Below are 111,833 nucleotides of genomic sequence, written 5' to 3'. Positions count from 1 at the left end.
TCTTTCTTTCTTTCTTTCTTTCTTTCTTTCTCTTTCTTTCTTTCTTTCTTTCTTTCTTTCTTTCTTTCTTTCTTTCTTTCTTTTCTTTCTTTCTTTCTTTCTTTCTTTCTTTCTTTCTTTCTTTCTTTCTTTCTTTCTTTCTTTCTTTCTTTCTTTCCTTCCTTCCTTCCTTCTTTCTTTCCTTCCTTCTTTCTTTTTTAAAGATTTTATTTATTTATTTGACAGAGAGAGAGACAGCGAGAGAGGGAACACAAGCAGGGGGAGTGGGAGAGGGAGAAGCAGGCTTCCCGGTAAGCAGGGAGCCTGATGCAGGGCTCGATCTCAGGTCCCTGGGATCTTGACCTGAGCCCAAGGCAGACGCTTAACGACTGAGCCCCCAGGCACCCTACACACATAGTTTCAAAATAATGAACTTAACTCCCTGTATTATAGGGAGAAATGAGGAAACTAATGCATAAAAGTGTTATATATTTGAACATGCGCAAATTATGAACAACTTCACCAGAAGCCCTCATGTAATCATCAGATGCTTGCAGCCATTCCTAGAATCACTGTGCCTGCCAAAGCTGCGCATGCAGACTGATCCAGGAGAACTGGACTGGCATCTCGAATACAGAGAGCAGCTTTGTGGTTGATTTTCTGAACAAAACAAAGCCCCCTCTTCCATCAATTAATTACATGGAAGTGGTGTTCCTGGGAAACTCAGTATATATTAAAACCATACACGTAGAAAATAGATTTAGCCTCTGGGCTGAGATAAAAAAAATAAATATAATTTCCATCAAATGAATGTCTGATAGGACATTTGAAAATTATGTGGAATGTGGGACAATTTCTGTTGTGCAGGATTGTCCTGTGCATTGCAGGATGCCTAGGAGCCCTGGTCCCACACACAAAAGCCTTGTAGTGGTCCCCACCTTAATTATCATGCCACCTGCCCTCCCCCTAAAATGTTCTGGCAATTTTTCAAAATTTTCTCTACTGGGTGGATCATCCCAGTGGAAAATCATTGGCTTAGGTGATGTCTCCTCTGGCCCCTCGGATTTAAATATACTGATACCTTCCAAACTGTTCATTCAGCCTTATCCTCGCTCCTGAATATACACTTGTAAATTCAATTTCTACTTGATGTCTCTATTTACATCAGTAACTGATATCTCAAAATTTACATGCAAAACTAAAACCTTGAATCTACTCCCCAACACAGGTACCCCCACCCTTTCCCTCTCCCAGATTTATTTTAGTTTAGTAAGTGGCCATTTATTTATTTATTTATTTTAAAGGATTTTATTTATTTATTTGAGAGAGAGAGAATGAGAGACAGAGAGCACGAGAGGGAAGAGGGTCAGAGGGAGAAGCAGACTCCCCGCCAAGCAGGGAGCCCAATGTGGGACTTGATCCCGGGACTCCAGGATCATGACCTGAGCCGAAGGCAGTCGCTCAACCAACTGAGCCACCCAGGCGCCCAGTAAGTGGCCATTTAATTCTCCTATTTGTTCAGGCCCAAAATATTCGAATTGTCCCTGACACATTTTTTTCTCATGTTCCACCAGTCAATTCAGTTGGCTCTGCCTTCAAAATATATTCCAATCTGATCGTTTCTAACTACCACTACCAGCACCATCAACACCACCTTGGTCCAAGCCATCATCACCTCTCTGAACTGTTACAACAGCCTCCAAAATGATCTCCCTGCTTCCACCCCATTTCCTATTTTCTATCTGCAACATGGCAGCTGGTGTGATCATTTTAAAAATGTGAGTTAGATTGTCTCAAGCCTCTACTCAAAACCCTGCAAGGTTGTTAGGGAAATTGGGACATCTAACGTCTCAGTGCGTCCAAATTTCCTCTTCTTATAAGGACACCAGTCAGATTGGATGAAGGCCCACGCTTATGCCTCATTTTCACTTAAATGTCTCTTTTAAGGCTCTATCTCCAAATACAGTCACATTCTGAGGTACTGGGAGTTGGGCTTCAACATATGAATTTGGGGGGAACACAATTCAGGCCATAAGAATATCTTTATTTATATGAGGGATAGTTGCATCATGTTAAGGGGAACAGTAATGTTGTTTGAAAGTTAAATATGGATAGAAGAATGTATTTGAATTGCAAAAAGGTGGACCCTACCATATTGTCAGCTCAGCACCATTCTCACTACCTTCTATGATTTCCCCTATATTTTGGGGGCTGGAAGCCTCAAAACTACATTTCCCAGATTCCCTTGACAACAGGGTTCTAGGCTGTGTCCTGAAAATAAGAGGTGCTCATGCGAGCTTGGAAGGCAGAGGAAAGGAGAGGCCATTATTATTCTATCAGTGGTGAACGGGCCTCGGGCTTTGGCAGACAGCAGACAGAGGTTTGGGGTACAGCTTTAGGCAACCTCCTGTGAATCACCCACTTTGGTGTCTCTGGTAGCTGAGATCATTGTTGTTGGTTCCTTGTGATTCTACACTTCCTGATTTCCTAAATATTAGCAGACATTTTCGGCTGCAGGATTCTTTGCAAAATACTTCTCAAGGTCTTACATTATCATTACTAAACCCTCCTCCTCTTCCTCAATTGTACAGGCATGGAGGCCCATCTGGGCAAGCCAAGTTGGAGTAGCCTTGCTCTCCAACCAGGAGCAGAGGCAGGGAGCTGCTTCCTAATCAGATCTCATAATACCCTCAGGGCTTGGGTTCTAACATTTTCTCCAAGGAAACTCTGTAACAGGTGGTTGCTTGTGGGACATTTAGGGTGATGGACCAAACATTGAAGTTAGGATCAGAAGACTTCAGTTCTGGGCCCAGCCTTTCTGTCTAATTGCAACATAGCCTTGGGCAATACCCTTGACTTCCCGGGTCTTAGTTTCCCCATGTATAAAATAGGAGAAAGGTGGGGTGCCTGGGTGGCTCAGTCGTTAAGCGTCAGCCTTCGGCTCAGGTCATGATTCCAGCGTCCTGGGATCGAGCCCCGCATCAGGCTCTCTGCTCTGCGGGAAGCCTGCTTCTCCCTCTCCCACTCCCCCTGCTTGTGTTCCTGCTCTATCTCTCTCTCTGTCAAATAAATAAATAAAATCTTTAAAAAAAAAAATAGGAGAAAGGAGAAGTAGAAAACAAAGATGAATAATAGCTAACATTTACATACTGTTTTCTATGTTCCAGTCATTATTTCTGAGGACTTTTCATATAACCACTCATTTAATCATCACAAAAATCATACGAGAAAGGTACTATTTCTATCTTACAATTGGGAAAACGGATATTGAGAAACTTGCCCCAGTCACACAGGAAGTCTGTGTTCTGGTTGGAGTTTTGGCTGTTAAACTATTGGCCTCTTGTTACATGGAAATATGTGATAAATCACAATTGATTTATAGTTTTTATAGTTTGGAAATGACTGGTTTGGGCTGTGGTGCTCTGTGTCTCAAGTTGTTTGGACTCCTTAAACAAAGTAGGAATTTACTGGATCCAGGAACTAAAGACATCAGGAATCCTTCTATTTCTTCCTCACATATGTCCTTCTTCCTCTCTCTCAACATCATTGTTCAGCTTTTTTTTTTTTTAATTTATTTATTTAATTGACAGAGAGAGAGAGACAGCATGAGAGGGAACACAAGCAGGGGGAGTGGGAGAGGGAGAAGCAGGCTTCCAGCCGAGCAGGGAGCCTGATGCGGGGCTCGATCCCAGGATCCTGGGATCATGACCTGAGCTGAAGGCAGTCGCTTAACCAACTGAGCCACCCAGGCGCCCCATTGTTCAGCTTTTTGTTCCACATAGCCAGTAGAAGATGGCCAACACACAACTCAAGCATACTTTTCTGTTCAAGAGACTTTCCCAGATTGAACAAGACACCTCCCAATTCTAATTACAGATTTCCGAGAGCGAGAGAGAGAGCGCACGAGAGAGAGAGACCCATTAGCCTAGCTAGAATCAGGACGTGATTGTAGCACCAACTTAGTACATAGGGCTGCCCACGTAGGGGTTAGGTGGCAGCACCTCAGGGGGTGGTACTTCAGCTCTCTTGACCGTAGACATATTTGCATTCTATATCATATTTTTCGCCAGCAGAGGGACAGTAATTTGTCTTTCTCCTTATGAGAAAACCTCTTCCTTCTCCAGGCTTGGCAGCCAGTCTCAACCTTCCAGGGACAGCTTGGCTGTGGTGGAAAGAGCCCTCTGTGCAATCTGAAGTCCTGGGACAGGATGAACTTCCAGGCCCCCATTTACTAGCTGCGTGACTTCAGGCAAGTTATACAACCTCCCTGAGCCTCTGTGTATTCATTGCAGAAAAATCAGAAAATGCAAACAGTTGTGACTAGAAAAAGAAAACCACACTCTTTGTCTCTTCTTTCTTTCACCAGGCTCCTTTTTTTATGTAACGCGCATGAACACAGACTGGAGGAGTCTAAGGGTTTAGTTTCAAAGCTTTGGCAGGGCCTTTGTGTTTTTGTGTAGAAAAGGGAGAAGCTATGAAGAGGTACCTGACTCTTCAATGGGCCTGCTCATTATTCCCAGCAGGCCTAAGAGAACATAGTTTGGAAGGCCAAGGATCAAAGAAACAAAACTGTTCTGCATTGCAAATAGAAGTCCTCACTCCATTGTGAGAGAGGCAGCTTTGAAAATAAATTATGGGGGTAGAGGGAGTGAGGTAGCCAAGGCAGGAACAATCAGTGAAACCCGAGAGTGGAGAACCGTACAAACCTCCAGGGGGAGGTAGGTGAGGAAATGTTACACAGGACAGCTCTAAGAGAGGTCGGTTTCTCCTTCCAGTGGTGGCTGCAGGGCGGTCTCGATCCCACAGGGCCTCTTAGAGGAAGTTAGTAAATGGCGCCCCCTCTCCGAAGGGATGCAGCTCTGTGCCAGTGTGCAGGGTTTGGTGAGTGGAGCATGGGCTGGGTCCCTTATGCCCTGAATGAGCTCTAAGTCTATGCTCAGTGGCCCTAAGTGCCAGCCCTCCCTGTAGACTAGTAGGCTGAGAGGAACATCTACTGAGAGGAGTGGACCCAAATGGAGACCGAACAAGGTTGATGCCTAGGACTGTCCCTATGTTGAGACACACCTGGTGGGATGAGAAAAGGAAAGGCCAAGCACACAGGTTTTATATGTAGCCCAGATCCCTGCCTTCTGAAATTACTTAGAATTGCTTCTAACCTCCAATCCCAAACCCTCTGGAGGAAATCCACCGACTCCTTAAGAATCCTGTGAATTCACCAGTCAGAATGGCTAAAATTAACAAGTCAGGAAATGACAGATGTTGGCGGGGATGCGGAGAAAGGGGAACCCTCCTACACTGTTGGTGGGAATGCAAGCTGGTGCAGCCACTCTGGAAAACAGCATGGAGGTTCCTCAAAAAGTTGAAAATAGAGCTACCATACGATCCAGCAATTGCACTACTGGGTATTTACCCCAAAGATACAAATGTAGGGATCCAAAGGGGTACGTGCACCCCGATGTTTATAGCAGCAATGTCCACAATAGCCAAACTGTGGAAAGAGCCAAGATGTCCATCGACAGATGAATGGATAAAGAAGATGTGGTATATATACACAATGGAATATTATGCAGCCATCAAAAGGAATGAGATCTTGCCATTTGCAATGACGTGGATAGAACTGGAGGGTCTTATGCTGAGCGAAATAAGTCAAACAGAGAAAGACATGTATCATATGACCTCACTGATATGGAATTCTTAATCTCAGGAAACAAACTGAGGGTTGCTGGAGTGGGGGGTGGGATGGGAGGAATGGGGTGACTGGGTGATAAGACACTGGGGAGGGTATGTGCTCTGGTAAGCGCTGTGAATTGTGCAAGACTGTTGAATCTCAGATCTGTACCTCTGAAACAAATAATGCAATATATGTTTAGAAAAAAAAAAAGAAGAAGATAGCAGGAGGGGAAGAATGAAGGTGGGGAAATCGGAGGGGGAGATGAACCATGAGAGACGATGGACTCTGAAAAACAAACTGAGGGTTCTAGAGGGGAAGCGGGTGGGAGGATGGGTTAGCCTGGTGATGGGTATTAAAGAGGGCACGTTCTGCATGGACCACTGGGTGTTATGCACAAACAATGAATCATGGAACACTACATCTAAAACTAATGATGTAATGTATGGTGATTAACATAACAATAAAAAAATTTAAAAAAAAAGAATCCTGTGAATTCCCAGGAATTACAGCCTCATGTTATCCCTCTGGGTTCCAAGCGTCACAGAAACTACTCATGTCAAGCATTTGTTTGAGTAGTAGGTGTTACAGAAGATTAGGGATGCTGGGGAGCAGGGAGAAGATGGAGGAAGTGTTTACATCGAAGTGATGTACACTTAAACTTTGCATAAGGGAAAATTCCAATGTTGAAATTCTTTTCAGTTATTTCTTTTCTTTTTTTTTTTTTTTAAGATTTTATTTATTTGACAGAGAGAGAGAGAGACAGTGTAAGAGGGAACACAAGCAGGGGGAGTGGGAGAGGGAGAAGCAGGCTTCCAGCCGAGCAGGGAGCCCGATGCGGAGCTTGATCCCAGGATCCTGGGATCATGACCTGAGCCGAAGGCAGTCATTTAACCAACTGAGCCACCCAGGCGCCCCTTCAGTTATTTCTTTACATAGAGCTTAAAAGAAGTCAATTTAATGCTAGAGAGATTTACTTATTTATTATTTATTTATTTATTTTAAAGATTTATTTTTTTTTTAAAGATTTTATTTATTTGACAGAGAGAGACAGCGGGAGAGGGATCACAAGCAGGGGGAGTGGGAGAGGGAGAAGCAGGCTTCCCGCAGAGCAGGGAGCCCGATGTGGGGCTCAATCCCAGGATCCTGGGATCATGACCTGAGCTGAAGGCAGATGCTTAACGACCGAGCCACCCAGGTGCCCCAAGATTTATTTATTTATTTGAGAGAGAGAAAGAGAGCAGGGGAGGGGCAGAGGAAGAAGGAGAGAGAGAATCTCAAGCAGACTCCTCCCTGAGTGCAGAGACAGACGCGGGGCTTGATCTCAGGATCCTGAGATCATGAGCTGAGCCAAAACTAAGAGACTGATGCTCAACTGACAGAGCAACCCAGGCACCCCAGCTTCCAAGTTTTTAATTGTTCCTGCTTAGGATATTATCTCAGGCAAGGCTGGAGTCTCTCGGTCCCAATCCAGATTCTTGGGAAAGGGACCAAGTCCCAGCTTAGGTCAGATCTCCATCATTGGCTGCAGCCGGAAAAGTGAGACCACGCAGTCCCAACCATACCCACCCCTGTAACCAGAAGGTGGGCCTGGGAAGGGACAGTTCTCAGACAAGGGAGAGGTGACTGAGCCGCCCAGGTGCCCCATGACTAGGGAGTTTTGTTTGTTTGGTTTTTCTTGCTTTTAACCTTTGGCCAAATTTATATGCTTGCAACTACATTGAGAAGTTAAAAAATTAATTGGTTGATCAATTAATTATGCTACTGGATATAGAAATAAGATTGCAAAATGAAAAAATAATAAACTCATTAAGAAAATTCTTTTCAGTTATCCTGCCATTCTCAGTGACATTTAACCCCCTGTACACCCAATCCTCCAGAATTTTGCTGGCTCCTATCTCTCTCCCTTTCCTATCTCCTCTTTCCTCTAGAATTGCCTTTTGTACTCCAAATTTGTCTTCCTCTATTATGCAGAGCAGTTTAGTTCTCCTCAATTTTGAATATGCAATATGGATATCTAAACCCATCCAGAGGGGGTCTTATAGTTAATGGAATCCATCTTTCTTTTTTTTTTTAAGATTTTATTTTGAGGTAATCTCTCCACCCGACATGGGGCTCGAACTCATGATCCCAAGACCAAGAGTCACACGCTCCACTGACTGAGCCAGCCAGGCACCCTGGAATCCATCTTTCTTTTTTTGGGGGGGGGAATCCATCTTTCTTATAATCATCCCATTTCATATGATACAATTATAAGAACCTAAGGGGGAAAAAAATGTTAGCTTTATCTGACTATGCAGTTTCCTGGTGAACCTCCTGGACAATGTGATACTTAATAAATAGGAGGCATAGAATATTAAGTAAAGTTAGAAGCAAAGTGATTTTTTTAGCCAGATTGAAAACTTGAGTTGTTACCTTGACCTCCACATTGCTGGGTAGTGTGGAACATTCTCATACCTAGTATAGTCAGGAATATATTGATCCTAAATTAACTTGATCTTTAAATAGAAAGTAATAAGGGGCACCTGAATGGCTGAGTCGGTTAAGTGTTTGCCTTCAGCTCAGGTCATGATCCCAGGGCTCTGGGATCAAGCCCCGAGTCAGGTTCCCTGCTCAGCGGGAGTCTGCCCCTCCCTCCCCACTCATGCTCTCTCTCTCTCTTTCTCTCTCATGCACTCTCTCAAATAAATAAAATCTTTAAAAATAAATAAATAAATAAATAAATAAATAAATAAATAAATAGAAAGTAATGAAATTTTTGATTTGCCACTCCCTGAAGTATGGAAGACGTACAGTTAGGTTTTGTGGGGTCTGAGGATCATACAGTTTTTATGGGGTGCTTTCAAAATGGTGGTTCTTAAACACTGAAAAAGTATTATTAAAGATGTAACTCAGCAAGACTTCAATGTCCTACTTTGGAGATGATGAAACTGAAGGGTGCAACACCTGGAAGGACTACCACTCGTCCAGTTATTTTGTACAATTTTGCCTCAAGATGTAGCTACCCAAGTTAATGCAAATCCAGAGTGTCTTGATCATCCATGACTTGGGGGCAGAGATCAAAGCAAAGGGTCTCACTCTTAGTTCCGTTTATTTAATAAGTCAGAGAGTCTACTGTGTTCCAAGAAGTTCACATACATCCTGCCAGGACTTCGGTGAAGCTCAGCTCTTACGTTGGATGGCACAGAGGCGGGCCAAGTGGAACTACCTACTACAAACTGGTCTCTTGCTAGTCTGTGGAGAAGAGATGATTCAGCTGACATATAGTTTCATAGTTAAGATATTTAGGATTATCTCTTTCAGTAAGATCTCATGGTGGTCCATGCAGTTGGCAATTTGCCAAGATTCTTTGGAAGGGCAAAAAGCACTTAAAGTTGAGTTAAGGGTGTGGATGTTGAGTGACTTGGAATGAGTAGATTTCAGAAGGTTTCTCAGGGGGTCAGCAAAATAGAAGGTCCCAGGGACATGGCATTTGCTGCTCTTTTCTCCCAGTTCCTCGTTATCAACATCCTGAATCTCCTTTTTCTGGTAGCTGTCACAAAACCTGGGGAGAGGGCTTGTAAACTTGACTGCAAACGGTGGGGTTCTTTTTAAGAAAAATAATATGTAAGTATGAATACAAAATTAGACCCTTGGAAGGGTCTCATGCAAGGAAGGGGTCCTAAATCTTAAGCTTTATCAGCTTCATGGTAAGTATGCCTCTCTACCTGAGATTTAGAAAACCTTTTTTTGCCCACTGTATTTCTGGCCATTGGTCCTTCTGGAAGGCATCATTGAAAAGAATCAAAATCCACCATATTCATTCCTGCTGAGTGATGGCATAACATCAGCGCAGCAACCCTGGGTCATCATAGGAACCAGCCTTTCACTAGCTCATCAAAGGTCAACTTTGTAATGAGAGAAGCAAGTAGAACAGCAGGAATCTATCTGGAAAACATCAGGTTATTATGACAATTTTTCCAACATTCTCATGCTGACTGCTCAGAGGTTGTTTGCACTGGCTGCTCAATGAAGTGTGGACAAGAGCCAAGATGATTAGGTCAAGATTTGCTATTTATAACTTCCTATAGCAGCAACACCTCCCTCCTTTTTTTTTTTTAAATTTCCTAGGAATGGAACATCACATCATTTTTATGAAATGGTCCCTAGCTATCTACAGTGTAGCCAGGGATGACACAAGAGGCTAAGTTTTCCAGATACCTTTCACATTAGTCCATTATATATATAATGGACTAATATATATTATTATATATATATAATAATATATATTTACTTATATATATATTTAATTATATTTATATTTATATTTAATATATTTAATATATTTAATATATTTAATATATTTATATTTAATATATATTTAATATATATTAAATATATTTAATATATTTAATATATATTAGTATATATAATATAATGTATATACTAATATATAATTAGTCCATTATATATATATAATGGGATCTGATTTATATTTTGGAAAAGTTCCATCTGGCTGTTGAGTGGAGAACTGATAGTGGGGACAAGAGTGAAAACAGGCAGATGAGTTAGGGCTCCATCACAGTAGGCTAGGTAACAGATGATGGGACTTTAGACTTGGTAGATAGGGTTTCAGAGAAGAGATTGGATTCTCTAATTTTTTTTTTTAAGTAGGCTCCACAGGCACGTAGCCTAATGCGGGGCTTGAACTCACGACCCTGAGATCAAGACCTGAGCTGAGATCAAGAGTTGGACTTAACCGACTGAGCCACACAGGCCCCCCTTGAAATCTTTTGAAGAGAGTCAACAAGACTGCTAATGAATTGGAGTGTGAGAGCTGGGGGATGGGAAGAAAAAAGGATTCACAGTTGTTTCTTAAGGGTTTGACCTGAATACTAGATAAAATTTCAGAAAAGGGAAAGATGGAGGCAAGTGCAGGTTTGGAAAAAAAGAATCAAGAATTCTCTTTTGATCATGTAATTGACCAAGTCAAACTCTACAGACTAGGGGACAACTATTCTAAACAATACAAATTTTCAATCACTTAAATATCCATCCATTAAAGAACAATTCTACAAATAACAATGCAAAATTTGTTTACATAAATAAATGTTGTTTCTTTTAGCCTGACGTGGAGAAGTCTATGTCTGTCAGTGTTAACACTAGGTCAGCATAACCAAATTCCACTTCCTCTAGAGATTTTCAAGGTTTTATAAAAAAATAAATATAAGAAGAAGTAAAACTCAAATGACAACCATGTTTGCAGGCCAAACACTGGTAATCTAAAAGGCAAGTATCAAGGTCTAATTATCAGCAACAAACAATTCTGAAAGAGAATCTTGTTAAAGGAGGAAAGTCTTGGGGCGCCTGGGTGGCTCAGTCGTTAAGCGTCTGCCTTCGGCTCAGGTCATGATCCCAGGGTCCTGGGATCGAGCCCCACATCGGGCTCCCTGCTCGGCCAGGAGCCTGCTTCTCCCTCTCCCACTCCCCCTGCTTGTGTTCCCTCTCTAGCTGCCTCTCTCTCTCTCTCTCTCTGTCAAATAAATAAATAAAATATTTTTTTTAAAAAAAAGGAGGAAAGTCTTCTATGTGCCTTCTCATTAATCAATTGATTAATTAATGAATGTAATAATCTCACATGCAAACAAAAAATGCACTCAATGCCTTCCAAAAGGAGAAACCCATGTCCAGTTATGGCATTCATTCCTTCCCTGCTTGCATTCATGCCTTTAACAAACATATAATAAATGTCCATTATAGACCAGGCACAGTGCTAGATTGTGGGAACATAATTATGAACCAAACATCCTCCCTGTCCCTATGGAGCTTGCAGTCTAGTGGAGGAGATGGAAAAGTAAACACACAGGGACTTCCAACTTCAGCAATCTGAAACATAAGAAAAACTGAAAACATTTGTATTATAAACACTTAGAAATCCTGATAAAATTTAAGGAAACTCGTAACTGAATTGGTAAGATGAAAGAGAAATCTCCAGCGTCCAAAGTGGAAAGAGAGCTGAAAACCAGAGCAGTAAGTATAAGAGCAGATGATATAGCTACCCTGAGGGAGGACTTAATCCCAGTAATCAAAAATATTCTAGGATCTATTCAGTGTGGCAGGGGACTATACAAGGGCATGAACACCTGAGTTGAGAACCACTGGATGCTACCTGAAGACTGTCTACCACAACCCACCTGGCAAAGCACTAGACCAACGGTGTGCTGGCCAGTGAAAGAGAATATAAATGGGTAGGGGAGGAGAGAAGTCATAAAAACCATAATCAGCTCCGTAAGTGAGAATTGTTGCCTGTACTTGTATTTCCTTCCTTGCTGTATCATGTATATTTTTTCTCTTTTATTGAGGTATAACTTTGTGAGATAATAGAATATATATATCTGTCTCTGCCCCTGGTTCCTGGCACAGAGCTCCTAAAACCCTCCTAATTTCCTCAGTGATAAGAGCACTAGGAACATCTTTTGTTCTAGCATTTTGTCTTTAACTCAAGTCCTGATGCAAAGTCCCTAAATCCCTTGGAATTTCCTGGGTGGTAGTAGCATCTTTTGTTCTAATGAGGTGACTCTGGTGGGCTCCTGGTTGGCAGCTGGTCATCAGATAAACCAAGTCATGATTAGAAGCTTAGAATTTGGGGCGCCCTGGGTGGCTCAGTCGGTTGGGCATCTGCCTTCAGCTCAGGTCATGATCCCAGGACGGATCAGGCTCCCTGCTCCGCGGGAAGCCTGCTTCTCCCTCTCCCACTCCCCCTGCTTGTGTTCCCTCTTTCACTGTGTCTCTCTCTGTCAAATAAATAAATAAAATCTTTTTTAAAAATCCCAATAGTAGTGTAGGGTTCAGAGAGCATCCAGGTTGCTGAACATGTGGAGGCATGCCCAGAGGGGCATGGAAGCTCTGTGCTCCTTCCCATATACCTTACCCCACATATCACTTCCATCTGGATGTTCATCTGTGTCCTTTACCACACCTTTTATAATAAACCATTACACAGCAAGTAGATGGTTTTCCTGAGTCCTGTGAGCCTCTCTAGCAAATTAATTGAACCTGAGGAGGGGATCAGGGGAACCTTTGATTTACAGCCAGCTGGTCAGAAGCACAGGTGACAACCTGGGTTTGCAATTGGCATCTGAAGTAAGGGTGGGAAGCAGTCTTATAGGACTGAGCCCGTAACCTGTGGGATCTGACACTGTTTTCAGGTAGAAAGCATCAGAATGGAGTTAAATTGGAGGATGCTCAGCTAGTGTTGCAGAAAAAAACCCCATCTGGTGTCAGAAGTGCTATGAGTGTGGTAGTCATATGAGAGTAAAGGGGAAACACAGGAGGAAGATGGGGTTATTCCTTCTTCAATTTACATCCAATAATATACAGAAAGTCAGATATATTTAAAAGTAGTTATCCTTCTCTTCCCTATTCCCTTCCCCTAGAATTGTGTACGGTGTTCGTTGGCAATGTTTAAATTTGTCATTTTGTCCACAAGTTTCAAAGTATGGAGGGGGATCTTGATAGAATCAGGGAAGGAATGGATGCCATAACTGGACATGGGTTGTATCCTTTTGGAAGGAGTTGAGTGTGGGTTTTTTTGCTTGCCTGTGAGATAATTATATTATGTCAGGCAGAGGCATTTAAAAAGTTGTGTATGGTATGAAAAAAGTGGGAGGACGTTGCTTGGCAACCCGTGGTTGGAATGCAAGGACATCTGTTGTTTTTCTCTATCAGCATTCTAGCTCCTTCTTTTGGAGAGTGTCTCCTCCCCCACTGCTTGCTGGCTTGGTGGGCTGTCAGTCATGGTTCTCTTTCCTTCCCTAGTCAGAGGATGGCATCAATTCCCAACTAGGCCACTGGGAAGTGCTTTCTCTGGAAGAATATTTTAGTGGGAGACAGGAAGAACAGAAAACTCTTAGAGCTGATTCATTCTGGGGCAGCATCCTCAATAGGCTTTCTATTAACTACATATCCAGAACTGCCCTGATTTCTGAATATCTTGATACCTGGTTCCCCAGACTGTCTTTTGATTTTGTGAATTTTCACATTTTCTTTCAATAAGTTCCTATATGTTCCCCCTTAAGTTAACCAGAGTTAGTCTCCATTGCTTATAGACAAAGGACTTTAGTTAGTAGTTAATCCCTTAGCATTAAGCTCAATTGGGAGGGACCCATGGCAAAAGGACTCTAAACTCGGAAAAAGTACCAGAGATAGCAAAAAGAACCCCCACCCGAGATGATATTTAGTGACCTAGCTTTTTCAACACATGCATAAAGCAATTTTCTCCCAGACTACCTCCATAATATCTGGATGGGAATGGTTCCTGGAAGGGTACCAGTAGTTACAGATACATCATATTCAGAACCACCACCTAGGGCACAGCCTCATTGGTTCTGCACTACCGAGAAACTCCAGGGAGTGCCACTCACATAGATTATGAAATGAATGGTGCCCTTGGTGTAGCACAGTGCAGTGACCTGGTACTCCCCTCTTGTGGTCCCTGTTGCTGGATTTGGCTTTTTGTGCCAGCCTCATGCAGCCCCCTTCTCGAATTTTTCCTCAAGTGCACAGCTGAGCTTCCCTGCAGTCAGTCAGGGCCATACCGATCCATCAGATGGCATTCAGATGTGTCTGAATCAAATAGTGGACAGAAATCAACACTGTTTCTTGGGAGGTTCTTTTTTTTTAAAGATTTTATTAATTTGACAGAGAGAGAGCGAGCACAAGCAGGGGGAGTGGCAGGCAGAGGGAGAGGGAGAAGCAGGCTCCCCACTGAGCAGGGAGCCTGATGTGGGGCTCGATCCCAGGACCCTGGGACCATGACCTGAGCCAAAGGCAGACGCTAACCCGACTGAGCCACCCAGGCGCCCCTTCTCGGGAGGTTCTTAAGAAATCAATGGATATACTGAATGTTTGTGTTCCCTGCTCCCCATTCATATGTTGAAGCCCTAAACCCCTAGTGTGGCTGTATTTGGAGATAGAACATTTAAGGAAATAATTAAGGTTAAATGAGGTCAGGAGGATGGCTCTCCTGACCTGTTAGGATTAGGGTCCTTATAAGAAGAGACACCAGAGTACTCGCATCATCTCTTTCTCTCTCTCTCTCTCTCTCTCCCCCTCTCCCTCCTGAAGAGCATGCACTGAGGAAAGGCCATGTGAGGACATAGCAAGAAGGTGACTGTCTGCAAGCCAAGAAGAGAGTCTCAATGGAAACCGAATCAGTTGGCACCTTCAACTTAGACGTTTCAGCCTCCAGAACTGTGAGAAAATTAATTTCTGTTTTTCAAGCCACCCGTCTATGGTATTTTGTCAAGGCAGCCTGAGCTGACTAAGCTTTAAATAGATATGTGGAGGTGGAGAGAAGGGTATTAATGAATTTCACTTATGAGAAGCACTGACTCCCAAACTGTATCCCACCTAGCCACCTTGCTACATAAAGAAGTTAAAATGAATTTATTGTCTTTTTGTTTGTTGTGGGGGAGAAGAGATGAATGAAAAACATGGGAGAGAATAGAACCGACTCTCTGTGTTTTATGTTTTCTTTAACATATAATCCACAAATACCTTATCACTATAGCAAAGTAATTTCACATCACCCCCCCCACACACACACACACATTAAAATAGAAATAAATTAATCATTAGGGAAATGCAAATTGAAACCACAATGAAATACCACTTTATACCCACTAGGATTGCCATAATCAAAGACAGACAATAACAAGCGTTAGAGAGAATGTTGAGAAATTGGAACCCTGATACATTGTTGGTGGGAATACAAAATGATACAGCTACTGCTGAAAATAGTTTAGCAGTTGCTCAAAAAGTTACACATAGAGTTGCCGTATGACCCAAAAATTTTACTCCCAGGTATATACCCCAGGAAATTGAAAAAACATATGTTCATACAAAAACTTGTACATAGCATCACTATTCATAAGTCAGAAAGTGGAAACAACTCAAATGTCCATCAACTGATGAATAAGTAAACAAAATATGGTATATCCGTAAATGAAATAGTATTCACACATAAAATGAGTAAAGTAGTAATATATGATGCAACATAGATAGACCTTGAAAATATTGTGCTTAGTGAAAGAAGCCAGACACAAAAGGCCACATATTGTAGATTCCATTTATATGAAATGCACAGAATGGGAAAATTCATAGAGACAGAAAGTAGATCAGTGGTTGTCAGATGCTGGGTGGGGGCCATGGGGAATGATGACTGCTAAAGGGCACGGGGCTTCTTTTTGAGGTGATGGAAATGTTCTGGATATGTGGTGACGGTTGCAAGGCCTGATAAATACATTAAAAACTACTTCTTGTGTTCTGATAAATACATTAAAAACACTTCTTGTGTTCCCTCTCTCGCTGTCTCTCTCTGTCAAATAAATAAATAAAATCTTTAAAAAAAAAATCTTTAAAAAAAAAAAACTACTGAATTTTGTATACTTAGAAGGGTGAATTTTATAGTGTGTAAATTATATCTTAATTAAGAAAACGAAAAAGAGGGGCACCTGGGTGGCATCTGACTATTTGTTTCGGCTCAGGTTGTGATCTCAGGGTCCTGGGATCTAGCCCTGCATCAGGTTCTGTGCTCAGCAAGGAGTCAGCTTGGGATTCTCTCCCCATCTCCTTCTGCCCCTCCCCCCAGGCACATGCGCTCTCTCTCAAATAAATAAATAAATCTTTTTTTAAAAAAAAGAAAGAAAGAAAACCAAAAAGGATAGCAAGCTGACTTCTATACTTCTACACCTTGGACAATCAGCCATCCAGTAACACCATTCAACTTTGCGTTTACTACAAAAATGTTAAGAAGGAATTACTCAGAGGGGCGCCTCGGTGGCTCAGTTGTTAAGCGTCTGCCTTCGGCTCGGGTCGTGATCCCAGGGTCCTGGGATCGAGCCCCACATTGGGCTCCCTGCTCCACGGGAAGCCTGCTTCTCCTCTCCCACTCCCCCTGCTTGTGTTCCCTCTCTCGCTGTGTCTCTGTCAAATAAATAAATAAAATCTTTAAAAAAAAAAAAAGAAGGAATTACTCAGAGAACAAGGAAAAAGAGTTGATTATAAATTATGAAACATTAATTTAAAAAATATATATTGGATAGAAGGCTAATTATAAATGCAATATAAGAAGTTGCCTATGATTTTTGCTGTAGCTTGCTTGTCCCGGATTCTAATTCTCTGCTATTCCCAAATAAACCCATTTTTACTGGTTTAAAAAAAAGAAAGAAAAGAAAAAAATAATAAAAAAGAAAGTTCTACAAAATGCAAACAATACCTAAATGTATAATATAGAAAGTTAAAGATCCTAAATACTGCTGTATGAGTTAATGTATACTAGCAGTTTAACAAACCCTGAGATCTCAGATGCCTAATAAAATAAAAAATATTTTTTCCTTCTGATCATTAAACTGCTCTCTTCTAAACAATGATTCAGGGGCCCAGGCTCCTTTCATCTTGTGTCTCCATATTGAACACAGACCTTCCAAAGTAGCCATAGAAGGAGAAAGAGCACAGAAAATTGTCAATTCTATTGGCCAGATCTCAGGCACGTGTTCATTCCTATCTGCAAGGGTGGCTGAGAGATATAAGCTAATGGGTGTCTACAAGGAAGAGGAAAGAGATTTGATGAATTATTGACCAATCTCTGACACACCCACCCCATGGGTACCTCTGTCAACAGTTTAGAGCAAAGTCCTCCAACTTTTTTTGTATGTATATATGTATTAATATATAATAGTACATTTTTTATGATTTTATTTTTTTTAAATAATCTCTGCACTCAATGTGGGGCTCAACTTACAACCCCAAGATCAAGAGTTGCATGCTCTACTGACTGAGCCAACCAGGCATCCCTACAATGGTATTTTTTAATGAAAATGGAATCATACTATGCATATTGGATACTATGCATGGGTAGGCGGATTCAGATATAACCTACACTTCTTTCACTGTCATCAATACACATTCAGAATTTGGAATACACGAATTCAAACCTTGGTAACCTCAAACAGACATTGCACACTATTGTTCAGATGTTTTTCATGCTGGCTACCCAGCACACTCTTTCACATGCTAGCCTGTGTGTGGCTAATCCCAAGTAAAGAGAACTGAATGGGGGGGTTCACAGTTCTTGTTGAGGTTCATCTTCCTATGGAGTTGCCTTCTTTACTCCTTCAAAAGAAAAACTGACACTCTGGCATTTTATATTATCTGTTATTTTTATTTTAACCTCAGATGCAGTTAATCATTTTCCTCATTTCATGGCACATTATCATCATTGGTGCATGCAATGTTCTCTCTCTATATATTCCCTTTCATTCCATAATTACTTCCTTTCCTACTCCATAGACAACCACTGTAATTTTTGTTTGTGTTTGATATATAGCTTCGTGTTTGTGTTCTTGCAAAACAGATATTGTTTTGTGCCTATATATTTTACATTTGCATAAGTGGTTTGTGTTTATAACTTATTCTGACTTGTTAAAACCAGCACTGTGTATCTAATCCATTGCTCCCAACTGCTATATAGTACTCTTTGGTGTACATTCACTACATTTTATGTATTTACTCTTCAGATGACAGAAATTCAGATGGTCTCCACTCTTCTGCACCACAAGTAATGCTGCAATGAACATTCTAGTTCATGACTCCTTAAGGACTTGTGTGGGAATTTCATTGAGATACAGACTTGGGAGCAGATTTGCTGGGTCATTAGGTATACACATACACTATTAAACTATGTGCCACCATATTGTACTCTAGAATAGTTGCACCTGTCTTTTTTTCTTTTTAAGATTTTATTTATTTATCTGACAGACTGAGCCACCCAGGTGCCCCTGCACCTGTCTTTATTCCCATCATGAAGAGTCCCTATTTCCTCAACAAAGCTCACCATTATCTCCCTAATTTTTGCTGTCTGATTAGATGTAAAGCAATATCTCATTGTTAATTTATATTTCTCTGATTATAATTTAGTTTAAGTATCTCTTCATATGCTTATTACTCTTCTGATTTTCCTCTGCTGTGTATTGCCTACTTATATCCCTTTCTATTTTTAAAATTGGAGTTGCTGTATTTTTCTTGTTGATATACAGGAGTTCGTTGTCTTTTCTAGATCAGGGATCAGCAAACTACGGCTCACAGACTCAAACTGGCCCACTTCCAGTTTTGGTAAATAAAATTTTATTAGAACAGAGTCACACCCATTCACTTTCTGCCTGTGGCCACTTCCCAGCTACAACAGTAGAGTTGAAAAATTGTGTCAGAGAACAAATGGATCACAAAACCAGGCTAAAATATTCACTGTTTGATTGTTTATGGAAAGAGTTTGCTGAACTCTGCTCTTAGATAAAAATCTCTTACTGGCATTAGACACTGAAAGTATCTTTTCTCATTTTGTCATCTGTCTTTTCACTTTGCCCACACAGTCCTTCACTGAACCAAAGGTTTTGATTTTAATATAATCTAATCCATTCAAGTTGCACTTTTCAGAGTTAAAAATTTTTTCTCCCTGCCCTTAGGTTACAAAAGTTGATTTTGTAGATAGTCTCCAGGGATGAACATGATTCATTGCCTCTCTGGCATTATCCCTCCCCTTGAACCTGGAATGGACTTAATGACTCACTTAATCAACAGAATGCTGACTTGCTTAATCAGTAGAATGCAGAGGAAGTACTGTTCTGGGACTTCCTCCGATCATAAGAAACACTGTAGCTTTCATCTGGAATCTTAGAATGTTTTTTCTTAAGATAGTCCCTCTCAGAACCCGGACATCATAGTGTGAGAATCCCAAACCCTGTGTATGGGCTACCTGTAGGCACTTTGATTGACAGACCCAACTAAGCTCCCAGCAGAAAGCCGGCATCCACTTCCAGTTACGTGAATGAGTCAGCTTGGATATCCAGCCCAGTCAAGGCTTCAGATGGCTCCAGTCCCGCCTACTATCTGAGGGTAATCATATGAGACACCCCAAATGAGGACTGCCCAACTGAGCTCAGTCAACCCACCAAAGCATAAGGGATAATAAGTTATTGTTTTAATTAGTAAGTTTTGGTGTGGTTTCTTATGAACTAATAGATAACGAGAACAGAAATTGATACTAGAAGTATTATGCTGCTGTGACAAAAACCTAAACCATGTGGAAATGGCTTGGGACCAGTAGTGGCTGGAAGCTGGCAGGGCCTCAAGGAGACTGTTAGTGATGATTTGAAGGCAAGAAAGGAAATTGTCATTGGAGGTAGGAGAAAGGCAACTCCTGTAATGCGGTAGTAAAACACTCAGAACGATGTCACTTGGGGGCTCCTGGGTGGCTCAGTAGGTTGTGTCTGACTCTTAGTTTCGGCTCAGGTCATGATCTCAGGGTCATGAGATCAAGCCCTGCATCAGGTTCCACTGCTGAGCATGGAGGCTGCCTGAGATCTGAGATTCTCTCTCTCCCTCTCCCTCTTCCCATCCATCCTCCCACCCCCCATGTGCTCACTCACTCGCTCCCAAAATAAAAAATAAATAAATAAAAAATAAATAAATAAGAATGTCATCTGTGATAAAACACAAAATAAAAAGTACACTTAATGTATGGGTGAATTTGGCTAAGGAGATCTCTAGGCAGAATGTTCTAAGTGCCAACTGGTTTCTTTTAGCTGTCTATGATAAGGTACAGGAAGAGAGAGATAAGCTAAAAAGGGAACTGTTTAGCTTCAAAGAGTTTAGAGGGTATGTGAGGGGCTCAGGACAGTCTTTCTAGCCAACAAAAGTTTCTCAAAGGAAGAATACTCTTAAGATAAAGATGGAGTCGAGAGTGCAGTTTTAAGAATTTTTGTTAAGATTTTAGGAAGTTTTAAGTGCACATTTCATGGATCCTCTCAAGTAAATGAAGTGGCCTCTAAGAATGTTAAAATACGTCTTCCTGGGGCGCCTGGCTGGCTCAGTCAGAGAAGTGCACGATTCTTGGTCTTGAAGTTGTGAGTTTGAGTCCCACGTTAGGTGTAGAAATTACTTAAATAAATATTTTTTTAAAAAATAAATAAATAAAATCCCTCTTACTCTTGTTCTTACTAGACAAGAGAACTTTTAAGAATCTTAAGGGTGTTGGGGCACCTGGGTGGTTCAGTTGGTTGAGAGTCTGACTCTTGATTTTGGCCCAGGTCATGATCTCCAGGTTGTGGGATTGAGCTCCATGACAGGTCTGGGCTCAGCAAGGAGTCTGCTTGAGATTGTCCCCCTCTGCCCCTCCCCCAGAGTGCATGTGCGCTCTCTCTCTAAAATAAATAAAATAAACCTTTAACAAAAAAAATCTTAAGGGTGTTTTTCCTTTAGTATACTGAATCTCAGACCAAGGTAGAAAGGGGCTTCACAAAAACATAAAATGTAAGAGAACTACATTGTGGAAACACCACCAGCTTCAAGTGAAAAGGACAGTTCAAAATGAAAGGAGCCCTGGAAACTCCCAACTTTCTATGGGTAAGAAGCAGTCTGTGAAGTCTACACAGCAGCAAATATGAGCCATTTCCTTTTTAAAATTTTAATTCTAGTATAGTTAGCATACAGTGTTATGTTAATTTCAGGTGTACAATATAGTGACTCAACAATTCCATACATCACCCAGTGGAATATGAGCCACTTCTTATGAGAAAGGAAGGATGAGGGGCGCCTGGATGACTCAGTGGGTTAAGCATCTGCCTTTGGCTCAGGTCATGATCCCAGGATCGTGGGATGAACCTGCATCAGGCTCCCTGCTCAGCAGGGAGTCTGTTTCTCCCTCTCCCTCTGCCCCTCCCTCCTGCTTATGCTCTCTCCCTCTCTCTCTCAAATGAATAAAGTCTTTAAAAAAAAAAGAAAGGAAGGATGACTCAAAGTGAAGAATCACAAATCCACAAAGCAGCTCAGAGCCACAAAGAATCATTCCCAGGAAGTAGGACTGGATCACAATCAAGTAAATAGAAACATATTCATGGGGTTTGGGGGTTTCAGAATTGCATGGGTTTCAGAATTGCTATGAAACACTGACTTTTTCCTATCCCTCCCCACCTTTTTAAATGTTTTTTGCATTATCCTAACCCCATAACACCAATGTATACTATGTTTGTGTTGCAGACAACTTGATTTATTCATTTCACATATCTCCAGATCAAGAGGAACCACATCTGAAGAGTTTCATCTACAACTCGACCTCATTTAGAGGATGAGGTCCTGTACGTTGAGCTGACACCATAATGTGATGAGAATGTCCCGGCAGGAGGTTGAATGTATTTTGCATATTTGATGGATGTGAGGTATGTTGGCTAGAGGGTGAGCTGTGGTAAATAGTTTTTTGTTGTTGTTTTGTTTTGTTTTGTTTTGGTAAATAGTTTTTAAATATGTTACTCCATCAGTCTCTGTTTTATCTGTAGTATGTCTTCTTTTTTACTTAAAATTTTTTTGTGCCTTCTCTTCATCATTTCACTAGAGTTTTGTCTCTTTTATGACTTTTCTCAAAGAATCAGCTTTTGCCTCTGCCAATCTTTTTTTATCTTTTTATTTTTATTTTTTAAAGATTTTATTTATTTATTTTTGAGAGAGAGAGCGAGAGAGAGAGAGAACAAGCACAAGTACAAGCTGGGGGAGGGGAACAGGGAGAAGCAGACTCCCAGCTGAGAAAGGAGCCCGATGTGGCACTCGATTCCAGGACCCTGGGATCATGACCCGAGCCGAAGGCAGACGCTTAACGACTGAGCCACCCAGGTGTCCTGCCAATCTTTTTTTAATCACATGTATTTGTTTTCTATTTATTTAGTTTCTCCTCTTATTTTTATATCTCATTACTTCTATTTGTTTGGATCAGTTCTGTTGTTCTCTAACTTCTTGAATTTAACACTTAGCTTTTATTTAAAAAATTTTTTTTAAGATTTTATTTTTAAGCAATCTCTACACACCACCCCAAGATCAAGAGTCAGTTGCGTGTTCTACGAACTGAACCAGCCAAGCACCCCAACGTTCAGCTTTTTAAGTAATTGGTTTATCTTCTAATATGAACACTCAGGCTATGCATTAAGCACATTCCACAAGCTTTAATATATCGTATTTTTTTTTTAAAGATTTTATTTATTTATTTGACAGAGAGAGACGCAGCCAGAGAGGGAACACAAGCTGGGGGAGTGGGAGAGGGAGAAGCAGGCTTCCCACGAGCAGGAAGCCCGATGCGGGGCTCGATCCCCGGACCTTGGGACCATGACCTGAGCCGAAGGCAGACGCTTAACGACTGAGCCACCCAGGTGCCCCTAATATATCGTATTTTTTTAAAAGATTTTATTTATTTATTTATTTGAGAGAGAGAAAGAGAGAGTGAGAGAGAGAGAGAGAGAGATCACAAGCAGGGGGAGGGGCAGAGGGAGAAGCAGACTCCCCACTGAACAGAGTCCGATGCAGGACTCGATCCCAGGACCCTGGGATCATGACCTGAGCCGAAGGCAGACAGTTAACCGACTGAGTCACCCAGGCATCCAATATATCGTATTTTTTAAGTCAGCTCTAAGTATTTTCTGATTTCCTATATGCTGTCTTATTTGAACAGTTTAGCAGTATGTTTTAATATTTCCAAACATACAGAATATTTTAAGGTGTTGCTATTATTGTCCTCCAATTACCACACAATGTGGTAAGTAAAATACTGATTCTTTGGTATTTGAGACTTGTTTTCAACAAAGGTAGAACATGGTCTAGAGTATGGACAATATTTACAAAAGCTCCATGGAAATGCTTGATGAAAATATATACTCTCTAATATTGGGTAAAGTTTTCTAAATAAAAATACATTAAATCAAACCTTAAAACAAAACAAAACAACTGTCATAACTGTATGCCATCTGTGACATCTTTTGCATGGTATGATCTCGTTTTTTCATTCTTTGTTAATGGGATATGAAGTATTCGAAAATTTTACGGTATAGGCATTATGCTTGATTTTAACTATAAATATGTGGAGTTTTACACCTAATAGTTCATCAGTATTTTAAGATACTGGTATTTGATACTCTCTTTTTATGAACAAATTGATTGTAACTTTTAAGCTAGAACATTGCAAAGTTGTTCCGAAAGTTATTACAGCCATAAAAAAAATTATTACAGCCATGTAACTTTGAGAGATTTTCAATACTTAGAATTATGTACAAATTGTTCATAGTGTCTGTGTTCTGATCATCAAAAAAATAATAAAATACGGATTATGAAAAAGTAAATGTTAGCATGAAAATAGACTGAGTTCAGACATGTGTACGTGAAGATTTTAGGAATGACAAAATGGTATTTTAATTCAGTGAGGAATGTGTGGTTTATTTAGTAAAATTAATAAATGGCACTGGCACAATTAGCCAACCACCAGAAAGAAAGTAAGATTGGACTCCCAAACTCACTACATTCAGAAATAAATTCTGGGTGCATTAAAGTTTAAAGGTTAAAAAAAATAAAATTTTAAGAAAATATTTTGGACTCTAAACATATAATTTAAGATTTAGAAAGACCTTTTAAACAAGAGAAAAGCTCAGAAGATCAAGGAAAAGTTAGGTTTATTTGACCTCAGAAAAATCCATTTTTTTTAATAAGGGAAAAAATAACAAAGTCAAAGGATGAATTGGAAAAATGTTTGCAATATATGGAATTGAAAAGGGATTAATACCTGTAATATACAGTAAGAGTCTCTAAATTAATAAAAAAAAAAAGAGACAATTCAACCATCTGCAGCAATGGGAGCTATAGTTCATACCATTAACCTCCCTCTTCTAAGTTTTCCTTCAATAAGAGAGGCCTGGAAGGAGGAGCTGCTTTCCAAAGATGTGTGGAAGATTGGATCCTGAGCAGTGCAAGGGACGGACTGTGTGCATGAGCTCTTAGATATACCTTTTAGAAAAGAACTGCTGTGAAGAACTTAGGTAGCTGACATCTGCCAACTGTCATACTGTTGGGATTTGCCACGACATTCATGCCAAGGCACACTCTCCCTGGATTAGTCCCAGCTGATGACTAAGCCCAGTGGGCATACTGAAGCTGGGCTATTTCTCCCTCATGTGGGGCTGTAATGGGAAATAAGCCTGGCCAAGTCTTCTTCAGAGCTTCTCTGCCCCGCTTCAGAAAATGCAACTCTGAAGCATTTTCTACCCAATCTTTCTGTTACAGGTGTAGGTCCCACATCATGGTCTGAAGATTCTCCCTGTCTACTCCTACTTCCTCTCATCTTTATCTTTCACAGGCATTGCCTCCTTGGACTTCTGATTCCATCCTTGGCATCTGCTTCTGAGAGGACTCAAATTTATACAGTTTCTAAATTTGGGGGGTGATTCACTATGTAGCAATAATGAAACAGTTTGGTATGGATGTTGCCATAACAAAAGCCTAAAACATTGGCATTGGCTTTGGAACTGCATGGCAGAGGGCTGGAAGGGCCTTGAGGCTACCCAGTTGCTAACTGAATTTTCTTATGAGAAAGAAAGGATGATTCAGAGGGTGGAATCAAGGGCCCAGACACTGGAGCCAAAAACCACAGTGAACAAGAATGAGTCTCAGGCAGTTGGACTAAACTCTAATCAACATATGCTTGTAGGATTTCATATTGGCTCTGTTGTGTACCTTCCATTTTCCTTTTTTTTTGAGAGAGAGAGAGCGCACATGTGCAAGCAGGGAAGGGCAGAAGGAGAAGGAGAGAGAATCTTAAGCAGGCTCCACCCTCAGTGTGGAGCTGGACATGGGGCTCGATCGCGCAAGTCTCAGATTAAATAACATTTCCTCAGGGCAGCCTGCCCTAATTCCCCCTCTCCCCCGATATTAGGTCATCTCACTGTGTTGTGTATTTCCTTAACCTTCTGAACTTCTCTGACACAGCACTTTGCTTCTGATTCTTGTAATTATTTAGTGGACTATCTGTTTCATGTCCGTCTTCCCTACAAGGCTCCATGATGACAGGCTGTACCTATTTTATTCACCATTGTGTCCACAGTGCTCAGTAGTACCTGGCATGTAGTTAGATGCGCGCTAAGTATTTCTGGACTGGCTGACCATCAGGGAAGGCCCAAGTAGCACTGGCCTTTGGGCACAGGCTAGAATTGCCTAAGGCTACACTCCTCACCCCGTTCCTCCCTTAAGGGAAGTTGTAAAGGCCAGGAGAAATGGAAGTACTAGATGGCTTCATGCACTGTCCAGTACAATATGAAAGAATATGCATCACAATTTTACTTACTAGAGTGAAAAATTAGGAAAACCTCAACAGCCCTAAATGTCCAGTAATATGGGAATGGCTTCATACATTACACCAGTGGTTTAAAAGTACTGTCTAATATATCCAAACCTTCTTTTTCTTTTTTTTTTAAGATTTTATTTATTTGACAGAGAGAGACACAGTGAGAGAGGGAAGACAAGCAGGGGGAGTGGGAGAGGGAGAAGCAGACTCCCTTCCAAGGAGGGAGCCTGATATGGGGCTCAATCCCAGGACCCTGGGACCATGACCTGAGCTGAAGGCAGACCCTTAACAACTGAGCCACCCAGGCACCCCTATAATCCTTATTTTTCAAACAGAACCTGACATGGGGGCCCAAATAGGTAAAATGCATTAAAAATGGGACTATTCTAGTTGAATGAGGAATGGGGCAGAGTTTAATCTCTTAGACCACCCCAGCTTTCCCTTTCTCTTCCCCTCCCCCATTTTTCTGTCCTTCCTCCTCTAAGTCTTGAAGGCTTTCCAATTCCTAGCTCTATTCTCTCTTTTAAAGCCAAGACATCGTTTCCTTTTAGGCTTCCATGAGGCATTCCCAAAAGCTTTATTGTGTTGTTGTTAAACTAGCTCAAGTTGGTTTTCGGTTACTTGTAATTAAAACGAGAACAAAAACAAAAACCCCTAAATAATACTGTTGTAGCTTGAGATTCACTTACGTAATGGAAAGAGAATGGGGTTTGGAGTCAGAAAACTGGTTTCAAATCTAGGTCCTGACTTTGCGCAAGTTAACCATTTTCAACTCAGTTTTCTCATCTGCAAAGGGGATTATACTTAACTTTCGTGAATTTTTTTAAAACCCAATACTAATATATTAAAAGACCAGGTATTGAGCAGGCTTTCAACAAATGTTAAATAAATAAGATTAAAGTCTTTTTAGAAGTCACTCCTACTCCCTCCAACTTGAAGCCAAAATTAGCAAGGCTGCCATCTTGTGGCGATTTACTGACACACCGTCTAATGTCATTTAGCACATTTGAAGCAAGATGTTCAAGAACCTAAAGTTAAATAAAAGGATGGCAGACACACCAGAGAGACACTGAAATGAAACTAAATAATAACTAAAGACATGAGACAAGGGTAATTCATCAGTGGAAAGAATAAGGAATAGAGAACCTAAGAAGGAACTTTTAGGAACTGTCACATGCAGCAGAGAAGTTAGGGAAAGGGACAGAAAGAAATGACTGATGAAGGAGTGAGTAAGTTCAGTTCAGTGTAACACTCAAGCCAGGGTTGAAATATATAGATATATAGCTATAGATATAGATATTTATGTTGCTTGCTAACCTGTTAACTTTTTTCCCCAGACTTCAAAAGCCATTAACTAAAGCCAGCTGACACCATAATACTTATAATACTATTGCCACAAGCCATTCAAATGTTACCTCTGTCTCTTAAGTCAACGCTTCACCTTTCTTATACACCTTATTACAGTATGCCACTGGTGAGAATTTTAGTAATTATGAGGCTACTGCATTGTCAAGGGTTATCACTACTGCATGAATCACCAGGAATGGGGTGCTCATTGAGGTCTGATCCAGTTCTAGAATCCTATGCTGAGAATCTGCTTTCTTGGGTCACTTCTTTTTTTTTTTTTTTTTAAGATTTTATTTATTTATTTGACAGAGAGAGACACAGTGAGAGCTGGAACACAAGCAGGGGAGTGGCAGAGGGAGAAGCAGGCTTCCCGCTGAGGAAGGAGCCCGATGTGGGGCTCGATTCCAGGACCCTGGGATCATGACCCGAGCCGAAGGCAGATGCTTAACGACTGAACCACCCAGGTGTCTCTCTTGGGTCACTTCTACTACCAAATCTTTTAGACTTAATTTCCCCCAAAAGCAGAGTCTGAGACAAGGGCTTGCAAACAGGTAGTTTATTTTCAGGAGTGATCCCAAGGAACAGGAGTCAGAGACTAGGAAGGGTAAAACAGGCAAACCAGGAAAGCCAATCCAAGGACGACTGATCCAGAAGGTCACTGCTTTGGGCATGTGGATGTCGATTCTGCTGGAGATACTCTGCAGCACTATAGAATGTGCCTCATAATTGTCCAACCAGGGAAGGAAGAGGGAATATTTATGCACTGGCTCCTGTCCTTCATTGGTCAAGGGTTTCCCAGTTGCTGGTTAACTCCTTTGAACTCTCAAGTTGGCACTTTTAGGTTGACACATGTATCAAAATCACAGTGCAAGTTCCCACAGACAACCCACGAGGTGAATTCCATGAAAGAAGCCCTGGGGCAGAAAGCAAGATACTTGGAGAAAGCAGTGGAAGCCATGGGCTGTTAGGTCACACCTGCAAGCACCTGGTAGCCACAGCAATGGCTGGAGTAGAAAGGTGCACCAATGGGCACAAAAGGTGCCCAATCCATGGCCGTAAGTAAGGGACAACACCTTACGAGACTGAAGTTCTATAGGAAGCGCTGTAAGTTGTGAACCGGTAAGCAAATGTGCAGTAGCCTTTCACGTAGAACAAAATAGATGGAACGCAGGAAGAGAGGGTAAATATGGAGTGGCAATTCTGTCCTATCTAACTGACCCTTAAATGTTGATCTTCATGTCTCTGTGATTCTGAGCATGGCTCTTCACAAGTTCTATTACCCAAGGGAGGCATGCTCCCACCAGAGGACATGGGAATACTTCCACTGGACTGCACAGTAAGGCTGCCATTTGCCAATTTGGGCTTGTCTTGTCACTAGGTAAGAGATAAAAAAGAAAAAAGTTAACTTGGTGTTCTAGAGGCAGCTCATACAGGTTTGCAGGAGTTGACTGGGTGCTTGTGTCAGTTTCCTACTGTTGCTATAAAAAATTACCACAGGTTTAGTGGCTGCACACAAATTTGTTAGAGTTTGGAAGATCAGAAATCGGAAGTGTGTCTTCTGGGGCTAAAATCAAGGTGTTAGCACAGGTGTGTTCCTACCAGAAGCTCTGAGGAAAATTGGTTGCTTAACTTTTCCAGCTTCTGGAGGCTGCCTATATTCCTTGGTCGTATTACTAAGACTTCTGCTTTCTTGTAACATCTCTTTCTAACGCTGACTTCCTTTCCTGATAAGGTTCCATGTTGATTGCATTGGGCCTACCTGGATAATCTCTCTATCTCAATATCCTTAATTTCATCACATCTGCCAAGTCCCTTTGCCATGTAAGATAGTATATTCACAGGTCCCAGAGATTAGGATGTGGTCATCTTTGGAGAGCCATTATTCCATATAGCACAGTGTCTTTTTCTCAACTCTATATTCAGTGACATATTACTGGCCACGGTGGGAGTATTTATACTACAGAAATTGGCAAATGCTACAAATCTGGGCTTGGAGAGCCTATTGTTAAACTTTACATGCATGTCTTGGATTATGATGGTTGGCTCGGGTGAATGAGCCTATTATCAAGGCAAAGGAGAACTGTCACTATACTATAGGAAGGGAGGATTAGGGATATAATTCAGGGGATCCTTAGCAGTCCTCCTGCTCCTGCCATGTTTAGTGCAGAATGTTATGGGAATATTTTACAGGCAGGACAGGCAAGACCTCCAATCCCTTAGGAGAGAAGGTCTGAGTCACCTATAGAAAACTCATAGTCCTGGGGTGCCTGGATGGCTCAGTTGGTTAAGCATCTGACTCTTGATCTCAGCTCAGATCTTGATCTCAGGGTCCTGAGTTCAAACCCCACGATGGGCTTAACTTAAAAAAAAAAAAAAAAAAAGGAAGAAGAAAAACCTCATAGCCCCAACTACAAGCTATGTGATTATATTCTAGTTCACGCAATGTAGTGGAAGTGATATATGCCACTTCTTGATCAGATCCTTGAAGACCGCAGCATGCTTCCTTCATGCCCTCTTTCTTTTCCAATCGCTGTGACCCTGATGAACTGAAGTGCTGGTTGAAGACAGAGAATATGGAATGGGTAATGGATATGTAAAGTCATGAAGTCAAAACCATCAACTAAGACCTTGTGATTGCTATAGAAATGTTTCTTGCCATGTCAGTTCAGTAGTTACATATTGTATCTAATTTCCTTCTCCTTTCCCCCCAACATATATAGGATGTACTATGTTGTGGTGGTTGACTTTAAAGATCAGTCCATAGGCTGAGGAACACTGAGGAAGCATCATTATGGAACTAGCAGAAGACACACATTATTTGGATATCTTGGACTTGGAGCTGGATGAAGTAACTGATGAGAGTTTTGTCAATTCCTTTTTTGGGGGGGTAGAGGGGTGAGTACGGTGATGACAATTTAGGTTATAAAAGGTGTTGTTTTACTGAGGAGTTTTGTTTCATTTTTGAAGTGTAAGTATAGAAAGAAGGGTATATGTTGATGTTGGGCCATTCCCGGGATTTATTATAGTGGACATCTATCATTCCTACTGGATACTCAGCATCTGCAACCCTTTTATATATTTGGGTAACATCCCAGACAGAGAGTGCCCCTTACAGCATCAAAGCCGACAATGCTATCACTTTCTTAGGGTTGCAGAGCCAGCTAATCCCATTCTCTTTAGTATGGGTTCCATGAGATAAATGACTCTGGGCTAGGGAGAAAAGCCAGTAAAGGACTCATTAATGAGTGGGTTACTGCTGTGGGCAGCTGGGGCTTGGTCCTTCTGGGGACCCTCAGAAACACTGTGAAATGTGCACCTTGGAAGTGTCTCTTTGAGGGACCAGGAAGCTGAAATGTTTGTTGACTGTTGGTTCTGGCTATGAGACAGAAAGCAGGGTATGCTTTGTGGAGTTCCTCAGAAAACTAGCTTTCCAATTTCAGATGCTGTACCTTCCTCTTCCTTTTTCCTCTTTCCTTAAACATGATGTGATGGCTTGGGCTATGACAGCCAACTTGCAACTCTAAGGATAAGTCTAACTGAATCACAGAGGTATCAGCTGATTTTACTGAGCCAGTAAAATTGCCTACCTCTATTCTTCTTGGGAAAAATACACTTAAGAAAAAAGTCACCAAACTCATGTGTCCTGTTATCTACAGCCAAAAACATTCATATTCCTTTCTTTAAAAAAGTATTTTATTTATTTATTTGCGAGAGAAAGAGCATGCACACGCAAGAGATCACAAGCAGGGGGAAGGGGTAGAGGGAAGATCATGACCTGAGCCGAAGGCAGCCCCTTAACCGACTGAGCCACCCAGGCGCCCCAGCATTCATATTCTTAATTGATTTATCTAGTCTTACTCGCAGCCAAGGGCACAGGTCCAGACTTTGAATCAAAAGGTAGCAATGTAAAGAAGCAGACACTGTGGGGAAACTTTCTGGTGATGGGGCAGTAACAGCAATGGCTCTGGTAGAACCATCCAGACCTTATTTTGCTTTCTGGTGGCCTTCACCAGGAACACAGACAATAGACTATATGTATTGAATAATAATTGTTACTTCTCATTCATATTTACTGTGAGCCAGATGTTTTATAAATTCTCTCCTAATCTTCATATCAACCATTCAAGATGGGTATTAATATCCTTCTTTGAGGGACGCCTGGGTGGCTCAGTTGGTTAAGCGACTGCCTTCGGCTCAGGTCATGATCCTGGAGTCCCGGGATCGAGTCCCGCGTCGGGCTCCCTGCTCGGCAGGGAGTCTGCCTCTCCCTCTGACCCTCCTCCCTCTCATGCTCTCTGTCTCTCATTCTCTCTCTCTCAAATAAATAAATAAAATCTTAAAAAAAAAAAAAAAAAAATATCCTTCTTTGAGGTTAACTGACTAGACCCAGATCAAACAGTAAGTGGCAGAGTGGGATTCAAGTTCGGGTCTGAGTGACATCAAAGCCAGATCTTAACCACTATATTATATTGCCAATATTTCTTTTGTTGATTTGTAATTTTTGGACCTGAGACCCTAACTCAGGCTGGAGACTTGGGACCCTATTCTAGGAGAGGAAGAAATATGGGGTCACAGAGATTGCTGTCTGTTATCAATCCCTTCTGGCAGGGGGATACAGGATCTGCCCAAATACAGACAGGCTCTGAGCCAGGCTGCACAGATACAGGCAATCCTCTGAGCCAGGCTGGGAAATGCTCCAGATGAACCGCCAGACTTCTGTGTCTGAAACTCAGAGAGATAAGGAAGAATCTTGGGTGGCACCCTCAGAGACAAAGCAATTCTGCAGGTTTAGAATGTGCTGAAATCCAGGCAAAATACGAAAGTGGCAAAACATATGAAGAATGGAATTTTGTGAGAATCAATCACATCTCTGTTGGCGATTCTGCTTGCAAAATGATTCACTGCATTCCTTTCTCTTCCCAGGCTGGATGATTTTGAAATCTGAGGCTCAAAACCCCCAAGCCCTGATCCAGTCTTCTTGTCGCCTTCTATTCACCCATGCTCCAAGTCTCAGAGCCACCTTAGCCCCTCTCACCCTTTTCAGTTAGTCACATTTTCCCATAAATATCTATTGAGTATCAATTTTGTGCCAGAGAGGCAAAGACTCTAACCTCAAGTTACTTACGGGGAAAGAAACATTAAAAGACAAGTGTACAGATAATTATTTAATTAGGCTGTGATACCTGCCAGGAAGGGAAACATAGTATTCAATGGGAGTGTATACCTGGGGAACTAGATCTAACCTGGAGGTTCATATTCAGATCATCCCCCTGCCATTTGTCTTTCTCCTTGTCATCTTCCTCCTTACGATGCCCTTTATAACAATGGCATCTCTGCTGCATCCCCATGTCACAGCCTCGATTCAGACCCTTGCTACCTTTGTACCTGTCTTCTAACAGATCCCCCTGCCTCTTTGCCCCCCCCCCCCCACAGAAGCCCATGCTCTACCCTGCAGTTAGAGTTGTATTTCTAAAATGTAATCTGACCAGCTCCTCCTTGCTTTCACATTAAGGTGTTACCTCTCCTGTCTGGCACGGGTTGCTCAACCTCTTTCTCTTCATCCTCATCTCCTATAGGATCCTCTCACCTCAGCTAGTCACTGGGTCCACCTCCACTACTGTTTACTCATGTTTGCTCTTCAATGTTCTCCCCACCCATCACAGCCCAGGAAATGACTATTCTGAATTCCAGGTACTCATTGGACATGTGTCTGATGAGAGCCCACCATGGATAAGAAACTGGGCAAGATCAGTGAGGAGGAAAAAGCTAGAAGCCAATAGTCAGCACTTCTGATGACTGCCCCAGATGGCAATACCTGTTTCCCCAATAGATTGTAAGCTCCATGAGGGCAGTGAGAGTCTGACTTGTCCATTCACATACTCTTCCTTGTGCCTTGTGCAAAGTAGCATGGTGCCTAGCACAGAGGAAGAACTCAGTATTTTTTTTCGGTGTATAAATAAATGAATAAATAAAAGTGGTAGATACTGCTCTTAAACTGCCTCCCACTGGAGTTAGAAGTACTTGTGCTTAGACTCCTTAAAAGATGAAAAGTTCCTTGGGGGCCGGGGTTGTGACTTACTCATGTGTGCACTCTTTACGAAGAATCACTTAATAATGTGGTTTCATATAGGTTATTGCTTCTGTTTCTCATTTCAACCCCACAAATCATTATCCCCATTTTCTTCCTTTCTTTCTTCTCCTTCCTGTTTCCTTCTCTCTTTCCCCTTCCTCTGGGATGCATGTCTAAGTATTTCCTGTCTCTAAATTCAGAAAGACATTTAGGGCTAAATGTAGAGCTGCTTACAATGAGGGCGAGGGAGGATATTTGCCATAGGCTTCACATACATAAAGCACTCAAATATAACCATTTGATGTTATGTTTGAATAAAGTTAAAGTTTTTGTGTTGTATGTGCGTGTGTGAGAGAGACACAGTGTTTTTGTTCAATGTAAATATTTAAAATATACATTTTTTGTACCATATTTTGTCATGTAGTCATTTTTTTTTTTAACATATTGGAAGTCACAAAATTAAAAAGAGGCCCAGGTTCAGCCAAGTCAGGTAACCTGGCCAATCTAACCCCTAGTAAAGTGCCCAAGCCAGGAATGGAACCCAGGATGTCTCCCTATCCAGAGGCATCACCGTCTCGAAACTGTGGCAAATGTTATTTTGGTATGGTCTATGGTAGGGGTTAAATTCATAGAGTTTCATCAGATAAGTGTGTTCCCTTTAAAGTTCCAAGTTACTCTGTGACTTTGGCAAGTAATTCAGCTTACTCATTTTGAAAACTGGAGGCCATAATGGTACCTACCACAGAGCGTTCCTATTAGGATTACATGAAAATGTTCTGAACCATTCAGCACAGGCCTGGCACGTTGTCAGCACGCAGTAAATGGTAGCTGTTATTATAAGAACTGTATTTGTTGAATGAGTGACTTTGGCATATAACGCCTGCATTCAACTTGAAGCTTGGAGCTGTCACAGAAGTTTAGCTGAAGGAGTGGGAACAGTAGCACTCGCCAATTTTTCTGGAAATAAATCTTTGTGGGAGGATAATCACCGGTTGGAAAGTGTGAGCCTTGAGGGAACAAAGCTGATCCCAGGCCGGGGGAGCACGGAAGCGAGTCTCCCCCACCCCCGCCCCACCCCCGGCTGCTGCCGCCGAGCAGAACGTCCCCCGGACTAAGTGGCAGGCAGCAGGGCACGCCCCGCTCCCGGCGAGGCGGCCTCACAAGCCGGGTTTTAGCGGAGCGGAGCAGGGTGTTCTCTAATTCCGCTCGTCTTATTCTCGGCGACCACACCCAGCGCGCGGGGAGGAAGGACTCCGAAACCGCGGGGCGGAGGCTTCCGCGCGGCCCCAGACCTGACCATCTATGGTCACAGAGCACACGGAACAAACAGGAAGTAGGGCGAGCCTCCACCTTCCCAGCCCGGAGGAAGAGCGAGCGGGGCGATGGCGGACACGCCCAGAAACCCAGGGCTGGGCCCACGCGCCCTCACCGACCCACCCCCTCCCCCGCCACGCCAGCCTCGGCAGGTACCCCCAGAACACTGTCCAGACCAACGGCCTCCCCACGTCACAAACGGGGAAACTGAGGTACGCACGCCCAAAGAGGCGGAGCTTAGCTTCGATCTCCTTGGAGAACAGACGATTGTCCGGGATTCTCGCCCTCAGAGAATCCTGCCTCCCAGTCCCTCCAAGTCCCCTTCCCTACTGCGAGGATAAGGCACCGGCCTCGGCCATTGAGAACACAGTGATAGGAGCACTAATTAACCACTCACCTGTCCTCCTTCTCCGGAGGTGGAGCTTAGCCGGTAATTTCGGCCCTTCATTGGCCCGGACGACTCCGGCGGAGAGGCGTGGCCTACCCTTGAGCGCGCTCCCCCGGCCGCTTTCGCTTTGGGGGCGGAACTCTCTCCCATGTGCCCTCGGGTCTAGTGAGGATTCTCCTTTCCGGGCATGGAGAATAGGGGGCGGAGCCACGAGCGGGGCGGCCAGACTTCCTTCCCGGTCTCTCCTCCACCGCGGCGTTTCAGCGGCCGTCCATTTCCGGTGGGGGTGCCGCGCCCAGTAAGGGCCCGGAAGTGGGTCGCGCGAAGATTGCTGGGCGGTTCTTGCCGGAAGTGGAGAGCGGCTGGTCGCAGTCGGGAGGTGAGGCGGAACTCTGAGGTGAGGGTACGCGGCCGGGTAGGGACTGGGGTCCACTCCGCGGCCCACCGGCCCCTGGTGTTGTGAATGGCCCTTCCGGCCTTCGCGCGCGTGGCGAGCCCTACTGAAGGGGCCGGAGCGGAGGCCGTCAGGCCGACCCGGGATCCTGGGCGCGGTCTCTTGAGGTGGGGCTAGGGTGACCAACTGAGCCGGGCTCCTCTGGGGAGGCCCCTCCGCTGGATTTCGCAGTCCTGGCTGTTAGCCTCAGCGGGGCCTGATTCCTAAGGTGCCCAGACGTAGGCATTCCTAAGGAACCAGCGACACCTTAGAGTCTATCCCCCCCCCCATTTCGTCCCCATTGCACGGATGGGTAAATTGATCCCCGGGACGAAGAGGCTAGTCTACGATCTTATAGCGAGTGAGGGAAATAATTGGAATCAAGACCTAATTCCTTAGATCATCAGTTCCAGTTCCTTCCTACGACTATTTCCCAGGAACCTCTCTCTACCTCTTGAGTGGTCTTCCAGTCGGTGTCGTCTCGCGGGCGCTGCAGGTTAAAGACCACCCGCTGCGTGTTTTTTTGGTTTTGTTTGGTTTTTTGTTTAATGCAACCTGTTTGGAATGCCTGGGGAGTTTTTCAAAAGAGAGTGGGACAGGTCTTTGTATTTGCAGTCAGGTAGCCTCTCATTCCTCCAGGTCCGTTGCTCCTATTCTGAAAGGCTTAGTTAACTTTATTGAAGGTATTGCATACTTCTGGACCTGAAATCAGATGGTTCAGGTTTGGTCTGGCCCCACTGCTAAGTATCTGTAGCCATAGATGCATTATTTAACTTCCTTGAGCTTTATTTTTCTCATTTTTTAAGTGGAGATCTCTGCTTACCTCACAGGATTAAATTCAGTGTAACAAATTCTGTTTATTCAGTCAGGCACTGCCATATCCAGGGAATGCAGTTTTGAAACAAAACAAGCCAGACCCTGCCCACGTAGAGCTCTTGCAGGGACGTTTAAGAAGTAATTATAAATGTGGGTGCCTGGGTGGCTCAGTTGGTTGGGCGACTGCCTTCGGCTCAGGTCATGATTCTGGAGTCCCGCGATCGAGTCCCGCATCGGGCTCCCTGCTCGGCGGGGGGTCTGCTTCTCCCTCTGACCCTTCCCCTCTCATGCTCTCTGTCTCCCATTCTCTCTCAGATAAATAAATAAAATCTTAAAAAAAAAAAAAAAAGAAGTAATTATAAATGTGATGAGTGTTAGGAAAGAACAGGGTACTATGGAAGTATATAACTTGGGGTTCAGGAAAATCCCTTCTGCAGAGCAGAATTTAAGGTGAATTTTGAAGGATAAATAGCAATAAGCTTGATGAAGAGAGGATGAGAACCTTTTAAGGCAGAGGTTAGTATCAGAACTGTGTTAGTTGAAGCTCTTTGTAGGGATCCCTGTTCAAGTGAAAAACAGGACAGCCCAGCACATTCATCATTCACCATTCATTCATTGAGCCCTTAATATGTTTGAGGCACATATTAAATGAGGCATTTGGCCCTGGTGGCTAGGAATACAGTTGTTACCATGGGGGGTGGGGTGGGTCGGGGATGGCTTACCATCATAATGCACTGTGTGAGCACAGGGCTGTGCAAGAATAGAGGAGGAATACCTGAGCCGGGTATTACGCTTTGAGGAGGAAATGGAGGATAAGTCTAGCAGGACTTATTTAGCCATACGGTGAATCTGGAAAAGGGATTTACAGGCAAAGAGTGCAAGGACATGGAGATCTGGACATGTGAAAGACCATGGCTAGTTCAGTGTGACTGAAATTTCAGTAATGCATGGAGAAGTGAAGGAAGTGGGAAGTGGTGGGTCAAATATGAAGGACCTTGTAAATCATGCTGAATAATGTGGATCTTAGAAAGCTTGTGAGGATGCTTTGAAGGGTTTTATGTAGGAAAATGATGTGGTCAGATTTATGTTTTAGAAAGTTTAGTTTGTCAAGTTGGGAGGGACATGATGGTAAAGTAGACCAGTGTTGGGAAGCTTTTGCCATAGTTATGGCTTGAACTAAGACAGTGACAGTGGGAAGGAGAGGAGGGATCACATTTGAGCAGTATTTAAAAGATGGAATCCATAGAATTGGAGGCTAATTGTTTATGGACATGAAGAAATAGGAGTAGTCTAGGATGAATGCCTGGCTTTCTGGCTTAGGGAACTGGGTGGTACCATTCGCTAAGGTAAGTAATGTGAGAGGAGAGGGGTAAGTTGGGGAGGTAGCATGGAAAGAAAATGAATTTTGGACATATTTTATTTGAGGTGTTTGCAGCACATCCAGGCAAAGGTGTCTGATAAGGTATCCCAGCTAGAGGAAACCAAGAGCAAAGGTGTGGAGGCAGGAAAGGGTTTACATTCAGTGAAGTATTGGAGTTTGCCTGGAGTTTGCAGCAAAAGACCAGACCAGAAAAAAAGGTAGATAGATGGCTGCCAAGTTGGGAAGGGCTTTTGATGCCTTGTTTGAATGTGTTTGGGTTTTATTCTGTGGTTGGCAGTTTGCTTATTGTTTGAGTTGTGTTGATCCAGCATAAAGAAATTTCTGTAGGAATTTCCCACCTTTTTATTCACTAGAAATACTTCATCAATCAGGTGGACATAATTTATGTCTGAGAGGAGTTTAAATAAAATGCTAGCAGTGAAAGTACTTTGTCAAGTACAACCTGTCATGCAAACCAAAAGTGGTGGTATTGTAAGTTTCAGTGAGTGTATTTTTGCTCTGAGAAGTTAGCTGTTTAATTTGTAAAATGCTTGGTTTCCAATTTGAGGAGCAATCTTTTTTCTCACCCCTTTTCTTGGTTATACATACATACGTTGCAATTATTTTTTAACCAGGGACTAAGCCTTTAAAAAGTGACTTCCTCCTTTCAGTTTTCTGTGAAGCATTGTGAGTCAAAGATGCGTTTTACTTAAATGAGCAAATGCAAAATGTCATTGGAGGTTGAACCCTCTGGTTGGAAATTTAATTCTGAGATTTGAAATCTGAGGATCCTCAAGCTATATCTTACCCAGTCCTGGTGATTATCCCTTTGAATTGTCATCATCAGTTTCTTTTTTTACTTTCTATTAACCTGGCTTTCATACTTAAATTTCATCTTCTCTACCATAACCAGGCTAATCTTTTAAAAAGAACCATTTTCGTCTTCTTATCCTGACCTGGCTTCATATTCCTAAAGAATCAAATCTAAACTCCATTGTCCAGTTTACAAAATTCTCCACAATCGGACTCTTACCTTAATTTTCATTAGATGATGCAGATTGACATTCTAATTTACAAAGTCCTAAACTACTACATTAGCATTTTATTTATACCTCTTGCGCTTCCCTTTTGCTCCTTATTATACTAGAACAGGGTTTCTTAGAAACTTTGGCACATTTGACATTTAGGCTGGATGGTTTTTCATTGTGGGGTTGTCCTACCTGTACATTGTAGGTTTTTATCAGTATCCCTGGCTTCTACCCATCAGATACCAGTAGCACTTGCTCAATTGTGCCTACCAAAAATGTCTCCAGACATTGCCCAATGTCTCCTGGAGGACAGAATTGCCCCTGATTGAGAACCACCATTTTGGAAAGTATCATAACTATGTTGTGCAGTGTCTTATCTCTCCAACTAAATTTTCTATGGCAGGCTTCATGGCCATGCTTAGTACAATGTATGCACATTTATGATAAGCACTGGGTATCCTGTAGTAAATGAATCATTTTTCATTGAGGCATCAAGAATTACTGTTTATTCAAGGAATTTCTGGGTGGTACTTGAAGGACTTGCCTTTTTGGTTTTCCTCAGAGGATGTGATCTTGATAGAGTGCCTCTGATTAGGCACTGACTAGAAGAAAGCTTTGGGTTAGTTGACAGTGCAAGTCAGCAGATTTATATATCCCTTGTACTGGATATATAAATTCCTGTTATGCTCATGGTGCCTGCATTTAGACAGCTTGGTTTAGTGAAAAGGGATTACCATTTATTTTAAATTGCTTATAGTTTATGATGTTGGTACTCTGTTTATTTTGATTGGTTAAATTGTTAGAGTTGAATCATCTTTAAATTAATGCAACTACAGCATTCACCATGAAACTATTTCTTTTTTGATATGCCATTATGTAAACTTAATAAAAAGAATCAAAACTCTAAAAATATTCCTTAGCTATAATAAAGCTTTGTTTGCCTTGTATTAACAGACCTGCAGTGTTAAACTTTTCCATTTGACTGGAAAATATAGCTGAAATGTTTCATGGAAGGAGTGAGCTTGCTTTTTTTGTTTTTTGGTTTTTTCCTGCAGAGGTCATTTAAAATTCCTATACTTAAGTTTAATTATAGACTTAACAGTCACATGTTTTTTCATATCTCTAGCTGTAGCTGAATCATGGCTAGGGACAAACGGCATCTTTGGATCTATCTTTATGCAGCTACACAGCTGAAATCAGCCAATGGACTTTTTCCTTGTACAAGTAAAAGATGCCTGCTGAATGCTCTTATGCAGTTAATCTTCATAACATTCCTTAAATATAAGAGAGAGAGGGGAACCCATGGCCACATAAAGTTGTTTATTTGCCCTGACCATTGAAACAGCTAGTTCCTAAGTCTGACTTCATCTTACACATTCTAACTAGCTTTACTCCTGGAATTTCAGATAGGGAACAGAACCGGAGACAGGTGCTGATACAGGATTGGATTCTTTCCCTCCCTAGAAGATAGGCCTTTCTCTTTTAATCTAAACCTCAGATGGCAGTGACTCAGACACTAAATGTCATTGGTTCCCTCAGTGAAACCAAATGCTTGGGGAAGAACAGTGGCTCCTGATTTGGGTTAGATTTGATGGCATCTTTACTGGGGCAAAGTGGTATCTATTCTTTGGTTTCTAGGTTAAAACAACCAATTCATAAATGTCTCCTGTTAGCATGTCTAGGTTTGGCTTTGTGACATACTAGAGCCTAGTGATGAGAACTAGGCTCTAATTCTATATTGTTAGGAGCAGAACTAACTAATGCCTTATAGCTTCGTGGTACCTTAGGAGAGATATCCAAGTGAAGCTGGGTTTTGTTTTAGTTTTAGTATAAAGAAATTATCTAGGTATGTTAAAGAAGGTTTGGATAAATGGGTAAATTGTCCAAAACCCCATCACGTCTAATGTGACAAATATTGCAAATTTTGTGTTCTCTTCAAGTCTTTTTCCACAGTGCATTTAGCTATTCCCCTGTAAGTAGAAGTCTAAGGTTTCTTTTGGTTTTTTGTTTGTTTTTAAAGTAGGCTCCACGGGGCATCTAGGCGGCTCAGTTATTTGGGCGTCTGACTCTTGATTTCGGCTCAGGCCATGATCCCAGGGTTGTGGGATCAAGCCCTACATCAGGCTCCATGCTTGGCACAGAGTCTGCTTGAGATTTCTCTCCCTCTCTGTCCCTTGCCCCTTGTGCACTAGCTCTCACTCTCAAATAAGTAAATAAATAAAGTAGGCTTCACACCCAGCATGGAGCCCAATACAGGGCTTGAACTCACAACCCTGAGTTCAAGACCTGAGCTGAAATCAAGAGTCAGATGCTTAACCAGCGGAACCACCCAGGCACCCCAGTAGAAGTCTAAGTTAACATTGCAGGGAACATTTTCTGCCTATAACTTTTCCCACATTCGTATTATTTTCTTAGGATGCCATCTCAGGAACAGAATTAAAAAGTCAAGGCCAAATGAAGCATTTTGAAGCAGATCAGTTGGGTTATCATAGTTGCGCTATCATCGTGTGTGAGCAGACTTGTATAGCTGCTTTTCAGTTTTACTTAAGGGTATGACTTAGAGGAACAGCAACAGACAAAGTAGAAAATATTTTAAGCACAGCAGCTTCCAATTCAAGTAGACCACTGGCTTAATTGCCTGGTGAGATGAGACAAGAACTTTAGGAGTAAATCCGGTTCCATTTACTTCTGAACAACTTCCTTGAATAGGCAGAAGAAATTGGATTGTTTGAATTGTTGGAACGATGAGACTGTGAAGCAGCTTTGTCAGGAGTCACTAGCCATTTCTGATTTTTCTTGGTTTCAGACCACAAAAAAAATTGCTGGAGAATCAACCTCATAGTTTTCTTTTTGCTCTGCGTGATATCCCTCCAAGAGCTTATCCATTCTCATGACTTTGTGATATTTCTTTGCCGATAACTTGTAAAGTCTCCAGCCTTGATCCTTCCCCAGGCTTTATTTCTAAATACTTGTCCACCTAGAAGCTTCATCTCCTCCTCAGACTCTGCTGATCCAAAACTGACCTCATCTTCTTGCCCTAATACGTGCCAGAAACCTGTTTCTGCCTATAGTGTCATCATTCTCTTAAATCCCTGGATTTGCAATTTGAGTCATCTTTGCCTCCCTTCTCTGAGTGCTACAGTACTCAATAGTTAGCACCACACAGTTAGTACTTGTTCTGTGTTTAATGCACACTTGTTTTGTATGACCTCCAGGGGCAGTACCAAGATCAGTGGGTGGAAGTTGCAGGGAAGCAGATTTTGCCTCCATATAAGGAAGAACTTTTAAATACTTTGAGCTGTCTGAATGGAATGGGCTGCCTCCAGAAGTCTCGGGTTCTCTACACTGAAGGTGTTTGAACAGCGGTTACCTGACTAATTGCTGAGGATGTTGAAGGGATTGTTCTAGCATCAGATGGTGTTTTACAAGATGATTTCTAGAATCCCTCCTAATCCTGAGAGCCAGTGATTCAAGGGAAGGCAGCTTTGTTTCTCCTGCTAATTCCCTTGGGACAGGAAAACTATTTTACCATTCTTTTATAGTCCCACTTAATTCAGGTGCTGGTCACTTAGTTACCTTAAACTGATTATTTGTAGGTAAATTGATTCTTTTCTTTTGGTTTCTATATCGGGCTGGACACTAAATGTGTTTTATTTTCCTTTGAAATATAAAAAAATTATTTTTTCAGGGGTCCCTGGGTGGCTCAGTTGGTTAAGCGACTGCCTTCGGCTCAGCTCATGATCCTGGAGTCCCAGGATCGAGTCCCACATCGGGCTCCCTGTTCAGCAGGGAGTCTGCTTCTCCCTCTGACCCTCCTCCCCTTGTGCTCTCTCTCTCATTCTCTCTCTCTCTCTCTCTCAAATAAATAAATAAAATCTTTTTTTAAAAAAATTATTTTTTCAGCAGCCCTCTTACTTTACAGCTTGGTGAACAGCAGCATTTCAACCTAACTTAGACCCTAATAGCTTCCTAGTTCAACCTAACCTAGACCTTAATATCTTCCCCATTCCAAATCGCATTCTGTTTATCAGACAGTATCTGTAAAAATTTTGCTTTCATTATATTATTCCTTTACTCAATGCTTAAACAGCTTCACATTTTTCACAACATCAGATTCAAATACTGCCTGGCTTTCAGTGCCCTTCATAACCTAGTCTGGCTTGTTTATCCAGCCTTATTTTTCATGACACTTGATGCTCTCTGTGGGTTAACCTACTCACACTTTATGTACATAGCCTCTCCTCCTTGCTTCTGATTGCTCTGGAGTGTCTTCCCTTTTTCTTTTACTTTTTCCATCAAGATGCCCCACTTTCCTCCTGACACCAGACTATCTCCAGTCCTCACTGATTTCTTCTCAACTCTCAGAGCATATAGTCATTTATACTGTATCATTCAGAACCATACACATTCTGCAAAGAAAAAGCTCTAGTATATAGGCTGATACTATAACTTTTCCTAATCTGCGTGGAATTAGGACAAGTTTTCTTCCTAATCTCTAACAGAACTTTAAAAAATGTAGTCATCATTATTTATTCCATTGGCATTTTCATTTGTGTTGGTCTTCCCAATTAGAATGAAAGTTTCTGGAGGGCAGGGGCCATATGTCTTCTGTGTTTTTAGTAGCTGCTAAGTACAGTGCTAAGCACTTTGATTTTATGATCATCTTCTGTGTGCCAGGTTGTTCTAGGTGCTGCGTATTGGTGGGGCTGGGTTGGAGGAGGAGAATGGATAAATTCCCATCCTCCTGGAACCTGTCTTCTAGAACACCGCCTGCAGGGATAACATTTTACATTTGAACTGCATTTTAAGGCTCCCAAAATAACTCATCTCCTTCAATCCTTCCATCTCTGTGTGCTAAGTGAGGATCCATTATTAAATGACTGCCCTGTGGTTATACAGTGAATACATGGCAGAGTTGGGACTCAAAGCTTGGTCCCCTGAATCCTAGTTTTTTTCCTTAGACTTCTGTAATTAGAACTGCCTCTCTTTTTGAAGGTTTTATGATGAACACTTAGATAGTTGGGAATCTGTACATTCATTTATGGAGGCTTACACTTGGTTCTTGGCTATTGTCAATCAGAAATGACAACAAGATCAGGCAGAGCTGTAGTTTTCTACTCTGGCACTTCTAAATTCTTGTGGAAAAGCCTTATTTTAAAACATTTGCCTTCCAAATAGTGTCATCTAGCCTATGAAGAAATATTGGCCTCCATGGAGAAAATTGAAAGCAGAGAAATTAAAAGCTGCTAATAATGTAACTAAAGACACCATGAAGAGGCCTTGAACCCACAGTGCTGTGCTCAGCAAGTAGTAGGGGCTGGATGCTGTGATGAACCACATAGTCACTTAATTGCTTAAAAGTCATGTGGAGTGGTGGGAAGAGCCTCAGACTAGGATTCAGAACATTTGTGCTCGGAGTCTAGGTTCTCTACCCACTGGTTGTTCCATATCTGGCAGGCTTTTTAACTTCTGTGAGTTTTTTCATTCTAAAGGTGGGGATCAGTATCTTCTTAACAGACCCCATAATATTTTAAGTCTCAAAAGAAGCAACAGGGTGCCTGGCTGGCTCAGTTGGTTAAGCGACTGCCTTCGGCTCAGGTCATGGTCCTGGAGTCCCTGGATCGAGTCCCACATCAGGCTCCTTGCTCAGCGGTGAGTCTGCTTCTCCCTCTGACCCTAACCCCTCTCATGTGCTCTCTCTCATTCTCTCTCTCTCAAATAAATAAATAAAATCTTAAAAAAAAAAAAAAAAAGCAACAGATTGATGATGTAAAGCACTTACAACTACAGGGAATATTTTTAATTAATATTATATGACTAATAAGGTTATTTTCTTTACGGTACTTGGTTTGAAGATCTCTTTATCATTGTGATTTGTGTCCAAGAAGGTAGCATTTATTTGACAGATGGGGATATTTGTAAGATCCTGGGGGAAAAAATCTCCCTAGATTTGCCAGAGAGAAGAGACAGCCAGACTTGTTTTGAGGGGAGAGGGTAAAGGACCCTTATTAGCCTACTATATTTATGGTGCCTGCTGCTACTAGAATTACAAAGACATGGTTCCTCCCTTAGGGTGGCTAGTTGCCTATTAACTATTAAATAAATGATTCTAAACAATTATATTAAATGTGTGGTAGAGAGAAGTGCACAATGTTCTGTGTGTGTGTGGTTTTTTTTTTTTTTAAGATTTTATTTATTTGACAGAGACAGAGATAGCGAGAGCAGGAACACAAGCAGCGGGAGTGGGAGAGGGAGAAGCTGGCTTCCCCCGCCCTGCAGGAGGGAGCCCGATGTGGGACTCGATCCTAGGACCCTGGGTTCATGACCCGAGCCGAGGGCAGACGTTTAACAACTGAGCCACCCAGGCGCCCAATAAGTGCATAATGTAATGGGAGCACAAACTGGAAATGCTTCTTGGGGAGGTGGTACCTTAGCTGAGTCTTAAAAGGCAGTAGGAGTTCTAGAGAGGAGGCAGATTGAGAAGGAAAAGCATACCTGGACAAGCTTCCTAGAGAAGGTAACACTTTAGCTGAGTCTTAAAAGGCAAATAGGAGCTAGGAGACAGAACAACAACCAAGCAGAGTAGATAGCATGAAGGGTCAGAAGTGAGAGAAAGCATGATTCTTTCTGGAGAATGCAGGCAGTCCTGGCTTGCTGCAGTGTGTTTAGGAAGGGTGTGGCAAGAGGTAAAACTGGAAGAGAGTAGTAGGAGATGAAGCAGGACTAGATTATGGAAACCCTTATCTGGACTTTACTCTGAATGCCCTGGGAGAGTACTGAATGATATTAAGTAAAAAGACTATCATATTTACATTTGCCTTTGAGAAAGATTATGGTGGTAGTATGGAGAATGGATAAACAAGAAGTTGTATTACTGTAATTAGGAGAGACTGGCAAGGAGGTTATTGGAGTAATCTAGGCAAAGTCATGAAGACCTGATTTTTGACAATCAGGATGAAGGCAAGGGGCATCTATTCAGGAGATAAGCAAGATATAGCCTGTGGATTTTGATGACTGACTAGATTTGGGGGAGTAAGGAACAATATAATTTAGTTAACACTTAGGGAGTCCTTGCTGTTTTTCAGCACTGATCCAGTACTGCTACATGCACAGTTGACCCTTGAACAACATGGGGGTCAGGAGTGCTGACCCCCCAGTGCAATTGAAAATCAGCATATAACTTTTGACTCCCCCCAAATTTACTGATAGCATACCTGTTGACTAAAAACCTTAATGATAACATAAATAGTTGATTAACACATATTTTGTATGTTATATATATTATATACTGTATTCTTACAATAAGCTAGAGAAAAGAAAATATTGTTAAGAAAATCAAAGGAGGGGGCACCTGGGTGGCTCAGTCGTTAAGCAGCTGCCTTCAGCTCAGGTCATGATCCCAGGGTCCTGGGATCGAGCCCCGCATTGGGCTCCCTGCTCCATGGGAAGCCTGCTTCTCCCTCTCCCACTCCCCCTGCTTGTGTTCCCTCTCTCGCTGTGTCTCTTTCTGTAAAATAAATAAAATCTTTAAAAAAAAAAAAATCAAAGGAAGAGAAAATACATTTACAGTACTGTACTGTACAAAATTCATATGTAAAAGGATCTGCGCAGTTCAAACCTGTGTTGTTCAAGGGTCAAGTGTATTTCTCCTTTATTCTGACTTCAGCCCTTTGGATTTTGTACTGTTGTCTCCATTATACAAATAAGGAAGCTGAGGCTCAGAAAATTTGATAACACTCATAGTAACAGTGCCAATGAGTACTGTTACTCAAACCCCCAAACTATCTGACTTCTCTAAAGACCATGCTCTTAACCACTATACTTTGTTGCCTCATAGTTCTGGGTTACTAACTTGGTCAATCAGGTGATTGATAGTGCTGGACTTCCGAGACACTGGGGGTGGGAGGTGTGGGAAGATGATGAGTTCTGTTTTGGATACTTCAGTTTGAGATGTTTTCTGGACATCCAGGTAGGGATGTCTAGAAGGAAGCTGGACCTAAAATTATAAATTCCAGAAGGATGGCTTGAGTTGGATATGCTGTTCTGGGAGTCATTGGTCTCTAGATGGTTGTTGTGGTGCCACTCTGGAAGCAGGCTGGATGGTACTGTGATAATGCTAGTTGAAGACTTGGGAGTGGACATGACTACCTGAAGAGTGAATATGTGTGTGGCGATGGAGAATGAGACAAGGTGTGTCTTTTGGTCCCTTCAGTTCTGGATATTCTTTCCTATAGCATCTCACATTTCACCCTGCCTCTACCAAAAACAAAAAACTAAGTACTGTTCTCCTGTTTGGTTAATGGTAGAATGAGATTACCTGTAAATGATAGCTGTATTACCCTTTTACATTCTGTTTAAGTTAGACAGCGGAACTGTAGCTTGTTTAGCAATGAAAGCTTACAAGTCCCAAGTGAAGTACAGAAAAAAGGATCTAAAATCTCATGAAGCTTTTAAGATAGGTAAGTGTTCACCAACCCTGGCAGCCATTAGAGACACTTGTACTGTTTTCCATGTTAACAATAGCCTTAGCCTATAGTATCCATTGTATATGAAGCAATGTGTATTATAACAGAATGGGTGGTATCTTTTTTTTTTTTTTTTGGATTTTATTTTTAACAGGGTGCCTGGGTGGCTTATTTGGTTAAGCATCTGATTCTTGATTTTGGCTCAGGTTATGATCTCAGGGTCATGAGATCGATCCCTGCATCAGGCTCTGCGCTGGGCATGGAATCTTGGAACCTGCTTGGGATTCTCTCTCTCCCTCTGCCTCCTGCCCCCCCCCCCCCCTTGGGAAACCGTCCCCCCCCCCTTAAAAAAAAAAAAAATGAAGGGAAAAAAAGATTTTATTTTTAAGTAATCTCTGCACCCAACATGGGGCTCGAATTCACAACCCTGAGATCAAGAGTTATACGCTCCACTGACTGAGTCAGCCAGGTGACCCTGGAATGGGTGGTATTTATTAATGGAAGATAGCTTGGGAGTTTACTGAATTCCTTGCCTTTTCCCCTGGGATTTATAGACTGTAGTGGATTATATGTGACTCTGTACCTGGACGGTATCCAGAACGGTCAGTAATTTGGGTACTCAGGTGATGGTGGCATAACGTAAGGGAGAATATATATATTGGTTGCTTCTAGTCTATTTCATTTGTGAGAAGAGCAGAGACTTGGAGACTTCTGTTACTTCTCCAGGCAAGGGAATGAAAAGGTTTATTTGGTTCACATTTTCACTTTTTTCTCTGATTCTCTTTTAAATGACATTCTTGGGGTGCCTGGCTGACTCAGTCAGAAGAGCATGTGACTCTTGATCCTCAGGGTTGTGCGTTTGAGCCCCACATTGGGTGTGGAGATTACTTAAATAAGTCAAAACAAAACATTCTTGAGATGTCAAGATATGTGGAAGTATGGGAAACATGCTGGCAGTATAAAGAAATAAGTGATTCTTAAAATAATAGTGTTTAAAAATGTAGAAATTGATATTTTATACTTTAATAAAATCAAAAGTATTTAAACTAGTTAAATTTTTTTCGTGGATATTCGAATGTAGCATTAAATTTTTCTCACTTTTTACTATCCTTATTTAAAAATGTAAATTTTATCTCCTGTAATGTTGCTGTATTAAGGTCGGTCTTAAAGAGTTGAAAGCCTGTTCAGATGTCATGGCAGTGAGAGATACTGTTAACAGATAAATTTTTTTCTATGATAAAAACAAAAAACAAACAAAAACATTCTCTGGCAAGTCACTAGGCCCAAAGAGACCAAAGCCTATACACAGAAAAGAATGGACAGGGATTATATTGTCTTTCTTGGGGCGCCTGGGTGACTCAGTCAGTTAAACGTCTGCCTTCGGCTCAGGTCATGATCTCAGGGGTTCTGGGATCAAGCCCCATGTCGGGCTCCCTGCTCACCAGAGTCTGCTTCTCCTTCTCCCTCTGCTCCTTCCTCCCCACCCCCTCTCATGCTCTCTTTCTCTCTCTCTCTCAAATAAATAAATAAAATCTTTTTAAAAATTAAAAACTATATATATTGTCTTCTTTACTTTGTCTTGTAAGCTGCCTGTCTCCTCCACAGGGAGGACAGTGTGTTAGGTTGAGATCTTCTGAAATGTCATCTTTGAGGAAATTGTAATTGCTATGGTCATTTTAGGCAGTTTCAAGGGTGTTGAGCTCATTTAGCTTCAGTTACCTGAACTAATTAATGTTTTGAAGTGGAATCTCTCCCAAGTCAAGGCTTTGACTGAACTTTCACTGACTTATTTTTATGATATCACTTATCACCTCAAACATTTCATGTGGGTGTGTCTTGAAAACAATGATTATTTATGTGTATAGTATGGGCAACTTTTAGAACAGTTGCCCCTCTGGAGTTTTGGGATGCTATGCTTCAGGTTCATTAACTTCATAAATAAAACACCTTCTACTTGCCAAGTAGTGGTCTAGATGGTAGAGAATAATAGGGAACAAGCCAGAGAAGTTCCTTTCTCTGGTAGAGCTTAATTTCTTTAGGATTTAGACATTGAGTGAGACTAATTTCAGATAAATTAGTACTTGTGAAAGATCTGAAAAAAGCTCCTCTGGATGTGTCTGTCTTCCTACTGCAAGTCCAGATCATACCATCCTCATTTGTGAAGCCTGGCTCAATGGCAGCATGTCCATACTATCCTTACCTGATTCTTTCAGCTGATACGCTCTTCTTCCTGAAATTCTGTTACTCTATCTGCAACATTCTTATATCACCTTAACATTTTTTTTCTATTTGTTTGTAGTTGTTAGTGTACATGTCAAGTACCTACTATTAGACTGTAAATTATTGAGGGCAGAATAAATATCCTATTCATCTTGGTTTGGGGCATTCCATATGTTGGCAGCAGGATGTTGTAGGAAAAAATACTGAACTTAGAGCTAAAAGACTTAAATTTGAGTGCTGGCTTTCCTATTAATTAGCTGTGTGACTGTAAGCAAGTCATTTAACTTCACTGTAATTAAGTTTCCTCTCTCTACAAAGTGTAGTAATTAACCTTCCATTCCTGAATAGTCGTTGGGAGGCACAAACTGAGATAATATATGTGACTGTACTTTATAAATTCTATATTAAATTTATAAATTCTATATGTTAAATATTCGGGCACAAATATTTCGTGGTGTCATAGAAATATTCAGTAAGTATTCAAATGAGTAAACGTTTGCTTTCAGTGAACACCTTTTTCGGGGTAGCTCCCTTGTTTAATGAAGTCTTTATGATTTTGCAAATATGTTAGTCTATTTTTCATCTTGTTTTATTATTAACTTCTTCTGTTCTTCAGATTTAGCATCCTCCTCACCCCACAAGTATTGTGTCTTTTTTCCTTAGGTGCTATGTACTATTAAAACAACAAGTGACATATGATCTCTTTCAGCAGGTGGTACATTATGGCTGACATGCAAAATCTGGTAGAAAGACTGGAGAGGGCAGTGGGCCGCCTGGAGGCAGTATCCCATGCCTCTGACATGCACTGTCCTGGAGACAGTGCTCCGAAAGGTAAGCAGTATACAGTGCAGCAGAATACTTGGAATGAAGACACAGCGTCTTCGCCTGAAAGCTTTCTATCAACAGTGTATTCTCTCCTTTGGAGTTAACTTCCCAAAATGCTTAATCTACTAAGTTCATCGCCTGTGAACAGATAAGGGAGGAAGTGACTTATGCAGGGAGGCCTGTGGTTATTTTAACATAAGAACTTCCTGCTTGTGTGATACTTCCTGTTCTTTCTTTAGCAAAACCACTCTAGTGTAAGTTGAGTGACAAGTGATATTAAAATTTCCTCTGTCCAAATGATTGGCAAATTAGCCTGTTTTGCATATGCACCAAATTAATCATACAATGTTAGAGCTAAAAGGGAGCTCAGGGGATCTTTTTTTTTTTTTTTAATTTTCATTTTATAGATAAAGAAAATTAAGCTCAGAGAGGAAAAGGAACTTAGGGTCACACAGTCAGTTAGTGGTGGTACTGGACTCATGTTCCAGTATTCTGTTTACTGTATTACTTTGCCTCTCCACTTTCATGTGGAAGTGCTTTTTAACAAATCATCTTTCTGGTGCATGACTGATTCTTTGTGGTGTGTCTGTCTTTAGCAGGAGCAGCTCCATATGTGCAAGCATTTGACTCACTGCTTGCCGGTCCTGTGGCAGAGTACCTGAAGATCAGTAAAGAGATTGGGGGAGATGTGCAGAAACATGTAAGGATGTTTGCCCCTTTTTCCCTCTTTTAAGGACTGGTGGCTGTCTTCAAATCCTACTCCCTGGTTTAAGAGCCCCTTGAGAGGCTCCTGGCTCCTACTGTTTTACCTTCATTGAGGAGCTCACTCCAGGCACTGGAACAGCTCAGATTTTTCCAGGCCCTCTGCTTTTATCACATTTTCTGCATGGGCTTCTTTTATACTGGTAACTTGCTTGGTGCATAAAATATGGCTTGGGGGGTGCCTGGGTGGCTCAGTCAGTTGATTTTGGCTCAGGTCATGATCTCAGGGTCGTGGGATCGAGCCCCGCATTAGGCTCCATGCTCAGTGAGGAGCTGCTTGAGAGTCTTTCTCCCCCTCCTCCCCTCCCCCCACATGTGTACAATAAATAAATAAGATCTGTTAAAAAAATAAAATAAAATATGGCTTGGTTCATCTTTATAGTGAGAACGTTCTACCATTCTGATCCCAACATGTTATATAACCAAGCCTAGGGTGGCTTATTCAAAGGAGTCATAGTCATGACTTCGCATTTATAAAACTATGCATGATAGTTATTAGTTATGCTAATGTGAGTTATTTTCACACTTAGTTCACAGCGAGAATGTGAAGTAGGCAATGACAGGTGCCTCTCCACCCACCTCGCTTCATGCGCTGCCACCTCCATTGTCACCACCCACACTCAGATATATATTCTGAATCTCTCTTTGGGACCCAGAATCTTTCTGCTAGTCCTCTGAGTGATCCTCTGTAAGCAATAACCATGTTTAGGATCTTCCTGACCCTTCAGCAAGACTGGTTGCTTGATCTTTGGAAGATTACTATTTTGAGCCTTTCATGTACCATCTGTTGGCAGTGGTGTAGCTCTACTGAGTAGGACTGGGACTTAGATACAAGAGTGAGGTTTGCATTTTTACTTTGTACAGTGTAACATTTGCAAAGATTTAAAAACATGTATCACTTGTATGTTCTAAAAACACAAATCTAGAAAAAATAGGTTATCTTATTTGAATTTTTGTATTTAGATAGTGCTTATAGCCTCATGTTTCTTAAACTCTTTTGACCATGACTATAAGTAAGAAATACGTATTTGTATGGGACGCCTGGGTGTCTCGATTTAGTGTCTGCCTTCGGCTCAGGTCATGATCCCGGGGTCCTGGGATCGAGTCCCGCATCAGGCTCCCTGCTCCGCGGGGAACCTTCTTCTCCCTCTGCCTGCCGCTCCCCCTGCTTGTGTTCTCTCTCTCTGACAAGTAAATAAATAAAATCTTTAAAAAAAAATTAAAAATAGAAATAAAAAAGGAAATATGTATTTGTAACTGGTCATAAGTTTCACTAAGCGGTGCTTCTCCTACTTGTACTGCGCTTTTTTTTTTTTTAATCTGAATGGGTTATGACCCAGCGTTTTAGAAATAGCTTTAACCTAAAGGAGTAAATACCTTGAGAATTTAGGCATAAATTTGGCCTTTGCCTTTCCTTCTGCCTCAAGTTTTTGAGAAAAGAGCCCTTTTGGTGGTGAGAGACAGGAGGGATTTTTCAGTGCGCTTCATACCGCACCGCATGTACATTGGCTAACTGATTTCATCTAAGGCTCACCCTGATTATCCTCATTTCCTGGATATGTATCCCTGATGAGTTCCAGCAGGAACAGTGCTATATGCAATTCTGTTGTCACTCCCTGGAATCCAGAGTACCTGAGGAAAGCAACAGGACGTGCCTGGGTTGCTACCAGAGTACATGAAAGTGGAGGTTTCCGGTTATTCTTCTCAGGACCCTCTGCAGTTGTAATGTGTCACTGATAAATGATTCTTCTTTCTGGCAGGCGGAAATGGTCCACACAGGTCTGAAGTTGGAGCGAGCTCTCTTGGTTACAGCCTCTCAGTGTCAGCAGCCCGCAGGCGTAAGTTCACTGCTAGTTGGTCTCCTTGTCGTTTGATGCTCAGGACAAGTTGAGAAGTTTCTGCTAAGTATCACAACATGCTAAAATAGATCTTCCAGGCTCATGTATGTTCACACCAAGTACCAGAAGTAGTCAGACTTAAAGTGCATGAGAATGTGCCATTGAGTATTTATTGGACTCTACTGGGTTTGTTTTTTTTTCCTGTCATTTTACTTAGGACCGTAGTTTACTCCTGGACCTTGCTTTTTCCTTCAGTAGACAACCTTTTTTAACCTCTTGGCTGAGGCCAAATTCATCATATTGTCCCCTAAGCCGTTTGGGTCATAGAGAGTGGTTCTCTTGCTTCACTGTGACTGGGCTTTAGTAATGCTGCTGTGGAGATCCTAAAACCCCTAAAGTACTGCTTCTCCCTCATCCTTCTGTGGTTGGGAGCTCCCTTTAAGTTTACTCTTGCCTCAAAATTTTATGCTGCCAAGGTATGAAAATCAGTTAGAAAAAATGTAGATTTTTCTCAGAGCCAAAGATCTTAGTTTTATTCTATTTGTTCTTTCTGCATTTGACTTTCCTAGGCAGAGGGTTAATAAAATAAGGCTTTCTGTTAATGCTCTATTAAAACCCCTGGACCCTCAGCATGCCTAAATAATGTAAAAATAGTATAAGATAATGTTAAATATATTAGACTCTAATTCTTAATCTGTCTTGAATGGTTAACGTATTTTATCTAAACCTTCTCTTCAAACTCACACTTTTCCCAGCAGATCAGGCAGCTGAGACACTGTTAATATTTCCCATGCTTTAGACTAAGTGTTGATAAACTACAGTCTCCAGGCCAAATCTGGCCTGCCATCTCTTTTGTAAATGAAAGATTTTTGGAACACAGCCATGCCCATTCTTTCAACTATTGTCTATTGCTGCTTTATATACTATAATGGCAGAATTGAGAAATTGCAGCAGAGACCATATGTCCTGCAGAGACTGAAATATTTACTGTGTGGCTCTTTAAGAGAAAGTTTGCCGACTCCTGCTTTAGACTGTTTTCATGCTAAGATCTGAGAATTGAGATGTTCAGGAAACTGAGCTGGAAGGATAAATCTGAAAGGATAAAACATGGAAACACAAGATTCATCCATTTTGTTAAGCTGCCTCTTCAAATGCCAAGCCCCCTAATTGCATTTGATTCAGCAGATCTCTGCTCAGCAGCTGCTGTATGGCTAGCAATGTATTGAGGACTATAAGGATTATAAAAGAGGGTTGAGACAAAGCCTTTGTCTTTGAAAAATTAATGAGAAATATTGAAAAACATACTCACATGGGTCCATTAATAGTTATGCTGATGTGTGATAAGGTGCCAGAATTGGTTATGCGGACAGTAGCTGCTATAAGAGGCCAGTGTGGCTGGAGCTGGAGGGCTGTTCCTCATGAAGCCTGAGGAACATTTGGATAGATGGAAAAAGAAGAGACCATCATGAGTAAAGGCTCGGAAATGAGCTAGTATCTCTTATTAGTGGGACAGAAAAGAGACAAGTGTCTGAAATGGTAGAATTTTGTGGTGTAGCTGGAGTATGGGTCCTGATCCTGAAGAACCACCAAATCTAGCCTGAGGAGAGTGAGATGATGAGCAATATTTTAGCCATATGAATCTGTGCAGGATAAATACAAAGTTTGAGTGTTCATTATAGGCCATGAAGAATTCTTGCCTGCAGAATCAGAGTTGACCAACATATAAAGCTTTTGCAGAAAGACTAACCTGAATCTTTTCCTGCATCTTTCCCTAGAATAAGCTTTCTGATTTGTTGGCACCCATCTCAGAGCAGATCCAAGAAGTGTTAACCTTCCGGGAGAAGAACCGAGGCAGCAAGTTGTTCAATCACTTGTCAGCTGTCAGCGAAAGTATCCAGGCCCTGGGTTGGGTGGCTATGGTGAGCAGTGCAGCTTTCATGGGAGGGAAGGGATGGAATGAAAGCGGTAAGGAGATACGGCTTGAGAAGCTCTGAGTCACTGACAGCTTCTCTTTCTGTAGGCTCCCAAGCCTGGTCCCTATGTGAAAGAAATGAATGATGCTGCCATGTTTTATACAAACCGAGTCCTCAAGGAGTACAAAGATGTGTAAGTCCAGCCTTTTCTCAAGGGGTCAGGGACAAGCCAGCTGGTTACTTGCTGGAGTAGCACTTTGGGGTTAAGGCTGTTGTGTTGGTTCTGTACCCCAGGGCTGCTTTCTGGAAAGTTTGACAGATACTGGCTCATAGAAGCTGTATTTGCAAGCAGGAAGTGTTTCTGCTTTCACTTCTGCTTTTTCTAAGGGTTTGTAGAGCCCCTTTTAGTCTTCTAATCCTTACCCTTTCAGGTTTAGGAAGTTTTGCTAGAGGTAAAATGGACGAATGCCCTTTATTTTTTTTTTAAGATTTTATTTATTTATTTGTCAGGGAGCAGAAGCAGGGGGGAGGGGCAAAGGGAGAAGCAGGCTCCCCGCTGAGCGGGGAGCCTGATGTGGGGCTCGATCCCAGGACCCTGGGATCCTGACCTGAGCCGAAGGCAGACGCTTAACTGACTGAGCCACCCAGGCATCCTAATGAATGCCCTTTAATTTGCCTGTTTAGACAAGGTGGATTTTGTTCCTTTGTTGAGAATTTCTAACTGGCCCCATAACAAAAGGTTCAGTAAGATTTACTAGGAAGTTTACTAGGTAAAGTGAGAGGAGGGCTGTTTTGGCAAAGCACAGGTATCAAGTAAGAGGCGTGGGGGGTCATTGTATGTCTAACCACATATGTTCACCAGTCCTAACAGACTTCTCCATTGTTAGTTTCGAGCTGGAGTGACTGCAGGCAGCTATCACTCATCTGCATAATTACCCAAACCCTTCCTTTCTTCCATCAATCATTTGTTGAGTAACTACTCTGAAGGAATAGCCTTCATCTGTGTGAAATAGTTTCAGAACACCAGGTACTTCCTTGATCTTTCCAGCAATCTGGAGTTAAGCGTTGCAGTGTTTTGATTTACCCCACCATTAAACTCCACATTTTACAGTTGAGCAAATTAGGTCTTATGCTAAATAGCCAGAAAGTCTTCCAGCTAATATATAAGAAGAGGGGAGACTTGAACCATAGTGCAGTGCTCTTTCTATAATCTAATGATCATTATTTCCTCCAGGGAAGTTTTAAATTTTTGGTGGGAGGGGCATATTTTGACATAAGGCACTGTGCTATAAGGCAGTTGAGTTTCTTGAAGTCCTGGAGTTCCACAGTGATGCCCGAGGAACCTTCTCTCCACCACAGCTTCATGCACAGAATGTCTGCTTTCATTAGTTTTGTATATTATGTTCTGCCCAAGGTCTACTTAGAAAAAACGGTTTTGCTATACTTAAAAAAGTTTGAGGAATACTGCTATACTAGATAGGAAGAGATATGATCAGCAGTCCCTATCCTAATAGACTTTAGTCTAATTAGGGTAATAGAATAGGTTAAAAAAGAATAGTAAAGCTCGGTTTTTTTTTTTAAAGATTTTATTTATTTGATAGAGAGGGAGAGCACAGAGGGAGGGTGAGAGGGAGAAGCAGACTCCCTGCTGAGCAGGGAGCCTGATGTGGGGCTCGATTCCAGGACCCTGAGATCATGACCTGAGCCAAAGGCAGACGCTTAACCAACTGAGCCACGCAGGCGCCCCGTAAAGCTCAGTTATGATAGAAAAGCTGCCATAGAGCAGAGCCACGCCACAGCCAGGAGAATACCAGCTCACAGATAGGAGGGGTTCTGGAATCACTATTGTAATGTACCCTGGCCATCTGTGATGAGTTCTTCTTTAATTGTCCCAGCGATAGGAAGCATGTGGATTGGGTCAAAGCTTACTTGAGTATATGGACGGAGCTGCAGGCTTACATTAAGGAGTTCCACACCACCGGACTGGCCTGGAGCAAAACGGTTAGTGAGTCTTCCCTCCCTCCCTCTATCCCTTCAGGACGGGGTCCATAAGTTTCCTAGACTTTGTTGCTACCAAGGTCCAAGAAGGAATGCTAGTCTTTTCAGTGGAGAGTAGAAAGAAAAAGGGGAGAGAAAAAAAGGGAAAAAAGAAAAGAGTACAGAAAGCAAGGATCAGAGAAATACTCAGTTCTATTCGGTTTCAGTACACATGGGTCAGAGACTGTGGTTGGGCTAGAGGGCAGCCAGAAGAATGAGTTACATTATCCCAACCCTCCAGAAGCTTAAAAACAAAAATCCTAAGTCACATCACCAAGCTAAATGCTATACTAAAGATATAGACTACAGAGTAAAAGGGAGTGTGAGTCTCACCGGAAGAGAGAGTATTTTGAACAGGTGTACTCTGATCCGAGACTTTTTTCAAGTATAGAACAGTGAGAAGTGGGAGAAATGGGGATGCTAGCAAACAGCATAGCTTAAACAGAGTACGTGTAACATGTAGAGTAAATGTAGAGATTGGTCATCTCTGGCTTCAGTAAGGAGAGAGATTTTTGGGAGAAAAGGCTGGAAAGGAGGGTTGATTATGACTTTTAGACTTAATAATAGGTGATAAGTACCTATCATAGGTATTCGAGCAAGAGAGTGCTAATGATCAGACTTGTCCTTAAGGGAGTCTCAGTTTATAGGTTAGGGATAAGGGCTCGTGCTCAGACTGTGGAAGTGCTCTCATGGTGCTAGGGGCTGGTACAGAAGAACTTGCAGAAGCTATAACCAAGATAATGGAAAGATTTGATGGAATTGAGGGGGTTGGAAGACTCCAGAAAATTGAACAGTCAAGCTTGGATTGCAACATCTTTTACTTAAATAGAAACAAGGGAGTGATTGTACAGTCTCGGCCTTGTTGAGGCTGAGGTACTGGTGACACACTAAGTTGATTTACAGAGCTGGCTTAGAGCTGCAATTAGGTAGAGGCCCAAGGAACGATGGGAAAGTTGAAAAATGGAGCTGGGTTGGATCCTTGGGAAAGGGTAAAGGGAATAAAGCCAAGTTGAGTGTGGATAGGGAGCATGAATCAAAGCATCAAGGGCTACAGTGGGTACCCCATGTCCATGAATACATGTAGACCCTATTGGGAAGGCTACAGAGGGGAAGAGAGGATGGCTATGTTACCTGCCTTTATTATTCCAGGGGCCTGTGGCAAAAGAACTGAGTGGATTGCCATCTGGACCCTCTGCTGGATCAGGTCCTCCTCCTCCCCCACCAGGCCCACCTCCCCCACCAGTCCCCACCAGTTCAGGCTCAGATGAGTCTGCTTCCCGCTCAGCACTGTTTGCGCAGATTAATCAGGGAGAGAGAATCACACATGGTAAGTGAATATTTTGGCAAGAAGAGTTGGTACAGTAAGTTGTTTGGGCCAGATCTTACCAGCTAGAGACCTGACGATCTATAAACCATAACCCTGGTTTGTGTATGGGAGATTTCATTTGGGGTGTCAGTGTCCTTCAGGTTGCCCAAAGGGACCTCAAAGCTGGCTTAAATGGAAACTGAAATGGGTGATTACAGTTGAGGGAACCCTTCTGCCCCATAGGAAAGTTATTTAATATTAAGTGGTATATATAGAGTACCCTGTTGTACCAAGGCATGGTGCTGGCAGTTTACCCTAGAGCCTTTTTGGTGTTACCACACGGTCTCTTTGGGAAGTCATTGTGTGTGTGTGTGTGTGTGCATGTGTCGGGGGGGAGGGGGTGGTTAACTACCTCAGAGGATGTTTATTAGTCATGGAAATTTTGCATAAGATTTACCAATGTTGGTACAGAAAAAGTAGACACCCTGTACACAGGTAGAAGACTAAATTACACAGCCCTCTTCTAGGAATCTGCCTATAAAAATATCTAAAATAAAGAACAAGTATTATATAGTATTTTTTGTAGTAGCTAAAAATGGTATAACAACCTAGATATCCAGCAGTAAGAGAAATGGTTAACTGTGGTATGGCCTCCTAATGAGATATTATGCAGCCATTTAGTCTTTTTCTACAGTGAACCATGCAGTGTTGAAGAAGAAATCTAGTATTTATACCACAGCCACAAGGAGTGGTGGAGCTGAAAGGGCCAGTCATTATTGGTTATTTAGATTGGGGCATATTCAAAAGCAAGAAGTCTTATCAGCCCGCAGCAGGTGATTATGGAATCTTTTCCTTAAAAAGAAAGAAAAAAGACATTTTTAGAAACTGTAGGTTAACATGAGAAAATTTTTAAGTGTTAACTGGTTAAACCAAACTTGTTAACAGTGTGTATGATTATAACCAAATACAAAACTTCTATCAGTAGGAAAACATGTGGAATGAGATTTCAAATGCAAACACTGAGTAGGGGGCATGGTAGGTCAGCTGTGGGTGAGGTTTCTTTCCTTTTACCAAATTTTCTTTACTATCACGTATTACTTTTTCTTCTGTTGCTTTAAAAACTGTACATATTTTGTGAATATATATTTGGTATGTGTCTTTCAGGATCTTTTTCTGTGCATTCACATACCCATTCCTTTCATACACATTCCATGTTTTGTTTTGTTTTTTAATGGAACTGTATATTTGAACCATGGGGTAGAAGGGAAATTCTAAAAGCATTTCTCCAAAACTGCTTGTGAGAGAACATCTCAAAGGCCTTGGCTTTTGGCTTCAAAGTTTTTGTTAAAACTGAGAGCAGAAGTTGGTAATTGCCTCAGCCCAAAGCCGTGGTATGAGGGTCAGGCACAAGGTAGCTGTTGTTCCTACAGCCCTGAAACATGTATCTGATGACATGAAGACTCACAAGAACCCTGCCCTGAAGGCTCAGAGTGGCCCACTACGAAGTGGCCCCAAACCATTCTCTGCACCTAAACCAGGAGTCAGTCCATCCCCCAAACCAACCACAAAGAAGGAGCCGGCTGTACTTGAACTGGAGGGCAAGAAGTGGCGAGTGGTGAGTTAAAAATGCCAGGACTCGGGAAGCAAGAAGTGGGGACAGGATTTAAACGGAGCACAGCCAAATGAGTGCAGGGTTCTAGCTTAAGATTACAAGAACAAAAGTTTGGGACAGCTTGTTTTCGGGGCTAGTGTGTATTAGTGATGAGATTCCTGAAAGGGGTATCTCTTTAACAGGAAAATCAGGAGAACGTTCCCAACCTGGTGATTGATGACACAGAGCTGAAACAGGTGGCTTACATATACAAGTGTGTCAACACGACATTGCAAATCAAGGGCAAAATAAACTCCATTACAGTAGGTGAGTTTTTGTCATTGTCCTAGGCAGGCTCTGTCCTAGAGTCTGAGAGGGCTGGAACCATACCTACCCTATTCCTAAAGATTCTTAAATTTATTACAGTAGCTTCCTTTAAAGTTATACTGTTGATGGGGCGCCTGGGTGGCTCAGTTAAGTGTCCAACTCTTGATCTCAGCTCAGGTCTTGATCTCGGGGTCGTGAGTTAAAGCCTTGTGAAAAAGTTATACTGTTGATCTGCTCCCTTTCTTCTAGATAACTGTAAGAAACTCGGTCTGGTGTTCGATGACGTGGTGGGCATTGTGGAGATAATCAATAGTAGGGATGTCAAAGTTCAGGTAACTTGATATCTTGGCTCCTTCCTTTGGTCCCTGAGGAATTAATTGAAAGACATGGCTGACCCACAGATGTTGCTGTGGTGGGAATTTGATTCTACTGAGTCTGTAAGCTGAGCTGCTTTGGTGGCAGAAAAGGAGTTGGCTCTTATAGTTATGAGCCCTTTCCAGCACCCATTCCCAACCCACCTCTAGTATCCAGTATCTGCTGTGTACGTGTGAGCTTTTCATGTAGTTGCTGAATCACATGAAACAGGGAAAGCTTTTTCCTGAAATTTACTGTTGCTCTCCTCGGCCATTGGGACTCAGCTTCTTGGTTTCCTCTGCAGGTAATGGGTAAAGTGCCAACCATTTCCATCAATAAAACAGACGGCTGCCACGTTTACCTGAGCAAGAATTCCCTGGATTGCGAGATAGTCAGTGCCAAATCTTCTGAGATGAATGTCCTCATTCCTACAGAAGGCGGTGACTTTGTAAGTTCCTTGATCTCTTTGGTGGTATGATCTAAAAACAGGAGGGACTGAAGATTTCTTGCATTGGAGAAAGCTAGTTCATGGCCATTCTGCACCGAGTGGGTCCAACCTAGCAATACACAGCTCAAACACCCGTGAGTGTGAGATAGTCTCTTGAAGTGGCTTTCCTTTCTTAGGTTGAGCAGACGCTCAGGGTAGTAACAAGGAATGGGATTGAGTCCTAGCCCCCTATAGGACTGGCGCCGTGCAGCCATATACGTCCTTATCTGCGCCTCCCAGGTCTGTCTGCCCAAGATTGCTGATCCAGGAACAGTAGGAAACAGACTCACACCTCTGCCTCTCTGGCCCTGGGGCCTTTCCTTATTCCTCCCGCAGGGCTCCTTCGTTATGTCAGTGGCAGGGGAGGTAGGTAGTATGACATGTGCTGCCAGTTACATAGCCAGGCTGCTACATCTGGTCTCGCTCTCACGACATCCTACTTGCTCCAGGAGTTTAGCGGAAGCAATCGTTGGGAGAAAAGTGTAAGATTTAACCCCAGTTTATTTTGTAGCTTGGACTGAAACGTGGTTTTTTTATTTGCAGAATGAATTCCCAGTCCCTGAGCAGTTCAAGACCCTATGGAATGGGCAGAAGTTGGTCACCACAGTGACAGAAATTGCTGGATAAGCGAAGTGCCACTGGGTTCTTTGCCCTCTCCCTCACACCACGGGATAAATCTCTATCAAGACGGTTCTTTTCTAGATTTCCTCTACCTGTCTCCTCTTAAACTGCTTCTCTGCCTTGAGAAGCACAGCTACCTGCCTTCACTGAAATATACCTCAGGCTGAGATTTGGGGCGGGAGAGCAGGTCAGTTGATCTTCTGCAGGAAGGTGCGGCTTTTCCCTATCGGCTCAACCACACCGCCAGTCCATTCTTAAGGAACCGCACACCAGGACTGGTGTGTTTTTAGCTTTCAGCCTTTGGGGGCTATTTGACCAACAGTCTTTGGGAAGAATAAAGCAGTCCCCAGGGATTAACAGATCAGAATGTTCACACAAGTTCATCTTTTTCTAACAATGAGCATGAAGTTAGCAGAGGCTGGTGTGATTCTAGCTGATTCTTCTAACCAAACTAATTTTTCACTGTTGACAAGTGAGGCAGGGGTTGCACCGGACCAAAGGCTGAAACTTGGCCAGCTAGCATTCCAAGCAAAATTGTTTCCCATAAGCATTCCTTTCATTCTGCGTTCCGTCCTGGGTCTGCCTGAACCTGCGAGAGTAGGTTCTCCTGTGTGAGCGGCTGCGGCAGTGCCCTGCACCCAGGCCAGTTTAAGGAGTCTTGGCCCCTTCCTTTCACTGGGATCCCTGCCCAGCACCTTCCTATAGACGACTTAAGAAAAAAAAAAAAAAGGAAAACACACCATTCCAAGGAATCTGGAATTCCTTCCTCCTTCCGTGCTAGGTGCCTGTCCTCCACCTTCACTGCCTCCTCCGCCCCGTCATGCTCAACTGCTTTTGGTTTCTGTCTGGGCACCTGAACAAAGGACGAAAATCTCCACCGTAGCCTGGTTTTAGGTCTTATGTAAGAATCTTGCACAGCACTGCTAATGTAAATTACAGTTTTTCTCTCTAGGACACTTACCAAAATATGCACATTTTTTTGGTGGGAAGAGAGATTGTCCTGTGACTTCTACCCATTTCCTGAGGCCTGTGGAAATAAACCTTTATGTACTTAAAGTTATACAGAAAATAGAATAAAATTAATACCAAACTTGCTTACTATCTACCTATGGTGTTTACTGTACAGAGATGTAAGAATATTTTTTGAAGTAAACTCTGCCTCAGTGTGGGGCTCAAAACTCAGAATCCCGAGATCAAGAGTCAAATGCTCTACCAACTGAGCCAGCCAGGTGCCCTGAGATGTATGTAAGAATACTGAGAAGGAAAAGGACACCAAGGATAAGAAACTATTCTTTATTTTAGACAATATCATAAAATTTTTTTCACATTCCCCCCACTTGTTAACCCTTAATCCTCATCTTCTAGTTGAGAAATAAGGCTTGAGAGAGGGGAGAGAAAAATCATAAAGGGTAAAGTTAGCAGCACTAACAAGGTGCTTCCCTCTGCACAGCTGTCGTCTCTCACACTGGCATTCTGCACAACTGTCTTCCAGAAAGTGTTGACAGGTTTTCTCAGGGTGGAGGAGTGGGGGGCTAAGATGTCCATGCTCACATAGTGTGGGAAAACAGTAGCTAAAGGTTAGTTTTTTTATTGTAACAGGAATTCTCAGTCCTTAGTAGTCTAATGTGAGTTGATCTCCAACAGGAGAAAAGGGGTATGCAATATTCCCCAAGCTTTCTGAGCAAATAATCCTTTTTTTCATCAGATACATCAGAAATAGAGTGTACTGTAAATATGGTTTTTTGAGATGGGAGTTAGAAAGCCTCATCTCTTCCCATTCTTCCTCCCGTTGTCTGCTAACACCAGCAGCAGAGTGACTCTAGAATGCAGACCACTGGCCACACTGAGAAAGGGACAAGTCAGTCAAGGATGGAGTGGAAGGGACCAGCCGCGTCCTCACTCACTTCTGCTTGTACATTGTTCAGCTGAAGTATAGTTGACATACAGTGTTCTGTCCGCTTGTACGTTTTTCTTCACTCCCCTCAGTTAAGCAAGATGTACTCCATCCCCCACCCCCTGCCACCTTAAGTAATCCAGTTGGGTGCTACTTCCCCCCGTTTTGTGACAGAGCAACTGATTCATCACTACCTGAAAGAGACAAAAGAGTGCTTACTGAGACAAGATGGTGGCCCAGCAGAACAGGTCAGTGCTAAGACACCACAGGAGACAACATACTGAGAAAAGAGGGTAGCCTCAAGGAATTATGCAGACACTATCTAAACAATACTTTCACAAGCACTGGTTGAATCTCCACCAGCAAAACTGAGAAAGCATTTATGGTCACCTCAAGCCTGGATGCTGGCTGCCTCTTGGCCTGAAATGCGGCTAGGCTTTCCTGAAGAAGGTGTCTGCCCTTAGACTCTTAATTGCTTTAGCTTCAGCCTCTTCTGGGCACAGTTCTGACACTGATCTGCAGCAGACTGTCCTGAGACAGCCTGACCACATCGAGGGGTTGTAAAATAATCTCCATGCACGGTTATTAACTAATTAAATTTGCATTCAACACCATATGCTGATAGGATGAGGCAAAGGATAAGATTCGAATCTTAGATCTTTCTGAGCAGGGCATGTTAGGTGATAACTAGAGGGAAGGACTGGTTGCAAGCTGGATGTGAGCTCAGGCTTAGGCATGAAGGGACCGGTCTCCTACTGGCTGAGAAGCGCTAGGGGCTCCCTGGGCTCTGGTGCAGCCTACAAGGGTTTCACTCCAGGAAGGGTATGATATGGGCATAAAACCACGCTTGAGACAGTTGCAGATGGTCCCCCTCCACAGCCAGGAACACTAGCTGTCCTGCACTGTCCATTTCCTTTAGCCCCAGGCGGTCCTGCAGAGAGAGAGACCATAATTAAAGAGGCTTTATGAAAAGTTTTATAGTTAAAAAGTAAAGAAATACAATGTTTGAGATACGTGCTCCAAGTGTAGTCTTTTCCCTGAGTAGTAGTAAAATTTAGGTGTATTGTTGAAAATGCCAAAAAGGGTATCTCCCAGTTTTCTTCCTGAGCATTCAAAACATATGTAATTGAGACTGTCATCTACAGAGTTCTATATTCAGCTTTCTGAAAAGTTTCCTAAAGCTTCTGGAGGACCACCTGTGTGGGTGCGCAAGCCACGGACAAAACTGCCTCAAAAGGTCAGGTGAGACTGAGGCAAAGACAGAAAAATGTTAGCTTAAAACCCATCTAACCCTTCGATAACACACCCCAGCCACTTTTCATATCCTGCAGCTGAGAATGGCATTACCCACAGTGCCCCAGAACAAATAACGGCTGAGAGGATGAGCAGCTGACGGAGCCAGAGTGCGGCTTCTGTGTAGCCACCATCAGTCTGACTTCCACAAGGGGGAAGTTCTTCGTTGTAATTTCCAAAACTCAACAGACCCTAGCTTCCCTTCCCTTCGGTCTCACCCAACCTGGGCCACCAAACGCAGGGGGAAAGCCAAGAGAGGAGACAACTGGCCTGCGAAATTACTCAGAAGAATTCTAGTAGAAGGCAAGTGGTGCACATAGCACTCGTGCCTTTTTGGGAGGGTCCAGCTCCAATACACATTCCGTAGAGTGTGGAAGGCCCCAGAACTAGAGGTAGTGAAATGGTGCAACCTCTGCTTGAGAAACAGGGCCTACAGCGCTTCCTCCAGGCTCCTGCAGGAGGAGCTCCCCTCATCAGTGCTCTAATTTAAAAACAGGACTTCACATCTGTTCGAGCTTTAAAGTTAACACCTCTCCTGTGTTTTCACGATGCACAGGGGCTTCTTGGATGTGCAGTCTGCACGTCAGCAAAGGAAGCCAGTTCTAAACCTTTTTATCAGAAGGCAGAAACTGGAGATGAGGTGACCTTCGTACGTACTTGAAAACCATGAGGTACAGGTCCTTCATCCTTCAGGATGTACATTTCTGTAATCAGCGCCTGATACGCTGGCGTCACGATCAGCACCCTGACAGGCCTCACCCGTATCAGACCAAGTCAGGGGCCTCTGAGCACCTACTTGCTCTGGGGTGTACAGGACAGGCTGTATCACCAAAGAACCTAGCAGCTTCGGGAACCAGGAGCTGAAAAAGACAGGACTCTCTCCTCTCCGGTTACCTGTGTGTACAGAGTGGTCTCCTGCAAGGGGATGGTTTCCTTGGCTTGGCCACTTCTATAAAATCCGAACCACTGCAGGAGAGGAGGGAGAACGAAGATCAGACACACAGCACATACTGGCTAGTAGCTAAGACTACCAACAAACGGTATCACAAAGCTGTAGCAAAGAGTAAAAATAGAGTACGTCTTGAGTCATCTCTTTTTAACGGTAGATCCTGAGGGATGAGTTAATCTTTCCAAAGAGCTTTCCAATTGCACAGAATTCCTGTTTCCTACAATTATTGAGCACCTACGCTGTGAAAATCTTTGTGCTAAGTCTGACATTTGAAGACAAATATATATTGTGGTCCCTGTTTTCTACAGCTCTAAACACAGAAACAACAAACAGCACAGGGATCAGCAAACTTTTCTGTAAAGGCCAGATACAAAATATCTTAGGCTTTAAAGGCCACATGAGTGCAACTACCCAATGCTGCCATTCTAAACAAAAGCAACCATAAACTATATAAAAAATGAATATGGCTTTAAGAAAAAGTAAAAATGAATATGGCTCTATTCCAATGAAATTTCACTTATGGACCCTGAAATTTCCATTTATATAACTTTTGTCATCAGATATGCTTTTGACTTTTTCTATCCATTAAAAAATGGTTCATGGGCCCTGCAAAAGCAGACAGTGGGCTGGATCTGGCCAGCAGGCTGCCATTTGCTAGTCCCTGGTGGCCTGACATAATGTGATGATTCTGCAAAAGAGGGAGCAAAGTCTGCTTGGAATAGGGATGGCATCCTGGATGGAAGAAGTGACACTTGAGCTTGGCCTTGACAGACAACCTGGAGCTTGTCAGGTGGAGAAGCCCAGGGAAGGGCACTCTAGAGACTGAAAGGCATGAACAAAGGCACGTAAGAGTAAAAACACATGCCAAGTCTGGGGCATTTCAAGACTTGATCCTAGAGTATATGAAGTAGGTAATGAAGGAAGATTAGGTTGAAAAGATAGGTCAAGGCAGACCTTGAATGCCAACCTCAGGGATTTATAGACTTTGGGCTGATGGTTTGGGTCACACAGGTCTCTTAGAAAATGTGATAAAAGTTATAGATCTTTCCTCAGAGAATGCCACTACATTATCTTGCAAACAATTTCGGGTGGTGGGGGGGTGGCCCCCAGTGTCCCATTTGTAAACCTCGGGTGAAGAAGCCCTGCTCTACACAAAAGGTGGTGGAAGGGACTGAAGGTTTCTCCCAAGCAGGCAGCTGTACTTTAATGCCATTTACTCCTTCGGTCTCCTGGTGTGGTATGGCCTGCTGACGCAGCATCTCACCTCAGAGTCCACAGGGTCCACAATGGAATCATTGAGAAATTTCACCATCACAAACTTCTTCAAGGCCATCAGGTTCTTCTTGTAGGACTCATTGACACCCTGGAGGAAAGGCCAGTAGTATTTCAGGGACAGTATCATCAGGTTTCCAGCAGGGATGTTAAAGCCTTCCAGTGCTCTGGCCTCCCCAACCCTGGGCCACCATATTTCCTCCCCATAATAATGGGCTGCTTTTCCCGCTTCCGGCCCAGAATATACCTTCTACAGCCTTTTCTTACCATCCTATCTGACTGGCAATGCCCCCACCAACCACAGTCCGTCACCACATTCCATAGGCATCCGTCACATAGGTTAAAAGCAACTACCCAGAGAGAGCCAAAGCATAAAGGAGAAACCACACGTTCTGAGCGGTTCTGCTATACTCTTCTGTTTCTTTCCCCAGCACCCCTCAAATTTCGTTTTAAAAAACAAAAACAAAAACCTCCAGATAGGCCCAATATAAATTGAGCCACTGAGTTTACCAGAATCTCACAAGCCAAGTTCGTGCCTGGGACATACTCGGTCCCCTCTGCAGTCTCTTCTAAGTAAATCTCACTTCTGAGAAAATCTGACCCTCCAAGGGACCCACTAGGAAGGCTTCCCTCAGTAAGACAGCAGCTATGACGTTCCACTTAAGCCAGCCAGCAACCTACTGAGCTTACCCTGCTTCTTCAACACAAGGAAAGGAAAAGGACCTACGGGAAGAAAGCCAAATGAATTTCAGCCTTCCTAAAAGGAATTGAAACTCATAAGCACTGCTCCCCAAAACAGAACTTCTGTTTCCCAGGGTCTGTCCAGGACATTCTGGGTAAATAGTCAGAGCTGATCTGTTTGTGACGCCCCGAAAGCAACATGAATGCACGGCTAGAGCAGCCTGGGATGGGTGCTTACCCTCTCCTGATTAATATCTGCCAAGAAGATGCTGTGGTTGCGGTACATGTCCTCCTTGATGGGGTCGTGCCAGTATTCTGCTTGCACCAGGCTGCAGGGAGGAGGAGGAATGAATGAAGGTGACCGAGCTGCGTGTCAGTCAGCACGCCGGGGGCACGCCCCTGTGCACAGCGGACTGTGCACCAGGAGACTTCAAAAGGACAAAACTTCAGGGCCACCAAGCCCCAGGCCTTGCCCTTAAATAGGGCAGACAAGACTTCCACTTACGAAAAAGTTCCTTAACGACACGCCGGAGGCATGACAGTTCTATGCAGCACAGCACAGAGTCCCACAGATTTGGGGAAAGGACGCATCAGTCTCAGTTCCCCCATGGCCCTGAGCCTTGTCACACTTCCGCCTCCGGGTCACGGTGGCACATGCTGTCCCCGCCCACAACCCCACCTCCTTTCCCCCTCCGCTGCTTCCTATTCATCCTGCAAGACTCAGCTCAGATATCACCGCCTCTGCATCCAGCCATCCCTCTCTCCATCCATCTGGCCACCTTCAGGCTGGGACGGAGGTCTACCCCTTCAATCGCAAAACATTTTTCCTATCGTTGAGTGATGACACTAGTTTTCAGGATTCTGGTATGTCATGCAATTTTTAAGGACAAAAGGTGGGGATTTGGCGTTTACAATATTATTTCAGACAGGTGTTCACATGCTTCTCCTTTCTCTCCAGTCTCTCTGCTCTCCCTCCCCTCCTCCCCTGCCTTCCCTCGGGGCCCTTCCCCATCCACACGGAGCCCTTCCCGAGTCCTCCCGGCAGGTGCTTCCACGGGGCTCCTGCATCCACACAGCAGCATTTCCACTACGAGAAAGCTGAGCACGGATCTCTGGGGAAAGGAGGAGTCGGAACACGGGTGGGACCCTCTATCCCACGCTGGCAGGGGAAAGAAGAAACATCTGGACAACAGGAGCCCCCAGCCTGAGTGGAAGAGGTGCCCAGAGGCGGTGGTCCAGAAAGCTCCACCCAACAGGGCAGGATGGTACAGAAGCCCAGTGGAACCAGCTACGGCAGAGATGTCCGCGCTCCTCACGCCCTGGGCAGGTGCGACTGAGGTCAAAAGAGGCCGCAGTCAGCCTGTCGGCAGTCACAGGGACGGTCTGTCATCTGTTTATAAATGGATGTGAAAGATTTCAGTATTCAGTTTCACTGATTGTGTCAAAAGGTGACGAACTCTGACCATTTAAAGAAGACTGACATTGGCACTGGTCTTGTCCTTTTGTTCCAGCCCTGCTGTCGCTCACCGGGGGCGAGCTGGCTCCCTGGTTCTCCCCCCAAGGACTACAAGCTCCTTGAGCGGCGACGCTCTGGCGCCCCGCAGACGCCCCGCAGATGCTCAGCAGGGAGGCTCTGCCGAGTGGAAGGGACCGATGCAGGGGTGCCAGACAAGCTATGAAAGAAGTCGGCTGGTACTGAGGGAGTGAGCAGAAAGGAAGGCAGGATGGTTAGGAGAACAAGGGAAGAAGCTTCGGGAGTGGGTGGTCAACAGTGTCAAACGCTCACAAGTGGTGAGCGCTGGGCGCACACATGTTCAGACAGGTGGCCATCAAAGTTTCTTCAAAAAATGTTCAGTGAGGGCGCCTGGGTGGCTCAGTTGGTTAAGCAACTGCCTTCGGCTCAGGTCATGATCCTGGAGTCCTGGGATCGAGTCCCGCATCGGGCTCCCTGCTCAGCAGGGAGTCTGCTTCTCCCTCTGACCCTCCCCCCCTCTCATTCTATCTCATTCTCTCTCTCAAATAAATAAATAAAATCTTTAAAAAAAAAAAAAAGTTCAGTGAATAAATACAAAGGTCTTTGGATCTTGCCGGACGAGGTTCTGGTGACCCAGAATTACAGCAGGGAGCCCAACGGCTGAAAATGAAAGAACCAACGAAAGCTGTAGTCGTGGGTCACCTTTCTGTGTGAAAAGGAAACAGAGCTAAGAAGGGGCCACAGGAAGAAATGAAGGGCATTTTGTTTTGTGAGAAGCCCGGTGCACACGGGGCGGCTAAGGGGAAGGACCTGAGGATGAGCACAAGCTGGAAGTGCTGGGGAGGCAGACAGAGAAGAAACATGGGTCTGTACTATTCTGTCCTTGTCACCAGGGAAGGGCCAGTTTCAGACATTAAGTAACGCTCTCAAAACTACACAGTCGACGGGCGCCTGGGTGGCTCAGTCAGTTAAGCGTCTGCCTTCAGCTCAGGTCATGATCTCAGGGTCCTGGGATCGAGCCACGCATCGGGCTCCCTGCTCGGCAGAGAGTCTGTGTCTGTCTCTCCCTCTGCTGCTCCCCCTGCTTGTGTGCTCTCTCTCTCTCAGTCAAATAAATAAATAAAATCTTTAAAAAAACAAAAACTACACAGTCGTGTCATCAGTGGCTCAGTTGGTTAAGCAACCAACTCCTGGTTTCAGCTCAGGTCGTGACCTCAGGGTTGTGGGATCGAGCCCTGCATTGGGCTCCACGCTCAGTGGGCAGCCTGCCTGGGATTTTCTCTCTCTTCCTCTGCCCCTCCCCCTGCTTGCTTGTGCATACACACTCGAAATAAATAAATAAATAAAATCTTAAAAAAAAAAAACTACACAGTCGTAGACAAGGTAAGATAGGAGCCTAAATCTGCCCAAGTCCACACTCTTTCCAACGCGGCCCATTCAAGAGGCAGTCAGCAACCCAGAAACCGTACCCTTTACCCCTGAGGCCTGTTCTAGCCACTGCGGCTTTGAGAGAATAACAGAAACCTGTGTACAGCACTTACTGGGCCTACTCTAAGCACTTTACATACATTAACCTATTTAATCCTGACAAGAATTCCATCGGGAAGGCACTATTATTAGCCTCCTGTTTCCGAATGAGGCAACCATACCCAGAGTGATGAATGGCTTGCCCACGGTCACACTGCCGGGAGGGAACAGAGCCCGAACGGCCTAGCAGCCAGTCCGGGCCCCAAAGCCCTGCTCTTAAGCACTACACATACCACCGGCCTGCTGCCCGCGGGACGCCGACAGCACCAGCCCCGCAGCCCGCAGCCCCGGCCCGGGATCCCGGGGCCTCGCCTCTCGGAGCCCGATCCTGCCAGGGTTGTCGTGAAAACTAAGTATCAACTGTAAAGCTCATTAAGGTGTCCACTCCCGGCACAAATTCCACAAAACGGAGTGCTGTCGGACCGGTCGCCGTCCTATTCTGTCCCTCCTGCCCCTCGCTCTAAATCCAGCCGCCGCCGCCGCTACCGTCCGCGCGGGGAGACGCTGTTCCAAGTCCTAGCGGGAGACCAACCAGAGCCTGACGGGGAGGAAAGGAAATGCGGACCTGCTGAGGCGACGGCCAACCCCTAAGGCATTCTGACCTAAATCACAAGATGATTTCTGGTAGAATCTGACAAACTTATTTTATATTTTATTTTATTTTATATTTTTTATTTTATTATTTTATTTTATTATTTATTATTTTTATATTTTATTATATTTTTATTTTATTATATTTTATATTTTATTTATTATTTTTTATTATTTTATTATTTTATTTTATATATTTTATTTTATTTATTTTAATCTTATTTTATTTTACAAACTAATTTTAAACTCCAGATGAAACAGTAAAAGTCCAAGACCAGCCAAGACTTGAAGAAGAGCTGTGTAAAAGTTGCTATAGTAACCAAAGCAGAGCCCGCATGGGGTAGAGACAGACAAATAAATGAATGGAACAGAATAGCAGCCCAGAAACAGACTCAAGCATCAAAAACCCCAGGTAGATGAAAAACATGAGAATCAAAACAAAACCTGAAAAAAAAAAATTAGAAGAAAATATGGGATGGGAGAATAGCTTTGTGCTTCAGTCCTAAGGACTGATGAAGTGGCCTGAATCCAAATTAGAAGCTGCTACACCTGATGCTGGTTGGGACACTGTGAATGTACCTAATGCCCCTGAGCTGTACACTTAAAAATGACTGAAATGGTAGATTCTGTTTTATATATATTATATATATGCTTTACCATAACTTAAAAAAATCTGCCTAAAAACAATCTGCTGTACCAAATGAAGACCCCATAAATAAAATTAAAATATAAGCCACAGGCTGGGAGAAGTTAAGTGTAATATACCTAACAAAGAAAGGCTTGATAATCCTAATATAGATGCACGTGTGTGTACGTGATACTTACACATCAGTAAGAAAAAGAACGCCCAACAGAAAAACAGGCAAAGACTAGAATAGGCAATGAATAGGCAATTCACAGAAAAGAGAGACCCGAGTAGCCAACAAACACGAACAGATGATCAAGCTGCCTAACAGGACGCGCAGATTGGAAAGCGAAATCATCCCACACACATCTGCCTGGCAGACGCGTTAACAGACACAGGATCAAAAGTCAGTTAAGACTGGAGAAAACGGGAACGCTCACACTCTGTTGGTGGGAACAGAAGTTGGTACAGCCACCTTGGCAATATCAAATCAAGTCTAAAATGCACATGCTCATCATTGTAATCACATTAGCTAACCCGCAGGGAGTGTCTCTGAAGTACTGTTCTAAGCACTCTATCTACATCTACTAACTCATTTAACCTCTACAACCCATGAGGTAGAACTTCTGCCCTATTTTACAGATGATGAAACTAAGGCAGAGAGGTTAAGGAGCATTCCCCAAATTACCCAATAACTGAGAGTCCACATGTGAATTCCACTAGTACATAAATTCTTGTTCGGGGATTGCTAGGTAATAGAAAATACATATACTGGTCCCCAACCCCAGTTCCTGGCACAGAGCTCCTAAAACCCTTGTAATTTCCTAAGTGGTAAGAACACTAGGAGCATCTTTTGTTCTAGTGAGGTGGCTCTGGGTGGGCTCCCGGATGGCTCCTGGATGGGGCTGGTCACCAGAAAGACCAAGCCTCCATCCGAAGCTTGGAATTTTCTGCCCTGCTCCCCATTCTCCAGAGAGGGGAGGGGGGCTGGAAATGGAGTTAGTAACTGATCGTGCTTATGTGAAGAAGCCTCCATAAAATTCTAATAGTAGGGGTTCAGAGAGCTTCCAGGTTGGCAGACACACCCACACCAGAAGGGTGTGCACCCCAGCTCCTGTGCTCAGGACCCTCCCAGACCTTGCCAATGTATCTTGTTCATCTGGCTGTTCATCTGTGTCCTTTTTTTTTTTTTAAGATTTTATTTATTTGAGAGAGAGAGCACGAGTGGGGGGGGAGGAACAGAGGGAGGAGAAGGAGACTCCCCGCTGAGCAGGGAGCCCGATGCGGGGCTCCATCCCAGGATCCTGAGATCATGACCCGAGCCAAAGGCAGATAACCAACTGAGCCACCCAGGCGCCCCTCATCTGTGTCCTTTATCACACCCCTTAATAAACTGGTAAACATGTTTCCTTGAGTTCTGTGAGCCACTCTAACAAATTAATCATGCCTGAGGAGAGGGTCATGGGAACCTCCACCCTGTAGCCACATCGGACAGAAGTTGTGGGTAACCTGGGGACCTACTACTGGTGATGGGCATGTGTGTGTGTGGCTGGGGGCAGGCTCGTGGGACTGAGCTCTTAATCTGTGGGATCTGATGCTATCTCCAGGTAGGCAGTGTCAGAACTGAGTTAAATTGTAGGACACCAGCTGGTGTCACAGAGAACTCCCTGGTGTGGGGGAAACCTCCACACATTTGGTGACTGGAAGTGAAGTGTCGTGTGTGAACACAGCAGTATCGTAAAAGTAAAGGAGACATGCAGCAACACAGGCTGGGCTTTTCAACACAAGGATGTTCCCTCAAGGTTGTTTGCTAGAGAAACTAGAAATGCCGAAATGTTTGCTATTGGAAATCAATACACGGTGGCGTAGTCAGAGAATACAGAATGCCAGGTAGCAGTTAAGAGGAATGAACTAGGGCGCCTGGGTGGCTCAGTCGTTAAGCGTCTGCCTTCAGCTCAGGTCATGATCCCAAGGTCCTGGGATCGAGCCCCGCATCAGGCTCCCTGCTCAGCGGGAAGCCTGCTTCTCCCTCTCCCACTCCCCCTGCTTGTATTCCCTCTCTCACTGTCTCTCTCTGTCAAATAAATAAATAAAATCTTAAAAAAAAAAAAAAAAAGAGGAATGAACTAAGGGTGCCTGGGTGGCTCAGTTGGTTGAGCAACTGCCTTCGGCTCAGGTCATGGTCCCAGGGTCTTGGGATCGAGCCCCGCATCGGGCTCCCTGCTCCACAGGAAGCCTGCTTCTCCCTCTCCCACTCCCTCTGCTTGTGTTCCCTCTCTTGCTGTCTCTCTCTTTCAATTAAGTAAGTAAAATCTTAAAAAAAAAAAAGAGGAATGAACTAGATATATATATGTAACCACGTTATTAAACATAATACTGAGTGAAAAACTCATTTGCAGAATGAAGTGCACAAGATATCCATTACATAACATTTTAGATATACAAAATAAGGCTACATATTGATGGAGAATATATATGTATATAAATATACGATTTTTTTTAATGGACAGAAAGGATCTATTACTCTCATTTCTCAACAGTGGTTGTCACTACGGAGGGCGGGCAGGGAATGGAACCTGGCAGAGATGTGTAAAAGAATTCAGTGTTATCTGAAATGTTTCAGTTCTTAAAATATCTGAGGCAAATATGACAAAATATTAATTTTAGATCTTAGATGACATTACTCTCTCTACTTTTCTGAACAGCTGAGAAGTGCCGAAGTGGATGCCTCAATATTTCCAGAACGGGGAGCGGCGAGTTGAGGGCGAAAGTGTGGGGAAAGCGGGACAGCTGGGGATAAGCACGCTGTGAGAGCCATTGGGGGCACAGGCCCCGGCAAACCCTGGGCACGCAGGGCTGAGGGCCACGGACCAAGGACAGGGCCACGTGGGAGAGCAGGGCGGGCACAGGGAAGAGGAGAGGCCAAGGCCAGGCCGGCACTGCTGTACTCACTGTGGCAGGGAGGGGCGCCGTGAGGAGGACAGCAAGGAGGAAACCGGAGCAAGAAGAAACCCAGGAAGGGCTACCGGTATCTCAAAGGAGAACTAGAGGGCGGATTTCACATCCACGAGGTGAGAGAGGGCTGTCACGCTCACCATTCCTCACTGCTGCCCCCACCGAGCCAGGAGCAGGTGCTGGAGAAGTCCCTCCTCACTGGCTTCCCAGGGGACTAATCCAATTCGCTTTGCTAAGGTTGAATGATCTGAACAGTGCAGAAGACACCTTCTGGGGGTCTCCACCTAAATCAAAATCAACTCTCCCTCGTCTGGGAACTGCACCCTTCCCCGGCCCACCTTCTGGTTACAGGGGCGGGTACGGTTGATACCGTGTGGTCTCACTTGTCTGGCCGCAGCCAGTGATGGAGATCTGACCTGAGCTGGGACATGGTCCCTTCCCCAAGAAGACGGACTGGGACCGAGAGATTCCAGCCCCTCCTGAGATGATATCCTAAGCAGACACAATGAAAAACTTGGAAGCTGGGGGCGCCTGGGTGGCTCCGTCAGTAGAGTGATGGTCTCTTGGTTCCAGCCCAGGTCATGATCTCAGGGGTCGTGGGATTGAGCCCCGAGGTGGGCTCTGTGCTCAGAAGGGAGGCCGCTTGAGATGCTCTCTCTCCCCCTACCCCTCCCCTGCTCCTGCAGGCACTCTCTCGCTCTCTCCAAAATAAATAAATAAATCTTAAAAACCAACCAACCAACCAACCAACTTAGAAGCTGGGCAAGGCCACCTTTCACCGGTGGGGGGCCAGAGAGGCTGGTGAGCACACAGAGGCAGCAGCAACGCCAGTGGGAGAGACAGACCCAGCTCTTGGTGGCTCCCATTTCTGGATTCTAGTCCCTCTGAGACCCTGGGTACCAGAAGACTATGAACTTCTTTAAAAATTTACTTTGGTTGGATGTGGTTATTTTCCTACAACCGGAATCCTCCCTGATACAAAGGGCAGCCTAGGACCATACTGCCAGAAGAACGTGCTCTCCTTCTGTCCCTCCCACCCCTCCCCACCGCCTTCTCGCCTCTACCGGGGCTACTTGCCTTTTTTTTTTCTTTTAAGATTTTATTTATTTGAGAGAAGGAGCGCACAAGCAGGGGAGCAGCAGAGGGAGAGGGAGAAGCAGGCTCCCCGCTGAGCAGAGAGCCCAACGTGGGGCTCCATCCCAGGACCCTGGGATCATGACCTGAGCCGAAGGCACATGCTTAACCCACTGAGCCACCCAGGCGCCCCATACCCACCTCTTTAAATCTCATACTGGCCATCTGCTAAAATGAGATCTACAGGGGCGCCTGGGTGGCTCAGTCGTTAAGCGTCTGCGTTCAGCTCAGGTCATGATCTCAGGGTTCTGGGATCGAGCCCCACATCGGGCTCCCTGCTCCACGGGAAGCCTGCTTCTCCCTCTCCCACTCCCCCTGCTTGTGTCCCCTCTCTCGCTGTGTCTCTGTCAAAAAATAAATAAAATCTATTAAAAAAAATAAAATGAGATATACATATAAATACAAAGAACTTTTAAAAAGAAAAACCAACTCCATAAAATTAGAGAAGTATCAATCTGTAATTGAGCCACTGAGAACTCAGAAAGCATTTCCCAGGGAAACCGTGTTATAATGCTGAGCTGAATCCGGGCTCGCCAGTCTTGTTCAGCTACGACATTATGAAACTTATCTCAGGTCATTCCACTTCTCTCCATCTCACCCCAGTATCCACATCACCGTCACCTCTTACCGAGACACTGTGACAGCCCCCTGCTTTTCCTCTACCCGCTTTCCAATCCACTGTCCACAAAGCAGTGGAGACCATCCAAAAACGTGGATCAGGCCATATTATTCCCTTGCTTAAAACCTCCCAACAGTTTCTCTTGATGTTTAGAAGGAAACCCAAATGGCCGATGTGACCTTCCCGTCCTTGCAGTATCACCCCTGCCAACTCCCGTCTATCACTCAACTTGTCACCGGGGCCTAGAACAAGCCAAATGTGTCCTAGGATCGGGCCTTCATGCCTACTGTTCCCTCGGCCCGAGGGCTGTTTCCTTAGCTCCTCCCATCCCTCTCAACCTCCAGACCCCAGCTTAGACACCTCTTCTCCGAAAGCCATTCTGTCCAGGGTAGGTACCTCCTCCACACTCCTCTCCACCACTGCACCCTGTTTACGTCCACCACAGCCTTAGCACTATTAGAGGTGACCCAGTGCCTCTGTTTGCTTGCAGCTCCCCTTTCCCCACTGGTATGTTCTTTCACGGGAGCAGGGACCCTAACTGTCGTATTCCCCACTGTACCTGCCGGACCTACCACAGGGCCTGGAGAACTGCAGCGCAACATTTGATGGAATTATGAAATACTTTATAACTGCAACCGAAAAGAGAAAACAAAACCACAGCAATGCTTATAAATAAAGGAAACAGGCAGCTCAAGTTGAATAAATATTTTAAACATGGCATCACTAGCGGTAACGGGCCCATCTGCCTACTTACTACGAGCTGAGGGCCCTGCACTGAATCTCCGTGTGGGAAAGTACTACAGTGAACCTCATGCTGGGGATGAAGAGGAGGCTCAAAGACACACCACGCCACGCAGCACACGGTGTGGAACGGAGTCTCGCCAACACCTGCCCTGAAAGAGGGTCATTCTTTTTTTTTTTTTTTTGGTGTGTCTGAAGAGGCCTTTATTTTCCCTTCACAAGCGGTTGCTCCTTAAAGGTTCGGCATTGAACTCTAGGATGGAAATCACTTTCCCTCAGAAAACTTCTAGCAGGCAGTGCTGCTGAGGGGAGTGCGCGGTCATTGGAACGGACTCTGGGCGGCCTCCCTGGGGCCCCCTCTTTCTCCTGGTGCTCTAAGAGGTCACAGGGGGGTACCTCCGTGTGAGGCTTTTTTCATTCCTTGCCCTGACCACTTAGTGAGCCCTTTCAAGCTGGAAACTCATGTCCTGTCATTCTGAGACATTTTCTTGTATTACCTCTTTGATAATTCCCATCCACCCTTTTTCCTCTGGGATCTTTTTGGAACTCCTATCAGGCAGATCCTGGACTTCCTAAATGGCTCCTTTAAGTTTATCAGTTCTCTACTTTTTTTTTTTTAAACCTCTTTGAGGTTTTTGTTCTCATTTCTAGGAGATTTCCTCAAGTTTATATTCCCATATCACTCTCACATTTATCTTGGTTGTCTTATTTTTAATTGCCAGGAGCTCTTACTCTCCGATTGTTGGTTTTATTCACATTCTTTTCCGGTGCCACAGATGTAATTGCTCATCTCTGAAGATAATAATTCTAGGCTTTTTTTTTTTTTCTTTTTTAAGGTTTTCTTTGGCTCCTTGAGTTGTCGTATTTTCCTTCCAAGTTGCTTTTTACTTTTTGTTGGTTTCAGTCTATCTTTCATGTTAGAGGCTTTCCTCAGATGTCTGGCTGGGAGTTCCCAGCTCATGGTTCATACTGAAACGAGGCACTACAAAGCTAACTGGAGGCTCCTCGTGCAACAGAGCTTACCTCCTGGTGGCTTCACCTCACGGGAGTCAAGAACAATCCTGATTTCTTGAAGGACTCCAAAACCTCAACATGTAGATCTTTTCTCTAGGGCCAGTCAGGTTTTCCAGAGACAGGTCTGCCAAACATCAGCCTAGCAGATAATAAGCCTAGTGGCTATCATTCTGGGAGCTGAGTGGGAGGAAAGGAGAGGGGGAGGGTATGGGTTTTCAGTGTGGTATCTCACCACCATCCTGTGCTTATTACCTTAGTCTTGTACTTCTCTACTTAAATTGCTCCAGAGAATAAATTTTGCTTCTCTTGTCATAGTGGGGGAGGAGCAGTAACTTACATGTGCACTTAGGGGAACTGGCAGTTTGATCATTCCTTATATAGAAATGATTTTTTTCGACAAAAAGTCCCATTTTTAGCTCCATGCACTGATCTCTACCTTCCAAAGGATCTTATGCATCTAATTCCTGACCCTCTCTGGAGCTATAAAAAGTGAATCTGCTCCCTTCCTGTCAGTGCATCCTTCAGAAACATAAAGGTTTCAGCTTTTTCGGCTCTGCTGAAACAGTTACCACTCATTCATCTGCTTTCTGTCTTTCAAAGACATGTTGATGTCTTTTATTGACTCCCCTCTCCTTTCCTGTTCTCTTGGCCCTTGTGGGTTTATCACTTTTTATTCTTTGGCTACCGGGTTATTATTACAGTTTAAGGAGGAAGTGAAGACAAACACATCAATCTACCCCTTTTAATCAGTACTTAGGTGTTACTGTCTCCTCCCCATGACTGCTCATTTCTAGTCACTAATAATTCTGATTGCCAGGCATTGTGTTTGGTTCACAAAAGAAACACAAAGAAAGAAAAGGATGAATTTTTTCTGAGGCATCTGGGCAAGAGTTAGAAGAATAATGAGTAAAGAATAAAAAACAATGAGGGCACGTGGGTGGCTCAGTCGGTTAAGTGTCTGCCTTCGGCTCAGGTCATGATCTTAGGGTTCTGGGATCGAGTCCTGCTTCGGCCTCCCTGCTCTGCGGGGAGCCTGCTTCTCTCACTCCCTCTGTGCTCTCTCTCAATCTCAAATAAATAAATAAAATCTTAAAAAAAAAAAAAAGGGTATCTTAGTTTCCTTCACGGACCATCAGGTGGCACTACGGACCTAACACAGCTCTGTGGCTGGGCATGCGGCCAGTGGGTAAGAAAGGAAGAGCGAGCTGCAGGTTGTTTCCACATGCAAATCCGGGGCAGGGCTGAACCTTGGAAAACGGTTTAAAGGAAGTGTTAGATTGAAGAGCTGTTATTAGACAAGAATGATACACTTGGAAAACCTGTAGGAGAGCTGCTACAGCCAGACTAGTCGATCCCAAATCTCAGTTACTATCTAGAATACTCCAGACCTACTGAATCCAAATTAAATCCCTGATCCCAGGGATGGAGTCCTAGGATCCATTTTAAATGAACGTCCCAAAGGTTCTGATGCATAATTTAAGATTGGAAACAACTGAAAAGAACAGGCTCCAAAAGTGATACTATTTTTTGTGTATGTGTGTGTGTGTCTGTTTTTAGAGGAAGGTGGGGAGGGGCAGAGGGAGAGGGAGAGAGAGAGAATCTTAAGCAGGCTCCATGCCCTGCGCAGAGCCCAATGCAGGGCTCAATCTCATGACCCTGAGATCATGACCCAAGTCAAAATCAGAAGTCGGATGTTTTAACCGACTGAGCCACCCAAGAGCCCTGTGATTCTGTGTAGTTTTAAACACCCAAACACATCTGAATAGTGGGGACACTGACATAGAAGGCTAACCCTTTGCTGCTGACAACCCAAAGAATCTGTCCCCCAAATATGTACAGTAATTCTTGGTACTTTCTTTAAAAAAAAAAAAAAATTAACATATAATGTATTATTTGTTTCAGGGGTACAGGTCTATGATTCATCAGTCTTATATAATACCCAGTGCTCATTACAACACATACCCTCCCCAATGTCCACCACCCACTTACCCCATCCCGACCCCCTACCCTCCAGCAACCCTCAGTCTGTTTCCTAAGATTAAGAGTCTCTTATGGTTTGTCTCCCTGTTTTTGTCTTATTTCATTTTTTCCTCTCTTCTACAATCCTCTGCCTTCTTAAATTCCACAGATCAGTGAGATCATGTAATTGTCTTTCTCTGATTGACTTATTTCACTTAGCATAATACCCTTTAGTTCCATCCATGTCATTGCAAATGGCAAGATTTTTTTAATGGGTGCGTAATATTCCTGTGTGTGTGTGTGTGTGTGTGTATGTGTGTGTGTGTACACATACCACAAACATACCACATCTTCTTTAGCCATTCATCTGTCGATGGACATCTGGGCTCTTTCCATAGTTTGGCTATTGTGGACATTGCTGCTATAAACATTGGGGTGCACGTGCCCCTTTGGATCACTACATTTATATCTTTGGGGTAAATACCCAGCAGTGCAATTGCTGGATCGTATGGTAGCTCTATTTTCAACTTTTTGAGGAACCTCCATACTGTTTTCCAGAGTGGCTGCACCAGCTTGCATTCCCACCAACAGTGTAGGAGGGTTCCCCTTTCTCCGCATCCTCGCCAACATCTGTCCTTCCCTGACTTGTTAATTTTAGCCATTCTGACTGGTTTGAGGTGGTATCTCATTGTGGTTTTGATTTGGATTTCCCTGATGACAAGTGATGTTGAGGACTTTTTCATGTGTCTGTTGGCCATTTGGATGTCTTTGCAGAAATGTCTGTTCATGTCTTCTGCCCATTTCTTGACTGGATTATTTGTTCTTTGGGTGTTGAGTTTGGTAAATTCCTTATAGATTTTGGATATTGGGCTTGGTACTTTTTTTTTTTTTTAATGTTTATTTATTTATTATTTATTTGTCAGAGAGAGAGGGAGGGAGAGCATGAACAGGGGGAACAGCAGGCAGAGGGAGAAGCAGGCTCCCCGCTGAGCAGGGAGTCCGATGTGGGACTCGGTCCCAGGACCCTGGGATCACAACCGGAGCTGAAGGCAGACGCTTAACCGACTGAGCCACCCAGGCGTCCCTGGGCTTGGTACTTTCTAAAGGCTCTTTTGTTTGTTTTTTAAAAATGGAAATTTATTGTGTTGTAATTATATTTTTTCTATATTAAAAAAAAATACCCTCAAAATAAAACCCCTCCCCAGGGGCACCTGGGTGGCTCAGGAGGCTAAGTGTCTACCTTTGGCTCAGGTCATGATCCCAGCCCCACGTCAGGCTCCCTGCTCAGCAGACAGTCTGGATCTCCCTCTCCCTCTGCCCCTCCCCGGGCTCATGCTCTCTCTTACACACTCTTTCTCTCTGGAATAAATAAATAAAATCTTTAAAAAAAAAAAGCCTCCCTTCCTTTTTTAAAATTAATATTAGAGCAGTTTTAGGCTTATAATATAACTGAGTAGACAGCACAGAGATATTTATGAAAAGCCTCTCGTGTGCATATCACCGGCCACTACTCCTGAAATCTCTGCTGGCATGAAAGTCAGCATGATATTTTCATGCAGTGACAGTTCTACATCCTTTTCAGCCAACCATACGTACCGTTCTTGAATAGCTTTGTTGTAAGCCCCAGCATTCAGTGTTTTCCTGATCAGGTCACAGATGTGAGAGCTCTCCCCTGGGCACCGAGGGAGTCCATAAACACCTACAGCAGAAGGCAAAGATCCGTTCCTTCAATAGCGGTGTACTGAATACCTACTATGTGCAAGGCATGGTGAAGAACACAACAAACCAGAGCTAGCCTCTGATCTCATTCATTTATTCCTCAAGAAAATAACATATTGAGAATTCATACCATAGCCAGCTTCCCCCTGGTGCTCCTTTTTCTTTTTTTTCTTTTTTTTTTAAAGATTTTATTTATTTATTTGACAGAGAGAGAATGAGAGAGAGCACATGAGAGAGGGGAGGGTCAGAGGGAGAAGCAGACTCCCTGCCGAGCAGGGAGCCCGATGCGGGACTCGATCCAGGGACTCCAGGATCATGACCTGAGCCGAAGGCAGTCGCTTAACCAATTGAGCCACCCAGGTGCCTGCTTTTTCTTGATCATAGTTCCCATTATCTGTATTTATTTATTTACTTGCTTCATTGTCTATTTCTTAGCCCTCACCCCCCAGAACGGAAGTTTCCTGAAGACAGGGACCTTGTCTGTTTTATTCATAGATTTTCAATAAATATTTGTTGACTGAATGAGTGAATGATAAAGTTGTTTTTACCAATTTGCATTTGAATATTACTTGTGTTTTTAAAAAGTATTTTTTGGGAGCGCCTGGGTGGCTCAGTCGTTGGGTATCTGCCTTTGGCTCAGGTCATGATCCCAGGGTCCTAGGATGGAGCCCTGTGTCAGGCTTGCTGCTCCATGGGAAGGCTGCTTCTCCCTCTCCCACACAGCCTGCTTGTATTCCCTCTCTGGCTGGGTCTCTCTCTGTCAAATAAATAAAAAATCTTTTAAAAAAATAAATAAATAAATAAAAAGTATTTTGGGGGGCACCTGAGTGGCTCAGTCAGTTAAGCGTCTGCCTTCGGCTCAGGTCATGATTCCAAGGTCCTGGGATCGAGCCCTGTGTCGGGCTCCCTGCTCAGAAGGGAGTCTGTTTCTCCCTCTCCCTCTGCCCCTCCACCCACTTGTGCTCTCCCTCAAATAAATAAATAACATCTTAAACAAAAAAAAAAGTATTTTTCTACTTATTATCTCACTTCATCCTCTGAAAAATTCCCACAAAATGGGAAAGGCCTTCTTTCAGTTTCCCTCATCTGTGAAAGGGATTTAAAGTACCAAATTATTTGCCCATCGGCAAGTTAATTGGGTGAATCCAATTTCCTGATTATAAGGAGAATCCTTCTGCTCTTACACTATGCCACCTGATAGCTGTATCCATGAGAACAGAGATAAAAGTTCTATCCCAAAGACGCATCCTTCCCCAAAAGTATATAATTCTGCCTAAACAGAAAGCCTGTTGTTTTTCAAAGGATTTAATTTCTACTGTTAAGTTTACAGACAAAAAAGCTTAGATGCTACTGTTTGCCTGAGTCTAAATTCAATAAGACATCACCAAAGTCAGAAAACAGGGAATGCAGGGCACCTGGGTGGCTCAGTCGGTGAAGCGTCTGCCTTCAGATCAGGTCATGATCCCAGGGTCCTGGGATCGAGCCCCACATTGGGGGGGGGTGTCCCTGCTCAGCGGGGAGTCTGCTTCTCCTCTCCTTCTGCCCCTCCCCCAGCTCCGGCACACGCCCGCACACGCTCTCTCTCTCAAATAAATAAAATCTTTAAAAAAAGAAGGGAAAGCCTGTTGGCCCTTCCTGACTCCTCAACCAGCACCTGCCATGTAGCCGCAACCACCGCACCTACAGGAAATCATGTCAATTAAACCGGAGAGAAGCAGCAGGCAGTCCACTGGTTCACCTGTGATCTTGGCTTCTAGAATCCAAAGTCTCTTCCTATTTCTTCAATTCTGGCTAGTTTGTTATGAGCCGGAAAGATGGGATTTTCCAAGGATGGCTGCCTTCTTGTACAAATAGAGCTGCTGGAATGTTTTAAAATCAAGTGGTCACATGGATTAGACGGAGAAAAAAGGAGGCAAAGAGGCCAAAGTTACCTTGATGTTGTCCCCCAACCGAGATCAGATTGATCATGGGAGGTGATGGGCATCTCTGAGCCACTGCCCTCCTGGGGAAAAAAAATGATTATCAGCTCCAGCTGTCAGACAAAAATGTATCATCAACAACCAACTTCGCAGATTAAGCTACTTCATCCTCTGTGAATCCCCAAAGCCACGGAGTGTCAGGATTTCCCCCGATAGGGCCAAACGCAAATCTTTATTTTTTCATAAAAAATAAATTAAGTTCCGGGGCGCCTGAGTGGCTCAGTCGTTAAGTGTCTGCCTTCGGCTCAGTTCCTGATCCCAGGGTCCTGGGATCGAGCCCCACATCGGGCTCCCTGCTCAGCGGGAAGCCTGCTTCTCCCTCTCCCACTCCCCCTGCTTGTGTTCCCTCTCTCGCTGTGCCTCTCTCTGTCAAATAAATAAATAAAATCTTTAAAAAAAAAAAAAGGAAAGAAAATAAATTAAGTTCCATAAAGCTTTTTACATGGAGACATTTTAGAATAGTTTTCCTTCCAAGAATAGACAAAATGCTCAAAAGAATTAGAGGAGTGGATCTACCTGAATATAAGAAAAAAATCAATTCCATGTAAATGGTACAATCCAACAGAAAGGGACTTACAGAAATTGGCCTCCCTGGGAGAATCCCATAGCATTGTAGCCTTGCTGCAATTTAGGATCCTTAGCAAGAATCTGACACACTGTTGTTACTTGGGAATTGACATTCAAGAAGAAGCTGTTCTCCACATCCTGTAAGAGAAGCCACAGAGAAAGGTCGGGATGAAAACCACCAATGGCATCTTCCCTAAGAGGCCAAACTTATTCAGGTTGGAATTCTCACATAAGCCACTCGAGAGTTAAAGTATCATTGTATGACCCGCTACTAAAAATGCAAGGCAAAGCATTTTAATAGTACATTCTATGAAATCAGTCAGCAAACCTTCAAAGGAACAGAGCTGTGAAGGGCCTTACCTCCATCAGGGTCTTCCCAATCTCTAAGGATAAGACATAAATTCCTGGTATTTTCTTCTCAACCATTTTTTTAATAGCACCCATGCTTAAGGGATTACAACAGCTGTCTCCTAAACAACAAAGACAATGGTAGATACTCGTGAGCCAAAACATTACACTTTTTTTTTAAAAAGTTCTATACTTCAAAAGGGCATTATTAAGAATGTGAAACATACAGAATAGGAGAAAATATTTGCAAAACATATACCTGATAAGGGTTTAATACTCAGGATATACAAAGAACCCTTACAACTCAACAAGAAGTTAATCTAATTAAAAAATGGAAAAAGGACTTGAACAGACCTATCTCCAAAGAAGATATACAAATGGCCAACAAGCACATGGAAACATGCTCATCACTGGCCATTAAGGAAATGCGTATCAAAACTATAATGAGATACCACTTCATACTTACTAGGACGGCTTTAATAAAAAAAAAATTAATTAAAAGATGGAAAGTAGCAAGTGTTAGCAAGGATGTGGAGAAATAGGAACATTGTACATAGCTGGTGGGAGTGTAATATGATGCAGCCACTGTAAAAAGTTTGTGGTTCCTCAAAAAGTTAAACCTAACAGTTACCACATGACACAGCAATTTCACTTCTAGATTTCTACCCAACAGAAATTAAAACATGCCCACACAGAAACCTGTACATCAATGTTCATAGCATTATTTGTAACAGTTAACGGGTGGAAATGACCCAAATGTTCATCAATGGATGAGTGGGTAAACCATCTGCAGTATACACACACCGTGGAATATTATTCAGCCATAAAAAAGAATGAAGTACTGACAGGCTACAATGTGGATGAACCTAAAAAACATTATTGTACGTGAAATAAGCTAAACACAAAAGGTCACACAATGTGTGATTACCTATATATATATACACATATATCCAGAATAGGCAAATCTATAGAGACAGAAAGCAGATTGGACATTTCCAGGGGGTGTTGGGAATGGGGAACAGTGTGATTACTTAAGGGGTACTGGAGTTTTCTGGGGCAATGAAAAAGCTTTGAAATTAGAGAGAAGCAGTGGTTGTACAACACTGTGAATCCACTAAATGCCACTGAATTGTATATTTTAATATGGTTAATCACAGGTTATATTTGTTTCACCCCAATTAAAAAGAAAGAACATTTTTTGCTTGGCACATGTTTATCAAGTAATAACGAACTTCAAAAGCCCATACAATATAATTAGGACACCGAATTCACAACCGAAAAATAAGCAGAGGTACATATTATGCTCCCTTATCATCTGGAACATTTGGGGTTAATCGACTCAAAAGCACTCAGGAGTCAGACTCGAGGGCTAGGACAGGGAAAGGCAAGTGAAGCGCCTAGGACACCAAATTTGAGGAGGTACTCACTCACAGGTTTGTGCAAGTGCTGACCCTAAACTTCTACAAACTAGAGAGTGAGTGCCTTCTTAAATTTTGCACTGTGGGGGCCTCCCCGTCCCTCTCTACTCCCAGTCCTGTTTCTAGGAACCAAAACTAAAAACCGGAAGCGAAGTGACCAGCCACTCAATCAGAGTAACAGGCTGAGGTCATTTCCCATTTTGAGCTGAATCATCATATTTCTAACTTGAGAAGCTCAAGAATTCATTTTAAAGGGAAAAGCTAAGGCTTAGAGCACCTTCTTTTTCTCTCATAATTTCTTTTAACTCTACTGCGATAGCCCCAGAGCCCAGCACACAGTGCTGAAAAAACTGTCTATATTTGCTGACTCTAATTCCTCTGAACAGTTTTAACTCAATCCAATAAGGCTGTCATCCTCATCATGTTATCCAAACTGCCTTGGTTAAGGTCATTAGTGATCTTCAAATTGCTAAATCCAATAACCCATTCTCAGTTGCCCTGCCCATAAAATTCCATACAGCTGATTGCTCCCTTCCTCCTGAAACATTTTTATTGGACTTCCTGGACATTGCACTCTCCTGACGTTCCTCCACCATCACTGTCTCCTCAGCTCCCTTCCACCTCATCTCCTCAACCTCCAAATGTTGGCAGTGCCTCAGGGCTCAATCTTGAGACCTCTTCCCTCCTGTGGACACTCATGCCTATGATCCTGCCCAGTTTCATGGCTTTAAATGCCAGCCATATGCTGAAAACTCCCAACTTAAATCTCCAACTCGTATCTCTGTCCTACCTTCTGAACTCCAAATGCCTCTACAACACCTCCTGGATGTCTAACGTGCATCTCATGTCTAGTAAGTCCCAAAGCAGATTCTTGATCTTCTACCCACCCCAAATTTGCTGGCCCTACAGGCTTCCCCATTTTGGTAGAATGACAACTTCTTCCTTCTACTTGCCCAGCCCCAAACCCATGGAATTGTCCTTGACTTTTTTCTTTCTCTCATCCTGAATCTAATCTGTTAACAGATCCCATTGGCTCTGCCTTCAGAAGATATCCAAACTTTGACCACTTCTCAGCATCTCCCATTACTATACTGTTTCATGCCACCACCATCTCTTGTTGAAATGGTTGCAATAGCTTCCTAACTTGTCTCCCTGCAAATGTCTGAAACCTCCCTACAATCTCTTCTTTTTGAATTTAAGTAGGCTCCCCGCCCAGTGTGGAGCCCAACATGGGACTTGAACTCACGACCTTGAGATATAATATATAGCAATCAGAGTGGTCCTTTTAAACTGTAAGTCATGGGCACCTGGGTGGCTCAGATGGTTAAGCCATCTGCCTTCGGCTCAGGTCATGATCTCAGGGTCCTGTGATCGAGTCCCGCATCGGGCTCCCTGCTCCTTGGGAACCTGCTTCTCCCTCTGCCTCTCTCTCTCGCTCTGTCTCTCATTAATAAATAAATAAAATCTTAAAAAAATAAAATAAAATAAAATGTAAGTCATATCATGTCACTCATGTGCTCAAAACCCCCCAAGGACTACCCATCTCGAATTCTAGCCAACTCCCTTAGTTGGCCCAACACTGGCATCCCCCCAACCTAAACCCCCATTTTCTTCTCCTTGCTCACTCAGTTCCATCCCCACTGACCTGAATGTTGTTCCTTCAACATAACAGACATACTTCTGCCTCAGGGCCTTTGCATTTACTGTTCCTTCTACCACCTATCCACATGGCATCTTCCCTCATCCACTTCAGGGCTTTGCACAGATGTCACTTTCTCAGTGACTACTTTCCTGACCTTGCTTATAAAATTGCAAGCCCCACCTCCCATTTCTATCCCCCTCCCTGCTTTATTCTTTTCCATTGAACTTATCACCATTTTACTGAAAACCGATTAGATGTTTTACTTATTTCTTTATAGTCTGCCTCTCCCCCTGGAAAGTAAGTTCTGAGAGAGCACAAAGAATTTGGTCTGTTCACTATCTTCAGCATCTAGTAGGTGCTCAATAACTACGTGTTAAATGCAAAAATGAACTACAGGTGCCTAACAAATCTCTATTCAATGTGTCAATGAATAAAAGGCTGGATGCCCGGGTCATGCAGCCACAGCCAGGACTGCCGACCAAGTGCCAGACGCCGCCCCCTGACACCACTGCCGTGAGGGTTAAACAAGAACAGCCCGAAATACCCTAACGCAATGCACGGCTCTCTGTGAGCACTCCCCAGAAGACAGTCCCTTCCCCTTCTCCCTTTCCAACGCAAGAGCAGCCCCCCAAATCCTAAGACGTCGGGCCAGCCGAGCGCTGTGCGACCTCGGTCCTCGCCCTACACGCTCGCATTTTGCAGACGCGAGCCCAGGCTGGGAAAGGGAAGGAGTCGCCAAACCCTCCTGACTCTCTTCTCCCTCACTCACCCATCCCATGCCAGATGACCAGCGGCAGCGGCGCGGCCGGGTCGAGATGCCCCAGCGCCCGTGCAGCGCAGGACCCCTGCAGGAGAGCGGCGGCCAAGAGCCACAAGCAGCCGGGCGACGCCATCTTGACCCAATCATGTGACCGCGCTCCCCCGGCCTGGGCTCGGCGCTTGCCCCGGCGGACCGCCCGCTCCACACCTCCTGCCGCCGTCAATCAAAATGAACGTGCGGGCTTATTCAGCGCTTACTGCACATCAGACATTATTCTAAGTGCTTTATACCTGTGAGCGGATTTAATCCTCATAACAACGCTGTATACACGTCTCCCCGTTTTACAGGTCTGGACACTGAGGCACTGAGAATTTGGGTAAGGTGCAAAGTTCACAGAGATAGCAAGTTGGTGGGTCCAAAGTTGTTACTGAGCCACAGCACTGAACTACCTGGGAGAGAAAAATGCTCTGTGGAAGGCAGAAAGGAAGGAGGGATTCAGCTCCCTATTAGCAGTGGAAGGGGAGGGATCATTTCCAGCCAGGGATAATAATGACCAGGAGTGGTATTTGTTCTGGATGTTGAAGGAAAATAGGATTTCAACAGGCGGAGATGAAATGCAGGAGGACTGGAATGAGCCCAGATGGAGAGGTAGAAAAGAATGGTGTGGCAGGGCAGCCAGACTGACAAGAACATCTGTTGGATGTGTAAACCACTGGCACTTTCTGGTTTAATTTCAGAGCTGGATGACTGCAGGAGCCTCTCATTCACCATTTCTCCCTTTTCCATTCTCCCCTCTTTAATCCACTTCATGTTCTGTTGCCTGTTTCATTATCTTAATCCACTTTCATCCTCTCAATTCCCTGTTCAAAAATTTTTTTTTCAGAAAATTATCAAAATAGAGAATTTGGTAAGTAAATTAGGATGTATCCACTATACAATGGAGTATTATGAGGTGAGTTTTATAAAGGATAAGGTAGATTTTTACATAGCTACATGAAAAATGTCCTCAAGGGTGCTTGGGTGGCTCAGTGCATTAAGCGCCTGTGTTTGGCTCACGTCATGATCCCAGGGATTGAGCCCTGCTGCATCAGGCTCCCTAGTCAGCAGGGAGTCTGCTTCTCCCTCTGCCCCTCCCCCTGCTCATGCGCGCTCTCTCTCTCTCTCTCTCTCTTGAAAAAATAAAATCTTTTTTAAAAAAAGAAGAGGGATGCCTGGGTGGCTCGGTCGTTAAGCGTCTGCCTTCGGCTCAGTTCATGATCCCAAGGTCGTGGGATCGAGCCCCGCATCGGGCTCCCTGCTCAGCGGGAAGCCTGCTTCTCCCTCTCCCACTCTCCCTGCCTGTGTTCCCTCTCTTGCTCTGTCTCTCTCTGTCAAATAAATAAATAAAATCTTAAAAAAAAAAAAAGAAGAAGAAGAAAGAAAGAAAAATGTCCTCAATATATTGTAAAGGAAAAGCTGGTTATACACCAATCTGAAGCCCTTTTATCTGATGCTGTTGGACCTGATGGTTAGTTGTTACTTGAAAAAAAAATCAATTAAAATGCAGAATTATAAAACATTATACAGTATACAGTTTTGTTTATTTTAAGAAAAGTAAGTTTATGGGCGCCTGGGTGGCTCAGTGGGTTGAGCGTCTGCCTTCGGCTCAGGTCATGATCCTGGAATCCTGGGATCGATCCTGCATCAAGCTCCCTGCTCACCTGGGAGCCTGCCTCTCCTTCTCCCTCTGCCTTCCTTCCCCCCACTCCCGCTTGTGCTCTCTGGCTCTGTCTCTCTGTCAAATAAATAAATGAAATCTTAAAAAAAAGAAAAGAAAAGAAAAGAAAAGTGAGTTTATGGTATATTATAAGCCACTCTGTTTTCTTTAAACTTAAGACTTGTAAATGTAAATTGCTTCATCAATCTTTTGAGATAGCCTCAGGCTTTTTCTGTGATTATGCCGCCAGTGGTTGAAGTGTTTCTTAGAGTGATTTGTACTTCTTGCCTTTAACAAATCACCCATAATTTCTTTAAATGTTTCTTTAAAGTGGAGCAGTAACTGGAAGGCACTTGTGAAGCAATCTGAATGCAAAGTTCTAGATGTATTTCTTCCAGTCACAGAATTCTCATCTATACCGAATTTAACAAGTTTTTAGCAATTTGGTTTTAACAAGCCTTTCCAAAGCATTCAACTTAGTTTTCATAGAAACATCTTTCTTTATGCTCACATATTATAAATTTTCCAAAATTTAATTAAATTACGATAGCAAATTTCACTGACATAAGAAAGTGGAATAAACCCAACTGACATTGGTAGTCAGGTAGCTCCACTGGCGAGAACAGAACTACCCAAAAGCTTTCAAAAGTAGCCTCCTAACCATGTTTAGCATGCTGTGGGCATTGGTAACTACACTTTAAAGTTTTTGTTTTTGTTTTTGTTTTAATTTCTACAACCAATGTGGGGCTTGAACTCATGACCCTGAGATCAGGCGTTGCATGCTCCACTGATTGAGCCAGCCCGGCGCCTCTTTTTTAGAATTGGGAGAATAGGTTAAATAGGAACGAAAAAAGTTACTATTTATTTTTGCAAAAAGTATATATGTTCTGGTGATGGTTGTACCACTCTATATTTACTAAAAATCATTGGATCATACACATGAAATGGGTGAATTTTATTGTATGTAAAACTTACCAGAACAAAGCTGTTCTTAAAACATCTATGTATTCACGTATTTCTAGATTTTCACTGAATTTCTAATTTTCACTGAATGGCTAAAGCACTGACAAAAAACCCCAGAATTTTCACTATTCACTTCTTTTTTAAAGATTTTATTTATCTGTCAGGGAGAGAGAAAGATCACAAGCAGGGGGAGTGACAGACAGAGGGAGAAGCAGGCTCCCCACTGAGCAAGGAGCTTGATGCGGGACTCCATCCCAGGACCCTGAGATCATGACCTGAGCCGAAGGCAGACACTTAATCAACTGAGCCACCCAGGCGTCCCCACTTTTTTTTTTTTTTTTGGAACACTTCACCAATCTGCGAGTCATCCTTGTGTAGGGGCCATGTTATCTCCTCCGTTTTGTTCCAATTTTAGTATATGTACTGCTTTTACTTTTTTTTTTAAGATTTATTTATTTATTTATTTGAGAGAGAGGGAGAGAACACACGTGCATGCAAGCAGGGGAAGGGGCAGAGGGAGGAGAAGGAGAGAAGCAGACTCTGGACTGAGCGTACCGATCGTGGAGCCTGATTCGGAGCTCCATGTCACGACTGAGATCATGACCTGAGCTGAAACCAAGAGTCAGCGGTCGCTTAACCAACTGAGCTATCCAGGTGCCCCACCACTTTTTACTTTTTATACTTTCGTATGGTTTGAATTTTTACAACAAAAGATACATAATGTTTATTTTATTTTTCCCCAGGCTTTTTTTCCCCCCGTTTTATTGATGTAATTGACATACAACATTGTATTAGCTTAAGGTGTACAACATAATGATTTGATATATGTATAGATACACAACTTTTTATAATCAGAAAAATTTAAGATATACATATATCAAATGTATAATGAACAAATGTATAATATATATATATACATTAAAAATTATTGTACTTTTTGTTTAAGGCAATGAAATAAAGCTTCCTTATAGACTCTGCTTCTTCCAATACCTAAGAAAGTTAAAATTTCATCCACAACGAACAAAGGGTCACAACTCAGTATCTTAAATGTCAACAAGTGGCAGTCAAGGAAAGAAATAGAAGATTCTGGTCTGGGGTAAGTCAAGGCTTCCAATCCTGCCTCCATTCTATCAAAATTCATGTTGTTGGGTTCACAAAATCCTGGGAATTAACACATACATATGCACATATACCCAAGAGAAAGGAGAATTAAGTAGTTTCTTTATCTTCAACCTCTTCTCTCTGGAAAAGTAAAAATGACAATTGGGGAGAAGGTGAAGTGAGAAGTGGAGAATAGGTTAGGTGTTTTGGTGGCTGTGAAGACTCCAGGAAAGCATACTAAATTGGGGGAGGTTTCAAGGATTGAGGCTCTTTTGTATCGGAATGGAAGACAACAACCCCTAGAAGAGTGAATCCTGAAATAGACTCCTAAAACTTCAGAAGACATGGGGGAATGTATGTATTCTAACAAAGGCTGCATACCACTTCCCTTGAGTTCTGCCCTCCTCTCTTAAAGACAAGCTTATAAATCATAGAAAAAGTGCATACAGCATTAAATAGCAACCTTCAAGCTGCAGTTCATTAGGAAAACCAAGTCCATTTCAGATAAAGAGGGAAGGAATTCAGGAGGCAAGTAGAGAAACAGAAAACATTCCCCCCAAGTGCTTTGAGCACTAGAATAACCTAAAAAGAAAATGAGCTCAGCAGACTAAGAACTCAAAAATGAGATAAACAACTGAAAGAGATGAATAGGGAAATTACACATCTTATAAAACAAAGACCAAAGTAATATCATTTTAGAGCTAATAAATACATCAAAACCACAAGGAGTAGAGTAGACATGGCTGGAAATGGAATTATTGATGTGGAAAGAAGGCTTGAAATAATCACAATAAAGGCAAATGAAAACCACAAAGAGATTAAAACAATCACTCCCAACCCAAGCATTTTTTAATCAAATAGTTCGAAGTATCCATGTAGAAAATACCAACAGAGTTCTTACTTCCTCTGGATTTGGTTTTAAGAGGAACCATTTAGGGGCGCCTGGGTGGCTCAGTCATTAAGCATCTGCCTTCGGCTCAGGTCATGATCTCAGGGTCCTGGGATCGAGTCCTGCATCGAGCTCCGCATCGAGCCCCGCATCAAGCCCCGCATCAAGCCCCACATTGAGCCCCGCATTGGGCTCCCTGCTCGGCGGGAAGCCTGCTTCTCCCTCTCCCACCCCCCTGCTTGTGTTCCCTCTCTCGCTGTGTCTCTCTCTGTCAAATAAATAAATCTTTAAAAAAAAAAAAAAAGAGGAACCATTTAGTGAGAGACAACTAAGATTCTTTCAATTTAAGTCAATGCCAAGTTGTTATTTTAATAAACAGCCTCTGAAGCTTATTAATACTGTAACAGTAAGTGAGAACTTGCAGAGCCTGAATTTCAGTGTGACTTCAAAGAGTACTGAAAGTTAGTAAGATACATATCTATTCCCAGAATAGACAAGGAACAGTGAGAACATGGAGTAGTACCTGAATGCTCATAGGTTTCAGTTGTGTTTTGTTATTATTATGGGCTATTTTTCTTTTTTTTTTTGCACACAGGAAATGAAACTGCTTTATATAAATGAAATTTTTAAATTAAATTGCTTGCAATTAAAAACATATCATGCTTATTAATAATCCAGAGTTAGATGTCTACTGGCTTTTAAATGAAATGAACAGAGATTTCACCAAGTGACCACTTACAGTGAATACTTTCAGACTGAGAAACAATATTTCCATTATCTGAGCCATAAAAAAAATCATGATACCATTACCTAGTGGCAGCAATGGATAAAAGTAATACCAAAATTTCTTGGTTTGGGGGCACTTGGCTGGCTCAGTCACTAGAGCAGGCAACTCTTGATCTTGGGGTTGTGAGTTTGAGCCCCATAATGGGGGGTGCAGAGATTACTTAAATGTAAAATCTTAAAAAAAAAAAAAAAAGAAAAAGATTTCTTGGTCTGTTAACTATTGGGAGCTACAAAAATGATTAATAAAAATGAAAAAGTTATATTAGACATGCCATCTACATTAAAAAACTTTTGAGAAAAATGCTTTCTTCTTGCCCAATGGAAAAGAGTATCATCCCTTTTTTTGTAACATTGAGACAACTTTTAAAGCTTTTGATATTTTTTGTCATATATAGACACACTCACACACACACTGTTTAAATTCTAAGAAGGACATGAAAAAGAAAATAAGGTCTCTCTTCCTCCCCATTTCTTATTAGGTCTCACTCCCTAGAGGCAATTCTGTTAGCATTTCTGCGGTTTTGTTTTCTTGATATCTATCATGATTTCTTCAATCGATATTATTTGTTGGTTTGTTGATTTTAAACTGTATCTCTCCGCAGTAAAAGATAAATTAACAAATTTCCCCTTCTTTCTACTTCTCCTCTGCACCTCTAAATTTTTGTTAATTATTGTAAATAGTTACAACATTTATAGCATGCGCACAAGCAGGGGGAGCATGCGCACAAGCAGGGGGAGTGGGAGAGGGAGAAGCAGGCTCCCCCCTGAGCAGGGAGCCAGATGTGGGGCTTCATCCCAGGACCCTGAGATCATGACCTGAGCCAAAGGCAGATGCTTAACTGACTGAGCCACCCAGGTGCCCTAACATTTATATTATTTTTGTGACTAAATTAAATACTAAATTAATTTGTATATAGATTAACTAAAAATTAAAAACTAAAACCCAACACTTACCATATTATAATTTTATAAATATTAACTATAGAATCAAGTAGTATGATTAGACCTTAGTGATGAAAATATATTCCTAGGTCATTAAAATTTTGCAACTCAAAAGGGAGGCTTCCATGTATCAGGATCTTATGGATCTTTTATTTTTTCCCAAGCTTTTTTTTTCCCCCCAAGCTTTTTTAACTTTGGTCTTATACTTCTATTACTTAAATTCCCCATGGTCTTCTTTGTTAGATTCCATTTACATTTTGCTGGAGTATATCTATTGATGTGAAATGTTGGCAGGTTCGGGAGCAAATGGTCAAGAAAAAATTCTTGAGACATCTTCAGTGCAAAAAAGGTGGTTTAATGAAGCATGGGGACAGGACCTGTGGGCAAAAGAGAGCTACACTGGGATTGTGAGGAGTGACTGATTATGTACTTTTAAGTTGGGAGCACATTAGGGATAGTGTAAATCTCTAAGGAATTTGGAAACAAGGTTTCTAGGACCTTGAGCGGCTAGCTGTTGTTAGGAAAAGGTCATTTATGACTGTCTAGTAAAACTTTAGTCATGAGACCCTTCAGGGTATATCAGGGAGGCCATATGCATGGAGGATGATTGCTAACATATATCTTGGGGGGTAGAGATAAAGGAAGTTTCCAAGGGGATTTTCACAGGATCCTGGAGGTCAGGCTAATGTCCAAGCTAAGGTTGCCTTTTGCCTCTAGCAAAGTATTAACATTGAGACAGTTGAGCCCCTTAAGGAAGGTCACTCTGCCTGTCTCAAGGACTTGTCAAAGGGCTACAGGATGTAAGGAAATCTAATTTTTTTCTACATTTCTTTTGCCTTTGTTCTCCGCATCATCTATGAGTAAATTCTTTTTCACAGCATTTGATATTAAGCATTTTGAGTTCCTACGTATTTCTTATTTTCTCTCACATTCAATTGGCAGTTTGGCTAGGTATAGAATTCTGATAAAGTTTATCTCCTTGACCGGACTTCAGACTCCTTTGCCATTCTTGGGATCTGTCCTCAGCCTGCACAGTCCAGTTTTATCAAGAATCCTGCTAAGTCAGTTTGGTAAGAATTCCATTGATATCTTTTGTTTTAATTCCATTGATACCTGATCACCTTTGATATTTGATCAAGTTCCTCATTCCACACCCTTGTTGTCTAAAGAATCCGGTTAGACAAGTTTATCAAGAATCCCCCTACCCTCGGGGCACCTGGCCGGCTCAGTCAGTAGAACTTGCAACTCTTGATCTCAGGGTAGTTTGAGCCCCATGTCGGGTAATAGAGATTACTTAAAAATAAAATCTTAAGGGCGCCTGGGTGGCTCAGTTGGTTAAGCGACAGCCTTCGGCTCAGGTCATGATCCTGGATTCCCGGGATCGAGTCCCACATCGGGCTTCCAGCTCAGCAGGGAGTCTGCTTCTCCCTCTGACCCTCCTCCTTCTCATGCTGTCTGTCTCTCATTCTCTCTCTCGCAAATAAATTAAATCTTAAAATAAATAAATAAATAAAATAAAAAGACTAAAGAATCCCCTGAGTCCCCTTGCTCTGCTCGTTGCCTATAAATCGCCAGCTGTCTTTGCTGCATTTGGAGTTGAGCTTGTCTTACTGAAGCCTCTTTGCTCTATTGCAATAGTACTGAATAAAATCTATCTTTGCTGCCTTTAACTACTGTCTGGCTCTCTTTCTCGACAACTCTGGGTTCAAATAGTTTTTCCCTCACAACTTTGAAGACATTCATTACTAACGATGACAAGTCTCACTCCTTTACAGAGAACTTGTTTTGTTTGCTTGCTTTTTTTTTTTCCCCCTTTTTGGACGCCTGGTTGCCTACTCATATCCCTATAGAGAGAGCTAGCCTGAGTTTCCTCTGCCTGTGTGTTTTTTCAATAGACCTATCCCTTAACCTTGAACTCTACGTGAATAGGAGGTATGCATCATATCATCAGGCAGGCTTCTTCGTAGGTTGCCTGGGGAGTAGGCAGGTTGTCCAGTGACATGACTGACTCCATCATGAGGGTGGAGTACACTGCATGAATCATCCCTGAATAAAGCCGTCGTTACCCCACCCACACTACCTTTTATGCAGAACTGATCTGCTTTTTGTCAGGCTAAATATTCTGTCCAGGAGCCCGCTCTAGGTAAATCCTCACTGTCTTCAGAAAGCATCTATGCTGTGATTAGCAGAAAACCTTTAAAAGGAAGCAGTTGGGTTCTTCCTCTGGTGGATTGTCTTCCTTTGCCAGATTGTCTGTTGGAAATTCACCCTCCTCTGTGCTATTCCACATCACAAGGACTGGCAATTTGGGATCTGTATTTTCCCAAATCCCTTCCCAGTGGAGTTCAGGTTAGTGCCAGTCAATGAAAGGCATTCAGAAGAGATATGGGTAGAAAACAAGAAGCAGAAACCATGCATTATTCTTCCTCAGGCAGCAGCAAGAAAATAAGAGGTTTTGCAGTGGCTTCCAGGTAATTTCCCACAAATTGCCCACCTAAAACTTCTAGTGGCAAGTCTGAGAGCAAAGGATGACTTTCTCTGACTTTCAATCCTTCAGTTCTTCTAATGGTTTGGTAAAACAGCTATTTTCCTGAAATAAATTCCTTCCTGCTTAAAATATCTAGAGTAGTTTCAGTTTCCCTGACTGATCCCCAACTGACACAATGACCAAGACAAGGAAAACTGGGAAGATAAGCCTACTTTCAGACAAAATTGGCTGGAGAAAGTCCCATGCTGTGAAGGCAGGAGGTGGCCGCTCTGAGAAGAGACAAGAGCCGTGTCACTAGAGCTCACACAAAGAACAAAGGGCCAATAGCCCTTAAAGGAAAAGGTGACTGGAAGGGGTGGGGGCTTTTAGACTGTGAGGACACAATTTTCTTTGTTTACTACTGTATCCCTAGTGCATGGCATGTGCTTGAAACAAAATTAGTGTATGAACATGTTTAATAAATGAATAACCCAGGAGAGGACTGCACCTGTCTTTGTGCTTCAGTTAGGATGCTTTTGGTTGGAAAATCCAACTTGAACTGGCTTGAGCAATAAAGGAAATATATTATTCCACATACCTGAAAAATTTTTAGAGCTATGCTGAAACTTGATACTAGAACTTCAGGCAAGGCTTTTCCCAACAGCTCAATGAAGATCTAATTTCATTTCATCCCTTAGTCTCTGCCTTCTAAAATGTTGGCTTCATTAAAACTAACTTCTTTTGGGGGTGCCTGGCTGGCTCCATCAGTAGAGCATGCGACTTGATCTCAGGGTCATGAGTTCAAGCCCATGTTGGATATAGAGAGTACCTTAAAAAAAATACTTTTTAAAAACAATGACAACAAAAACCCTGACTTCTTTTGTCGTTCCAACACTGATGCCTATACTTTCACGGTTACACACTTTCTCTTTCATGTCTTATAGAAAACAGGGTGTCTTTGGTCTAGCATTCCTAAAAAGCATAGATTGGATCGTATTAGATCACATACCCACCCCTGGACCTATCGCTGTGGCTAAGTATTTACTGATACGCTCCACTCACGAGTCAGAGTCAGCTTCCTTGGTCAAAATGAATGCTATGAAGGGAGGCAAAAAAATGTTTTCTATTCTTAACATCTGGTCTACTGTGTTGCCAGTTCTTGGGGGACCCTCATCTCTTGTATAGCTGGGGCTGGGCACAGGAACTACTTGCTTGGGGAGTCACTGGGTAGATGTAGACTCCACAATGGATGAGACATATCCAAATGACTCCACTTAGTGGGAGAGGAGCCTGTCTATCTCAACAACAAACCCCAGCCATTTTCCAGGCAAAGATGTTCATTCTCTGGAACCAGTGTTGATAAGGAAGAGGGTATGCCTCCATCTAGGATCCAACCACAAGAGGCAAGGCCTGGGGTCTTTAGAATTTCCAAAGCTACTGAAATGAGTGATCTAAAACCCTAGATCCCACTTCTCTTACCTACCCCATGACTTAGCTCATTAATTTGTTCCCTTTCACTTGTACATCATCAGAATGTCCCTCCCTACTTGACTGTTTCCAGGAGGGTATAAATACGTTGTAATTTCTCCTATCATAAAAATGTACCTCCTTTGAACTTTGCACCTTCTTCTGGTTATTGCCGTTTCCCAGATCCCCTTTTTTAGAAAAAAAAATCCCTTGTAAAGTTGTATGTACTTTAAGGCTCTGTTGCCTCTCCTCTCATTTTCTCTTGAACACATTTTAATCAAGCTCATATGCTTATAACTCCACTAAACTGCTCTCATCAAGGTCACTGATAATCGCCACTTTACTGAATCCAAGGGTTACCTTTCAGTCCTCATGTCTCTCAGCTTCTCAATAGCATTTGGCACAATTGATCACACCCTCCTTCTTGAAACCCATTTTTCACCTGGCTTCCAAGACCGCATGCTCCCCACACCTTTCCTGCACCTCACCTGCTCCTCCTTTTCAGTCCCCTTGGCTTGTTCCTCCTAACTTCTAAAGGCAGAATGTCATGAATTGGTCCTCATAACTCTTCTCTATTTATACGTATTCCCTGGGTAATATCATCTGGTCCCATGACTTTAAAAACAGTCTATTAGATACTTAAGTATTTACAGGGAGAACAGTAAATATCCAGAATTTGCTTTAAAATACTTCAGCTGTGGGGCGCCTGGGTGGCTCAGTCGGTTAGGCATCTGCCTTCGGCTCAGGTCATGATCCCAGGGTCCTGGGATCAAGCCCCACATCGGGCTCCCTGCTCGGTGGGAAGACTGCTCTCCCTCTCCCACTCCCCCTGCTTGTGTTCCCTCTCTCGCTGTGTCTCTCTCTGTCAAATAAATAAATAAAATCTTTTTAAAAAAAAAATACTCCAGCCTTAGGGTCACCTGGCTGGCTCAGTTAGAAGAGTGTGTGACTCTTGATCTCAGGGTCGTGAGTTAGAGCCCAATACTGGGATTAGAGATTACTTAAATAAATAAACTGAAAAATAAAATAAAATAAAATAATAAAATAAAATAAAATAAAATAAAATAAAATACTCCAGCCCAGGGAGGAATGAGGAGGGATGCGACAAGACTAACAAAATATTAATCATTGATAAAACTAGGTGATGGGGGGCGCCTGGGTGGCTCAGATGGTTAAGCGTCTGCCTTCGGCTCAGGTCATGATCCCGGGGTCCTGGGATCGAGCCCCACATTGGGCTCCCTGCTCAGCAGGAAGCCTGCTTCTCCCTCTCGCACTCCCCCTGCTTGTGTTCCCTCTCTTGCTGTCTCTCTCTCTGTCAAAAAAAAAAAAAAAAAAAACCAACGAAAAACTAGGTGATGGATCCACAAATATTCATCATATTATTCTCTCTACATTTGTATATTCTTAAAATTTTTCTATAATAAAAATAAATGAATAAATAAACACAATCTGTATACTGAACACTTCTATATTCATGCTTCCAGGCCGTTTTCCCTAAACTCCAAACATGTGTTTTCAACTGCCTCCTCAACATTTCTATTTGATGGTTCAACAGTCATTGCAAACTTAACATGTCTAAAATGAGCTACCTACCACAACTTCCCCATCCCATAAAAAACTCTGCCTCTCCCAGGGTTTCCTGTCTCTGTAAATGACATTACATTCACCCAGTTGTTCAGACCAAAAACTTTGGAGTCATCCTTCCCTCCTCTCTTTCACTTATAAGCCACATCCAATCCCATCAGCAAATTACACTCAGTATCTGACAACTTCTCACCACCTCCAGTGTTACCATCCTTGTCTGTCATTATCTATACCGAGTCTCCAGCCTCACGTCCGGGGCTGCAGCTCTCCCTGCCCTCCCCCTGTTTACTGGGCTCCAGTACACTGGCCTCCTGCTGTTCCATGAGCCCATGAAGCGGACTCCCACTTCCAGAGATCTGCTGTTCCTTCTGCCTGGAATGCTTTCCCCCCAAGCATTTGCCTGGTGTAAACTCTCTCTTCATTCCAAACTCCATTCAATCATTACCATGCAGAGCTTTCCCCAAACAATATATGTGAAACAAATGCTGCGTTCACTGTCTGTCTCCTTTCCTGTTTAATTTTCCTCCTACTGTTTTATATATCTATTTGTTACCTGCTTTGTAAGCTATGTAAGAAAAAGAACTTTGTCTTGTTTACTGCTATATCCCCAACACCCAATGGCTTGTCTTATGGCACAAGGAGTATAAGTAAACCGTATTTGTTGAGGGAATGAATGATTAGATGAATGGGTCTCAGATAAGGGGAGAAGATAGCTCTGTATTTGAATGCTTCAGGATGAGGGGAAGTAACTCTTCCCCACTTCCAACTTCTCCTGTGCTCCCCAGAACCATGCTCTGTCCCTTTAACAACCAAAAGGTTTTTTCTTAGGGTGGAATCAACTAAGTGGGTGTAACCTTAGACCTACTATCCTTTCAGGAGGAAGGCAAGGAGGATCTCTCTGTAGCCCCATGAAAGCACCAACTTGCCCAAGTGAGTCTATCACCTGATCCAATAATGGGATTGTGAATGCTGCTAGCGGGTCCCTCAACTCCTATTTGCCTTGGCAAGCCTAACTTTTATGACACCACCTGCTGCTCATTTCTAAAACGTTTGCCAGGCTCTGCAACTCTGCTCTGCTTCAGGATCTCAGGTGACTGAATACACAATTCATAGACGGGCAGAGGGTAAATCCAAGCTCTTTCATCATGACCTACAGATTCTGCCTCCACCTATCTCTTCAAACTCATCTTGGACCACTTTCCTTCTTGCTCACAAAGTTCTAGCCAAAATAATCTTTCTGTTTCTCAAATACCCCAAACTCATTCTCACTTCAGGGCATGGGCACTTGCCTCTCCCTCCTCCTAGAATGTTCTATCCCCAGATCTTTGCATGACTGGCTCCTTCCTTTTATTAGTTTTTCAGCTCAAATGTCAGCTCTTCAGAGATGCTTTCCCAAAGACCATCCATCTCTATGGCATCATTGTCTTTCATTTTCTTCAGAGTAATTTCTTTTTTTTTTTTTTAAGATTTTATTTATTTATTAGGGAGAGAGAGAGAAAGCACAAGCAGGGGGAGTGGCAGGCAGAGGGAGAAGCAGGCTCCTCACTGAGCAGGGAGCCCGATGTGGGACTTGATCCCAGGACCCTGGGATCATGACCTGAGCTGAAGGCAGACGCTTAACCGCCTGAGCCACCCAAGCGTCCCTCTTCAGAGTAATTTCTATTCTTGTCCATTTTTGTTTACTTACTTATTGTCAGACTCCTTTCTCTAAAATAGTGCTGACCAATAGAACTTTCTGCAGTGAAGGAAATGTTTTTATATCCAAGCTATCTAGTACAGTAGCCACTAGTTGCCAAAAGACTTAAGCAGTTGAAATGTGGCTGGTGCAACAGAGAAAATAAATTTTAATTTGTATTGCATTTTAATTAATTTAAATTTAAATAGCCTCATGTAGCCAGTGGCTATTGTACTGGGCAATGCAGTTCTAGAATGTAAACTCTTAGAGAACAGGGACTTTGTTCATTTTATGCTTTGCTGCATCCCCAGAAATTAGAACAATTAAATAGTCCTAACCAAGATATTCTCTAGAAGATGAATTCTTGCCAAGGTCTAGGGTGTGGGTTGGATACAGCCAGCACTAAACCCTCAATTGATTTGACTCTGGTCTTAAGAACATCAAAGTGAAGGTCAAGATCCCCTTTCTGAAAAACAAAATGTTGCCAAAAAGTCAGTATAACAACATCGAAAAAATTTCTTACGCAATTAACTTCGTAATTCCCCCAGCAAACATTGCAACTATTTTTATTTTTGCATACCATCTTCCAGATTTTGTCCACATGCAGATAGATGTATTTTCAACCTTTTGCAAACACAGAAGACACCATCAAAATTTTGTCCCTGGGGGAACAACTCCAAGGCCAAGGTCTGTGGCTCAGATGGAGCCTGATTCCAGAGTCATTTGCCTGTGGCTTACCCCGGGAGGAGGAGCCTTTGCTTCCCACAGGCGCTGGGAAAGATCTGTGAGTGGAGACATGGGGCTTGGCCCTGGGTTTGCAGCAACTGATGATCCTTTGGGGCCAGACATGGACCACAGCAGGTGTTCTGCTAGTTTATTCGTTCATCCAATAACCACTATACTCTGCTGCAGAATCTCCTAAATATTCTCTTTGATTCTAAGGGCTCTATTTTTTCCCTTATCATGGCTGGGTAGTAGACCAACCATAATTTATTAAACCTATTATGTACTCATTTTTGGACCTTACAGAATTTTACAATTGATTCTTCCTACATGGAGCTTTTTACTTTCATTGTACCATTACCTTACAGGGTAGTAGTTAGGAGTGCAGGTTCTAGAAAGAGAATGTCTGTTTTTTGACACTAGTTCTATGACTATCTGTGGTACTTTGGGCAAATTACTTCTCTGTCTCAGTATTTCCTCTCTAAAATAGGGTCACTGGGATGCTTGGGTGGCTCAGCTGGTTAAGGGTCTGCCTTCAGCTCAGGTCATGATCTCAGGGTCCTGGGATTGAGCCCCTCATTGGGCTCCCTGCTCAGCGGGGAGCCTGCTTCTCCTTCTGCCTGCCACTCCCCCTGCTTGTGCTCTCTCTCTCTGATAAATAAATAAAATCTTAAAAATAAAATAAAATAAGAGTCACTAATACCACCTTCCTTAGGATTGTTGAGGGAATTGAGAGATACATTACATGTAAATGCTTGGTCCTAAGTTTGTACTCAGTAGGGGTAACGACTAGTATTATTACTTATTGACACAGGAATAATTTCAAGGATACTAGTATCTTCAAGACTGTTTCTAGATTGTTGCAATGGGTGTACAAACTAAACATATTACATATATGGTAAATATATTCAAAAACATTGAATTGTATACTAAATGAAAGACTATGGCTAGTTATGACCATTCTGTTTTTCCAAATGGTATTCTTTTTATTTTTTAAGATTTACTTATTTATTTTAGGGAGTGGGGAGAGGGGCAGAGAGAGAGGGAGAGAGAGAATCCCAAGCAGGCTCCACACTCAGTGCAGGGTCCGATGTGGGGCTTGATCCCATGACCCTGAGATCATGGCCTAAACCGAAATCAAGAGTTGGACGTTCAACCGACTGAGCCACCCAGGCGCCCCACCAAATGCTATTCTTGTCTTCATTTCTATTCTCACCTCAATTTTATCACAGTCGCATCAGCAGTAGAGGATATTATTTTAAATACAGCATTCTTTTTTTGCGAAGGGTCAAACGGAATCCTAAATGTGCTTTCTGTGGGGTTTTTCTCCCCTCATTACTAGCAAGGAGGAATATTGTTGCATGTATTGTTTACAGTTTGTTCCTCTTCTTCAAACTCTTTGCCCACTTAATTACTGCAGCTGAATCCCTTTTTAACAATCTATTCCTTAATACATCTATTTCGGTGGCGCCTGGGTGGCTCAGTCGTTAAGTGTCTGCCTTCAGCTCGGGTCATGATCCCAGGGTCCCGGGATCGAGCCCCGCATCGGGCTCCCTGCTCAGCGGGAGGTCTGCTTCTCCCTCTCCTACTCCCCCTGCTTGTGTTCCCTCTCTCGCTGTCTCTCTCTGTGTCAAATAAATAATAAATAAAATCTTAAAAAAAAAAAATACATCTATTTCGGTCACAGGAATGGATTGGTCTCCAACAGGGGAGCTTCAAGGAAGCCCATTGTTTCTCTGTAAAGGACTCCTCAGTGTTCCACCAGACCCATTTTCCTCATTAACCAAGGATCTTCCCATTAACTAGAGCCTCTCCCAGCATAGTCTTTCTATCACGAAGTACCTACAGAACAAGAAAATTGTTTGAATACACACTCCTCTCTTCTTGATCTCTGCAACTGCTGATTGGGCCTGGGAATTTTTCCAAGGCAAACATATCCTCTATTTCAGGGAAGTGCAAGGTTCTTAACTATCTTTGAGGGGCCTATTCCAGCTAACAGTTCCACAGCATGCTCACAGTATAGCTTCGGGTTGACAAGACCCCCATTTTGGAGACAATAAAGCTCCAACTGGAAAGAAGCCATCACTACCTTTTCCTAGCAGGACAGTGTTTATTAAAATATATGGAATGTTGTCGGGGCGCCTGGGTGGCTCAGTCGTTAAGCGGCTGCCTTCGGCTCAGGTCATGATCCCAGGGTCCTGGGATCGAGCCCCACATCGGGCTCCCTGCTCCGCGGGAAGCCTGCTTCTCCCTCTCCCACTCCCCCTGCTTGTGTTCCCTCTCTTGCTGTGTCTCTCTCTGTCAAATAAATAAATAAAATCTTTAAAAAAAAAATAAATAAATAAATAAATAAAATATATGGAATGTTGTCATTGTTAAGGTTGCATCTAAATAAACTGAGGATGACATGCAGAGAAGTTGGTCACATGCCCAAACAGGGGCCTCCTAGTCCAGAGTCTAAGCTCTGTTAGTGAACCAAAGAGGATCAGGATTAGAGAGTTGACTCACAGTATCCAAATTCACGAGAGTCTAAGCCTTCATAAAGGAATTCTGAAAGTTCTTGTTTGCGATAGTCATGCCCTGAGAGATGAGAAGCGGAGTACAGGTGTTAGTTTGTTTATGTGGGGAAAGGGGATGGTTCAGCGGTAGAGGAGATTGGATGCCCTGGGGGTGGGCTCCTGTTGGTGCATCCTGCTTGTTCAGATGATATGCTGAGACCATAGATAACTCAGTGGCTTTATTCCTTCTAAAAATAGCCCAGGAACAGTCTGTAGTTCAGGAGGGGCCCCTCTCAGAACTTCTAGCCACCCCCATCCTGAGGGAGAACACTGCTGGGAGAAGTGAGCAATTAGGGAGAATGAGGTTATTGGTGCTATTCCTTATTCCTTTGTCTGCTGGTACCCAGTAAATAAGCACCCTTCCCCCTCTTATTAATAGCCTTGTGTTAGGAGAGATCCATTCAATGGTCTCTTGTGGGTGAATTAGAAAGAATTGGAAGTTCTTCTATCTTTAATTCGTCCGGCTCGTTTGGGAGCCATTTAGGACAATACAAATGCCAACTTATTAATAAATATTCTCTTTGATGAGATAATCTTGTCTGCTGAGAAGCAAAATAAAAGGCTAGCCATTTAGCCCTGAAAAGCACTGGGATGCTTCAGGCTCAGCTTTATTGGAGATCAGCCAGAAACACTAGGCCATCAGAGTAAACAGAGTCTACTCAAGTGGACATAGTTCTTTTCTCAGAACAAATAAAAACTGTTATTTCTAAGTGAAATAGAAAATGCACACAAGGTTATTTCATCGTAAGAGCAGTTATCAAAATTTGCAGACTACACAAGGTAATTAAACTATACAGAGGTCAGCAATCCCTGACTGCTTGCTGGTTGCCCTCAGAGTTACCACAGTAGGAAACTTGGAGAATGTAGCTTGTCTCAAATATACCTTCTAGGGGTGCCTGGGTGGCTCAGATGGTTAAGCATCTGCCTTCAGCTCAGGTCATGATCCCAGGGTCCTGGGATCGAGTCCCACATCGGGCTCCTGGCTCAGCAGGGAGTCTGCTTCTCCCTCTCCCTCTGCCTCTCCCACTGCTCATGCTCTCTTCTCTCTCTGTATCTCTGTGTCTCAAATGAATAAATAAAATCTTTAAAAAAAAAAATCAAATATACCTTCTATTTGGGACTCATTCTTTTTAAGGTCACCGCTGCCAGCAAATCAGAGGTTAGAGTACTAGGATTTTACCAGAGAACACAAGCTTCAACTCTATGCTGCCAACACCCTTAAAAGTCTATTGTAATAACTGTAAAGCATATTTTTCAACTACAAAATAATTTTTTTAAAGATTTTTATTTATTTATTGAGAGAGAGAGAGAGCACATGAGAGGGGTTAGGGTCAGAGAGAGAAGCAGACTCCCCGCCGAGCAGGGAGCCTGATGCGGGACTCGATCCAGGGACTCCAGGATCATGACCTGAGCTGAAGGCAGTCGCTTAACCAACTGAGCCACCCAGGCGCCCTACAAAATAATTTTTTAATATTAAAGTCTAACTAAAAGAACTTATATTTATGGATGATTCCATGAGCCGTATTCATCTTCAAAACATGTTTTTTATTTTTTTAAAGATTTTATTTATTTATTTGACAGAGAGACTCAATCTCCAGCCCCTTCCCCCTTCCCAGAGGATGGGTGGGGGACTGAAAGTTCCAAGTACCTAATCATGGCTTGGTCTTTCTGGTGACCAGCCCCATCCTGAAGCTATCCAGGAGTCTACCAAGAGTCACCTCTTTAGAACAAAAGACACTCCTTTTGCCTGGGGAAATTGTAAGAGATTTAGGAGCTCTGTGTTAGGGACCAGAATCAGAGATTATCTAATTTAAGCCAACAACAACCTGATGAAGTGAGCTCAATCATCCCCAACTTGCACATGAAGAAACTGAGACACAAAGCCCAACGTAAGACAGCAAGTAAGAAATAGAATGATAAATTTAGACTTTTTCCAATTTGACAATTACCACACACTATTTAACTTACTTCAACTTAAGTGATTAATAAAATTCATAATTTTTCAACATATAAATTTCAGAATGATATATTTGTGGACCAAATATATTACAAAGTGAAAAATAAATAAAAGTTGCCTTAAGTAATTATAGTTAAAGATTAAGAATTAGCTGATTGTATGTGGTGTAGTTGTTGATTGCTAAGTAAGAGCTGCCTGACACATGGGAATAATTTGGAGTTTTTCTAAGTTCTTATTTTAGACATTTTACAAAATGAACATCTTAACATTTAACAAAAATAAACTATTGTTTTTAAAGATAAATTATTGCTGCAATTTGTGCTCATGTGTATGTATGTTTATACCAGAGGAGTGTTTTCTGTGTCTGCAGTTATTTGGAAAATTTGGGGGCAAAACAAAAATGAACAGAGATTGATTTAGTTAATTTTCTTAATATCTAAATGCAATGTGTTTTAGAATGCAATGGGCAGAACTCAGGTAAGTAGGCTGGCCCAGAATGCAATTTTGTCTTGAATCCTCAATATGGAAGCAATGAGATTCTGGGAACTCAGAGTTTAATTTATGCAGTTTATTTCCTGCAGACCAGCATAGTGAAGTAAGACACTAGTCTATGGACTTTTAGAAAGTTTTGTCTGCAGGTGAAAGTTTACTGTTGGGTATAATTTGTAATATGTAATTGGATTTTTAAAACAATTCTTGAGTTTTAAAAGTCTTTTGGAAATTTGGGATTGGTAGTGAATAGAAAATATCTATGTTTTAAAAGGCTTTCAGGGCACCTGGTTGGCTCAGTCAGTTAAGGGTCCGACTCTTGATTTTGGCTCAAGTCATATCTCTGGGTCGTGAGATCAAGCCCCGCATCGGGCTCCCCTCTGGGCGTGGAGCCTGCTTAAGATTCTCTCTCGGGGCACCTGGATTGTTCAGTTGGTTAAGCATGCAACTCTTGTTTTTTTTTTTTTTTTTTTTAAAGATTTTATTTATTTATTTGAGAGAGAGAGAGCTCATGAGAGGGGAGAGGGTCAGAGGGAGAAGCAGACTCCCTGTTGAGCAGGGAGCCCGATGTGGGACTCGATCCTGGGATTCCAGGATCATGACCTGAGCCGAAGGCAGTCGCTTAACCAACTGAGCCACCCAGGCGCCGAAGCATGCAACTCTTGGTTTCCACTGGGGTCATGATCTCAAAAGTCCTGAGATCTAGTCCCACTCTGGTTCTGCACTCAGCATGTGCCCCTCCCCTTTGCTGTGCACTCGCTCTTTCTCTCTCTTTCCCTCTCAAATAAATAAATGAAATCTTAAAAAAAAAAAATTCTCTCTCTTCCTCTCCCTCTGGCCCCCCCAACTGTTTCTCTCCCTCAAAAAAAAAAAAAAAAAAAGGCTTTGGAAATTATGAAGTTCATCCATTTAATTCATTCAATTAATATTTATTGACAGCTCCTATCTGCCAGGCATCATTCCAGGCACTTGGAATAGGTGAGTGAGCAAATAGGACAAAGATTCTTGTGGTGCTTGTAGTAGGGGAAATGGACAACAGCAATAAACATAATAAATAAGCAAACTCAATAATATGTTGAAAAGTGATGAGTACAATGGAATTAAAAAAATACAACAGGGCAGGAAAGGATTGCATTTTATTTATTTTATTTATTTATTTTTTTGGGGGGGTGTTGTCATTTTAAATAGGATGGTTGTGGTAGGTCTCATTGAGAAAGGACATTTTTTCAAAGACTTTTTAAGGAGGGGAATTTAGCCATGTGGTTGGGGAAGGGGGAGGCCCTTAACAGAGGAACTGATATGTGCAAAGCCTCCAAGGCAAAAGTGTGCCTAGTGAGTTTGAGAAACAGTGAATAGGCCAGTGTGTCTGAAGGAACAGGAAGCTGACAACAGGGGCAGACAGCACCAGATCAAGGAGAGCTTCATAGGCCATTGTAAGGACTTTGCTTTCTTTGCTCTAGATCAAAGTGTCTCAGTCTTAGCACTGTTGACACTTTGGGCAGGACAATTCTTTGTTGTGGAGGACTAAGATAGTAAGCAGCATCCTTGGCTTCTCCCCACTAGATGCCGGAAATACCCTGCCAACGAGACAACCAAGAAGGTCTTCAGACAATGTCCAATGGCCCCTGGAATGGAACCTTCTTCCTCTCCCTGGTCAAGAACCACTACTATAGATGCTATGGGAAGCCATTGGAGGGTTGAAAGCAGAGGAGTGACATCTTACGTATTTTTAAACAGCTTTATTGACATATAATTGCATGTCATAAAATTCACCTATTTAAAATTACATTTCAATGGTTTTTAGTTTATAGTTATGTAGTCAAATCATTTGTTGAAAAGACCATTCTTTCTGATTTAATTGTTTTTAACACCCTTGTCGAAATCAACTGACTATAAGTATAAGAGCTCATTTCTGAGCTCTCACTTCAATTCCATTGATCTGCTTGTCCATCCTCATGCCACTACCACACTGTTTTCATTACTGTAGCTTTGTAATAAGTTTTGAAATCAGGAAGTATGTCTTCCAACTTTGTTCTTCCTTTTCAAAATTGTTTTGGCTATTCTAGAGCTCTTGTATTTTTAAAAAAATATTTATTTATTTGAGAGAAAGAGTGCAAGCAGGGGAGGGGCAGAGGGAGAGGGAGAGAATCTCAAGTAGACTCCCTCCTGAGTGCAGAGCCTGATGTGGGGCTTGATTTCACAACCCTTAGATCATGACCTGAGCCAAAACCAAGAGTCAGATGCTCAACTGACTGAGCCACCCAGGTGCCCTGAGATCTCTTGCATTTTCATATGAATTTTAGGATCCGCTCGTCAATTTCTGCAAAAAATTTGGCTGGGATTTTGATAAGCATTGCCTTGAATCTGTAGATCCACTTGGGGGATATTTCCATCTTAGCAACATCAAGTCTTATGATCCACAAACATGGGATATCTTTTTGCTTATTTAGATCTTTAATTTTTTAACAACATTTTTAGTTTTCTTCCTTTTTTTTTTAAAGATTTATTTATTTATTTATTTGAGAGAGAGAGAGCATGAGCAGGAGGGGCAGAGGGGGGAGAGAGAGAGAATCTCAAGCAGACTCCATGCTGAGCTTAGAGCCCAACCTGGGGCTCGATCTCAGGACCCTGAGATCATGACCCGAGGAGAAACCAAGAGTCAGTCACTCAACCAACTGTGCCACCCACGTGCCCCGACATTTTTAGTTTTCATTGTACAAGTCTTACACTTCTTTTTTCAAATTTATTCCCAAGTATTTTATTCTTTTTGATGCTATTATAAATAGGCTTGTTTTCTTAATTCTATCTTTGGATTATTCATTGTACAAAGGCACCTGATTTTTTTATACTAATCTTGTTATCTTGAAAGCTTCCTCAATTTGTTTATTAGTTCTAATAGTGTTGTAGTTTTCCTTTTCCTTAATAAACCTCTTTTTCTTGAGGCACCTAAGCGGCTCAGTTGGTTAAGCATCCGACTCTCGGTTTCGGCTCAGGTCATGATCTCAGGGTCCTGGGATTGAGCCCTACACTGGGCTCAGCACTCAGTATGGAGTCTGCTTGTCCCTCTCCCTCCCTTCTGCCCCTTCCCCTGCTCTCTCTCTCTTTCTCAAATAAATAAAATCTTGAAGAAAAAAAGCTTTCCCCCTTGTGCTTATCTTTATATTTCTAAATAATACACTATGTCACCATTTTTTTTCTTTTTAAAGATTTTATTTATTTATTTGAGAGAGAGAGAGAGCATGAGAAAGTGGGGTGAGGGAGTAAGGGGGTAAGGAGCAGAGTGAGAAGCTGACTCCCCACTGACCAGGGTGCCCGATGCAGGGCTTAATCCTGAGACTCCCGGATCATGACCTGAGCTGAAGCTTAACCTACTGAGCTGCCCAGGTGCCCCAGTGTCATTATTTCTTGATTTATCATCTATTTTTGGCTTCCTGTTATAATAGATAGGGGTTTAGCTTACTTAAAGACACCCCATCTCCTGCTCTCTTCTTAATTAGTAATTCTAATCAGTATTTTACATATTTATTTTATGTCTAGGCAACAATAGAAAGATATCTAGACTCCACATTTTTGTAAAACACAAATATCAGCGACCTTCCTTCCCTTCAGCATTCTTCGCCACATTCACCTCCCAACTTCTATCATTTGTATGTCTACTTTTATGTGACCAAGATGAAAAATGTTTACATTCAGTCTTCTGTGCCTTGTCTAGAAGTTGACTCCAAAAGTTGAAGTCAACAACGTAATATTTCTACTGTTTTGACTGTGTACTTATCATTCAAAGCAAAGCCAAATCATAACTTGTAATTTACATAAATTAATTATATTTCCTTTCTTGCTTATTTTTTTCTTTTGTGTTTTTTAAAATTAAATTATTGGCAAAGTTGTTTATGATGAGCAAAGGAACTCATTTTCCCCCTATTGACAGGAAATAGCCAAAGTAGGGGTTTTTTTGACATGATCTCCTCGATGTGAAAATTCAAAGAGATGAAAATAAACAAAAGATTTTATTCACATGGTAAAAATAACATAAATTTAAGA

The 111,833-nt window shown here is 42.8% G+C and overlaps 2 protein-coding genes and 1 non-coding gene across 8 annotated transcripts; 1 reads left to right on the top strand and 2 right to left on the bottom strand.

Moving 5' to 3' along the window:
• The first annotated feature begins 35,243 nt into the window (after positions 1 to 35,243).
• Positions 35,244 to 62,424, top strand: CAP1 (cyclase associated actin cytoskeleton regulatory protein 1). 6 transcript variants are annotated; one of them, XM_032432057.1, is made up of 13 exons: positions 35,244 to 35,330; positions 49,983 to 50,104; positions 50,695 to 50,798; positions 52,621 to 52,698; positions 54,474 to 54,617; positions 54,719 to 54,804; positions 56,507 to 56,612; positions 57,798 to 57,975; positions 59,385 to 59,569; positions 59,749 to 59,872; positions 60,122 to 60,204; positions 60,531 to 60,674; positions 61,257 to 62,424. In XM_032432057.1, the coding sequence occupies exons 2-13, from the start codon at positions 49,996 to 49,998 to the stop codon at positions 61,338 to 61,340; spliced, it is 1,425 nt and encodes a 474-aa protein (XP_032287948.1). In that variant the 5' UTR covers positions 35,244 to 35,330; positions 49,983 to 49,995; the 3' UTR covers positions 61,341 to 62,424. The 6 variants fall into 6 exon arrangements, with proteins under 6 accessions (XP_032287948.1, XP_032287956.1, XP_032287976.1 ...); XM_032432065.1 differs by having other exon boundaries at positions 35,246 to 35,330; positions 49,986 to 50,104; XM_032432085.1 differs by having other exon boundaries at positions 35,261 to 35,348; positions 49,986 to 50,104; positions 50,698 to 50,798.
• A 184-nt stretch (positions 62,425 to 62,608) lies between these two features.
• PPT1 (palmitoyl-protein thioesterase 1) lies at positions 62,609 to 88,662 on the bottom strand. The gene is made up of 9 exons (XM_032432099.1): positions 88,505 to 88,662; positions 84,688 to 84,797; positions 84,338 to 84,465; positions 83,713 to 83,783; positions 81,659 to 81,761; positions 67,662 to 67,752; positions 66,735 to 66,833; positions 65,416 to 65,487; positions 62,609 to 64,159 (listed from the first exon to the last, which is right to left on the bottom strand). Exons 1-9 carry the CDS (start codon positions 88,626 to 88,628, stop codon positions 64,037 to 64,039), a joined length of 921 nt encoding a protein of 306 aa, XP_032287990.1. The 5' UTR covers positions 88,629 to 88,662; the 3' UTR covers positions 62,609 to 64,036.
• Positions 88,663 to 91,487: 2,825 nt separating this feature from the next.
• On the bottom strand, positions 91,488 to 91,587 carry LOC116626912. Its single transcript, XR_004298371.1, has one exon. It is a non-coding gene; the product is annotated as a U6 spliceosomal RNA (small nuclear RNA).
• Between the last annotated feature and the right edge of the window lie 20,246 nt (positions 91,588 to 111,833).

The sequence above is a fragment of the Phoca vitulina genome, unplaced genomic scaffold (assembly GCF_004348235.1).
Source record: "Phoca vitulina isolate PV1807 unplaced genomic scaffold, GSC_HSeal_1.0 scaffold2, whole genome shotgun sequence".
In the NCBI taxonomy this organism is placed as follows: domain Eukaryota; kingdom Metazoa; phylum Chordata; class Mammalia; order Carnivora; family Phocidae; genus Phoca; species Phoca vitulina.
This window is presented reverse-complemented; position numbering and strand designations above follow the sequence as displayed.

Bases quoted from the DNA above. Each gene is read 5' to 3' on its own strand.
- CAP1 (XM_032432057.1), top strand. From the start codon at position 49,996: ATGGCTGACATGCAAAATCTGGTAGAAAGACTGGAGAGGGCAGTGGGC. The intron at 52,699-54,473 runs GTAAGTTCACTG...ATCTTTCCCTAG, and splicing joins AGTGTCAGCAGCCCGCAGGC to AATAAGCTTTCTGATTTGTT. The intron at 59,873-60,121 runs GTGAGTTTTTGT...CCTTTCTTCTAG, and splicing joins AATAAACTCCATTACAGTAG to ATAACTGTAAGAAACTCGGT.
- PPT1 (XM_032432099.1), bottom strand. From the start codon at position 88,628: ATGGCGTCGCCCGGCTGCTTGTGGCTCTTGGCCGCCGCTCTCCTGCAG. The intron at 84,798-88,504 runs GTGAGTGAGGGA...TTTGTTGTTTAG, and splicing joins GGTCATCTGGCATGGGATGG to GAGACAGCTGTTGTAATCCC. The intron at 66,834-67,661 runs GTAAGCACCCAT...CCTTTCCTCCAG, and splicing joins CAGATATTAATCAGGAGAGG to GGTGTCAATGAGTCCTACAA.